This window comes from Diprion similis, chromosome 6, assembly GCF_021155765.1.
Source record: "Diprion similis isolate iyDipSimi1 chromosome 6, iyDipSimi1.1, whole genome shotgun sequence".
Taxonomy (NCBI): Eukaryota; Metazoa; Arthropoda; class Insecta; order Hymenoptera; family Diprionidae; genus Diprion; species Diprion similis.
In genome coordinates this window covers 24893167-25037345 of record NC_060110.1, presented here as the reverse complement: position 1 = coordinate 25037345, position 144179 = coordinate 24893167, and the positions used below count along the sequence as shown (strand labels likewise).

Sequence of the window (144179 nt, the reverse complement as noted above, 5' to 3'; positions counted from 1 at the left end):
TAACCATGCCTAACGATAAGTGCAATTCGTACGTGCATGGCACGCGCGTATACGCCACTCAGAGTTGTGAGAAGTACCCTAACTTTAGACTGACCCTAGTTTATTTATATTCAATGTTACACCCCGTTTTATATAATATGCATCTGACTCGAAACTGGCTGGTTGCCTACAATGATGGATTACACCTTATTTAAGTGATGGAAGTCAGTGATGTTTTCATGTTTTTCAATGTTTCGATTAAACTCGATTCGAATTATAGCCCTTTTCGTTGAAATTTTACAAGTATACAGAATGCGTAAAATTGCCGCCGAGACAGGTCATGCTCGAGATACTCAATTTACAGTCCAACCGAAAATAGATAGTGATTGGCGGATGTTGTGACATTTATCACGTTATTATGCCCGCGCGTGGATAATTAACTTCAAGTATCATAGATTCACGTTGATGATGGTTGTTTTTGTTTCGATGCCGAAGACTTCGTGCGGTGCTTACTTATAATACCATTTGGACTGCGAAGGTAATTAAGGTAGAAAGCGGAACTTGGTTTTTGTGTATTTGGGAATTTGATTGATTATAAGGTCCTTTGATGATATTATCTGCTGTGTAAAGGATATTTGTCGTATTTTTAATACATTCTTACTTCATTAATGGAACTAATATCGAAGATTCGAGATCAATAGTAAGGTAAGAAACGGTAATTAAGCGAGAAATCGTTAGTCCATGACTACATAAATAGGTATATCAACCGTGCAACGGTATGAGGCGACTCACTAAACGGTGTACGAGGCGACTTACTGGATAGAGCCTAATTTAAAAGGAAAATGATGGAGGTATACCCGAGGCCTATCTGTTGTTACAGGTGAGGAGCAGGGAGAGGTTGATGTGCGGTTGATACGAGCAATAACGGAATAACACCGGGACTTTGTTATTTTGTTATTCGTTTGAAAATTCTTTAATCATCGCCGCCTATAGTGGATCGCGCGGCTGTTAATTTTTCTGGATATATAATAATAGATGTATATATCTACTTGTTATAAATATATTACAAACTGCACTTCTGCAACCTTGCATTTCATCTATAGTTATTAATTCTGACTATGCACGTAATCTTCTTATATACCTTGCGCTATATTATTTATTGTGTTTTATCTTAAATAAGGATTTATACCTGTATTTGCAAATTTCGTTTTTTATTTTTCTAAATTTTTTACCGAATCTTTCAACATCAGGAATCATCGATTGCAACTATTTACATCCTATTATAAACAAAGCCAATCCCAAGCACATCTACCTATTGCATTGGCGTGTATCGAAAGTCACACAATGGAGGTATCCTAGGTCAATCTCACCGATATGATTTCTTTTGTAATATGTCATAACAGACTAAAAACTAAGCCACACGTATTTTTTTTACCTGCCATTAAACACTTTAAGGGGGTGAAATCACCCTCCAAAGTAAGGCATTTCAAGGAGCGATTTGGCAGTTTCACCCACAAGAACGTAATATCTCTCAACCAATTCAACTGGAAAAGTTCTCTCACAATGAAAAATAAAAAATGTTATTTTCTCAATTAAGTAAGAAAAAAAATCTGCCAAATCACCCCTTGACATGCTTTACTTTGGAGTGTGGTTTCACCCCCTTAAAGTGTCTATCGGCAAATAATAGAAAACTACTTGTAGCTTAGTTTTTAGTCTACTGTAAAATCGCAAAAGAAACTAAGTTAGAGGAGTCGACCTGGGACACCTTCCTTGTAAGAAGATCGAGGCATTGGTAGTATCTAGTACGGTAGCACCTACATCCAACCATCCGCATACTTACCGCGCAAGATAAGCAATCTCCGGGCTAAACCTGACTCTGGGACAGCCAAGAGCCCCAGGGCTCTGTGGATTCGGTGGTGCGACCGCTTCTGCCACTCTCCAATCAGTGCAGCTTTACATTAATACTTACTTCGCCTGCACGCCCGCCGTCGGGTGTAATTGCTTGCTTGCTTGCGGCGTCGGTTGTCCAGCTGCGATATACCTACATACCGGCACTTCGGGACGTGGATGCCAATTACTTACGCACCTATAACGTGGGCCGATGGATCTATCATATGTCTATTTTTCTACAAGGCACGCTCGGTACCTACCTTCCCTCTCGTTCTCGCTCCCTCAAGGCGACGCGACCCCGCTTTGCTCGTTTGCTCTTGCCATTCGCTGCGCTAACACGTTTACAGAACCACTCTTACTCTCTTAGAAGTTGTAAAAAGTCTTACACTGCACCTTTTGCCTCTCAAGTAGTTCTTACGCTCGATCTTGCGGCATTCGGTTTGTCTACGCTGCCGATGCGGTCTTGTTGCGTGCAGCGAACGAAAAAAAGTATATGAAAAAATTTCGTAAAGAAACGAAAGCATAAACATGATATTGCGACATGCATCTTTTTTCTTTTTCTTCTTCTTCTTCTTCACATTTCCTTCGTTTTAGAATTTTGCAATAGACTCTACGTTGACCGATATTTGAATAGAAAACGTGATTAATTAACTCACAATCCGAGGAACATAAGGCAACTAGATGTCACTGTTACAGTCATGCACTATACGAAAGAACTTGATCACTGGTTCATTGATATTATCGATTTTTCATCCGGTTGAAGGACTTCTCTCAATTTATCGACACGTTGTCACTAATCGGTCTTTCTATTTATTTTTCTATATCCTTCATTAGGGAAACAAAAATGAGAGTACAAAAAGTCTCAAGTAAAATGAATACATAGTACGTTTTTCAAACCGTTGGACATATTTATACACGAAACACCGAATTGAAGCGGTGTACATAGAATGCTGTCGAGGTTCGAATTGTAGGAGCAGCGCAGGACCCGCGGCCTTGCCGGAGGAATCTAGGAAGAAACCTTCGACCGTCTCATTTATCGAATTCTCGGATCAGTAATCAGTGTAGGTACGCGTATCCGTATATATACCTACATAACGGGCATTTATTGCAAGCGAAGATGGGAATTGTAGCGGCTCGGCGAAAGACTCGAGCCGTGAAGTGAATGGAAAAAACAAGGTCTCGTCTCGTGTGTCCCGGAGTTATTTCCTGTACGTTTAGCTCGTGATTAGTTTTCCTCACTTCTTCTCCTAGCCGCCTATCACGTCTATAGTGTGAACCGACTCGCCTCCGTCATCCTTTGTCATTCTATACCCAGTGTTGGCACTCACATTATAAAACTGTCGTATAAACGCGATAGGAACCATTACAACTTAATATACCTACTGTAATTAGGCGATATTCAATCCGTATCTAATTTTACTCTTCTATGACGTATCTGGACACCAAAATAACTCAGCGACGCCGTAACCTGTGTAAGCTACTGAAAAATGTTTGAATTTTGTTGTTGTTCGAAATGCATTATGAGTGTGGACTAAAAATAAACATTCTGAATTATCCTTTGTCCGGTATGAAAACGGAATCGTATTATAGGAATAGGTAAGCTCGAGTAGACCGCAATCACGGTTTATCTACCGGCGTCAAACGTGACTGACGTAAAGAGTATGGAATGAAGACGTCTTTGTTGTTCTATTCGCGCTAATTTCTTGATTTTGTGACAAACCTTTCGTGCCGACAACTCGGTTTGATTCTCACCTGGAAACGAACAAGTTCCCAGCTACGCGTACGTAAACTGCGTAATTCAATATGCTTTCAAAAGCCCATTTCCGCATGGTCACGTGGACGCGAAGAAGTCTTTTTCAGTCTGATCGAATAAAATTTTAGGCTTATGCTTTCGGTAACTGCGTCTGACGCTTTTCGCAAACAAAAAAAGTAGAACGATGCATAGAACAATAGAACAATTCTTGAGAAAGTCGTTCAAACTAATGCAGCTTGAGCTCATTATCCGTTTATTATTTCCTTGTGCTGATACAACGAGCGGATAGAGCGTCAGCGATTCTTGTGCACAAGAACAGTGCAGGAAATTTATCGAACACGTACGAGGACGTCGAGGAATCGTTTTTTTCTCAACGATGATTTGATTCTGGTTATAATTACACATTGGAGTGTAGAACTTCTTGACGATCGGTATGCAGACTTATAATGTACCCTGTGGGAATATCTTATGGTATGATATTTAAGGTAATATCGTATAAACGTAATGGTCAAAAAAACTTTGAGATTAACACGGTTTTTCCAACAGCACATGTTTATTAATGTGCATATATTTTGTACCCACACACGAATACCGCATTCCTAAATGTTAGCGAGTGCTGAATTGAGCGGAAAAAATGCAGATACGACAGATGACTCGACACATATGCATAGTTATTTATGGGGTAGGAGCCTCGGGGGGCGTTGACTTTTCAATAATGATAGTTCGTTGTGCTGCGGTAAAGTCGCTGATAGAATGAATTGGTCAAGCAGAGAACCGTGGTGCTGTGATGCAAACGCCTTCTTGCGCCTTCGCGACGGATGAGAAAAAATTGATACGCTCAAGTACACGAGATAAAGCCGCTTACCGCGCCCTCCTCAGTTCGCCTACTTTCTTTGCTGTTCTACAGGCGATTATACAGGCCGTTCTATCCCTCTGAGTCATAGTGCTAAGTATTATTACCACCGATTTTACATCCATTTTTTTTATACCGAGAGAACTTTTCAACGTATTTCTTTGCGGGTTTTCTCTATTTATGATACTACACTAATAGGTTTTCAATAATTATTGCGGTATAATGGTTAGGAACAAATTGATTGAATAAAATCGTGAAAATTAAAGGAATAATTCATTACCGAGAAAATTATCTCGTATACATGTTTCACAATAATAATGAGTTTTTGGGGTCGCTGATTACGAATTTTAAATCGGATTCTTTAAATTTACGATGTCGGATCCAACATCGCGGACAAAAATTTCAAATTCGATCAAATCCGGAGAAAAATCTCTGTGGAAGTGTTTTTGGGTCGCTGTTACGAATCTGAAATCAGATTTTGAAAATTTAGCACTGCGAATCCAATCTGTGTCATTTTTTGGTATACTTTGAACTTGTTTGCTCTCTTTGGTGTTTCAAATGTGTGACCACCCTTATATAATTCAGCGTTGAATTGCCGGAGCTTATCGTTAAATCATTGCCCGCAGTTGACGGACGCCACATTTTCCAATTATTATACAATTGATTGCTTTCTATTTAATGAATGTGACTATTAATGTGAGGTTCGTTTTTTTTCGAATAACGGTTCAGGATTGCTATAATTAGTCGGAAATCGAGGTGATGAAAACTGCAGACAGTTGAGTATTCCAAAATTGTGAATTTTGATGTGTTTACCGATAACAAAGATGGAAGTAATGTGCAAAACGGGACAAGTTTTGATTTTGTGCAACCGAACTAGTGAAAATGTACGTTTATAAGTGTACCCACAGAAAAAGTATTTCTCAGAGATGACAGTTTTGCGATTCTTATGAGTGTCAAATGTGTAAGATATATTTGCGTGATGGCTAAAGACAAGGCTTTGCTTTGTAAATTTTTATCCGTAACTGACATGATATCCAGAGGAAAACACTGGTGGTCAAAGACAAGATCACTGATGTTTACAATGTAGTTCATTGCGAGATGACGCGGTCTTCTTTTATCAAAATTACGTTTTAAATATCTAATATTCATGTAAACACATTTTTTCCTGTTCTTGAAAAAAGTGTTTCGCAATCATTTACACGCTGTACATGGGAGGAAAAATGTTCGTATTATAAATGTATACAACTTATTGCTGGGTCAGCAATCTCAGAATCAGTGTACGAAAAAGAATGGTATAAAAAGGGAGGAGGAAATGTGATTGTAATGAATAAAAGAAACAAATAAATACTAACTGCAATTTCTTATACCACCGTCTCACATTACTCATTTACTTCTACATATATCTATACGTGTATGCTTAATTTCCCAGAATTTGATGCGACGCAAAGATAACCAATGAAGCTGAAACGCCGTTGTCACGTCATGGAAATCCTCAAAAGTATTTCCAAATCCGGGAACCCAAGCTGGAGGATTAAGGAAATACGATTAAATCAGAGCGCGCTCTGTCACTTCTCCGCAATACATCGTCTGGTTTTTCCCTTGTTATCATTATTATAATTTTATATCTATTTCAATCGATTGTGTTAACTCATCTGCAGAGTTTCCTTCGACGTCATTAAGTTCGGGTGCAAGCTTCGTCTGTATAACGAAGTACCAGACGTGCAAGGAAATCAGAAAAAAATCTCCTCACACGTGAGAAAATATTTCCTTATACGGTAAGAGCTTGACTGGTTTTCAGAGTAGTCCGAAGTCACCCAAACCAGCGTAAATGTTGACGATTTTGATTTTTTCATCTTGTACGAATTTTAATACCTCGCAATTGTGTCCTAAGACTATTATGAGCAAAATTCATCCAGGTTTATAAAGGTGTCTGATTATGCGGTCATTCGACACAAGCCAACGATGACGTGACTTGTGACGTTTCGACTCATTATAGATTTTTTTTTTAAATCACTTTCCGCCGCTTAATTGTTTGTTCTTTTCCCCGGACTTCAAATTTGTTGTCACTAATTTAAATCGCATTGAATAATACTGATAATCAATCGAACGCCAATTGACTCGCAACTGATTTGAATTTTTCACGGGTTTAGATATTACTTAATGATTATCTATTACTCAATCGTTGCATAATGATAACGAATCGCCAAAATGCGGAACGGTGAAACTCACGGTGAAACTCTCCGCGGCGAGGCGAGGCCTTCCTCGGGTCACTCGGACTCCACGTCTTGACTACTTCGACTTGATTTATCATCGCTTTGGCTCTTGTCGCAACAGCCTGCGTGCAGGCCGTTCGCCCGATCTCTCTCTGATATACACTTTATACCTTAATCGCTTATTTCGATCAACTCGGGCTCATCTTCGTTTTCTATAAGTCACCAAGCTTGTCTTGCATTTATTGAACGGGCCCGAAACAAGAAAAGTTTTTGTTACGTACTAACTGCGCAGGTGATAAAAATGTCCGAGTAAAAAGAAGAAAGGATATTGAAAGGTTGAAAAAATTTCACACACACGGATGAGAGAAAAACATCTCCAAGGCCGAAACTTGGTAATAAAACTTTCATACATGGGTATATAAATTATAGTAAACCGTTTCGTACTTTTTCTCTCAAGTCGCATCTTTTCGAAAGAAAACGTTCGATCAGCTGAACTCGGAGCCTTATACGGATCATCATGCCCACAGTGCATGGGAATATCGAGAATGAAAAATTCACGAATACCCACCTAGGATGGAAATTTATTTTTGTCGAATGCGACAAGGGGGAAGGCTTTTAGTGCAGCTCTAGGGTAGCGTGGATGATCGAAAATATTTCACAAGCTTAAAATTTCCCAATTTTACAATTTCACTCTTCGATATGCGTACGCTTAATTGTACCATATCGTTGCTACGATGTGCAGGTAAGTTATAATATAAGTTTCTGTAACTGCAAGTGAAAGCGAATCCGCTGCAGGCGCAGTAAATGCGTTTAAACGCATTGTCAAAGAGAACTTTACTTCACACACGTGCTTCGATATAGCTATTATACAAAAATTTCATTCAAACAAATGAAAGTCTGGGATATAATAGTTACCGCGATTGAGATCATCCTTACGAGTACTTCGTTGTAACAAAATGCTTTGAATTTTTGCAAACTGCACTGCTATGTGTATGATATTAATTATAGGTTTCCTCCATGAACCAATTATAGGCCAATATACCCGTAAAATATTTCTAAAATTTAACTTATCTACGTAAAAACAAACCAAAGCCAAAAGTCCTCCACATGTGAGAGCTGATTTTTTGCGATTAAAAGTAGACCCTTGGGAGTAAAGAAGAATCTCATCGTCGGCTGACGAAAGCTCAAGTCAGGACGAAAAAAAGGAAGAACGGAAGGAGGGAAAGGGCGATCGGAGGTGAAAGAAGGAAGATGAAGGTGCAGATGTAAACGGCGTTCGCTATAACCTTGGACGGAATTCCTCCGGGCGGCACCCACCCAATATACCCAAGCGAATCTCTGCACGGGAGTCACGACGCTCTCGGACTGCGACGCAGTTCGTGTTATATAACCGACCTCTCGGTCCTCGCCGATCGAGCCACACGAACGATCGAGGAACGGAGACAGAGACGTAGACGGAGACGGCGTGGGGTTGCCCGTCGGTGCCGATGCTGCGGTAAGTGTGCCAAGGTGCTCTCCTCTCGAGAAAGCTGGCCCCACCGCCATGCCGACGCCGACGCCGACGCCGACGTCGGTGAAGAACGCGGGAGAAACGACGCTGCCGAACCGCGTGGCCAAGGAACTCGATTCGCTCCCAAGGGATGTCGGACTTTCGAATTTTTCAACTCTTACTCACGAATTCAGGGAATCCAATTTTACATTCTCTTCATTCGTCAATTCTCTGTAGCGGTAAAACCGCCTCAAACTTTGAGGAGTTATCACTACGAATGAGTTTAAGATTCGCGCTTAGCTGCGATTGCCGAGGAAGAGTTCGGACCATTGACGAAAAAGTATAAAACTCGTGGTACGAAATTTGGTTAAACAGTAGCGTGCCGTAAATTTAAAGTTCAAACCGAGTGAGAATGTGCTGCAAATATTATAGCCACGTTTCAGTTAATTTTTCAACTTTTCTCAATCACCGTTCAAGCACAATTTCTCATAGTTTGAAAGAATTTCGTAGAATTCGCAAAGGATGAAGGGTCAAGCTCTTGAATGGCAAGCTATTTTACATACTACGATGACTGTAATTTACGGCTAAGCAAAACACCGGTATTACCGTGACGGTATTACCACGAGGTAACGTGGCGAAAGAGAGTGCGGAGAATTTCAGAATCTAGGTGAACCGTTGTTGAATTCTGAAGAAGAGTGTTGATAAGGCGTCTTCCTTGAGCCTGCAAGACGGTGTCATCCTTATACGATTCGGGAGAACTGAAGTATATTAATAATGAGGAAAAAAGTTCCGCTCAGTGTGAATTCGTAGCGCCGGCAGCCACTGATTCCGCGTAATGCAAGCACGGTAATATATGTAAATGCATAGTAGATTTATTGTTTTTAACCGCGAGTATAGAGTGGTGAACAAATCATAACTTAAAGAAATGAAAACTTAAAATAGGTCAGAATTTGTCATAATCGTCGTTCCCGCCGCATGAGTTTCAAGTGTACTCTGGCTTCGTCTCGACTTTGTACAGTTAATTGGCCACGATTGTGTATGAGTATCAATGGGGAAAACCGAAGTGAGGAATTCATTACACACATGTGCGGAATTTGTGGCTTCCACATAAATTAATTACGGTCGTGTTGATATGTCCTGCTTGAAATCTCAACAATACGTCTACGAACAAAACATAATTGTACGGACAATTAGTAGGTAACGGAATTTCTCTATTGATACTATGCGACTAATTTGCACAGGCATAGAATGATGCCATGTATGTTTAGATATAGCGAACGAGGCGGCACGTAACAAAGACAAAAAATCCAAACACGGTAAGATTGGTACTACGATTACAGAATTAAGTAGCGTTACACCAAACTAGTTAACGCTAAATATAGTAGACTCCTTAAGGGGGTGTCCTGCTTGATTTGGACGTGCCGTAAGATCTCCAACTATCGAGATCCTCGTCTCTCAAACGCGAAAAAGGGCTTAACAGTCCCATTTAATACGCAATTCTGAACAAAAACACTCCAATATCAAATTCGTAGAATTCATGGCATTTCTTTATTTCTGTATCGAATGAAAATGCATTAGACTGTTTTTGTTCAGAATTGTATATATCGAACAAGGCTGTTAAGCTCATTTTTCGATATTCGGACATACATTCGTCAACTTTGAAATCAACCAAGACACTCCCTTAATTTTTTTTTAATCAAAATTTCGAACGATCCGAGCATACTTCGGTAAGGAAAAGCTGTGAAAACTTCATCGGTGAAGAGCCGCGTGATACACAACTTGAACCCCCGGAAGCCTATGCTGTAATGACGTTACCCAATCACTCGAAGAACGCATTCGTACGGTCAGAATAGAAAGAAGTAAGTAATTATGTATCAGCCGAAGCTGCTGTGCCCTGCAAAGATCCGCACCGCGTTTGAGAAACAGCTGTACTTATTATTTTCCTCCTCACTTTCTTAAACGTGTACTTTATCACTTCACTCCAGACAATTCCACGATGGAGTCGTTGCTCCAGGCCACTCGGACGTTCAAGGTCGCCGCTGAGTGAGCACTCTCGCCTCTCGTTACCGAGCCGGATGCGTTGGAAACGGAAGGGAGCTGCGTGATTTCGCGGCTCGGGCTCCCGTGCCGACTCACACGTATGGATTCTTCTTCTGTCCTTCGGTCTTACCGATTTTCACGTTCCTCTGTCACCCTGCGAGCCATTTCCTTTCGTCGTCAGCCGTTTGTACCCGAGCGTCGAGGATCGAGAGCTTAGGTTGCTCCTGACCACATATAAAGACCACGCTAACCACGTACATGCGAGGACAGAGATTCTGATAAGGAAGGTATCCCAGGTCGATCTCTCCGATTCGAGTAGACTAAAAACTAAGCGATACGTATTTTTTTTTACCTGCCATTAAACACGTTAAGGGGGTAAAACCAACCTCCAAAGTAAGACATGTCCATGGGCGATTTGAAAGTTTTTTTATTATAATGAGAAAATTACATTTTTCATTTCTCGTTATGAGAAAACTCTTTCAGTTGAATCTTTTAAAAATATTACGTTCTTGTGGGTGAAACTACCAAATCAGCCCTTGACATGCCTTACTTTGGAGGTTGGTTTTACCCCCTTAAAGTGTTTAATGGCAAGTAAAAAAAAATACGTATCACTTTGATCTCAGTCTACTATAAAATATTATTTGGATAGTTCACTTACGTTGGTAATTCACTCCGCGCAGTATCGCTGGGTGGAATCTGTACTGTTAACGTAACCAATTTGTCCTAAAAATTGTCCGAATCAAAATTCATGACCGACCAATAACACAGTTTGGATCGAGATCCTGACACGCATCCGACATGCGTATCCATAGGAACATTCATGTAGGTACATATACATATAGACAGGGATATAATCTGGTATTGAAGAAATAATCACCAGCTGTGGAAATGCTATTAAGGAGCCTCCGAGTCCTCCACTTCCTGCTAGTGGCGCACGACCGCAAGTTTCCGGTTAAACCTTTTCACCTTTGTTCTTTTTCCTTCTGTTTCTCTTTGCTATCACTTTTATACTTCTTATAAGCCTTGATCACTGCGGGCTTTTAAAAAGGCATATGTCTTACGGTAGGTGGTACTCGTATCTCTAGGGGTGCCGCATTTTGTTTGCCCACTTACACGCATGTAAATTACATACCCTAAGTTTCGCGAAAAAAAATTCATGAAGAAAGTACAGATTCCTCTCGTGATAACACGCACATGCCTGTATGAACCGAAAATTGCTAGGCATTTTATCCGAGTCTTGATTCCTCAGCTGAGCTGCTGAAGCAAATTTTCAATATTGATTTCAGATCGACTGCACTCTGGTCGTACCAGTCGTACGATTCACTAGGTAAATGCCGATGAATTTGTAAGCATTTGCGCTTGCTGAAGCAGTGCTGCTAAAGTCAGCTCCAGCGACTTAACTTCCGGTTTCAAAATAACTCTCGCTAGATCTTTCGGAAAATTGATTAATCGGATACGATGCTGCCGGTAGAATTTCTCTGTGAATTTTTATTTATATTTTGTTAATTCCTTCCTTTATTTTTACTCTCTATTAAGTTTCTCACGTACAGGTACCAATTCGAAGACTTTGGTTCGGTCAAATTTTCAACGTAGTTTTCCGAGATACGGAAGTTTATAGATTAATAAATTGAAAATATTGTTAGCAATCATATAAATTACTGTACGAGTACCATGAAAAGAAGATGCCCTAGATTAGCATCAACAGTTTGCTCGTCGGTTAACAAACGCGCATAGAATTTTAGTTTATTTGTTAGATTTCAGAGGCCTTGCAAGGAAATGTAAGGCACTAATTCTAATTCGGAATTTTTACAAGTTTGAAATTGATAATGCTCGAAGGCAGAGTCAAGTGTATGCTTGTCACCGCGCCGTACAATATTATTGTACATATACCTATAAAATATATAAATGGTAAATAGAGTATAAGTAACGGGCAATGACATGACAAACAAACGGTACAGAACTATCAAGGCGAAGGCTACTATGCTGTATGGGTACTCGGATCTCTGCGACTTACCGATTACCGCAGAGCGCGATCAGTTCACGTAATCAGTACAATTTTATCCTTGTACGTGGAATCTGTGTTTACACGCATACGTATTAACCTGTATGTGCGTGAGCAAATTTATATTACGCCGTGTTCACGTTGGGCAAACGTTGTCGACCAAAAGCAGAAAACGTAGAAACTTAAAGAATTTGAAATATGACACAGAATACATCTTTACTCACAGAACGAGAAGAAATTCCAATGACACTTTTGATAATCTTCATTCATACATATCACAATACAGCCGATAAGATCGTCTTTCTAAAATAAAATAGTATAACGTTGAAAAGGGAATTTGTATCCTGTAAATCTGGGTTAAGAAAAGTGAAAAAACTTCGGATCGACGAAGTCCGCTGCATCGTTTTCGATTGCTCGATCGTCCTAGCACTGGTAACGGGTGAGCGTGACGTCATCGAGCAATCGCAAGGACGTCACAGCGAGAGGCTCGTCGACCCCGTTGCTCTGCGAGTCATCGAAAGGTCACCCGACGCGACTGCGAGACCACGAGAGAATTATCAAAGAAACTCCATGGAATAGAAGTAGAATCTCTGTGTAGTGAATACGTATTTGTGCCTCTATAGGTAGAACTATGGTGGAAACTGCGGCAATGGAAAAAGGTGTGGAGAAACAGATTTTTCGAAGATACCACACGAAAGAATTGTCGCATAGGGAAAATAGTCTAATTATTATTTGTCGGTAATACGAGCGAGTTAATGGAACGTCGTTGAAACCATTATACGTAATGTACTGCACAGGTTTACATATTGGGTAGGCGTCGAATCGATGTATAATTAAAAGATATAAGCAAAGCTGTAATAGCTTGAGAACTATATGCTGCCATAATCGTATTACCTATATTAGGCAGAGGAAAAAAAAAGTGGATGCCTAAAAGTGTACATACACAAGTACAGAGGCCGGAAGTTCCTTCTCCAGCACGCGAGGTCATTATAGTTCCCGGTAAAACATTCAAGTTCTTGGATACGAGTGAAAACCGCGTCAACTTCCGACGGAACTCGGAGCGGGAAGTCGGAAACCCGAGGATCATTATAATAATTATAACATTGAAATACACGTAAGTACAAAGATATTATATACTGGAAGCTGCGGGAAGTTCCTCGGAGCTCGTATGCACCGTGGGTTCCACGCTGAAATTGGAAAGACCTTAGATACGTCCGCTTAGTCGCAGAAGCCGATCTCGCCCAGCGTCTGCAGCCTCTCGTGCCCGTCCCGCCACCCATCCTCTCGTATTGAGGGCATCACGCTAATAATAGATGGGCGAGAAAATTTTTAGCCCTTGATGCGTCCCGCGTGAAGATCCGATCCGCGCGTATCTGGGTCTTCTGCACGCGTCGCTCCTACGTTCGTTCCCTGCATCCTCCTCCGGGTGGGGGTAAAAAATTAGAATTTTCCATTGACGGAAGCACAAGAATATCGAGTTCTCATAGACGCGAGACTCTTATTCATAAAATTAAAAAATGAGGAAAGTCCAAGTATTATAGAAAATTGGAAATACAGAATGACAAAATATAGAAAGGACAAAACATAGAACGGCAAAATCGCGAATCTGTTTACGATTCTACATTTCACCATTCTATATTCTATTCTTTTACTTCCCTATAGTTCTACTTACAAAATTTTGAAATTTTATAAACTGAGTTTTGGGTTCTTTAAAAATTCTATATCGTGGCCCTTAAATTTTTTCATCTTTCTGAATTTTTACCACCACCTCCTCCTCCTCCTCCGTTCGATTCGATTCACGGCTTCGATGCATCACTCCAGTTTGTCCCAATCACGCTCTTCGAATTGTTCCGCACCATGCGATTCCGTGTAACAGAGGAGGTACGAACCTCATGCGCGGTGTTGGTTTGACAATATGATGGAAGTGTGCTGACTGCATTCGCGGTCTACTTCGGGAAATCTGATCAGTTTATTTGGCAATATATCAGCATGCCTGTACAATGTCAGCTGATTCACTGATTGTGAGACTGAAATTGGTGAACCTCGATGTTTTTCGGGTTTGTAACCGAAGCAGTTTGTGAGGCGGGAATCGAAGCTTGGGCCAAGGAGCCTCACCTATTCTTAGGTGCACCAGAACTCATCTGCACATCTGCCCTCTGCGACGGCGTGTATTCTACTCTACTATGTTTGTATAGTAGATAGATTTTACCACGGGGGTGTGCCAGAAATTGATGATCTTCCAATTTTTAATCCACATTTTATTTTACCTTCGTTACTAATTGTCATATTCTAGCTAATCGATTCAAGACTTGAGGAAAGGAATTGTATACCTACATTATTACCGTTCGTTCGAATATGAACGATTGTAGAGAATCTCAGGGATAGATACCCCTTGATTAAACCTGGACGGCATCACAAATACGTGGTTAAATAGGGAGATCTAATTATCAAGAACCCGCAAGGAAACTTTCACAGGGTATAATTATATATCTCGTTAGTAATTCCAAAGTTGAACCAACGGATTCATGGGAGAGGTATAAATACATTAATTGTTTCAAAACGAATGTTGTACTATTTTTAAATATCGATAATTCGGCACAGCAGACCTGTACACATTACATTATTTCCGTTACTGCGTAATTAATTGTCGTGTCAACCTTCACCGTCTAATAGGTGCGTAAATAACCTAAAAATAGTATTGTACAAGCATGTCTGATGTTAGAGTTTTCCTCATTCTATAATTTGGTAATTACGGAATAAATTTTTTCAAATACAGCCAAAATCCGAGACTCTTATCTAAATCCAAGTTCTGCCTCGAAGCCGTCGAATTTTGCCATTAGAATAATACAGGTCGTTTTTTTTTTAGCAATTCACAGGTTTTTTTCTTTCTTTAATGTTCAAAATTTGCGTCGAGTACCTATGGCTGTACGCAAGAAATTCATTTGGTCGCAGATTTTTTTATACAACACATCGATAAGGGACAAATGGATCGGAAAAGACAAAAATTCTATATTATTCCCATATACATGGAAAATTCAATGGGCTTCGAGTAGAACTATTACAATTCAGAAAGATGCTTGGAGTTTTGGCTGCATTCATTTGGAAATTATTTCTAAATATGTTATCCAATGTGAATAACACCATTGGATAATGACTACGTTAAGGACCATTTCAATCAGCATACCTTTAGTTATTCATATCATTGCACGTAAAATGTGTAATATAAAATTAATGAAAAAAAGTTGTTTAAAATTCACGATTAAGCATGACAGAATATACCGTATATAACTATATACAGTGTGCATGCATTTCCACGTGTAATGCAATTCACCTTAATAATTCGTACGGATATTGGTAGTACGTGTATTTACAATGAATATCCCAGTTGTTGAGGAAGTGGAAAAGATGAAAAAGCGAATGAGTACATAGGCGCAAAAAATAGTGACGGAATCAACGGTCGCTTGTCTAGCACTGAGACTCAGAATCATCTAACTAAGACAACAATCTCAACGAGGAGTGTGGCTATGGTATACCAATACCATAATACCAATGTTAACGTGGCTGCAGTAATACGTGTCCCGTGTCCGTGTTGTTTGTTCCCTTCTCTGATCGGGCGGGAGAGCCGAGAGAATTGTACACACGAGAGCCGCGCGTGTGGGTGAATCGTGTTGCTGGCTCGCCGTGCCACTTTCACTGATTGATATTTGGGTCAGCCGCTCCGCGAGGGGTTCCTCTCTAAAATGCACCTCGCACGTCCCGGTCACGTGGTGCAGCTGATGCTGACGGTATCAGACATTTTCGCTCGAAACTACGACGTTTCCGTCGAGCTGCGCGAGTGTCGGGAAATTATCTTGAAACGGCACCGTCACGTCCTCGCCCGCGTTCGCTGGACTGTACGATTATTTCATTATGTACATTTCACGTTCACTCGAGAATATATAGAAAGAAATTGAAAATGTTTCCTGACCCCGTTGAAGATGTTTGGCTGACATTAAATTTTCTGTATTTGGCTCTTTCGGAAATTTTCAAATTTGGCACTTCAACCCCGCCTCGGTGAAGCGGTTGAGACAACCGATCGATTTTCATTGGCTCTCATATCTTCTCTCTTCTCGTTATACGAATCGGGGAAATTTGGAAGAAATAGTTTGATCTAGAGCTACTCCGATGGGCTGATGGAACTAGAAAATTTGTATTGGTATCATGGTTTTTGGCGTAACGACTTTCAGAATATCCAACTCCCCATGCTCACGCTATACCATCAACGTGATTGATATCGGATTTCTTGAATCAAACGGTCAGTCAAGTCTTACCGTGTCTTTCATCCGCGAACAGCATTAACGTAGATATCGTACAAATTTACGAATTCTAGTGATTCGCGCGAGACGACGGAGCATCGAAATTCGATACGTTGCGGTATATTCTGACAGCAATTAAATTTAATTTTTGTTTATATTTATATTTCCTGCAATAGGTATCACGTAGTAGGTTGGGAGGTATATGAGAGTGGAATAAACGCGAGGTGCTGCCGTCGATGGATCGCGGCCGCTGCCAACGACGATTACCACTGCTGTGCCACTTTCACTTGGTTACATAACAGCGAGGGGAACTGGGTAAATGGGAGAACCACAATCTACGCCACCAGCGATGCTTAGCTGGCGCGACGCGGCTCGTTGCTGTTCTCCACGGTGCGGTAAGGTACGGTATACGAGTAGGTATACCTTATACCTAGGTAGGTACGCCATCCACCGCGGACCTACCGTAACGACGGCTCTTCGTACTCTATACGTGCTGAGTTGTGTCCCAGGTGTGTCCACCTACTATTTATCTAGATACCTATCTACGTACATTCGTACGTGCAGGACATCGGGGCGTTTGCAAGAGGCAGAAAGCACTTTTTCAAACCGACAATGGAATAAAGACTGATGGCATCTGATATGATAATCAATCGCTATATTCAACCAGTTCCGATACAACGGCACAGGAACAGTTGATGAAAGTGGTAGAAGTTTCTGGTTAATTTTGAATTCTCAAGATTTTCAGGATGAAATTATAAAATTCATTGTACATGAAAAATTTCCTTTTACCGATAAAAGCTGAGGTTTTAACAAAATCCACGATGGGACGACTAATTTTTTCATATTCGAAATCATTCAATATTTGATATTTCAATCTTCTTTTTGGTCGTCTTCTTCCTTTTGCTGTGTCCCGCCACGTAGAGTATGTACCGGTCTAGTTAGATATTCTTTGTTAATTTACTTTTATGTCACACGTTCTAATCATCAATGTTATGAAGTTCAAATTAATTCATTTCGCAAAACAACACGTGGGGGACGTGGGGGACGTTATACCCGTGATTACTAGGACCAGGAGACTAACATCAGCAGTTATTTCAACTTTCACTAAATTTTTCATTTAAATTCTAATTTGATGTTATAAATTAAATCGACGACTTTGGTTCATCAATTATAATGATTTACCAATACTTTGGGGCCTCGCCCTGAGCTGTAGACCAAAGATCGCACGCATCATATAACAACCTATCCGGCTCTTCGGGGCATCCATTTAACGCTCATGTTATACAAAAAATATGAGTTATCATCGGGTGTAAAGCAGGCGGCCAGCAGATGTCGCACGGTGCCTCGCTCTCTCGCAGCGAGAGTAATTTAGGAATCATGACCATGGCTTTGGTTAGGTACCTACGCTTATCTCAAATCCTATTTCTCAACTCCCTCACATTGTCATTTAGAGGATGTGTAGAATTTTTCTATATTTAAAACATCGGAACTTGAACTCGTGTACTTTATAACCGCATAGGCATACCTACAAGGGCTTCTCATGGTCTGACGTCGAGAAAACGCATGGATCGCAAACTAACGGTAAAGATGTATGAGTGCTGCGGCTAGTCCTAGTTTGCCGCAAATATATGTACATCGTTGTGCTCTTTGGTGGAAAGTGAAACCGCAGTTCTCAAAGTCCAAAGTGCGTGGACGGTGTACAGCGATGTCAGGCTACGGACGGCAAGTGCTTATAGGACAAATACATTTGCGATTGTGCGCTTCGTAATTCACTCACGATCAGTCGCGATGCCGAGTAAGTTTCGAGAGATGTTTGGGCTCGTTATTGTCAACCCAGTATCGTTTAAATTTGAGTGTTTTGCAGCTGCTGTTGCTCGAGTGAGCGCACTGGCGTAAGAGATGGAATTAATTTAGGACAAAGTACAAACTCCCGAGTACAAATTAAATACGACTGAATTGTGTTTACCGTAGATAAACAGCCTCAAGCGTGGCAGGAATTACTTATTTTTCTTTTTTCCATCTCCGGCGGGGTGACGAAAATGGGTATAAAATTTCTACAGCTACGATAACCCCACGTGCATGTGTAGGTATGGACATGCTGCACTCGTTTGCGGTGCAGGCAGATATTCTACCCGATAGACATTTCAGGCTTCGCTTCGACACTCTGCGCTGGCATGGCGCTTGCCACCATCTGGTTATATAACCGCTTAATTACTATGCCCTATATTTACCAAAGGCATTGTCTCCTCGTGGCACTAGCTTTCGCGTCTCGGTTTGACAGCGAGCCTTGCGTACTTACGACGCCGAAGTTAGCCTCACGGGTATACCGCCTAGGTGTAAGGTATGAAAACTAATATAAGTACAGGGAACGTTCGGGGATTCGTTAATTCGCAAAAGCTTGCATTTATTAAAAGCTTGCCATGGATACTCTGTTGGTAGGTATGGTCTGATTAAGTCGTATAATCTCTACTACGTTCAACCATTGATTCAGTACGGAACACTAATATTGCCAAAGAGCTTAATACTGAGCGTTATTTTTGGTCAGAGAATTAAGAGTTGAGTGAAAAATATATTCTAAAATTTAAATATTTGTTTTCCATTCCGAATTCTTCCATTATTTCAATCGGAATCCACGACAGCGTTAAGTCTTTTTGTAAATTACGAGCATGTAGTTGGAGCCTGATTCGAGGTGTCACTTTCTACGCTATGTGGTGTGAGCTGATTGTGAGGCGCCGCATAAAACGGAGAGTGAGTAAAAGAGCGTGAGAATGAGAGAGAGAGAGAAGGAAGCAGCGACGGTGATGGTGGTTGTCGTGGTGGTGCTGGTCTTCCTGCAATTGTGTCGCACGAGCTGGACTCCCATATTATACTTACCCATCTGACATCACCTCAACTAACCGCTGCGGCTTATTGTTCTCTCCGTCCACAGCATACATTTAAATGCTGGGTTGTTTATTTTTGGCAAGACAACACCGTTTCGATGATCAAGTAGCGTGTAATTTATCCTTTCCTTCTTCTTCTCACCCCTTTGTCATCTACCTCGACATCTTGAATGAGAGTAAAAGTTGTTCTCCGTCCATTGATGTCAGTCTTGTGAAAAGTTCATGTTGTTTGAAATATTTGAAAATATTTCGAAACATCCCATTTTCGTATTCTTACGACTCCGTTGAAAAATATTTATCAAAATTTTCCCTTCTTATCACGGTAGACTCTTGCTTTCCGCAGATTCTGCGGTAGCACATTGTCTCTGGGGTCGAATTTCAAATCGGAAAGCTATAGTTCCTTATAGAAATATGGCCATTAACCATCCTTGGTAACTTGAGAAACCATATGAAAAGCATTCTGCTCGTACGAACTTTAATCCATTAACTCTTATGCTAGATTCTTGCAGGACATAGTTACATTTTCATAGGATAAAAACATTTTCCTTGATTTTCCCTGCAGCGTTATTATATGGATTTCGATTGAATTGTTGTAACAATTACGAGTAACGGATATTTTGCGGTGGTGGATTGTGTTCCAAGAAAGTATACGTCGGATGTTGCAGAGCTCATCTGGAATTACCCAGTCGGTATCTTCTCGTTCCGAAATTCCATGAATGAAACAAAGTTACTCTTATTAGAAATTTCAATTCATTCTATGTATATTGTATAAGTCGATGGAGTAATCGTGCGTTTAAACATAGCCACTAAATGTATGCACCACATATTTTTTGTCCAGACTTCCCTCAACGAGCTCTCGACAATCAAGAGGAATTTATGGATTTCATTCGTTTGCCCTTTAATTTTGTTGAAACAGCTACATAATAATGACAAAACCTTTATCATCGCGTACCATTTCACCAAATGTGTGTTTTTGCAATTTTCTATTAGAGTAAACTACGAGAAGAAATATGCAGTGCGGTGAGTTAATTCATCACGAAATTATAATGACAACGTCTCACAATCAGCGGAATATGGTAATCAAATTCCAACATTCTACCGAAAGTTTGTCAAGCTTTTATTTCAGATGCGGAAGTATTTAAACGGTGCGATATCAAATGAAGCCGAAAATTTTCCAGGAAGCTCATACAGTTCATTAACTTTTCAGCAACGTATTGTCCCGCATATTGTGCCCTCAGAATGGAGCGAATGTTACGTTTGCACAATTGGTAGGTATTTAAAATGACATGTTTGACATTAACGAATCAGTCTGTACCTTGAACTCGTGGCGATTAAATTTTTCCATATTTCTTTGCCGCATCAGAATGATATCATTTGCGAAAAATTAGCGAGGTAGGAGGCACAGCTGAATAGACCATTGTATGAAATTGAAAAGGATACCCATAATGCAAGGTTTTCAAAGTAATTTGTAATATTTTTGCTGGTCCTTTCTGTATTGCACAGTTCAAGGAAAATTTTTCTTTTAATCAAGCTTTTTCCCCTACTAAACCAGGTACTGCATACTACAGTTTTCATGGCCCCCTCAGGTGTCCTTGGAATTTTTATCTGTTTCCACAGGAACCGCTAGTATCAGGCACGTGAAATATAACGGCCGAATTCACATAAGAATTAACGCATACAAGCCCAATAGAAAAAGTGAATAATAATATGTATACGCAAAAGAATTATGAAAGAGGTTCAAATTACAAGCTCTAGGTAATTACTTATGGTAGATTTGAATAGATTTGATAACAATTTTCCGACTTTGGATGCATTGAAGTTTCATTATTCACTACTTCACGATTAGACTCCTAGATCCGTTGATGTAAAATCGAAATCGAACCTCCGTGGGAGCCATTGCTCCGAAAAGGCCCTCCTCCCAATAAGCATGTGAAAAACATCGTACGTGCAACTGACATCCGTCGTTTAAATCGACGTCGAGGATAAAATAGCTATCAGTGACCGCGTCGCGATCTTGCGAAGCCGCACACCGAGGGTGGCGCCCAAGGTCCGGAAGCTTTATCAGGGGCCGTTCTACGTCATTTCCAGGATGATTCGGCCCCGCGGTTTGGTTTCCGCAATCGTCTTCCTTGAATACGGCGAGGTACGTGCTCCGGGTCGTTGAATGGCGGCCGGGGCATCGAGCTTTATCCACCGACGACTCGAGGTCTGATTCCTGAAAGCGTAAACCTCTGCTTCCTTTCGATGCAGCAGCTTGCGGAGTATCTCAGAACGACAAAGACACCGACGGGACTTCCGGGTACCGCCTTCGCCTGATATGCTATACGTGCCTCCGTCGATCGGATGATCTTTAAATAGCACGGATCGCGTGACATCATTCAGTGAAAATGCAGTTGATCTTGATCACATTATTCGTACCTATATTGTTACAGAAGAAAATGCGTTTCGTCACACTCTCTGTTAATCTCTGGTCAGTTAGCCTCTTCGACAAACAATTATGCCGGCAAGAATCAGTCACTTTGAAAAACTGGATTGGTTATTGACTACAGATAGGTATGTGAAATATCGGTAGTCAACAACTGACATATGAAATGAATATAAATTCACTCAATTCTAATTATTATTATTTGAAAACATGACAGTAGATATATGCTAACTGAAAATTTTATCGATACCGCGCATTTCAGTTTACGCGTCATCAGAATTTAATAATATCTATACACGAATTTGTCGTTTCTTTTAAAAAGAAAGAAGAGTGATTTGGCTGTCAAAAGAGTTCAAGTTGATCTCAGATTCGGTTTCGAATGCTGGAATATTCAATTTTTTGAACAAGAAGTATTTACGGTCACTCAGCCCTTCGATCCATAGATCTCTGAACTCCTGTCGTATTGTACCAAAATCACAATTATTTTACCAATGTCATTCTATATTTGTATCTGGATTTGTCGTCTGTATCTCTCGACGTGTTCAGGAGTAACGATTACAGCGAACGAACCGCATCGAAAAACCTCTGCGGTTTTAACCACATTGCGGATAATATAATATTTCTGCCTACTTTCGCATGCACGCTTACGTGTAAATCTAATTATGGACCGGAAGGCGTGCAAGGATCTACCTTCTTACCGCCTGAAATATATGATAGGATCAAAGTAGGCTCAACACAGATACAGCGAGATCAAGCGATAGATATAGCGGCAACGAGAGGAGGGGTGGAGGATGAAGAAAAGAAAACGCAATGAGCGGTCTATTATTTAATGGTTTTAGTGAAACGTTAGCGGTGTTATACAATTGGCCTAGATCCTGAGTCACGGAGCGTCACGGATCGTGAGCTCAACCAGGCAAGCCAGCAGCAGACAGTCGCCGCAATTGCTAGCAGACGACGCGCAAGGAGCGAGCAAGTCTTGCAGCTTTGCAGGGCTCCTTATTCTTCACATGGTCCGAAGAATAACTGAGCGGTGGTGCGAATTGATGCAGCAATTTTTCGTTCATCCATTACTTGAGATGAAAAAACAAGAATCTCGAGTGTCCACGTGTGACGATATGGAGCCTGAATTTAACTCTTTCAGTCGCAGTGGGATTCTCAGCGTCCCATCTCAAAAATTTTCAAGCCTAGCCTTATCACAGTTTATTTACAAGTTCAAATGATCTTTGTTTCTTCGTATAACCGCAAAAACTCCCGAGTAAAAAGTTTCGGCTAGAGTAATCGAATTTTTATAGTTTTTTTCATATTGGATCCGCCATCTTGGATTTATAAATGATTAGATTCTGATACAGGTTCCTTATCAGAGACCCCAAAAACCCGCGAGTAACTAAATACAGGCTAAAATATTGTGTTGTAAAGTGTACGACTGAAAGGGTTCAAATTGACTGCCGACGGATTCCAGGGTGAAAATTTTTCGTTTGCATCCGGTGATTCACAACACGTTTACAGATAAGATCCACAGCGGAGGAACGGAACGAGCGAAACCGGGCCGAATCACGCCTGGCAAGGCAATTCTAAAAACGAAAGTCTCAATGTTACGAAACCCAAAGGTGTGGGAAAACTAACGCCAGAAAACTGTCAGTGCCGCTTGTCATCTATTCTCTTTTTGTTTTTACGTATGTAATACTTCGTCGGCTACTGCATCGTCTGTTTCGTTTACATTTATCGTCCAAGTCAAAATCACATTGCATATTACGTGGACTTGATGCCACGAGCTAGTCAAGACATCCGAAACAAAATAAAAAATCAGCAGCATCGTCCAACCTATAACCATCACTAAAGTGATACATCGAAGTAATCTTAACAACGATTACTGAATTCTGAGTACATTTTAGCGTCCCGTGGATCTAAGGATCTAGGGATCGCTAATACCGGTGATGGTGGTTGCGTACAATTTATACGATCACGCATTTGAAACACTGCTTCAAATCAGCATTTCGCCGTTAAATTGTAGTACGGTACTATGTCAGCAGCATAAAGAAGAGTGACCGAGAAAAGTCCTTCATCCAGGTCGGCTGCAAGATTCGCTTTCAGCGCGTCGGGTTCATGCGGAGGTTTTATCACGGTCCGGTGAAGAGGTAAGAACGCCTTTACGGTGCAGAAAGTCAACGGTAGAGAAGGCGCACGAGCTATCCTTCGCTGCAGCCTGCAGCCTTCCCTGGCAAATCCTTCGCGGCGAAACAGGAGGAAGGGGGGGAGGCGTCATATCGGCGAACGGAAGTCACGAGGACGCTCGGCCGTCGCTGGCGTCACGTGGTGGGGGAAGAGACGCCAGATCCCGCCGAAGAGAACGAAAGTGAATCTTGCGCAGCTGACGTAACGCAAGCGCGTTACGTTTCGCGACTCGAGTCGAGTCCTACTGACACGCATCGAGGAAAAGAGAAAGAGAGAACAGCAGGGCGAGCATAACCGACCGCTTAGGGATACCAACTCTTTACTCTGTCCGAACCATGCGCAATTCTGTCTCGTACTCGGCGGGCGGATTCCCCGCGTGTTTAAACTCATCTTGTTATTGTTTCTCGACCTCTTGAACTCGGAAGCTTGCATTACTGCTTGTGTTGTCTTACGATCCTCTCTCTACATCACAGATTTGGCAATAACATTCCACCAAACTGCTGCAAGACCAGGAGTCGGAAGTCCAGCTTGTTTGGATCAATTAATGCACGTTGCAGCGAGCGTTGCAGGGTCAAATTGTTACACTTACATGCTTACACATTTTGCACTGACATGCTTTTATGAAAAAATATAAGAAACAAAAAATATTTAATTCAAAACTTTAGATACTATGCAGCAAAACCAGATTTATCTCGTAGGCACTATTATACAATTAGCCGAGTCATTCTCTGAGACCCGGTTTGGAGTGGCATTTTTTTTTCTATTTTCTTTGTTTCACGCGATGTAAGGTGATTCTTTTTAGAAGAAGAATGGCTTTAACGATTGCCTCAAATAATGGATTAATTTTTAACGATGATGATAGGTCACTTTCGGGATAAATAGTCACTTTTTCAATTTTCAATGACAGCGACTATTAGTAAATAATTATTATTTGACATGATCTTCATGGAGTACGAATTTTTTCCTGAGTTTGCACTTTTTATATACAGTTAGTATTCTAGTCAGGATTGGTTTGGATATTTAATACCTGCATATTTTATACAGAATGTTAGTTATCTCGCGTTGGGTTAAAAATCGTCAACATTTGTCGTCAACGTAAAGTTTTACGACTATTAACATTGATAACATTGATAAGCATATACAACTCCGGTGTCTAGATCCCAATATAGATCCCATAGTTATTCCGAAAAGAAATCTGCCACTGTGGTGAATCGTACAGACGACGTTTCGATGCCTCGGAGTTGATTTTGGTGTGGAATGCGGTTTATTAATCTTTCATCCTTGGGACGGACGGTGCGCTGCGATTTCGGGCAGGGACGATGAGTCCAAAGAAAGTTCGATGAATACTGTTTATTTATAAATCAACATATCCGTCGGCACGCCGTAGGCATAGGTGTGAGGCTTGCATAGGCACGTATGTATAACAACTCGGCATTGAGTCGGCATTGAGCTAGAGGGAGACGCGGTTGGGGACGTCGTCGTATTATACTGACCACGCTGACACACTTACCTAAACTTCCCACGTTACGCAATATCTACTCTGGCTGAAAACATTCGACGATCGCATTTTATTTGCACTTAGTAGCCCGGTGACACACTTATGTTAGCTTCGGACCCGACTCGACTCAACAACCGGCTTTAAAGACTCCGCCTGCAGCGAAAGTGTCCGCCGCGCTCTCTTACGTATTCGACATGCCTAACTTATACCTCAACCTCCTGTTTCTCTTCTCTGTATTATGAATAAGCAAAGTATCGATCAACAAGCAAGTCGATCCGTGTATTTAACCGTTCTAATATCCGAATGTCCTGTAGCGTCAGTAACGGCAAGCTCATTATACTAAAATCTCATCAGAACCAGAGCATCGCTTATAACTGATTTTCCTCGTAACGAGTTTCCAACATTCTTCTCAAGCCATTTCCCATCAATTTATCTTCACCTTCCATGAAACTTGTGCCAGACCCTTCGGTACCTACATGATCAACCCACACTCCGGTCACGCATACTGCGGTCAATTCGCGCTGGAATAGTGCCGAGAATAAAGCGTAAATAGAATATGAAATATGAAAATGACCCTTTTGGCGGTAAAAATGATTTTCCGACACGTTTGGGATGACGGTTGTGTTTCTCCAGAGGTACGGGACGCGCCGCGACGCGGTTCGGTAAGCGTACAAGTGTGTCAACGCGTCGCTAATATTATTCGTTACGTTCGTTCTTCGGTGGCAAAGTTTCACTTTCGTTTTCTCGTACCTACCTACCTACCTACCTGCCTGCCTACATGTGCATATACATGGCTAGCCATGTATACACGACGCTATTTTATTTGCGTCCCCGTTCTCTAGAAAGACTGCGGCTGGGCCGCGTGATCGTGGTGGGTAGGTAGGTGGGTAGGTAGGTAGGTAGGTACTTACTTACTTACCTATACGCGCAGGCTAGGCCAAATAGTACCGCGTGCAGCGCAGCTCACGATCAGCGCAGCTCACTCAGCAAATCTCAAAGGCAGCGACGACGTGGCCGCGGCTGGTTCGGTCAGCGCGGCAGCGCGGCAAGCGACCGCGACCGACCTTAGCGAAGGTTAAAAAACGAAAGTCCCACATCGAAACTCATCCAAAGTTTATTCTGGCCACGCGTACATGCATCTAGGTATACGACGGCGCTGCCGCAGCGAGCAAGTTTCACCCGGGCCAGCCGCCACTCTTATTCCTACGTGTCAACGTTTTGCATTCTCCCCCTGGCGCTGTCACGCCTTATATTTACCTACTTTATTGCTACCTACCTTCGCCGATCATCAATAGCATTGCCGCGCTTTCGGCTCACGATTACCTGCAATGCTATTGATCAGGCGAGAGGAAAAAAGGAATAACTGTAAACTGATTAAACTGGGACCTATACAATAATGAGGAACTATAGATATACATTTCGCTTGTATGAATTACAGGAGTCCTCCTGTTGATTAAGATTATCCGAATAGATGAGCTTTTTCCCTTGTCAACCAATTACTGTCGCATTAGAGTATCTATTAATCCACTGAGAAAATGTCGGGCAAAAAATAGCAAAAGAAATATAGCAAACGCACTTGTTAGTATAATAAATTATTATACGACTTACGAACACAATTCATCTATCTATAACGTGAATCTAAATTATAGAGAGCATTTTCGTGAAAAGTGATTAGGTTGTATGAGAATTGAATTAAAAAAATCCATGATTCGATTACTTTGAAATCGTAAATTGAACACCCTGAATTGACCATTTTCGAATTATCATGTCATGGAATCCGAATTAATCACTCTATATGCTTAAAGTTCGGCCAAATGCACGCATAAGTATAGGTATCTGTGCGTATAATTAGCCAATTCCCTTCCGATGACGCGAAGTAACGTCGTGGCTGTAAAGTGACGCGAAACGACGCGGCATATGACGTCATTGAGCACTGCAAAAAAAAGGGGGACAAAACAAACAAAAACAAGCTGACAAATATAAAAGGACGAAAGAAAGAGAAGAAAGAAAAACACTCCGCACAAAAGCAAAAGTGTGACGGATTGTGCATGGCGCAACCGCAGGCGTTGAAAACTCGACAATTCACAACGTCAGCTGTTATTATACAATGCGGCCAATAGACTGCGATATACGGTGCCAAAATCGCGTTATTTTATTATATCGCCTATGAAGGCAATTATTAGAATACATAACGAGAGATTCATTTATTTCGAAATATATTAAATTCAAAGTTTTCTGTAGTTGAGGGAAAAAGGTATAAAGCTAGAAAAGCAGGAACTTAATGAAAAGGGGCTGATCGAAACAGAATTGACAAAAACTAAAAACGTAACCTGCAAGACGTTAAGAAGTTGAAAAATTTATCCCGCGAAAAATTCAAAGTACTAAAAAATGCTGTAGTATTCTAATGTTTTACATATTTTCTGCAGACGTGAATAATTTAAGCAAAGAAAACTGTTACAATAAAGCAATAACTGTAAGTATGGGATGGAAGATGCTCATTAGTGGAAAATAAATTACACAAACGAAAAAAAAATTGTTTGCCAATAATGTTAGAGGTGGAACTAGCGAACAGTGATTCCGTTCTAAGGCCGATAGAAAGTCTCAATCCGGCTTTATAACATAAAGACTATTCGGTATTATACGAATATGCGTAGAGGTATTAATCAGCGATATTGGAACGATGAAATTCCTATATTTCTTTTACTTTTTCCTTCGATAGTTGCTTAAAAAATCTCTAGTCCAACCTTTAATAGTATCACCGAATACGAAGCTGGCACGTATATTTTACATTACAAAAAAATTTGCTGATCGTGAAATTTCAGCGATAACGCGGCGGTCTTGTGGAGAGTACAATATTGAAAATGGTGAATGAAGCTCAACTGAGAGCGTTGGTACTTTCGATTTTCTCCGAAAATGATTAAATAACGTATGTTCAAGACCGCAGAAAAAGTATTCCCAAGATTTATTTAGGTGCGTCATTCGGAATTGTCATTTTTTGGGTAACGTTGTTCACACCGATTGTCTACTCTGCTTGTGATTGCAGATATCAGATGCCCAGATATTTGCAATTTAATTATAACTTTCTGACTTGGTTCGACTGTTTTCCATGTCTTCTCACAATTTTTGTCAATTGTAAGTACAATTATAAATCATGATTATATCTTTGTAAACAATTGACGAAATTTTGTATAGGAGAAACGCGACAATACATGTTTAAGCAATCTGGTAAAAGATATCACGTATGAACTTCCACAGGTTTTCGTCTTCACTTTCTTCGTGTCAGGAAAATCAATGAAATCAATCCAGAGCGGAGTAGGCACCTGCTTTTAATTTGTTCCGAACGGGTGGAAAGTAGAAACGGACAACTCATGGATTAACCGCAGCAATTGGGTAGGTATACTGGAATTGTGTTGACCATTCAAAGCATATGATTAATTCGGGACTGTAAAACGTCAGAGAGTCATCCCGGAAAAAATGGGAGGAAAACGCAAAAAGTATGTAGTAAATTTTCGGCTTAAGCCTTCTGCAATACCGGCACATGGTTGGAACGTAAAAGTTGTTTGTTGTAATCGCACGTGGGGTCCGAACATCGTTCGAACCAGTTCCACCACTAGTGGCTACACAAATGTAGGATTTGAACCCATAAAGAGTGTAACGTGGACTAGGAAGGACCGAGTTGGGTTCCAGTTGAAGCTTGCGCTCGAGCTGAGGGCACCGTGGAGGGCCGTGGAGGGCCATGGAGGGCCGCGCGGTCGAGGCCCCGCGTCGTTAGAAGCAGAATCAGCAGCGTGTGGCGGGCGACGAGCTGAAAAAGTGAAACTCGGAGCTGCGCGTGTAACCTAGAAATGAGAGAGTGGTGCTCAACTGGGCGCAGACGATGCGCTCAGCGCAGCGCTGGCGTTGGTCTTTCTTTAGGGGACACATTTCAAACAGCGAGGGGGGGGGGGGGGGGATTTAACATTCCTAATCCTTGACTCGCCATTTTTTTTTATACCTTCTTACAATGCTGATTTCCCCCGCATCCGTTCAATTTCTGGAGCATTCAGATACCGGAAGTACGTTTTTTTTGATACCGCGGTTTTTGTCTTACCTATACTAGGACCACTAAAAAACAATGAATCTCGTTGTGCGTCGTACATCAGCCTAGCAGATCTGTTAGAGCTGTGAAGAGTTGGGGTATCCTCGTTAATTTTGTACAACTCATTTGTTATTTCCATTCCGTTAATCCAGTTTGAACGATCAGTTCAGCCGGGTTCCGTCAAGTTTTATCTTAATACTAAAATAACTAAGACATTTGTGTGTTTGGTTAATCTCAAGTTGAATGATATCGCACATTTTTGCAAAGTCTTTACACTTTTTGTTTAATGAAATCACTTAGTGTTAACGAAGTCAAACCAATGAGAAAGCTTTGTACGTAAGTTACCGAGCGATGAATAAGAAACAATGGAATTGTGGTTCAGAACAATGTGCAGAAATTTAAATTCAGTGTGGCTACCGAACAAATACCTTTGCAGAGAGCGTACGAACTATGATTATTTTTCTAAACCTTGTCCGTTGATTACCTATGCTGTATGTCTGGCTGGATATCCACAGTATAATCGCCAAGGCGGCACAAAACTTAGCGTGCATCGTCAAAAGAACGTTTAAGGAGTGTCTTATGACCCGTTTCTTTACCTGGAAAAGACGTCTTAACGTCCGTCTGGGCATTGGCGGTTAAAAGTATACCGAAGCAATCGTGTCTAAATACGTACATATTCAAGTTTGAAAATTCAAATCTAACACATAGCAAAAAAACAAAAACAATGTAGGAATACAGGGAATGCAATTTTCATCAAGTCTCTCCGATCGTTACTCATGCCACTGATCTATTGCTCGTAATATAGGTACAGTCAGGTTTTCATGCAGTTTTTAGTGGTTTGGTCGATTTAATTTGTTGCAAGAGTGTACGGGAACATGTGTATTTCGAGTAACGCGTTACATTTATGTAGTTGCGCTGTAGATACGCTGATTACGCGAAGTCGAAGGCGGAGCCAGGGGGTAGGTAGGATGTACAACCGCGTTGAACCTTTGACTGGTTCAATAGTCGACGAACATTTGCAATCAGACAAGATAGGATTTCGATTCAATGATATCGTCTAAGGTACATGACTACATCGTAGACTTTAGACCGGCAATAAGTTTGAGGTTTGCGAACATCTGAGAGCCATTCACTGCATTTTCACATGAGGCAAGAAGCCGTCATTTGAAGCAGCATTCAAAGCCGCACTACAAGTTGAATTTGTTTTGTGCGAAAAAAATTACCACAAAAGTTTTTCCTGATAGAACTTGAACGGACATCTCGGCCTAGTTGTCATTCTGGAACCTGAATCTGGAATTGTGAGCTCCATGATTTTTTCTTTATAAAAGCCCTGTCATTGAAAAAGTATATTAATCATAGTAATTGATGAAGTTGTATTGTAAATTATCGTGTAATTTCTGTAGGAATATGAAGATTGCTCCAGGAAGTGCGATAAGAGGAGTAAAAGCATATCCAATGAAATGAAACCAGAAGTGATCGAAAACATTCTGTCAATTGTAAATAAAGAAATTCAGGTAGACATATAAAAAATTCATGAACCTATATACACGGCGTAAAAAATCGTCCTGACAACAGATTCAAATGACGTAAACCTGACTACATGTATACATATATACATATAGATAGTTGTAGGGAAACTAGCGATTCGGTGTAGTCATGGAGAGATTCTGTGTATGCGCAGTTATCGCAAGATTCTCGCGAGTGACAGCGGTAATGAAATCGTGTAATATTATTCAATAAAGTGATTTTAATACTCGTATATTTATAATGCGCTTGGTCTAGCTACACGTAAGCCGTGTCCCCGCGAAGCGGACAAATTTGAAAGTTGAGAACCGATCTGCGCTCGGTTCGGCCGAGCTCGGTTTAGCTCGTCGGAGCTCGTGCGGGCTCGGATAAGCCCGGGTAAATTCGAGTTAAGACGTAAAGGCACTTATTCTTACAAGTGAAAGTAGCGAGCGTCTAGCCCGCGACATGCATACATACATAACGCCATGTAAAGCATGTATACACACGCACGTGGCATCGGAGGGTGTGTAGAGCTGGGAACGTTAGTACATGGGTATTACGACCTGCACCGGTAACAAACGCTAACCAATGCTAAGCAACGCTAACAAATAGGACCGGCGACTGCAGCGCCAAGTATCGAAGCCGGCCGTTTGTCCAACTAACGGAGGCGCATTCTCCCTGATCTATGAATGTATCTAGATGCGAACGTACTGTGAGGAACCAGCTGCGCTATCTCTTGGTGTTATACCATTATGCAGAGATGCATAGCCAGCTACGGCTCTTTATGTGTATACCACCGGCATTTGACGCTGTATTCATTACAAAATACAGTGCGGTACTGTCGCTGCGATCTAGCTACCTCTCGTGCCGTGTCCTCCGGGACGAACCGGATGAACTGCTACATACTGCTACCTATGTATCTTGCGCCTATATTCACTTTTTGATAGTTAGACATAAAATGCTGGGAGTCAGTGGTGAAGTTAGTCAAAGACCGATAACCATAGAATATCCCGCAGACCGCTTCACACAAATTTGTTAAAAATCCATTCTGCAGTTATCCTGAAGAATTAGTTGTTCATTAATCTCTCTTCACTGCAGCAGGTTTTATCCGGGTATTAAATACGTGCCAAAGTATCCCCAGTATAATACCAACACACGATCCTAAATGTACCCGAATAGTTTCACTGTATATATTCAATAGGTAGGTATGTAAGGTGGAACTTATACGTTGGTGTATATATTCACTGTGCGTATCCATGTGTGCATAGCGTGTTTAACATGGGCTCTGCCCAAGAGGAAGGCCTTGGATCTCCATCTTGCCCGAGTCTTCGAGGCTGTTTGGCCGAGGGCCCGTATAGATAGGTACTGGTCATCTAGCGGCTAGCGGTTCGAGATATTTTTACAGCAAGACGCTTCGTAGAAGAATCTCGTTGCATGGCTACTTGTTTACTTTTCCTGTCTCTCTCTAGCTTCGCCGCCGCAAAATAACCTTGCCGGACAGATATCGTAGGTAGCTTGTAATCCTCCGCCGTACTCGGGACTTGAACAACGCCCCACCACGCTGTAACCATAGTCCACACGTGATTTTCTCGATTTGGAGTATTGCTAACAAAACTTCTTTGAGTCATCAGAATATGCTTAATATATTATATTTGAGTCGCTGCCCTGCAGGTTAACTCAGATACGTCCCAAGCAACTTACAACTCTGTCCGGAAGCCGAAAGCTTCTGAGATATTGGCTGAGATTTTTAGACCTAATAGAATTCAAGAAATTCACAACTCGAGAGTTTCAGACATTACAAGAATAAATTCTACTGCAGAAAGAAATCTCTTCGCACTCTCCACTGACAAAATTTCATTCAAGCTCAATTATAGGTTTTTATTGCGGGTCGCACATGATCATGTACACACATATAAATGGCATTGTAATAGTCCTGAATTTACATATATACTCATGGTAATATAATCCTCTGAGATTTCTCTGAAATTAATGAGGAAAATAATAATTCTGCACGATTCCAGGTTCTCAGGCTCCCTGTAGGATGCGAGCGTCGTCGGATGCAAAAATAAAAAAAAATAAAACCATGCGGAATGAATCGGTGAATTTTTACCTTCTTGGGGCACATCGGTCCTACCAGATCCTGGAGGTTGAAGATGACCCGGCTCAGCCTCCCACGCATGAGCGAACTGGTGAGTCCACGCCGGGCTACACCGTAATATACCTACGCTCATAAAAAAATAACCGTACGTTAAGTCGACATGTTGCGACATACGTAGCGGTCCGCCTGGTCCACTGTGATACACCGACGAGGCGGAAGAATATGCATGTGTAGAGTAATCTGTACACTCTCTCGTCCTCGGGATTTGTATGCTGTAGCCACACGCGTGTGTACGATACGTATAGGTCAATGATTATCTGCATATCTTCTGCTCACTCACCTCAACCTCGGGATGATGCAGTTGCTGCAGCCGGCTCGGCAACAGCTTCGACTCTCGACGTCGCGGCAGGGCGGGTTCGAAAAAATTTCAGATTTCGATCCTTCTACAGATATTTCAACAGTCGTTCAACAATGTTTCAAGATCTATCGCTTTATCTTTTAAAAGATATGAGAGACAATTTCCTATAATATGAAAACTTTTCAAATTCTAACATCTATCGGGATACCAGACTGCTGGTACACCTATTGCGTTACCTCTGTCAATCAATGCAAACCGGCTAATATATCCTAAAATTTTTTGAATTGAGAAAAACTTGCTTCAGAACCCTTGCGGTAGAAGTATTGCAGCTAAATAAGACTGCATAAGTGTAGACTGCGAAATGAATAAAAATCCAACAGAGCTTTTTTTCATTGATAGGACCGCTTTTGATACGGTCGAACACAGCCCTACGGTAAAATTGAACCTTTTTCAGGTGGAAAATCTCAAGGAAGCTGGAAGGCTTCGTGTTTGATTAAGCTAGTGGGCATGCAAGTGGCTGAAACGTAGCTTTTTCTATTTCATTGTCAGTTGTGCCGTCCTACTTCATAATTTCATAAATTCAAATGTTTGAATATCCACAGACCAATATCTGGCAGCCAGTTTCAAATTGAAGCCAATTGAACATCCTGATCTTAATTATTTGATTGATTTACAATCTATTTGAAGAAACTTCTCGTGAGCTACTTCTTAGTTTCTGTGAGATACTTTTGAATTTACTTTTTCCCAATTGCGGTGTGAAACCTACAACCCACCTGACTTCTGTGACACAAGCAAATGCCGTTGAATATGTAAACGGAAAATTCTCACTTTTCAATTAACCGTAAATTTGCCATGGATATGGCCTGGTATGTCACCTTCTTATACAGTGATTTGATCGCATGATATTGACAGTCTGCCAACTTGCTTTGCCCGCCAACTTGCAGACCCGGGCCTTCTCTCCGTAAGGTAATTAAGCAGCCTTCACGATCAGTTATTACCGGTGGATATTTCCCTAATACTATTATGTCGATTCCTATCTCTTAAAACTGGCGCAGCCGTGAGAAATCAGTGTGAAGGGGTTGGCAGTGGGAAATTTCAAACAGAATTACTTGTTCGACTACTGTTCCAACTGCCAATCGAATTGCAAATTTCTCCAACGAGCTTGCCAAGGTTTTAATCGATAGTAGAATCAATCTAAGATTGGCTGCGTGAGTACCCATTGGCAAAGAGCCAAAATATTCAAGTTCGCCGCGCCTTATCGCGTCGCAGTCTTATAGACGTCTGTTTGGCGTTACGATGCATAAGGGGCGTTCGTTTACAATGGCGGCTAGTAGTTGTACTTGCGAGGAACATGTTCATTGAACTATTGAAGATGAGGATTGCAAATAATTGTTGTTCCGACGCATAGAACACAGTTCTCATCACGAAATTGCCGAAAACGAACCGTACCTTAACGTCAAGTCGTATTTGGCTCAGCATTGAAGCGATGGGGATTTAAAAAGTTTTATCGTATAGAGTGCTATGCATCACTGCGCACGCGCACTGAAAAGCGCTATATACCGTTACACATGCGCGAAAACCGAGTGAGGTTAAGTCTGATACACAGCTGATGCTACAGGTCGTTTCGGGAACGTGTTATGGGTATCAAAACTCGTTTGCGACGTGTTTATGACAAAAAAATATTGGAACTTCGCATTTGTCTCTGACTCGATTCCGACCCGTGCTTGCATGCGCGCAGACTTATCATCATTCCCTGGTTTTCTTTACTCGCTGCATAAATTACTATTAAGTTGCATTCGAGATACTTATAACAAATCAAATACAATTATTTTCCAACTAGTGATCCAGCTCGTCCGTTAGATTCAAGTTGAGAGTTATCATTTGATCTAACAACGGTCTGACGGCCTTCTTGTCGGGTAAAGTGGGAAAATTTTGTCGTCAGAGCCCCGTCGGAGGATGCGGTTCAATCACATGTTGAGGCTAATTACGTCGACCTCGGACGAGTCCCGAGATAAGCATATTCAGCATAGGCATGAGGTTTATTGCAGGGAGTTACACTTGTCGGCGTCACGGTCGCTAACTCACCCGCGAGTTGCCAAATAGTGAAACTTTTGAAAGTTACGTTTCTCCATGCCGGGGGAGTCGAAATTAGGGAAAGATAATAAAATCCTTACCTCGGACCCCGCATACCGCTGTAATGTCGCGCTTAGCTCCTGCGGTAGCGCACGCATAGCAAAAAATTCCCTTTAGCTCTATATTATTCCACAACTACATTAACGCTATATATTTACACATTACAGGTGGTACGTACGTATTTTCGTACTCGATCAATCAAACTGGCCAGTGTAGTATTGTCCGCCAATCGATTTCTTAAATTTTAACATTTACGGCCGAGTTCGGTCAATTCAGTCATCTCACTGGGCATAGATTACTCGAATCATCACGCTGTCGAGTCAAATGGAAATAATGCACCCGACTTGTTATCAAAGATCGATCATTCGACCATGCAGCAACCACCCCGCAGCCAAGAAATCGTTTCGTCATTTTTCTTCTCTCTTCCCTGCCTTCTTCCTTGTATTGAATTTTTCTTCCCAGCGAAAATACCAAAGAAGACCAAAAAATACGCGCCCATTCCAGGATACCGGGATTTCTTTCTTTCTCCACATTTGGCCTTCAATTCCCTTCTCGTCTATTATTTCAAGCCGAGCCGAAGGCTAAGGATGCCGAAAAGTTGAGGAAGCTAGTGAAGAGTGAGCAAGAGGCAAGAGTGAAATGTAATAGTACCTAACTCGGGCGGGTGACGGCTACGCAGCTGTTTCGCGAAGCCTTGACCTTGAGCGGGACGCTGGTCGCTTCGCGGCGAACGGGACGCCAGGCTTAAGCCAAACAAGCACTCTCGGGCACTCGGGCACTCGGGCAATTCGCGATACCTCCCCCCCCTCCCCCCCCCCCCCTCAGCCGCGCCATCACCACCTCCTCCTCCTTCTCCTCTTCGGCACGAGAGCCGCGAGCCGATCCCCTTGCCTCCCGTTATTCTGCAGACATTCGCGTCACTGACCTACGCACTACTCTGACGCTGCCGTGCCGCTACAAACGACGACAAAAACCCAACGCAACCCAACGCAACTATGACGGCACCAACGCGGGCAACGCCCGCAATTTACATTCGTCCTTACGCTCCTGGCTATTACCGCGACACGTGCTGATGGCGCTTGCGATTCTTACCTGGGAAACAGTTGAAGATTGATGGGGATAAGACGTAATATGCCTGCTGCAGACATGATTTACCTACTTACCTACTCTACCTACTCGGAGAGTAGGTACGGCGAGCTGCGCGTATTTGCGGTGAAACATGCAATTCGGTGTTCAACACGTGCCGTATCAGAGACAAGGTATAGTACTCGTACTTTTTGATGGTGCTGTTGCTGCGTGTAAGCTCAAATCACGGCGATGTACGTATGAATCGACAAATGAAAAAAGAAAATTTTCATTTCTTTTAATGTAACAAGCATGAACAAGATTCGGTGTGATAATTATGTAATTCATCCGACTTGTTGTCTAGGCAAAATTGTAGGTTGGATCGTTTCTGCGTGCAGTCTGTTTTATGGGGAATGAAGTTTCGCAAGTCTGACTGCGAAATTAATTGAATTAGTTACTTTAAACTGTTAGTGGCAATAAAAAAAATTAACTCCAGTTTTTCACCTGCGATTTTAATGGTCGATAATAAAATGAAGTAATCGCAGTAAAATGAATGCCGTAGATCACGTTGGTAGCCGGATTTTATAGTGAAATAAACTTGCCGTTCAAATTATTTTAACAATGGATTGAACGACGAATAATTTTTCAAACGTGGTAATGTGGTACGCAAACTTGGTAAGATTTCAAGAAATTTAGTCACTCGTGTATAGCAAGCAAAGAACTATACCTAACTATAAGAACGTTCGGCTGATTGCGCAAGACTTTTTTAGTGTCGTAGGACGTCGATATGTGGTGATAATTTCTCGCTGTCAAAGATAGACTGACAATAAGTAAATATATTAGAAAATGAACAATAAAGACACGTATAAATTGGGAACTCGTTACCACAGGATGTTACGGCCATTATAGCTTAAACAAAAGTAAAACTAACGTAAAAATAGATGTTGAAAGAGCGGAGTTGGGTGTGTGTGTGTGTAAGCTTTTCTTTGACCTAAGACTCACGGCTTTGAGATAAATTTGTGATGCTTATCATAGTCACGACATAACTTGATGATTTTAGCATCAGTGAATATAATTCCAATGTAACAATTGAATTCTAAACTCGAAATATTATCACAGCGCAGCTTTTCTGCTATTTCTAAAACAGGATATCGAGGAACAGTTCGATACGACTTGAAATCTGAAACAGTTGATCCTAATACCGCGTAGAAGAAATGGCCACGAATAAAACGTTGTAACGCGATGTCGAGCTATAACTAGAAATTTATCTAATCACGCAAGGGGATACGGTAGGTCAAAGTGAGGACGACTGCAGCGGACGAGCTTTGGACGAGGCCAGGAAATAGCAAAGAGCGGCAAGGGGAGGCGGAAAAAAGGAGAAAAAGGAAAATAGAAGCGGCGAAAAAGTTATGAGAAAGAGGGAGAGGAAAAAAAAACATTGAAGGTAAATAAAACGAGACGATCTTTCAACCTCGCTTTGCCTCCGCCTTGCCAAGTTTAGACTCCCGGCGTTGGTGTTTATTTTTGCTCTTTTTTTTCAGGCGTAGCTCTCGCGAAACCTGAAGTCCCGGCACACGATCTTGAGTTGGCGTAGGTCAGGAGACGGCGCAAAAATAACCAATGTCAAACAATCTCGAAAAAATAGATTCGACCGTCGTTCATGAGGCATGACGAGAGGCGGATTTTTACGTTCGACGCTAGCAAAATGATCGGATCTCATCGTGTTTAAAATAATGAGGTTATTCGCGTCCGCGCGAATTTTCAATTTCAAACCGTGTGTTACATATCTAAATGCAATGTAAATGCTTGAACAGTAAAGTACAAGCAGACGAATGCAGAGAACGTATGTGTCTGAAATTCCTTGCACATCCCATATCGATAACCATCGTTACACTGGAATATTTGACAAAACATTTAGCAGAAACCTGAGCAAACTTGCAACTCCCATGGTATTGGCACGCGTGTATTTTGGCTACCATCAGTATAGCTTGTACCCATAGCACATGCCTAATACATAAGTCGATTAAATAAATGCAATGGTCCGCTGAATTAGCCCTGGGGAATAATCTTCGAGAGTGACGAGTCTGGTGACTAGTTAATCAATTTAGAAGCGATTGCGGCCGAGAGCTGCTGGGATACGGGTTAAATGCGTGCGTTCACGACGTCCAGCTTTAACAGATGCAGCCGTGAGTCGAGTCGATTCGTTGCAGCGATGGTTTGTTGCTGGTAGTTGTCGATAAAATTAGTTATCAGAAAAAACCGAGATCCTGCGATCCTGCTAACCCACCGAGACGTCCAACGTTCAACGTGTTACGGCAGGAATCATACTCGTGGAGTATTATACACGAGTGTAACATGAGCATGGATAAAAGATAGAAGAGCTTTATAGCCTGTACACGTAGCAACCTCTGGCAGGCTTGCTCGCTTGCTTCTATATCTAATCTTTACTGCAAATGAGTTCCATCCTCGTGTCTTTCCCAGATAAATGAGTGTTTAAATTATATCACCACGTGCGATAAAAAGAGTTACATTTAATGAGCGAGGACTTAAGTGTTGTATTCATATAGTTCGAGAGTGAATTAGCTACAATGATGTTAAAACTCGAGTATGCGCCCATCACAAATCTGCATGTTTAACGAACCTACGCAGGTATGGGAATGGATCTAGATAAGGCATACGGGTTTTTCAACAATACTTCACACTTCAGACGGAGACACTTTTACTGGCTTCTACAAAATGTTTCTACAAGATGGGCAAAACTAGTAAAAACAAAAATGTGTCGCCTCCGATACTGGTCCAGGGATCGGCTATACTGTTAATGGATATTTTCATACTACAAACGCGACTTCCTTACCAATTACATACATTTGGATAAGTTTTTTCATTACATAGCGTTGCTGAAAGTGTTTGCACTGGAAAAGAGAAGTACTTTTAATACATTCATGGAATTGTTTTCAGTTACGTGGAGAACTGTTCGGAACCTCATAATGTAGAACATTATCATATCATAATGTGTGAACCTCACGGATCAAAAATTTGTTTTAACCGATGACGAATTGTATCTAATTATTGTCATACCGTAGCAGATAAGGAAAGTCACGCTGAACTTCAACCCATGAATCCGTCCGATAAAGAATTGTCGGAATACCGATGGAAAATCCCGCCTGACGAAGTTCGATGCCGGGAAGAAAGGGTAAGCGAAGAATTGCGCAAATTGCGAAAGAAAGGAAAAAAAAGCGCGAAAGAAAAGGAAAAGGAAAATGAATCGATTAGTGATTCCCGGTACCTGTGCGTCTCTCACCGCTCCTCTGTTTATCGTCTGAGTCAAGGTGTGTGCACATTCTTTATCAGGACCGGTATCGCCCATTATTATCGTCTATATCGTATCTTCGTCTGCACACTCGTACAAATAACTCGCTTCCTCGCCGTTTCGACGAGCTCGCGGTTATACACGAATCCAGGTATAATGCCACGCTTTGCGTAGGTATACCTGTCCGACATCGCATACATTCAGCTATAAGCTTCCAGGCGTAGGTTCTCTCCAGGTAGGTACATCTATTACCATCTCCCACGCCATCTAGCTGATGCAGCTGCAGATCATGAAAAGTCACGGTAATGAGCCCGGTAACCAATTATCAATTAGATAAACCAAAGTTCCACTATATATGCTGAATAATTCATGTTTGTTGAATGCCGGATATTCAATGGCACGTGAATCATTATCATCATCGTTATCTTAAACATCATTGGGGTTTCTATTATTACATTAACCGTCATTGGCGACGTTGTTGTTATCAATAATATGAGAAAATTGTAAAGCTACTTGTTTTCCTTCTTCCTTGCCTGCAGGATCTACGTAGAATCAGTGGTCTAGACTGATATATATATATATGACATATATACATATACATATTTGTATGATGGACTGCGTATTACAGTATAAATGGTGACATTTTCAAACCATGACGAGTGTTGAAGAATTCAAACTGAATAGAGAATGAGGACGTGCGTCACACAGCAAAGGTAGTGAAAGAGTCTAGATTGATATTATTTTCCGTGTCAACTGTATTCCGTTTTTTCAGTCGTATGCCTTCCTCTTTGAAACCTTAATAATACGAGTATATGATATACAAATATGAAAAAACAAGCGAATCACCTATGGGGGATCGTATAAATTAACAAGCCGTGTCTACGACGGTGACAATACGGATCCACCTATCTATAATTAAGGAAGATTGAAACCTTTGCCTGTACAACCAGACACAGAGATATAGAAAACTGTGAGCGCAGGTAGAGAATATGAAACACGAGGTGATAGTGGCAACCTGGTGGCTCCTACTCACCGCACTCAGTCACATCATGTCGTGCATACGTGTATTTTGAGAGTCGAGAGCTTGACAACACCCGGGTATTACTACGCACGTGTATTTTATATGTGCGTGGGCGCGTATGTGGAACTCATCCCACCTTTATGTATTTTTATTCGCGGTTCACGACTGATAGCAGGATAAAAGACTCGATAAAAGAGCGGAAAGAAAGAGAGGGGCGCAAGTGAGGAAGGGGGGGGGGGGGGGAGAGAGAGATAGTATTAAAGAAATTGAAAAAACATGCTGCCGGTAAAACCTCCATGTATGGATTTATAAATAAGTCGCACTTTTTATCAGTTTCCTTGCTCGACCGCGGATTATCGCGCATTCTTTCAGACTTTATTGTCTCCGTCGAAGACAATGAAGACACAAATTATTTTCCTCTATTCCATGAAAATTTTTTCAGGAAGCCGATATTTTGGAAGAGAAAAAATTTCCGTCTCCTGAGCTTGGTGTTTAACAGGAACAAGTCGCGGTTCCAATTAGAATCGAAAGCCGAATGAACCGATTCGTCGGTTCTTCGTAAAACGTGCGTAGGTGCACGTCTTCGGTGTTATTTACGCGTATGTTATACGTCGGGATGCATGTGTGCGGTACGAGTTTGTGGTCGTACATGAAAGAAGAGGCCACCAAGCCGCGGCGAGAGAAGATAAATGGAAGAAGGACATCGTGGTCGACTTACTTTTCCCGGTCCCGAAAGGCGAGTTATCGTAGAAAGTGCAACTGTCGTTTCATCCTGATGGGTATGCAGGGAAGCCAAGAATATCGTCGGAAGGGAGTCTTGCACATACACCTTGGTAGAGAATATGGGTACGTAGACGATGATATTATATAGCAGAGATAAGATGTGAAAATATTTACGTTTACATATGTATGTATACCTTCGTCAACAATAATTTCTGTATATTTATATTCATCGGTACAAATTAAACGGCATATGCACGGCTCGTCGTATATTTATTGGCATGCGTACATGTCAGGTATTCAAATATTTTTGCTACCTGGACAAACAGACGTCTGTGCAAGCCTCGTGTATGTATTTATAACTTCACCAATCTCGTCTCTGTATGCACTTATTATGTGCCGTCCGCATGATGTATGCCTTTCGATACTCCACAGTATAACGATCGGGAAGATCCTTTCCAATATCGGTCAATGTTTATGATGTTAGCCATTTTTCTGTTTTCCGTTTTCATTTCTGCCCCCTATATCAAAATTGACGAACGGTTAAACGTAATTGTTCGCAACGCAAAAGCTTCGATTCGACTTCCACTCAGATATTGGACCTTGGCCTGTCACATCTGTATCTACGACGGAAATGGTTGCATATACCTGAACAAGGTAGTGATCGTTTCGACATCACTCACGACGGTTAACTGTACCTTCAGATTTCACCCCATCATCGTTGTGCTTGTCAGTGTCTACTTATCGTAATGAAAGAACGACACTTTTTTCCAAGATGTACAAGTTCCCTTTAAAATTAATCAGTGGGTATTAAATATTGTATCAGGCACCAGTATGCCTCGAAATCGTAAAGACGGAGTCGGAAACAGTCATGATAATCTCTTGGGGCAAGCATAGCTGGATTCGAGTTCTCCGGTACCGCGGCCTCTGGTACCTTAATATACTAGCGATGTTACTTGTAGGTGTTTGCCTGAAAACGTGAACGGACCAAGTCGACGTACATAGCGTATAACGTACATACCTATATACCTACGTACGAAGATGAAAGAAGGTGAATGCACTCCGGAGCAAATAGACGAGGGGAACGAGGAGGCTCGAGGGGGAGGACGGAAGGGCAGGATGATACAAGAGAGAAAAGAGGTGGAAATGAAGGTTTCGGGGAAGGGGGACGGCGGGCAGAGGGAGGGATTCAGGGAGGAGGGCGGTACCGTACAGGACCAGTCAAGGCAGAAGGTAGAGCCGGGAATAAACCTACGGCATCGAATTATTAGCATTAACTTAGGCCGAGCGAAGCGAGGAGAACGAAGAACGTCGAGTCACCTGATCCGTCGCATTGACGCGTTCCGTCCGAAACTCACGGTCCGACTTTGTAAGGTCCAACCGCGCTCTCGATCTCGTCGACACCGCGGGGCCGGGTAACGCCGTCTCTTGCCGTCGGACGTCGACCCTCGAGCGGGTCTAGAAGAGTCCCTTTACTGATGCATCGCTGAAAAGTGACGATGAGAAACTCGGCGATTCCTCCACGCTGCAAACATACCGCTTGAAAGGTACGAACTAGCGCAGCTTCGAAGCACTGCGGCAATGCTTTGGGTTAATTTTTACGATTTTGGCTTACGATCCCGCGGTTTAGATCCTATAGTTAGTTAAGTCGGAATTAGAAGAGGTGAATTAGTATCGTCTATGCGGATGTTGAAAAAGGTGTCTCATATACAGGAAATGAAATAAATTCCTGGATAGATTTTTTAATGATTCGGCAGAAGAGTATTATGAATCATGTCCAAGGAAGCTTGAAAAATTTCGAGAACCGAGTGTCCTGGACGATTCGGTTTTCGAATGGTAATCTTTTGTGACATTAGAAATCCAATACTTATTGTCAGTGAAAAGTCATTCCGTACCTACCACTAGATTGGTAGATACAATCGTTTTGGCCTTGACGCAAAGAAAGAGCAACAAAATGTGACATGAAAATGGCAAGGATCGAAGGTACACGTGTGGAAGTTGGAGGCGTTCCGTAAGTTCCGTAACGGTTCCCGTCCCCCGAGAAGTCCAGAACCCCTATAATCAGAGGCTGTAAAATTGAACCGATCTATCATAGGAGCGACGCGGAGCCCTGGGAATGGAGAAACCCGCGGGGTAACGATATCGGCGAGAAGCCCTGCGAGTCGGCCAAGTTTCCGGCGGCCGCGGTCAGCGTCTCGGGGTACCCGGACGCCACGGAGGCTGGAGCTCTAGGATAAAACAGCAGGACCTACCGCGCCTCGGAGGAAGAAGGGCTCGCTGGTCGGGATTCGGGGTCCAGCGGGGAGACGCGGTTGCGGTTCCCGGGAGCCGCGGGCCGCAAGCGTCGCGCGGTCGTTGGCCCGGACGCGTCTCATCGTCAGCGCGGGTCCCAGCGGGCCACACCGGGCCTCACCTGCACCAAATTCCTAGCTGGCCAACTCGGGCCGTTGAACCCGCGCGTCCGACGACGACTGCACTGCACTCCTAGTGGAAGAAGGCATGGAAGTTTGGAGCATGGAACAGGAAGGCGAACGCCAGAACCGGAGGGCCTCCACCGGCGCATGCATGGGTATTAGTGCGCGCCGGTGAAAGAGTCAACAACAACTTGTTTAGATTACCTTTTTCGTTTACGATTCTGGATACACACCACCGGCTCGCCTCCAAAGAGATGCGCCAGGAAACGTGACAGTCAGCTTCGTTCTACTGTCGCTAAAAAACAAAACAAAAAAAAAATTTCTTTCTACTTTAATTCATTTTCATTCGGCAGATTCGTTTGAACTGTTTAATGGACGTTCGTGGATACTATTCTTACCAAATTTGATATATATTTAATCACTGATCTTCAGTCTGAAGAAGTTTCACGCGCCAGGCGAAATTTAGAGAAAATGCCTGAATCACATCGTGAAACCGACCGAATCCATCAATCTAGTCATGCTTCTTCACGATCACTTTAGATACCACGTCTCTCTTGAAAATGGTGGAAAAATATCCACGGAAAGATTCAATTTCATACTTAGCAGGTCAAGGTAGTCGGCAACTATTACCGGGTAACCGATACACTTTCGGTGCACCGAGGAATGATCAGATCGCCAGTGTCTTTGGGTGCTGGCAGAGACAAAGGGATAGTTAGTGTGCCTGCGTCTGAGACCTCGATCAACTTTCTGAGAACTTGGTGCCCAGATCAACGTAACCAGAACACGAGTGGTCACGATCTCTTTCTGTCGAAGTCTGGATAAGCCAATACCCTTTTCATTACGGCAGACTCACCTAGTACGTGGTAAATTAATAAATTGCAGAGTCTATCGCCTTCCCGAGCGGTGCAAAATGCCGAAGACCTCATACTTTTCCTTTCGCTTGGAGTCGAAGCCCCGTAAATGTGTAATTCGTGTAGCGTATTACGAAGCCGGTGAGTAAATATCTGTAACAACTTGGTACCTACTGCGTCACAAAGCGGATGCTTCGTATAGAACGGTTCGTAAAGCTGCCCAGTTTAGAGGTGAAAAGAGAAGGAGTTTTTCGAAGGTTCATCGTCCGGCAATTTTATTCCAAGAAATATCAGATAAACATCACGATTCAAGATTGAAGGGGCTTCTGCCCAAGCCGAGTTTGCATACTGCTGTTTAGAAAGAATCCCGTTTCACCACTGCCCAAAGTTCTTCGAGAATCTTCTTCCATGTGCCTACGCGTCTATTCTGTTGGGTAGATGGAAAATACTTTAGAGGATTCGGGGTGAATTCCTGCGAGTCTTGGCCTGACCAAAAAACAAATCTCGGTCCGACGAACCTGCATGTTTCTACTTTTTTTATGCGTATTAATTGCTCTATCACGATTAATCTTTCGCCTCGTTACCTTATCAATGCCACTCTCATTATCCGGCCAAATGAATACCGAAGACTGTAACTTATAGGTTTTGGTGTTACGAAAGAGGCGATAAGCCGTTTTAAAGGCCTGAAACAAGTAAGCCCCGCATCGCTGCCGGGGAAAAACCCTTCGGCCCGTCTCCGCTTCTCGCTGCATCCATATCTTGACTCGTTCCATGTTGGTGCATAGCTGACGCGGAAAGGGAAAGGAGGTTGATTTGCTCGCTGACAAACTCTTCCTACATCACCGTATCTTTTGTAGACCAAGATGGTGCTGTGAATACTCAAGCAGGCACTCAGCGTACGCCGTACGTATGATGATTACACTAAAATGAAGTATCCTTCAGGTATTGTTACTTCTGAATGGAAGCGCGAGTGGAATCTCATCAAGTTTGTTTCGGACAATTCAGTTTGCGAGGAAACGCGTCTCTTATCGGAATCCAACATGTCCAAATCTGCAGGCTCTGCATGTCGACGTGACATGCGGTTTAGACCGTGCTTCTTGGTTCACGAGTATGAATATAATAGTTTTGAATAGCGGCGATTCACTTCGGTGGCTCCTACAGCAAAGTGACGGCACGTACAAAACCGCGGCGTATACGTACGTCGAGATAACCGTCTTTGTCGGCTCTGTAAGAATTTGAAAACCACTGCAGCAAACGATGGACGCTTCCCAAACAATACCTTGTACCAGCCCGACTCACTTTCACTTCTCCCTACTTAGACTGAGCTGCTCGCGGAACTGCAGAGAAGCTTGGCAAAGGAACAAAGCGAACACGCGTCTCGTCTACGCGTCTTTTGCGTCTTTCACGTTGTGCATAATTATAATAAGACCACTGTACCAAACCGAACTGAACCGAATTCAACAAGTCTGCGAGAAGAGAAACCTATGCCAGAATTACATACCTACTCGATGACACACACGATCAATCCGTAACAATTCACGTCGTATATTCTTGCCCGTAATAGTTAATATTACGTTGTAATGCACGCGTGCACACATCTGGCTATATTTACTCGTGTGTGCATTTTTTTAATATCCATTATTCATTACACGGGTACATTATAGCTACCTCGTACGAGCAACCACGCGACCGTACACGTTTTACTTGGTAGTACATTCGTACCTACACATCCCCGAGTGTCGAGTATCACATACGTGCTTCGCCAGAGGCGGGCGCATAGACCCGAAGTAGAATTACGCACGTGTTCGTGGGTCGCTGTAGTAGGTATCTTATTCACCTACCTACGTTGCTTGTCCGTCGTGCCCTGCCGAGTTGGAGGTAAGAGTAGTAGAAGAAGCCGAGAGATAAAAGAAACGAAGAAACGAAGAAAGGAACAAAGGGACGTGGAGAAGGAAAGGAATGAAAAAAATAAGCCCACCGGATGAGCTGGTGGTCCTTCGAACGACCTCGCCCGATTCAATGCCTATGATCGTTGATTGACAATTCGGCCTGTGACCACGGGTAACGGTAACGGATTCTTACAGTGTAAGCATTCGAAGCACATAATGTAGATAACAATGCTCGAAATTCGTAGAAAGTTCGAAACGAGGTTTGAAAATCCCATAAAACTGACAGTGACTTTGTAATTGTATTCATACTAGTGACAATGAGTGTATATACTACGTATTACAATTTCAATTTCATTCATGCACATCTCATCATCATTTTTCGATGGTCAGTTGATATTCTCTTGATCCGATAATATATGTACCCTTTTCTATGGGCGGATTCTTTTCGTAATATTATATTGGAGTTTCGTTTCAAAATCTATCTAAATCATACCTGAGCGAAAGGTATTAATCATGAATGGATTCGGAAGTATCGTTAAGTATGGAGTCGGCACGTTGACGCAGAGAGGAGAAGAGTAGCGGAATCCCGTAAGGGTCAGACCGCGTCCGGCCTCCTATACTATAACCGGGTAGCTGTTAACCTATTCATGGACACTTTATACTCGCGTAAACTGAAACCTAGAAATTTCATTGCTAAACGGTTTGGTAATACGGTTCTTTTTACTAAACTACACACGACAAAGTAATAAATAAATTCATCGAATCACGTCTGGCGTAATCTATACGCAGACATCACTGATGCGTGAGACAAGGTAGAAGCATTTGTAATTGGAATCGTGACTGTATACATAGTCGTTGTAATATTGAATTATAAACATCAGTACGTTGCAAGCAGTTCACTTACTTATCATTAGTGAAGTAATTCGTGATCGTAGTAGCACTGCAACTGTATAAAATACATAATAGCATTATACCTTTGAACACGTGTAGTGGGATACATAAGTATTTCTGCATTATACTCGTTAACAAAGAATAACAAGAGTATGACAGGTATCAAATTTTTGACTTGACTCATCCTTTTTTTTATTTCAAAATCGTGATTTATTCAAAGATTTCTCCATTTCATGTAGTCTATTCCTAAAATTGTAATCATGTATTAAAGAGTCCCCAATATTGTGATATCGTTGCAATATTATGCGCACTCAGAATCAGAAATAAATACAATAATTCATTCAATAGACCCGTGCAGTTTACTTGGACAATTTTAAGCACTGAATAGAAAAGAATTGCTACGATATAGATATACATATCCAGAAAATTAACAAGTGGTATATACATATATTCTATCGGAGGTAACAAGCATTAACCTTTAGCGATGAATATTCATCGTCCATTATGATACGGGCACTGGCAGGTGGATGAACGGAGTCGTACCGGCAAGTAAAGATTTGAAAGAAAAAATGAAAAGTAGACCAGAGTGAATGTGGTAACGCGAAAAACCGGATTTGTAAAAGGTGAAGATCAAATTTCATCCGTCAATAAATGATGACCTCTGACTCGATTAACTCACTGTTCTTTATAATTATTTCTATTAAACGAAATTCATCAGATCTACGAGCAAACTATATACATGTAATAAAAAAGCTGAAGGTGTTTTCATTTGTACCGATATGAAAAATATCCAAGACTCGATGATACGGGGGCTCATTTACAAAATATAGAACGGATTCTAACGACTATCGAGTCGCGTGTAACGCACAAGATATAAATGCGTACAGAGATTAATCGCCCATCAGTTTTTGGGTACATCTATAAATTCTCATGACGTTGATGTGCATTTTCCGAATATCCCTTTGGCTGTCGTATGTCGTAAAAGATGGTCATCTTTTTTTTTAAATTTATTACGGGGCCATTCAGATCGGTGAGTTACGGTGCGACTGGTTGTCGGCCTCCTATAGGGTCGATTGAAGTACAAGCTCCCACAAATTTGGAGAATGAGTTATATCGCTTCCTCGGCGAACAGGTATAAATTTCTCTCACGCATTGTCCGTAAGCCATTCTTTGTTACCCGTGTTTCATTGCATATAACAGTTCCATTTACATCTTCACTTGCCAAGCGCCACATTAGCAAATGCCAAAAGTGATTTCGACCGAAACGCTGGCTAAACATTTGCCGAATTCACCCTATGTTTTAATTCCAAAAAACCACATCATTTTGCGAAACTGCTATAAGAATAGTTCGTCCGTTTCACTGATGAATAATATACTACTGAAATCAAGCTACTAATTACGGAATGAAAGAGTTTCTGAGTTTCTACACACTACACGTGCTGAAAAACAGAAAATGAAATCTGTTTTGTCTCAATTTGAATTCAGTACGAAAGAAATGAAGATCAGAATCCAAGTTAAGTTGTAAGGTAAGAATTGATCAGGAACAGCTTTTGAATGTAGCATTGCTATGTGATACAACTTGCCTAAACTTTTTCACAAGACTATATCATCTTCACAATTTAAGCTTTAGTTCTTCTTATTCCGTTACGTTTGCCTACATATTTTATTCAGCAACTCGGGTGTATTGAAAAACAGTCGAGTTTTTTTTCATCGTCATTAAATAGAAGTTATACGCAATGTTTTACTTGGTTTCGTAGATCGGGAATGTTTTTCGTACAAGCTTGTTAGCATAATTACAATATAGTGGGTATACCCACATAGGAACACAATGGTAGATACATATGTACGTGCATCAGTTTTTGTCCCAGTTACTCTAACGGAATGGTGTCAATTACATAAGAGGCATAGACGCGAATGAACGAACGGAAAGGCAGCAGTATGAGAGAGACGTAGACGTATTGGGTGTATATAGTATATTCCTGTGATAGGTGCGACACGTCGAGCCAGTCGTCGCCCGTCGTATGAATACGTGCCGCACTGAACGCGCGATACCTCCACCGATATGTATAATTCACACACGCACGCATGGCCTCACACACATAGGCATGTATTCACACGTATACATTTGTGTGGAAAACGCATAAATAGCGAACAGTGGTGTAGAGGCCTGTACCGTGTACGTATATCATGTACGTGAAACCGCGAGACGGAGAGAGACGGGCGAAGATGAAAAAAGTGAAAGTTTCAACGGGAGCGTTGGAGTCACTTATATTACGTCGTTACGTTGTTCCATTTTATCCAATTTTAGTGAATTTTATCTCGCCGCGTAGGCACAGTGGCCTGCGGTTTTTTCACACAAATTCTGCACGGCCTTTAATGCTTGTCATATGAAACACTCGAGATCGTATGCGGGCGGATGACAAGAATTTTAGAGAGGATAAAAATTGATTTTTTTCCTGCTCGATGTGTGGAATTATTTCAATTACGCAACGTATAATGAAGTACACATTGAATTTATAAAAAAGTCCAATTTACTCTTCTTCCTTTCCAATCGCTCCGTCATCCGCATGCAGAAATGTAGAGGTTGTGTGGTTTGGTGACCTACCCAATCGATAGTGATCTACGATTTACTTTGCGATCTTATACCTATAGCTATGAGAGTAAGCAGGTAGGAACGCAGATGGGTGCAGGATACGATTCGCATCCACGATTCTCGATCGGAACCGATCCTAGATATTTATCCCCTGCATGCCCTTTATCACTCATGTATATCTATTCATTTATTCCCCCGCATTCTCATTCATTCGCCGTTTGTTTAATCTTAATAAGGCCCATCGGCTTCGATAGACGTCCGCGCCTCCCGTGGTTCTAGCTGATCGCAACGGCGATACGCCATATATTACGACAATAAATCGAATCGCGCATTCGTGCCGCAAATATGTTACGGACGTCTATAAACTAAAATTGGTCATTATATAGACTAGTGCATTGATATACTAAACGACCGGCCTCTTGTCAGGCTCTGCACTGCAGAGTTATGCTCTATATATTCCAGAGCCGGCATGCACGTATTACGTCAACATTATTCAATAGAAACAATAGTCGGCAGGGTGAAATAATTCACTTATATCACCGGTCGATCGCCTATCGCCTATCCACTGAAAAAACGGTAATACGTTTATAATCCGATGAAATCTTTTTTGCCATTCAACCGCATGTTTGTAAAGTTTTTTGTTTCAGGTTCGAAATTACACGGTTGTCGGCGCAAATCGCAAACCTTACAAGAGCAAAAAGTCATTAACGATAGTAGCGGAAACTCAGGCTGACATTGCTTCAACAGTGACAAATATTATTTGTCATCCCTTATACTAATTTTTGACGAGTAGTATGTAGCAGTTGGAATAACCTTATCGATGCCCAATATTGACATTATTATCGATACTACTATCTGTAAATACACAGTATCGTAGTAGTAAACAACGTGTACAGGTACAGGAATCGTCCAGGCACTTTCGCTGTTGAACTCGCGAAGTCAGCGCGCGATGCATGTATCGGAGATCGGAGATCTCCGTCGTCAATGCCGAATGCATTTCTGTACGTCTATCTAACTTAAACTAAACGTACGTCTATCTATAGCCAGCGTTTCACACTCATTACGGGGCTGGGTAAAATTGCTCTGGTAAACATGGAACATCGTTTCACTCGCCAGAGCCATTTATGATCGTTCGCACAGTTTCGATTCTTCCTTTCTATTTCAACGAGAAATTTTCATTCCTATAAATTGGCAACTCTCCCGCGCCGTGCTAATACGCGAAGCGCGACTTGCCAAAAATCGTCTGCAGTAGTACGAGTCAGGCTGCGCTCATCCACGCAGAACTCAATTCGCGCGACTTGCTAAGTGCGATTGTAAATTGCGACGTGTAGAGTCGCGGCTGCTGAGACAATTTTTTATTACGCAGTTTTACCGCTCTTCATTCTGCTGTGCAGAATTTACATGTTCATAGCTATGGGAATATGCAAGCGCATCTACCAGCAGATATCAAGCTGCTCTGGCTGACATTAATATAATTGCCCATATATTTCACGAGAGACGAGATTCCGGGTAAGACGTATGTGTGTCAGGGCGATAACGTTAAGATAATGAATCAACTGAAAGATAACTCAAGGAGGCCCTTAGCCCTGCGCCCCGTGATACCGAAACTATGCCACGATAAAAATGTATGCGTAAACTCGGTTAATAACACCCAGCTCCACTCGATTGAACGCCTTCTGCAGCTTACAATCACGATACGAAAAGAAATATTCTCAATGAAAAGAAATCTCTGAATGACAAGCTTTTAGCAAGGTTATGCTAATTGCACTAGAATTGGAAATTTCTTATTTTAATAACGGGAGATCTTTTAGCTATATTTATTTTCGATAGCTAAGTTTAGTAGAATATTTGCTATCTTAGCAAACTTCTCATTATTTACAGCTACAGTAATACTACAGAATTTTTGCCATCTAGAAGAGAAATAAAAATAATAATATTATCACTGATCGTAGTAACAACTACACTACATCGAGTAAATTGCATAATCTGCAATGAAAATGAGTATCTAACATTGTTGCTGGCTGCAGTACATCAGATTTCACGTGACACCATAGGAGCACCGTAAAAAATGTGATGATCGTTGAAGAATCAATCACTGTACGGTTAGACCTAGAAAAAAACTGAGGCTTTCCGCATGAGCTGGAATTTTGTTTATAAAATTTCTACATGCAGTGACGTAAACTGTTGTAGCCATTAGATATCTGTTAAAGATAACGTGTTTCGATACCATCGCGATAAAGATGGCACTCCATCCCTTTGACCAAGATTGTGGATCACTGAGTAGGCTATCAAAACCAGATCCGAATCGCTTTTACTAGTTTTTACGCCTGATTTATGAAATCTTGAGCCCAAAGCAAAGAGAGCACAATATACTTATCATTTTATACATTTATTTACAGAGATTAGCGATGAACCCGCAGGTGGAGCGTCAGGCTTATAACCTCAAATTCTCCAGGCGAATGTTCGCGAGGCGAGAAGTTAGCCGGAGGGATAAAAGGATCGGCGAGAGGCGGATAACCTTGACCTTCAATCGCCGATGAATTATGCGTAAGACATAGCTTCAAGGCATACGGTGAACAACATGCTCCGACTGATGCTTCCTGGACGCTGCACTCTTTCTCAATCATCCTTGAAGCACATCCGTCCGCGACAGTCAGAGATAGGCACATATCGTGCAGGTCATACCATCTTCGCAGGATCCTGCGGTTTTACTGTCGAAAGGAGCTAGCGATATCACGATCATCGATTCTGTTTGATTTATTCACCGCCAGAACCTAACGCTGCTAATTACAAGTCACGTAGAACAGTTTCATCTTGTGTAAACGCAAACGGATGTTGAACACATTTAGGAGTCCAAGTATCGATGACTATGTATGATTTTACCTGACCCAAATATCGTGTTCTCGGAACAAAGACGAATGTCCAACTGAATTTTGCAGCATGAAATTCTTCCACCGTCCAAAAAGGACCCGATATCATGTAACCCGCATCATATTAGCTTGTATTATTGCAGATTGGAAAAATTCTAGGAGTTTTTGGTGCTAGTTGGACATAATGGTAGGTGCAGGTATACCACAAATTGTAATTGCTTGTCCACCGTTTGTAGTTTTTTTTGTTTTTTTTTGTTTTGCAGACACGATGCATCCGTTCGTGGAGACTGGATATCGAACCGCAAAGACGATTCATCAAGTAACAGCTGAACTGTTACCGGGAGTGTAAGCGAGAGTACCTACTCGAAGCTGCGGCTCGACGACCTAGATGCGCGATCGAGCTTGGCGTGATTAAGTCACTCCGCCGCGCTCCAATCGACACTCTTACAACCGACTGCAGTCTTGTATATCTATACCTATAAGTATACCTGATGCCCGCTACGTACCCGCATAGCGTGTACGAGTATTAACAAAGTACTTGGGTATACTTCCGCTATATATACATTAAATAACAAGATACTCCTTACAGATGGGAAACCATAATTTATTCTTTCAAAGCTCATACCTATACTCTTCCCTCCGATCGGCTATTCCCATGCTAATTACTTTGCACGTTTCTATGCGTTGATCATATCGGTATTTGGTGTATGGCATAATCTATTATGCACTTTTGCAAAATAATGGCGTTCCTTCTTCTTCTTCTTGTTTACACACAAAATACACTTTTACATTTCTTTCCTCTCTCTTTCTTTTTTTCTCTGAACGGAATCGTTTGATTCATTGTATGATGGATGATTTAATGCTGAACATGCTTCTTTGTGTGTGTATGGTTTTTTGTACTTGAACCTATTTGTCTGACGCCAATAGTGCGAATCTGGCTTAACCATGGCGTTATTAATTTGACTCGTTCTAGTTTAATCTTTATCCTATTGCTTCGGTTCACTGACCTCTTTCTTTATTGTACACATATCTATGGTCACTAGGGGGTATTACCCCGCGATCAAATAAATATCCTTCTACCTATCCATCTATCTATCTATCTATCTTTCTCTTTGGCTCATTGTCGGCCACCGTTTTTATTTCAAACAGCGCGATTTTGCAATTACGGCATAAAAATTAGATTCAATCTGTCAAATAGACGTGTTGAAAATAGTCATCTTTTTACACATGTAACATATATTACACATATATAATTGTGTATACGTATGCAAATCACGTCACAGCAGTTTCACAATCGGTATACATAATATAAGTTATATACGTTATCGTTATTCGTACGTGGGGCATTTTAATCGCTGTTTATTATACATTTAGTCCTATAGTTTTGCTGGTCAGTGGCATTTAAATGTATGCGCGTATGATAAAGTGATGCCAAAATAGAAACTCGGGTGATGTTGCACTCGTTTCTTTTTATTTTGCACAACTTGAAATACATGTAAATAAAAAGGGGAAAAGAAGATGCATACGATGAAGAATAATGCTTGATAAAATTTTGTATGTCATAACTTGCTTGGTGAATAACCCTGAATTAATACTAAAACAATAAGTACGACAACGTTATTGCACACACCGTGATAGACACCTAGTTACAATCAGCTGATCATTTATCAAACGATCCATATTTGTTGAAGGTTTATTTTTCTGCAGTAGGAGTAATAATAGACGAAAAGTGGCCCGAGTCGAAATTTAGCGATCCTACGTGGGGTTTAAAGACAGTAAAGTAGGTTCTATTTCAGTGCAAATCAGACTCTACTTTGACGCTAAAAATGTTCGAAATTTTCCGATTTGCCAAGTTCGGGCTCAGAGTAAGGTCTCTTTAGAACCTCGTTTAACCCTTCAGAGATAGGGTTGAGCTTGCTTGTGTGAAACCCTCTTTTAACGCTCAAAATCTTACCCTGCTGATAAAGGTCCATCGATTCTTATGTAATAATTGTATTTTTTCAATATACGTAATAATTAATTATTTTTAATCAAACTTCTATGTTTATTTTTAGTGACATGAATTTATATTTTACAGCTATCATTTAATCCCAGTTTAGCGTATTAATAAATATTGGAATTTTGTATTTATATGAACTCCTCTTGTTAAAAGGGTTTTTGTATTCGAAAGAACATTGACTAAGTGCAGTTGAAATGCAACACTTAATTTTCAAACGTTATTGAAACATCAAAATTATGTCGAAATAGCTCTTGGACTATTCATACAGATCCAATGAAGGAGCTGTAGATCGAATAGCGTCAAAATAAGGTTTGGAACTTTAGAATCTACTCTCTTAAATCAGCTAAAATTCACTGATTCCCAGTTAAAAGAACCCATACCACCATAAAAAACCAGTGCATATACACTCACGATTCAGTGACATTTCACTAATATTTCACTGATCTCCAGTAGTCCAGTGTAATATACACTGATCTTCTCCAATTGTGTATTGGTCTAGATTCTAAACCCTAGAGTTAGTGGGGAGGTCTTCGGAGTTGGTTCCGCAGATTACTGTGCATAAGTGCAAAACGACTCGCACGCGCGCGTCTTGCTGCACACTAATAATAGTGCTGCAGCACTTGGCTCACTCAGCTTATTATAATGTTATATGAGTCCTTGGTGCTGCCAGCTGCAGAGTCACGGAAACCAGAGTCAAGGTCGCATCTTCGATAGCTCCGAATGTCCTCTTTGGCCTTTCCTGACCTTTTCATATCCATACTTTTCCGGTATAAGCAGCGAGCGTCGAGGGGGAGGTGGGGGGCTGTGAGTCCATTCGAATCGTGACAAGATAGGTGAAGTCGTATTATCTTGACAATCTTAACAATAAGAGCGTTCCGAAGATCGGAATATACCGATCCATGACGTGAAGGAATCCTCGAGAGTAAAATTCCAGAGTTCCTATCAGAAATTGGAGGCTCCATGCTGCTGATGTGACTGGACCCAAAACATCGAAACAGTTGCAGAAACATCTGTGAAATAAAACAGTGTACTAAGCTAAGCTTCGATTTCAATAATAGAAAACAGAATAAGAATAAGAAGAAGTAGAAGTAGAAGACCAACAATCTTGCAATAGTAAATCGTTGCTTGACGGGATATTGAAGAGTTTATTCAACACAAGATCATTAACATGTGTTTGTATAACACACACACGATGATCAGAGAGTAACGCTGAACGGTATAAACTTCAAACAATATACATGAAGCAATAAACAACCGCCATGTAATGGAAATATCTTAACTGTGATATAATAACGCGATTAATCTGCGGCGTTGACCTCTCTGCTTGGGGTAGTCAACAAAATGTAAAAAAAAACAACTAAGGAATGGAATCGTTCACCGAGCATAGGTCAGCTAGATGCTGGCCAATCGAGCCAAAGTGCAGCTGGGGGTCAACCACGAGGCGTTTTGCCTCGCAGTGATACCTCTGTTGCTTGTTTATCAATTTATTTTTGACCGCCCTTCTCAACAGTCACGGACAATCAACGTAATATTCCACGGTTATATCTATTTGACAATTCATCCTCAAGTTATCATCGATATCCAAAGTTTCCCTTCTTTCCCCTCGTCGCACTGTGCAATAATAAATGATTTTGAGGCAAGGCGTTCTTTAAACCCTAATATCATAAATAATTTACCGTCAAACTCGAAGCTTTAACAAGTCGCAATCTCAAGGCACAGAGACTGTAAAATTTTTATACATTTCAAATATTATCAGCTCTACCTTATGTAGAGATCTGAAAATCCTTAACATATTTCTCGCAGGACTTACTCTCCAGATGAGCATCCACGCAGGATATAAATTAACAAACCAATATCCGATCCAATAACCAGATCGTAAAGTTGTGTATGACGTGTGATATAGGTATATCTCGTAGAACTAATTAACTCCGAGTGTCAACTTATCAATCACTTTCCTGCAATTTTTCTGTCAGAAGGAATTATTGTCGTTCTTCGCACAGACATCAATTGAACTCGTTGGGAATAATCAATTCGAATCGAACGATTGTAAATAATTCATCATCGCGATAATAATTGCGGCATGTTTTATTACATGAATTATGCAGAATTGCAAAGTCCAAGAACAAATTTACGGACTCACTTACCGAGACTTTAAACCCATAAATGTGTAAATGAGAATGTAGGCATGTGTAGACATGTAAAACTGAATTCTTTTTTTATTGGAACGAACTTTTGAACCCTCATTCTTGAATACAGAAAAATAATCGAACTTCGTTTAATGCCAGACAAACTTTTCGGTATGCAACCTATGAACTGTGACTAATTTAAATAACATATGTGATCCAATTCCAAACCAAAGTTACATCATTTGAACCATACCTACTGCAGATTCCTAAGTACAACGGATATTTTCTATTACATGGAAGGGTAAAATTAATATAATTTTCGTCTACTACCCCGTTCAGTGTAGTGAATTAAGATTCTACTTTAATCATCAATCATACGATGATAAACTATACTTTTGTTAACGTCAAAACAGGCTAATTATCAGTAAAATACTTTTGGAAAAACCTCTGATGCAATATTGATAATTTTTTGATATCAACTCATGTACATGTTAAGGAAAGTGTTGAAAAAAATCTTTGTGAAAAAAATACAACTTGATAAAGATTTGTCTCTTCGGGTCTTTCGGCGTACATAATATTGCAATTATCTGTAGACTGACGTAAAAAAATATGCTCATTAACTCTATTGTATTAGCTCTCGTGTGACGGAGCATTTTTCCTCTTTGATAATGACAAAAAACTTCAAAATTTTTTTGTACCCATTCTGCTCACAGATACGCTATGCTATTATTAATACCTATTGAACAAAGAATGAAAACGGAAAATAATTATCCGTCAAACGAAAAGTACTATTCCTTTGAATATGTTTACACCGTTTTGAGAAAAACGCGTTTAAAGTTTCAGCGCTAGTTTTTTGAGTGAAAAAATTTAGTAATATCATGTCTTACCGTCAATTTTCCATCGCTGCCTCGTATTGCATACTTATCGTAACCGTTCATTGAGCAGTAAGCATAATCAGACAATTTGCTAGCACCTGATGCACCAATCCATGCGTCTTTCGACATCTTAGACCTCAATGGCCATTTTGCAAATCAGTGCAGTGTTGTGTGGCCCCGGCATGAGTTTTAGCTTCTAGCTGGTAGCTTTAGAGTTTAGATATAACGTATGCCCCGTTTTTCACCATAAATTATTATAACCGCAGATTTGAGAATCGATTATACACGCATCACCATTCTTGCTGTCTTCATCTGCAAGACTTTTGCGTGATATAGCGGTAGCTCGAAAACATTATATTGCTATGTACTGACGCAATCTGAAGCAGTTCAACATAATACACATTGACAGACGCGTAACTCCACATTTGTTGTTCAGTTCTTCGGCCTCACGGGAAGTAGCAGTCAGCACATTTTGTTAAATACACTGAACGTGAAACACGGATCATTCATTACTCCACCATGAATATACGTGCCAATATACCTACACGAATGCTCTTGGAAATAATTCCGCATGTGCATTGGCAACCGTATCGTCCTTCTTTTATCGATGTTTGTCTTGAGACCCATGAAGCTCAGCACGCACGAAACTGACTAAATAAATGATCAATAAATCTGATCCATGATATGGGTATACAGGTACCTACTTGAGAAACCGCGGTTTTTTCAATCCAACCGAATTGCATGTATTCAGAATTTTCAAAAGAAAGAAACTAGCTGATCAATGAAATGTTATCGCCAGTGACGGTGAATTAAAAGTTTGAATACTTTATCGATGTGTAAGTCAGGCTTCCAAACGCAGACTTCATTACCAGGAATAACCGATTGAGTCCTACATGCGCAACTCTCCGTGTGTAAATAAGGTATATGTATGGCATACAATAACCGCGAATCATATGGACAGTGACAAATATAAGAGGGGCATATCGCAAGGAGGGCCGACAGATAAGAGAGCCGATGAACATATAAATTCACAATTCGCGCGACTGACCTACTGTAAGGTTATCGTAACACAGTTGTGGAGCAGTGAATTATTGCTGTTTCATTATCATTATCGATGTAGGTGTACGCAAATTTATTATACATATATACACACAACAACGTCAAAATTTATTTATCCAATGGGATTATACCTCAATTTATGAACTGAATGTCAAATCTGACGATTTATAAAGAAAAATGTACGTCACGATAATTTTTACACGCTTCAGTGGAAAAATTCTACGAATTGATTATATTTTATTACGGAGGTTGTTAGTTTTCCTGTTTCTAAAGCTGCAAAGTTAATGCCAGAATATTTGCGTTTGTGACTTGAATAATCCAGAACTAGACCCTTGTAATTTCTATACGGAAAACACACATTAAGTAGTACAAACCAGTTTTGTATTAATATCCGCGTTCTGACTTTTGAACTCTGGGTATAAGTGTCCTATTTACGTAATACGGGTAATTCCGTTTGACAAGAGAAAGATTTCCGTGGTAAACCGATGTACTTATGCAGACACTCACACTAAAGCGAAAAAGCTGCGCACGCTGAAAGGAATAAGAAATACCTAGTGTATAATACTCGACCAGTATCTGGCAGTAGACAGACGATATAAATGATACCTGTATAAATATTGAACTCTTTTTACATGTAATCACATCATTTTTCATCGTTTTTTTCACGCTCCTTCTGGTTATTGTAATCTTGGGTCTTAAAAAAAATCTTGACGGCATGCACATGGCAGGAAATTCTGTACGCGCTTCAAAAAGTATATAATCAGTACATTTTCAAATTTTCAAGTGTTTGCTACAATTAAAATCCAAACGAAAACTAAATTTTTTTTCAAATTAGTCATTATGACGAAACTTAGTTTCTATCAGCCTGAGTGACAACAGAATAATGAGTGACTTCTTGTTACTTAATATTTTTTTTAACAAGATACCATATTGAATCTGAAAGGAGCAACAGAAAAAAATAAATCTCCAATAATTAATTTGACAATTTACTGCCGGCCCACCATACAGTAGAAATATATAAATAATATATAAAACGAATATACACATATATATATATATATATATACATATATAATGAATTAGCCGCGGACGTCCAGAAAAGGTATTCAGTTAAGGAAAAAAAAATAAGGAAAAACGAATCAACCCCCCCCCCTCCATCCCCTACGGCCGGTATTTGTGATGACGCAGAATTCCAAAGAAATCCCCCCCCCCCCCCCCTCGCCGCTACATTTCCTGTATGCGTTCGGAAATGATCCTGAATCACGCATCACGGTATAATAAGTGGATCACCTATCGTGTATCCCGTAATGACGAATAAACAAGAATTTTCACAACACTTAATGAATGGAAAGGCTTATACCCTACATCCGCTCAACTTTCCTTAATCGAAGATTTTTCAATGGGCACAACGATTTTAAAAATTCTCATGTTAAGTAAGGTAAGTGTAGCAGTTATTGACACGTTTAGAACAAATTATTGACCTTTGCATTATCGAAAATTATCAATTAAAGGCACAAATATAGGCAATGAATTTCTCGATTACTAAAGATACTTGCTAGAAGATTAGACACTTCTAATTTATTTTTTTGTCATCTTAAAACTAAGGAGCAAACAGATACGACCAAAAAAGTTCAATAATTGGGACAGGGTCAGTAACTGGTCCACTTACCTTAATTATAGCCATTCCGAAATTGCTGTGCCGATGTTCCTCCGTACGCAGGTCAGTTATATTACACACCTATTAGTGTGAGTGGAACACCTGCCTGCAGACTGCTGGTAAAGTTTAACTTTACATCATGGATACATACGCGTTGTCGCAATAATGGTGGTTTCGACACGCAACTTCTTCCACGATTCGTTGTCAGTCTCTTCCGTTGTACGTGCGCTTCGTTCATTCATTTCCAGATACAGATAATCACACTACGCCTTCGCGACTTCTCCATGCGGTTTTTCCACACATTGTGGTTTATTTTTAGAGATGAAAATATAAAGCGGAATCGAAGAGGATAGAGATGGAGTCGTGCTGACCAGTAATTATTGGGAAACTTGTCCAACTATATCACACTTCTTACAATTCAACTCGCAATTTCCTTGAGGGAAAAAATAATTACACAATTTCACTCTATATTTGTAACTCAAGTATATTCCTGATGCACATCATATTTTTTCCAACTATGGTAGAACTCCATTTTGTTGCACGATTCGAGTAATTATGACGGAAGATTATTAAATTAATAAGCTGTTTTTTATCTTCTATTTCGTTATCACTATGGCTAAATTAGTGCTCCCAAATGTGAAAAGTTCGCCTACGCCGACAGTTTGTTTAGACTAATGTCAAGGCCTAGATTTGACCTCGCTGTAGCTTCAGGGTGCACGCGGTGTCAGAAAAATAAACCCTTGTTATTCGGTGTAGAAAAAGCAAAATACGTTTGTTTCAACAGGTGAATCCTACAAACCTTGATGTTCAAAAGAGGAAAGGCAACATTATGATATATGAAAGCCATATACCTACATAGATTCTCTTTCTACACGCAAGTCGTTGTTTTGTCAACTTGCATTCTACATACGCAGGTACGTATACCGAATGAAATTAGCATCAGGTATGATCAGTTTATGCAGCCCATGTGGGAAACGAAAAGTCACTAACCATCCTAATCCCCAATCTCCATAATGCAAACTCCATAAAACCTTAACACCGGTAATAATCTGCATTCTACAGCTTTTCAATAATTTTAAGAGTACGTATTATGCTAGTCAAGTTGTATCACGCATGATACACGAGGCAGCTCTTAACTTCCGGGGTCTTGTGGACATTTTTTTAGCCTCAGAATCTCTCGAGTCGACAATTTGCGGGGAATGACCCGATATCGGTGTAATATTGCGTCATCCTATTCCGTCCAGCGTCAACGTGGACCGATCTAAGATCTTGACCAGCCGTGGCTCTTCTACGCATTCTAATGTAAGTATAATAATATCAGAACTGCGCAAATGCCATGTTTTAAGTTGTAAACGAACAAGAATATTATACAGATTATTCGAGGAAATAACGACATACATTTCTTCGATATTTCTCAATTTTATACAATTTCAACCGAGCAATAATCCCCGCGAAAGCTTTTTTCTTTCAATATGACGGGACATCTATGGGCAAAAAATGAATCTTTGCGAATTCAAAACTGGGAAGTGGCTAAATTGGTGTTCGGAATTGCCTATCTCCGTTCAGCTTCTTTGTTTCTCTCTTTTTCTCAACTCACAAATTACCCGATATGTTGGATTCTGCATTGAAGCAGAATTTTGAGCGAAGATATGTATAATAATGAAATTAAGAACTCGACCTCAAATAAACGTCGCCAGCTTCTTGTATCAGAATTGATAAATGTTCGTTTCATTAAATGATACCCAGGAGACGAACTTCTGTGCAATTTGGTGCACACATGGCATATCACGACGCAATATTAGGTTTGGTATAAACACGTTGTATCGGAGCATTGCAGCTGATTATGAAGGTTCTGAATTACTGCATCATGATATGCGTCAATCGCGGAGTTGGACCAGTGCCCCGTTAAGGATATATATTAATATACATCCATATACACATATATGGAGCAGAGAGGAATAAAGGTTCGGCACGCGTGACCCTAAACTGTGATAACTCGGGCCGGGGTCATAATCGATGATCAAGCACTTATCGTCTTATAGTCCATCAAATTTTTCCTGACTAGCATCGTCAGGCTATTCGTTACGCTTAAGTATATAAAATGCCGGAAATCCATGCCACGAGTTAAACAGCCGTTGAGTTGAATATGTAATCATTACTGCATGAACGTAATATTCGACTACATTCATCGAGCTTTTCATTCGATTATACATAATTCTGTTTTACAGGATCTGGTAATTTTTTTGGTGACATAGGTATACTGTTACACAGCTCTTGAAGGTAAAATTCGGCGCCGTCGTCGAGAGAGTTTACAGTCGTTGCAACCCAGGTAATGACGACCGTGTCGATCTAGATCAGAGAAAATTAGGTGAATCTCATTATCTTCAAACCTGACGCAATCTGGTCCGGCGAATCGTCACGCGAGGCCTCTCGAGCTTCCATGTACCTATCTTCTAATATTTATCAATATTTAACAATATTTTGCGGTGATAGTAGAAAAATCGTAATCGTGGGCACGTTTGGGCCCCACTGAAAGTTGTAGTCTTATCATACTCACGTCCGTATAAGATAAATTTGTATACGTATATACCATGGAGTTGAATATACACGTCATAGAGATCTTCGGAATGAGGAGTAAAAATAAATTTTTCCCTCTACTTTTCTTTTTCCTTCTTTTTCTTCTTGGTGGCTTGTATGTGATCTGCAACACCACGTGAGCCAGCCATCGAGTTTGACGTAGGATCTTTTAAACTTCGATCCCCATTTATTTCTACGATCCTCATACGATCCAGAATTTAGAAACAAACAATTCTCTTACAGACTTTCCGCCCCGCATTTATCATCCGATCTTATTTTATCATCCGACAAATTTCCAACAGATCCCCAAGTATTATCCTACCTTTAGATATATATACCATTCCTTTCCCGCTTTTACCTGTGCCTTTCATCATCTAGCCTGATTTTCATGATACGTAGCATGATTTTACTTTTTCCTTTGCTTTTTAGCCCAGACAGAATAAACGATCGATAAATAACAGTAAGAGATCTCAGGATTAAAGTGGCTTCGATAAACTCAACAATAAGTTTACAATCGGTGGATATGACTCTCGGCTCTGCCTATGACGTCTTCCGAGTTCTGACCGATAACCGGAAAGGAGTAATTATAAATAATTAATATAGGCATGATTCGCTTCGTATGTTCGTCCCTCGAATGGACGCGCAGCTGTCGGAAAAATAAAAAGGGAGTAGATTGGAATTATTCGCGGCGCATTTTCGTTACCGTTTCCCATATTACTTATATATACATATACATACTTATATATACATATACATTATATAGATATATATATATATATATATATATATATATATATATATATATATATATATATATGCCCGTCTTGCTTGTTGCCAGTAATTGTTACAGCGATTCCTAGTATGGGTATACTATATTTGGCTATGGCTATACATATATTTGGCGATATACATACCTATATATTTGGATATTCTATAAATAACCTTGGCACAGGATATACAAATCGTAGTTCTTTCTATGCGTGCCTCTCGATCAGATGCTTATCTCGAACAGACATCGAGTGAGACGCTGAACTGATAATTGCCGGAAGTTTCTAGACACACGATTTAGCCGTGCTTCTTTTGTTTTATGGGACATTATACACCTCTTGAGTCGGAAACATTTTTTCTTATAATTTGAACCCATCGTTATTCTACACAGTTTCAATCAAAATTGAGTCGAATTTCGGTGGCCAGTCGAGTAGGCTTTTGAGAATAAACGTAGAGATAATTAAGCGTGTTATTCGTCGCTTCAGATCTGAGGATCGACAAAATATTTACAATCAAATTTACTAATGTCAAGTGTTACATAAACCATACTGATTGATCGAAAATTTTCACTCGATTACCCATTTGCGAGTAATAAAATTCATCAATATTAATGCTAAAATCTCCACGACGGATTTATTCTTCGTTAAAGATTCGTTGTAAGAATATCTGTAATAATTTCTATTGATTCCTTTTTATAAAATGGTATGTTCGAATGGTCAAAGTTCAAGTTTACGTATACATATAGTTATGTAAATTTGAGGGGAATTCAACGTCGTCAACCTTGACAATTGCAATCTAATTGATAATTTTTTAGCACTAATTTCGTGATAATTTTTTTTTGTTAGTTCTTTATTTTTACCAAATTCTGTTTTATCATTTGACATGCACACTTTTATCCGAAAGATTTTAACGTTCCAAATCACGGCTTAGGTTCATCCTTCACATGGTCCGTGCATGGATATCACTAGTCATCGTTGCTGTCACGCTCTTCTTCGAGCTCCTAGGTATAATCGTTGCAGCCCTTCGTCATAATACGTAGAGTTAGCATATATGTATAAATCAAACTGGAAATATTTCGTGCATGTGTTACGCCTATACGAATGAGTAAATGTAAAATCGATCTAAAAATGTAAATGATCATAAGCGGGCATAAATAAGGAGGGGATACAAGATTAAATCGAGCACATATTTATTACAGCGAAGATATAATACGTCAATGGAGAACGTTATGTATTGTGTTATGCGTGTACGTACGCCGGAGAATATGACGGTAGCTACCGAGTTATCAAAATATAACTTCTACCACCACAATCGCAACTAACCGTGGCACCGCTGACCTCGTGACCTGCGATAACGATACCAGTCAACATATATTTCTCTGTGTGTACATTATACTTATAAACGGACGAAGACAAAGATTATCGAATTTTCATCGAGTATTTTTAGGATGTCAGACCAGCACGAGTGAGAGAAGAAGAATAAATAAATCACAAACGGACAAACAAGGCGAGTGCAATCGATGTAATGTGTGTATGTGTGGTACATACCTACCTAACGATGTAAGTGTAGCGGGCATTCCAACCTGTCAGCATGCATCCATTAGGTACTGATCTCACCGTCAGCGAGCTGTTTTCTTAATTGGCGTGATGTAGATCACCTTAGAAAGATAACGTGTGAAAAATTCTCGGATTCATGCGAATACCGCAGCTCCTTGATTAACGCGATAGTTTTTTATACTGCACTGCAGTTTCGCAAGTCTTTTTGTTTTAATGCAAAATATCTTTTCACTAATGAGCTGTAGCGAAATATGGAGTGTTTAAGTACACAAAACCAGGGTGCAATCGAGATTTTAAATTAACAATTGGCTGCAGTTATCAGAAAAATGTGAAGACATTCTCAAGCTATTTTCTCAAACACTCCACCTCACGCGACATATTGTATTTATTCGGCGAGAAAGTCGAAGGTGGTGATGATATCACGAAGCTGGTTAAGTCGACACGGAATGTACTATGTGTATTTTCAACGTGAAACGTTTGAACTCGGTTCAAAGCCTTCATATCTTGGAGCAGAGGGTCGGACTTTTATAATATCATTTCGTCGTAGATTGTTTTAATTTCGCTTTGTTGTTTATCTCGCAAATAATAACAGACGCAAGATCTTCTGACGCGCCAAAAGTTCTTTCAACAAACAAATATCTTCTCCCCATTCTCCTCTGGCGATGTTTTATTTCAGCTTGAAAACGACAACCTCGCTGTAATCGCATTTTTAACGAATTGACGACCATGGGATTATGATATTCCTTGTTTTCAAAATCAAACGGCCATTCAAGCAGTTCGACAATTCCTACGTACGTATAACAGTTATAGTACTAATGGAGGTCAGATCTGTGCAGTAGCTATACAAAACAGATACATTTGTAAAAAAATAAACCATCTACACTGCCACTTGTCACAACTCGCGTTATATTTGCTACCGTGCAAATAGATATTGTTTGGATGAAAATTGCTTGATTCAAACGGGAGCATGCGACAAACTGCGACGTGAAAATATTTTTAAAAAAAATTTCTCCAAGCTGCTACAGTTATTTTCTTTTTCCTCTCTTCTCTTACCTCAACCCCCATAGGTACGTTTTTTTCTCGTACGTGAAGATGTACGACGTATGCAAATATCTTTATGCAAATTCAATCGCGTAAATGTTTACACTCTGATAAAGTAAAGACTATATACATATATGAATTTTCGTTCGGGACATTGAGTCGAGCGATAATTACCGGCGAATACCAGCTGAAAAATTAAAATAATATATTACGTTGAAAATAAGTGAATACTGAGAAAAGAGTTTATTTACTGTTAACAAACGTATATTTCGATACGGCGGAATAGATGTTATTGTTAAAATTGTCAAATTCTAGTTGACGCCAAACAATGATAGATAGAAATTTTCTAATAGATTCGATTAAAATTTGATTATTTCCCCACACTCAAATATACGTTTTTTAACAGTAAGTAAACTTTTTTCTCAGCTTGATTATATAATCAAGGCATTGCGTTGTGAAGTGCCAACGAGCAATTACATAGACATGTTTGATACTTTTATTTGCCATTACACAAAATAACAAATCAAATAAGTTGACTTTCCTATTTTTTTTCATCTTTTGTTTCTTTCTTCACGTCCGTCAGGCACAGTTTCGCACCTCGTGAATCCTGTGTAAGAGCTCAACTATGCCTGACTGGTTGTCGTCGACCAATGGCAGAGCGCGTCTTGGCGCCGGACCCCCGGCACGTGACCCATTCATGACGTATCATAACTGACCCCACGCTGGGAGGCGTGCTGTTGGATATTGTTGTGTAGCGAATAACTGCAGCGTGATCAATAACAACCGGCTCTAACGACATAAGTAATATCTTTTCACTCTCCCCCGACCGTTCCGATTCGAAACGTGACGTAAATTCGCGCTGGCCGTACAACATCTCGCTCTTCCCTATCTCTTGGACGTGTTACACCTATACACATGATATCATGTATAACTACAGTGTATAGAGTAGTATTATTGTTTCGTCAATCGAGAATGTATGTACATATATTATATGTTTTTCACTTTTATGGGTAATGTACGCAATGTGACTGTTCGCTGCTTCATGCGCGTCACACACCCTATATTCGCTGTGTACAGCTAATGTGTCGACAATGTTTGTACTATCGTATGTTAGAACTGAAAAAAAAAAATTATTTATTATGATTACCAGAAAATTCTAGTACCGTAATTGGTATCGTTAGAATTGCGGTTTGAATATTGTTGAAATTACGTGAACATTGTGTACCTATATTAGAACACTGAACTTGGTCATTTAAATAACTACATTATTCACTCAGCCAAAGCATCAACTTCCATTTATCATCGTGCCATCGTCAAATTGTGACAATTGTTAAGAGGAAATATACTAGATTTTCTGTTTAATAAACTGAAAAGCTTGTTCTGCGTAAAGTGTATAAGTAATATCTAGGCATTGTATATGCGGCATATCAGGATTAAATTTTAAGACATAAATGTAATTAAGACGGTGCAAATCTGATTTTTATTTGGATTAGAAACCGGGAATTCATACAGAAGTGAAACAAATTTGAATTTGATATCAGACAATTCCCAGGATAAAAGGAAACCATGCAATTTTCAAATGTAAAATTGAAAACATTAAAAATCGTGACGGGTTCCTCTCCGAAATGTGTAGTGAACCTTCATCTGCATACTAATGCTTCCACAAAAATGTTGAAAAACTTATGCATCACACATCTGGCCATTGTTCAAATTCAATTCTGAAACAATAGTAATTACAAGAACACAAAGTCATATAATCCACAGTATCAATTGATAATAACGAAATATTGGTATCGTTAAGACGATGCTATAGTCAGTCCTTACTGTCCGAGTGAAATGTCACTTTTTTTTTACTATTATCAAAACCTATACAATACTGGTGTGAAAATGCCGCATTCGGCACAGTTCTGCACGTAGTAATGAACCCTTTTCCTTCAATAAATGTACATTCAATTGCAGTAATACCTTTATTACCATCATTGTTGCGTGAAAGAAAAGTTTTTTTGGATATTTGTAGTCGGCATTGCGTGCAGAATTGCACTGACTACGGCATTTTCACAACAGTTGTGGGTGGTCAAAATAAACGACATTTGACACAGAATCTCACAAATTAGAGGGCGCCACTCACCAACCATTGGAGCATCGAATTCGAATAAAATTAAGGTCATCCTCGCACGGTAAGCGAGTATAAGGCCGTTACGTAACCAGCATTCGGGTAAGAAGGAACAACGTGAAAATCTTTCGATGTACAAGTTTTCATTTCCCTCGGTTCAATCGGTCATGACAAGCTAGAGAGTTCTCTTATCCGCATCAACCGATATGCCATCCGTCATGCAACCACTGTAATTCCCAGAAATGAAATATATTTTATTCAGTACTCTGGAATATGTACCGATATATGTGCATTGGTTTGATATTGAATGGATTTGTCATACTTGGGCTCAAAGTAGGATAAATATCGATGCAAAAAACAGGCATGTCTCCCAGTCCAAGCCAACTTTCGAGAATAACTTTTTTAATACTGTTACAATACTGTCTCCGATTACCATATTTATTGATTAAAATCTCAAAACTTACTGATAAGTTAATGCTAATATTTTTTCGAAGTCATAATACCTATGCTGAATAATATTGTACTATACGATTATAAATTCCGAAGTCATGCAAATGCCCTCCAATACCAAGAAGCTTCGATCTGCTAATTAGATCTTGAAATGACACTAAATCATCGTTAGATCAACAGCTGGGAAATTTACTGTAAAACTTTTTAAATTTTTGGCCGTAGTTTTCAATCGAGAACGGCGGTGATTTGGAATTATGGTCGATCATTTTCTGTTAAAAAGAAACAAATAATACAGCATCTGAGTAAATTGAGAATAGCGTTGTTCAAAATTGGCTCAAATATAACAAAATGAATGCAAAACTGCCGCTGTCTTTCCGTTTTTGCGATTTTCAAAACCGAAAACTCTTCGTCTCAGAATCGATTTGGAGGACCCTCAGGAATGCAAAAAAGATATTTAGAGCATCGTAAGACCAACAGCTGAGAAAATACGGGAAAATTTTACAAAAAACTTCTTCCGTGATTGCATTACATCAATTAATTATTTTACTTCCTTACGGTACAAACCATATCAGGAGAATTCAAATAATTGTCTCCATCAATCTCTACCCCACCACGAGCCCCATCTGCTTTAGACTCCAACTCCTTATTCAGAAGGACACAAGATGATGGTATTACAGAGTTTTTTACGTCGGTAAGAAAGGAATGCGACCACGTTGAAATCGTGGGCTACTCGTGACCATTCGTTTCTGAAAGGATTCTTTCTTACCGACGAGTCTGTAGCCCAACCAAAGACTTATAAACCCAACGGAGTAGCCCGATGATAGTCGGTGTTGGCCGAAGACGACCGAAATTCACCATCGTGGTAGCCACACAAAAAAAATTGGTACCATTGGTGAAAAGTTCTTGCCAATATAGATATATACATATATACCCGTACTGTGGTATATACGTGTATATATACATATGCATATATATATATATATGTATATATATATATGTTATAATTAAATAATCGTTCCGCTGCTCGTTTTTAATCGCAACAATATTTTCGTCTGTTCGAAGGTGAAACCCATATAACAAAGTGTAATTAAATCCGGATCAACTTTTCCCGACTTTTTTCACCTGATTTCGAAGACTCACTTTGACGGTACGAGAAAGAAATTCACGCATTTAAAATTCCAACGGAAAGCGAATAATGGATCGCATCCATTACGGAATACCTTAAAATAACAAACCACCGTGGCAACGGGAATTCTTATAATACTTGTCAGTTTTAGTTTTAACAACACTTGGATATGTTAGCACTCTGTTAAATCCAGTCCATAAACTTATCTCAGTTAACCTATAAATTACCCTATGTTTGGCAACTTTGCGCTCTCTTCCTTGTCTCCAAAACAAATTCATTTCGATACGTTCGCTTACAGCTTCAAGCTTCAACCGTAAAGATGTGTCGACTTAATTAAATATTGTACAAATTTTAAAGATATCCCATCTGGTAATATTTTTTAATGTTATATTTACATATTTCAGAATCATTATTCTTTAGTTTCACCGTAATTGAACATTTCCCATTCTACCTCCAGCAAAGAATTTTCAACAATCTACTGTCACAATATTCTAACGCAGATCCATGTAGTGCTGTAATCCTTGTTGCTTGTCACCAACATTCACGTCATAATACATATATTACAAGTCTCCAAGTGAAGATTTACACAGTTCATTATTTCTCGAGAACAAACTTTGGCTGTTCTTTCTAGTTGATAATTTGTTTTCTCGACGTCTGGACAACTTTTTTTCAATCATGATGTTCTTGTCGCTTGTTATATTTCGTCAAATAATCTGAGTTGGTCATCAATGTGTAAAAGTTTGAAGAACTTAAATATTAAATAGAATTTCTATGGTACAAAAGAACACCGAGGTGATGAAAATGAAATGAAACTTAAAAAATCCAAAACATAGTACACCTTTTTTATACCTGTTTACTTTTATGGATAAAATATAGATCGCCAAACTTCGTCATCAATATAACAGAACAAGTTTCCTTTTTTACAAATTGAGAAACATCGAGAAACAACATTTTATGTGAAAAAATATAATACATCTTTCAAAATTAAAAACATATTAATGTACATACGATCCGAATGAAGTACAAAAGCAGTTCTGTATATTGAGTAACATAGCATGGCAAATTAATATCTGTATAATTGATAAGACCGATAAATGTATTGAAAATAATAAATTATTTGAGCCTTTGAAACTTTTTCATTCCAGAGTTGAAGCAGCAGAGTTGACAGAGTTGCTGTTGGATCATTTTCACAGATAAGCGAGTGTTGCGTCAATATATTTGAACAAAAATAAAAAAAATGGCTGGAGAACAGCAACAGTTTTTCCTTAAATGGAACGACTTCCAATCTAACATGGTGTCGTCATTCAAACACCTCAGGGATGAAAAAAGCTTCACAGATGTCACCCTTGCCTGTGAAGGTCAAACCTGCAAAGCGCATAAAATGGTCCTCTCAGCATGCAGCCCTTACTTTAAATCATTACTGGAGGTGAGTCTAACTAATATCAATTTATATACTATGCAACAATAAATCAGTTATTCCTAGTCATTTTCAAAAATCATGCACTTGTCTTTGGTAGACACATTTAATTGCAATTTCACAGTGATCTTGTGTACTTTTCCTTTGCTGAGTTGTAACGCTTGATTCCCCACTCAATTACAATCAATAAGAGTCCAAATCTCTGGTGCAGGAAAACCCATCAAAGCATCCGATAATAATTCTGAAGGATGTTGCATACAGCCACCTTCAGGCGATCCTAGAGTTCATGTATGCAGGTGAAGTAAACGTATCGCAGGACCAACTGCCAGCGTTTCTGAAAACTGCTGACAGACTAAAAGTCAAAGGTTTAGCCGAAGCTCCTGGCGCCATAAAAAGAGAGGGTTAAATCCCTTTGAATTAGTCACAGTAAGTGCCCACTTGTTTTTTTTTTCTTTTTTGTGATCTTTTTCATGCACAACTCGTCACAGACCAACAGTCACCGTAGTTGAAAGATATTCAAATTGCACATGACTATTGAATTTTTTCCAGGTGTTTTTCGAAAGCATGCGGACTGAAAAAATTGTAATGTTACAAAGTGATTCGTAAGCACATACACAAGCATTATTGAAGTGTGTCTGGTTCATGACTAGAATCAACTTGACTTGTATATTGAAGTTTATTCATATTTTTGTTTTCCTTATTTTTAATTGCATTTACCTAGACAATTAATTATAGAGTACAAGTGAAATCGATAAAAGTTGTTCCGCCCTGAACCAGTGTGCTGCAGACTACCAAACTGATTATTTTTTTAAAATCGGAGTGCTACAGAGATACAAAGAAAACACAAATAATAATTAAATAACAGAGAAGAAATATTAAAAGAGAATAACAAATCACGATAGTTTAATATATTGTTGTCCGCGGCTATTTTGCAGATTAATTGAAAGATTGATATTTTTTTCAAGTTCATCTCACCACGCGTCGAAATAATTTATTTTCTGCTTTCTTCACCTGGATTCTTACCGCCTCTTCAGCATAAATTAAATTCTTCCGGTTCAATGAATACTTTACTCATAAATCCCACAGTGATCTACTAAATTCGATCTAGAATTATTGAATCCAATTAGGTAATCTTCTCATACTAATCTTTTAATAAGAAGTTTATTAAGACAACTGTTGACGTTTTGAAAATTGTTCCTTTCAAATATATCTTCGACCTTTTCTGCTGCTAACATCAGAACTTATCATGTCTGAACATGATAGCAATCTATGAATATGGAATGAGATTACCGTCAATAAATTTGCAAAAAAGCCGATCTGTGTATAATGCTGAGCTTACCATGGGAAACAACATTACTTCTGATAGTGGTCCACTTTTTGTAACGAATTGTTCGAAGTGTGTGTTCCATCGACATTGAGGTGGAAAACAAGGGCAGTCAAACGTGGGTCTTGTGACTGAGTGGTTCGTCTTATGGCTTGGCTACACTATCGTTTTTACTAAATTCAATTGAAAGGGTGTGCAACGCCTACGTCAAACAAACCTGGCATACCACTGTATACATTTGAGTAAACGATTGTGAAGAATCTGCTTCGTATTAACGCTGCTTTGTTGACGAACAGATTATTAATATACCTTGAGTATAAACGCTGTAGTTTTAGGTGAGACGCTAGGTGAATCTGAACCGCAACAGTTTGGCTGCCCCTGAATTGAACTAACAATAAGTGAAGAAAGTGGCAGTTTGACTACTCTTGGTAATCTTGGTAATCCACTCAACCAAATGCCGCCAGTATTCTTGTGGCGTTTTTCACACTATTACCGATAGACACCAAACTTATTTATGATAATAATATATTGTAGAATGGTTATTTCAGAGAACTGAAAAAAAGTTAACTGTAACGTACATTTTTTACGAGCATATAAAGGGGCATAAAAAGTAATGGAAGGACAAAGAAATGCTAGGAAAACTTAGAAAACGAAAATACTGCAACCCTCGTTATTGTGACCAAGTAGAATTGTTGACTAGAATTAAAAATTGTAGAATCTTCACAGTATCTTTTGCAGTAAGTAAGAAAATCTATCCTAGATTATTTACATCAGCCTGATCTGCGTATATAAAAGACAGTAAATAGAACGACACTTTTGTTCCATGAATACATTCTTAATATACTAAGAATATTCTATTAAAATTGTCCTTCGCCATCAAGGAAGGGGATTCTACAGCCCATAGAGTTGACTTATCTGGCTTGGTGGCCACTTTTACAAAATATTCCGTGCACCTGAAACAGTTCTACAAGATCCTATTGTGGAATATTTGACACAGTTTTATTACTCTCGTCAAATCCACGTAGATCTACTGAAAATTAACTACAGTATTACTTCAAATTCATACCGTTGGCTTGTTATAAATTTGCTGCTGCACACATAGTGCTAATGATTAATCCAATCCGTTAGGCCTTGAAATATCGAAAATCTCGCCAACAAGTACCTCTGTTTTAAACTTCCTTCCATCATTGTGCTTTTTTCTACTCATTTCACAAAGATGTAAGATGAATTTCGAATTGATATTGATCTTGTACGTCAATTGACGAATTTTGAATTTGCATAGATACATAGAAGTGTGATTTCGTCTGCTTTAATTTCTTTGGGGTTTTAATTAATTTTCACAGAAAATTTCACTCTTGGAATAAGTATCAAAATAAGACTTTGGTAATAATTACAAGTGAATGAAAGATATACCACGATTCGTTGAAAAGACAAAACGTAGGAAATTATAATGTTTTGATTGATAATTGTAACGTCTATAGGAATAATTTTCATTAACGCTATCGATAAATGAAACGTTAAAAAACTCTTCTCTCAGTTGCTAGAAATTACATCACGTTTTTAATCAGGGTTTGTACGCTTTGTGAAATCTGAGATTTCCTGATCTTTTACAGGTATTCCCATCTGAAAATAGAACTTTGTCAGTAACCTTTCGAAAAATATAATAAGTGCAATTTTTTCCCGTAGATTAAGAGTAGTACTTTGTATAATATAAACACGAGTTTATTTTTTCGACACTTAAAATTCCAGTTTTATTTTTGAAATTCCCTGACTTTTCCCAGCTGCAAAAAATTCCCTAAGTTTCCCCGGTTTTCTAGGTTTTCCTGTGCGTACGAACCCTGTTAATCTACTGCTTCTCTGCCACATTATGTGAAGAAACTCCAACCACTACATTTTCTAATCAATACTTATGAATTATCTATACAATTTAGTTTTAGTTAATTGTAATGAAATTTGTTTAGTTCCTACTTCCTACAGATACTGGGCATTTGGTGGTTTAACGTTAATCGAACGAGCAAGCATAAATAATAATAATAATAAATAAATAAATAAATAAATGTAGATTAATCACTAATGATGGAAAAGCATTTTGTACAATAGATCATTTTTTTACAAAGTATACCGTATTACACTGATTTGTCTTATCAATTTTGTCTCAAATTTAAGATACAAAAACTTTCTTTGTCTTTCTTTCTTCCACTCCCCCTTCTTTTTTGTAGTAGTTTTCCATTAGTTTCATTTGTTCAACAATTACCACCTTAAAATCCCAAAGTTTGAGAAACGACCAATTCAACAGTTGACTTGGGAGTGGGTTAGTTGTTAAGGTATTAGGATAAAAATTCAACAATCAATTGACTTTTTTTTATTACTCATCTGTAAGTTTACACTCTGTGTATTTTGATCTGTTTTCTTACCTTAATAATCCCTTTTCCCTTATTATTATTATTGTAGCGTTACTTTTGCCGTCTTTGTGACTCGATGAGTACGATTATAATATGATGTTGATATAAAATAAATTGTGTAAATACAACATTACCGTTTCTATTTCAGTCCCCCTATCTCCTATAATTCTGGCAATGCAAATGAAGATACATATTCATACACTGCCTATAAGCGTTTCATCAAGAGAATTTGATCATATACGTTAACAAGAAAGGAAATCTTTATTCATTATTATTAACGTCACAATATTAGTACATAATTTATTGAAAAGAAGAGATGAAAGCAGTATTACATGAACTGAATACACCCGCTTATTGTTATTATTCGAAGAAAAAAAAAATACACATAAATGTGTCAAACAATCAGGTAATTCATGATACTTAATTAAAAATACTGTTATGGTAAACCACGACACATACAGAATAGTAGTAATAATAATCTGATTACTTAATTCGATTCTGGAAAGTCACAAAACCAGTCCATTGGGTTAAGAAAAGTCGAAAATAGGGGTGAGTGTATGATTCTGTTTATCAATTAAATGCATACTATAAAGTACCTTGGTACCTAGTAGGTATTTATTACCTTTGAGCTACGATTGTTCAGCCATTGCTATCAAATATTATTTATTATGTACATACATATGTCTATAGTATGTATAACAATTTGTCGAAGAGGTGTAAGTTTTGAATTTCTGTATGGTAAACTTTGCTATAGTTGAGTAATGAAATGGTACACACTAGTCAACAAGTGACTAACTTACAATGTCGCAATATTTTATAATTCTACACTGTATTTTGTGTATGCATATATAATATTACATACATATTTCTTAAAGTCACTAATTTCTTACTATTTTGATTATTGAGCTATGAGTATGAAAATTCTAATAAGTAATATGAACTCAAATAACAACACTAGGTCTTGTGCATTTCCGGGAGACAATAAATTTACATGTATACATACTCGGTATGTGTTATTATATATCTTGCACTGTACATAGTACTTATGTAAATACGATACGTGGAATTGTTTTCTGCCTTATATAATATCTAGCTATGCAGATGTGGACACCAGCGTCGATTTGTCTCTAATAACGAGTCATACGACTGTGCTTTATTTACTGTACAGTAGCAGGCCACGCAGATTACCGAATTTGAGAAGTAAACAATTTTCAATGTTGAAAAATGGTAGTCATTGATGCCCAGCTATGAAATTACCTAATTGAGTTTCCATCACTCCGAATATCGATACGAATTTCTTCCGGTTCGCGGGTGACGATATTAAATAGCGATCACTGTAATTAATCTCAAATATTATACTAATGTATAACAATGCCAATTGTCTCCAAGACAATAAAATACGCCAGATGATTATACTAGAAAAATGAAGTCATATACGTGTTTAAAACGTCTGTTCTCAGTATGCATATGATTAATGTCCGAGTGAAATAAACAAATAAATTATTCATCAATTTTTGATACCATCGCCCTACTCGTGTATAGCTTCTATATTCTAAAACTATGTATTATCCTTTACGGAATCGATCACAGAGGCATTTTTTAATAATGGAATGTAGGTTGCTTATTAAAGCGAGTACTTTGCTTCATCTATAGTCTACCTTTAGACAAACTATGCAACAATAGTTCGTCGGCAAGGTATAACGGGAGATAAAGGGCTTAAACCTATGCTGGACAATGAGAAACTTGCCTTTCCCCTATAGTTACAATAGTAAAAACAATGCGCGTTCCCTGTGTGCATTGAGTATTTATCTAATTTCTATCATCTACGGAGACGTGTTGCGAGGTACAAAATACGTATTTCGTTATCAACCCCTACCATTCGAACTAGAAACGGACTAGAAATTTACGACTTTGCGTCCCCTATATCATACCAAACCCTTCGGTACCTTCGCTAATAGCTAAAAGCAGCGCCTTTTCAAAGTGATCGTAACACTCGTAGTCAGGTAGGCAGAGCTGATTAAAGCTGTAAAAAGTACAATGCATATATAAACCTAAAGTGGGATGAATCACAACTCAAGTTCATTGAATTTGTAGTTCACAATCAAGGAAGCTGATTTTTGAAAAGCTGGTGTCTTACCATGTATGCGCAGTAGGTAGATTGGCAAATGTCGGTGCTGCTGTGATCTGAAAGCGTGGACTAAGCTGTTGAAATCCACCAGGCGGTAACTGAGAACATCCGGTAGTAAACTGCAAAAGCCTGGCCATTTCTTCACGTGTAAAATTGCTCACTGCTGTCCAGAACCAATCGAGAACTCGTAGGAATTCTGGTGAACCACCGTTAGCTATATGATGTGCTCGTAAGTCGGCTATATTGTATTCGCCAGTTCCACAAAGAAGAAGCTGAAAGTGTTGCGATTAGTATTAGCTACGAATGCACTTTACTGTATCAGAACAGAAGAAGAATGAGCATTCATAAATTGTCAACAAAGAATTTAATCGTCTATACATTGCAAAAACTGAAGAGTTATATTGTTTCCTACATTTTGGGGCTTACCTCAAGTTCGTTCTCGTCAAATATGCCGAGGAGATTGTCGGGAATGAGCTCATTGAGACCACGAAGAAAGTGGTCAACTTCTTCGCGTATAGAACTGGCCAGACGATGCTGCGCCAACGCGTCTAAATATCGAAGTTTCGTTTCGTTTGTGACACGCGTCTTGCCTCCATTCGAGATTAGCTCAGCCACCTAGAAATTAAAATTGTTAAAATTGAATGTACTAGCCCCACTTATGAAATTCAGTGCTATGGAAATGTGATAAGTTCGTTATAGGGTACCTTCAATAATTGACCACTTTTGTCATATTCTTCTTCTACAAAATACAACTCCATCTCTTCGACATCATTCTCTAAGATGTATTTGATCTTGCTGAGATACAAGTCAGGATCATCCTGTTCAAAATACTGCAAACAATATGAAATTTGGTGAGAAACGAAACTGCTATATATTTTACACCGCATACTTTGTTAGAAAAATCATGATTACTTTATAGTGAACTCGAAGGCCGATTATTTGTGCAAGGAAGGATCGTGTGAACCTTGCCCTCACTAGTTGTCGGTAAGATCCCCCGAGTGCTGACTCGTACAGACACTTTCCGACGACTCGCCCCGCAAATTCAAAGTGTTTTAGCTTGAGGTGGGGTGGCCTTTTATTGTTCGGATGTACGAGTGCTTGTTGCGATTCGCCAAATGACGAAAATAAACCATTTCCACTATCAAACAATGCTGCGCAGATCAGCTCAAACCACTCTCGTCGAACTCCTCCCCAATCCACACCTTTGTTGGGAAGTCAACAATACAAATGATGTTGCCATAAAAATGTATAAAATTTAAGAAAATGTTTAAATATGCACCTTGTTCGCCCTGAAATGTGATTTCAAAATTTCTGCACCAGTCACTTACAGAAAATCCTTTAGTAGCTTTCATAGACTGTAAAAAACGAATACATTTTCATCAAACTTATCAATAATTTATGAGTTAAAACAAGCAGATTGTAAAAAAAAAATGAAATATTGAAGTCATTGAAGTTACACAATAATTACTCATTCAAAGAAGCAGAATAAATGATCGTATGACTTTTCTTCAAATTACAAGCTATATACTTACAGACTCGAGCAGTTTATCTCGTTGCACTTTCATTGATAATTTTTCATGATAATGTTTCTGATGATGTTTACGAACTTCGTGGTAAAAGAAATCTTGTTTGTCTTTGAACGTTTCACTCCCGCCGATATTCTTTAGTAAAAATTGCGTAAACGTTGCAGCGATTACATTACGACAACGAGATATCAATTCTACCGGTGGTTGACAACCATCGTCAATCGAGAAAGCGTCGTATCCCAAATACTGATTATTTGACGTTTCAAAATGAAACTGAAATGATTTTTTCAGTACATTAATGAAACGAAGAACATATCTCTTCGGCACATTCACACAATCTGAATATTATTTATGTAATTGCCACATTAAGTTTACCTTAGTCGAAGGGCAAAGCCTGAAGGTAACGAGGCGCTTTGGAATGAATTTCAGGAGATACTCTTTAATGGTCAACTGTTTGGGAGAAACGTAACAGAAAACTTTCCTAGGCTTTGAATAATGTTCGCCTTGCATCCCCATTAACTTTGCTTCATAGCAAATGTGAGGATTTTTTGAAGCGACATTCTTATGAACTAACGTTGCATCACTGCCTGTTGGAAAAATATGCCACATTAATTTGATTTGTCTTCGAATGTCACTCATACTTTTTTCATACTTGTATAAATTTGAAAAAATGAACTGTCTCATACTAGAAGCAACTCACGTACTGCTTAGAACTATAATGTCAAAGTCTCCATTGTGGAGTTGTAGGCCGGCTAAGCTGACAGTGGCATGATAACATCCCTCCTTTGGGAAACTAACGCGCAAACAAATCCGCTGATTTGGACAATCGTATTCGAGTTGGACGTTGCAATCGACAACGGACCCCTCCTCCACTACACTACCAATCTAGATATACGAAGAAGAAAATTATTAATTGAGGATATGTATTCTAATCGAATTGATGTTTAATTTTGACATTTGATTGGCCGGCGTTTACAAACAAACATTGTACTTGCCTGACTAATTGCGATGTGATATCCAACCGTAGGATTATCTGTATTATTAAATATGCAAAGATTATCGTATTCGTCCCGAGGTTCAATAGCCATTGAATGAGCCACACCGGATGTGCAAACAACCGTCGAACTTTGACGAACAAAAACAGTTTTATTGGCGTCAGGTGGCCCTGAAAATGTGAATGAAATCAGAAAAGTTTCATCTTTTCTCAAGATATAACAAACGAAATTTGAGTTGCAGCCAATTAGCAATGAATAGGTAAAAAGTTACGGCGATAAGTTAGTGACATTGTACCTGGGAGAAAATTTTTAACAAAAGGACTGCCGTGCACATGACAAGAGCCGATAAGCACTGCGATACGATATTGGCCAGCATGTCTCACTGTGAATTTCACCACTGCAGCATTGGCAGCCTGCGGATCAGTTCCACCCAAATCTATCAGTGTCGCCACTCTTCGTGCACCCTCCGTAACCTCCACAATCAAATTATCTTTGTCGCATATTGGATATGGCTGTCCATTACGCTGATAAAACTGTAACATATGAGTTAGACGATGGGTCATTCTCTGGTAGTTTCCAAATACCCCAACTCACACAATAACGATTTCATTACCAACAATTGAAGTTATTTAGATAATTCAGTTTCGCAGTAATAATTGTGGAATTCAACGAAGGAACGGTAAAACTCACTTTGACTGTGAATGTCATGGTTTCTCCGACAAGCTGTGGTTCCTCCCATTGAAAATGGACACGGCAATTGCTGGGGAGCAGGTATTTCCCAGTAACATATTGCAAGAGGGAATGTTTTGCTTCTGGAGCTAAAGCAGGCTGCGTCATAGCTGCTAATGTTACTAAGCCTGCGACTGAGACGGAAACCACCAGCATTCCGCCTATTTTTGTAAAATAAATAAACAGGGAAAATAGACAAAAATATGTTATAGACAGGGGAAACAAGTTTCTACATATGTAATGCATCGAACGGGTAGATCATATGTTATTACTTGAGTTTACGCAATGGTGAATGTGTAAAACCAGATTAAATGACCACTGACACATCAAATTGATGCAATAATAACTTTAACGTGACCGAATCTGCATTGTTTTCATTTTTCAAAGTTTTCTTCAACTGTTCTTCTTAAACCACATGAGATGTAAAATTTTCTACTGTACCCCAAGTCCAGGCATCTTGATGTTGACTATTCTTTACTACAGAACTCCAAAGATCTGCCTTTAAAACTGCCAAGTCTTCCTTAGACGTTGGAAGTTCTTGACGAGCTCGAGTCCATTTCGATAGTTCCTTACCAAGCACAGCTTGTGCAGCATGATCTTCAACCCAGTAAACGTCTTCCAAGGAAATAACTTCCATCTGAACTAATCTATGACAGATATTGCACATAGCGTCATTGCATTGTATGCTGAAATCTTGAGTGACAGATATTTCCAATGGTAGTGAAAGCACAAATTCTTACTTCTGATAATGATTATGAAGTCCATGCTCTGTAAGCCATTGGTGTAAGATAAGACGTTGTTGCAAAAGACGCGCTGCACGCTGAAGACGTTCCCAATCATGGTGAGGTAGCTCTGGCAGTGCCTCAACTTCTGCGCAGTTCGCGAGACTTGAGATACCTGTGAGAAATTTCAAGTCCTTATTATTATGACTCATACTTGTTAAACAATATAAATTTATTTTCATTAACTGTTCCTTCAAAAGTATTCTTTCGCATGTTAAATGATAATGCAGACAGGAAATGAGCCTCCCCTTCATAAATAAAAAAAACACCGAGATTAGGCCTAAGATAAAAAAAAGTGTTGAGAAGTGATTTGTGGGTCCTATTACATATATATGGTTTAGTTGTGTTTAAACACTGTCACATGTTGTGTTGGCATGGTCTTTCAGGAATGGTTGTTATCTCAAACAACAGAAGGATATCGTGTAGATTAAATTCTTTTCCCAATCTAGTAACTTCCTGTTGTGAAGCATATATACATACTTCCTCCTACCAAACAATTCGTCAAGTCTACTCCAGTAGCCTGACATAATTCAAGATGCACGGTCTTCTGGGATTACTTGCTTTTGCGTGCTGTGTAATAATTGCAGCAACAGAGTGTTCAATATCCAAATATAGAGAAGGTGAGATTACATCAAGTTAATGTGTGAAAGAAGTAGTTTTAAAAATACTATTTTTAAGTATTTGTAGTTCAGTGCTTGTAACTAATATATTCCACATTTGTCTGAGCGTAAAGGCAAGTATCAATTGACATGACATGAACAAATTGCGTAGTATTTCATATTGAAAATTTCTGAAACCTTTCAGAAAAAAAAACGTCATCGAAAATATATTTTGATTATTGACACAGGGCCAAGAGATTGGTTGAGATGCAGTAACACGAGTATCGAAGAAGTAAAATCTAAGCTGCAATGGAATCTGATGAAAATTGCAATTTCGGAATCTATGATATCTGAGATCCCTGATCGCTCTTTTGTTGTGAACTCAACCACTCTGGAAATGCTGAATTTTCACTCTTGTGGCATATATCGTATTGGAAATGAAGCTTTCCTGGGTTTAGGGTCATTGAAAGAACTGAGCCTCTCTTACAACAAAATTACTCAATTAAGCAGTGCTTGGGTTAACCATCTGACATCTCTGGAAAGACTTGATCTATCTTTTAACATGATAACGTACATCGATCCGCAGAGTTACCTGAGTCTATCAAAGCTTCAGAGACTGGATATCAATGATAATCAATTGAAACATATACCAATGATAAACTTGGAGAATATGCGACAGTTGAAGATAATACGTATTCAAGAAAATCCACTGACATACTTGAACCGAGCTAAGGTATGCATTTTCATAATATATAACGTGAAAATTAATGAGTTCAGGCCAAGGCAATACTCAATCCTTTCTAACTGTAATAGGTTCCTTTAGTGGAAGGATAAAAATGACGAATAAATCTGCAAATGCTCTATTTTCAGAGTCAAGCTGAAAGATTCTCTTTCCCACCCACCTATCTTTGCAATTGAAAATACTTGTTTTATAATCAACGAGATTTTTCATAGCATATAATCATGTGATGAGTTATCTGCATTTCTACAGACCTGCCGTACTTTGTTCTAGCTAACGCTTTGGCTGAAGGATCACAAAATCAATTACGCAACTGTAGATGATGATTTTATATGGTTCGACAGCGTTCTCCAGAGTTGTTTATTCGATCTACCACGAACCGGAGAGCTGGATAGAAAAATGAACACTTGCGTTACAATGAACATGTTTGAACAGCTAACTTCCATTCTAGCGACTTCCCCTTCAATTCGTAATTCTACCCAAGTATGTTACAGCCAAACGAAAAGACTGGTAGACTGCTTCAAGAACAAAAATATCCGAACCAATGGTAACATATTAATGAATTTACTCTCCAATATAAATGATGTGGCAAAAATAGGAACGGCTTAGGTAAAAGCAATGGTTTTTGAGGCATGTGTAGGACAAGGTACGAAAATTGGAAAACAAAAATGTTAAACTTACACGTTGCATGTGTGAAATATTGTATGCATTATGCTTAATTATATGCAGGTAAAATTAAGGCTATTACTTATAATCATATCGATCATTACTGATACAATAGTCGATTACACGTTATACATATTACTCATAAGAATTTCCTGAGTCTATAACGGTATTCCAGAAGCTTATAATACATCTTAAAATCATAAATAAAAAAATTTCCAAGAATATGCATATTGTATTGTTGTTAACTGATTCATTCAAGTTCAACCCATTTTTACTCACCGGATGTAGCACTACCACTTGGACGTAGCGACATACCGATGGATGATATTTCTTGGTCGAAATAATCGTTGTTTCGTTTTTCCGTATCGTTGCTTTCCACACTTTTGTCTGGCATGATCAGAACTAATTTTCAGATTTCTACTTGTTTACGAATCATCTAAATCCACATTAAAGTCCTGCATCTTTCATCGGAGGAAGAGAAATTTTGTTTGTTTTTAAAATTCGATTCAATGACAGTATAAAAATCGGATATCAGTAGAATCGAAATGGGTGAACAATTTTAAATGTAAGAAAAGTTTTTAAAGTAAGGAAAAATTACGAAAATTATTGAGCTCGTTTAGTAAAGTGCTTTGCCTTTAAGTTGAACTTTATCTTCTGAATTTTAAATTGCTTAACGCATATTTTGAACAATTAAGTGATTGCATTAAAAGGTGAATTTTAACTGTAAGCAACGAAAGCCCATCTTAATCAATAGTTCGGAGTAATTGTACTTGATTTGAATGAGATACAGTTGAGTATAACTAATTCATTTGGATCATCATTTTACTTCATTCAATTAAATATCTTATACTGAGTCAACAAAACATGAATCACAGTATTGGCGTTCGAATAATTCGAATTATCTAAATTGACAACATTTTTCACCACCCCAATTAAATAAATTATCCTTTTAATTCAAAAAACACCTGTGAAATTATGGGCGGGTGCTCAAATAATTATATTTTCTATTGGGCAGAAAACTTAGTTTGGAGAATGAAAAGCTCATTGATTTAAATAAATTCCATTAATACTTCGAATTATCCGAAAAAACAGCGAAACAGCATTGCTTTTAACTTGTAAGTTTTATTTTAATCATCTGATCAGCGTCCGTATATCATTGAATTTGAAGACTATTTTAAGGGATTCAAAGGAAAGAACAGTCTTTAGCGGTGAGTAGAAAATTCGAAGACTATTTTACGAAGTAATCGTCTAGGTCATAAATTTCCATTTCTATAAAAGTAGTTGGTATCAGTCAGCGACGTTTTTTCAAATCAATGAATCCGACTTGCGTAACATTTGCATTTGAACAAAAACATATAATTATGAAGCATCTGAGAATTGACTCAATGACACGTATAAATTTGGGGTAACGTCATGTAACTCGGTCCAATCATTAGTCTATAAATTTGGAATATCGACTGAATAATCGATGTTGACCTATAAACTTCTTAAACCCTTTCAAGCATACATTTTTCCTTACATGAGATTCACTTGAAATTTTACATGCATGTGCTTTGGGTGTCGCTGATTGCGAATCTGTATGCAGAATTCGAAAATTCAAAATGGCAGACAAACAAAAGCAGCAAGATTTAAATTTTGAAAAAATTCTATATACAATTTTTTGGTGCGTATTAAGTTTGCATAAATTAGCAGAATATACTTTATTCGTGTAAAAGTATGAATTTCGAGCATTTGTTTACATGCGCGATTTTTGCAATAAGTAAATAAATTTTACATTCCTTTTAGACTTATAGAAATATTTTAAGAACCATGTGGAACCAAAAAAGTAGTTTAACAAATAAAAGGCTTCAAAAAAAAAGATCGGACGCTGAGCGTCCCAGCGTGAATTAAACGGTTAACCGCGGCGGATTCGTTTCCTCGGCGGGAAACTGCAGCCAGAGTTAAGTGTCTTGCATGGCGCAAGTGGCACACATTATTATACGAATGGTACGTATGCACGCGTGCAGATTATGCATACGGTTGAAAATGCTAATTTGGCAAATCGCGTGTATGTATGCGCATATTCATGTGGTTTAATATGACCTTCGGCGAATTTCTACCCCACATAACCACCCCTCCTTGACTCGCCAACCCTCGACCTCTTTTGCTTACAAGTTTGAATTAACGATCTGAGTCGACGTGTATTCGTGTGGGATAAGTACGTGAACGCGTGTATAATTATCCATGCATATAGGTGTCTACCCTCTCCGTATAATACACCACACATACCTATATGAAATAAAGTTGCGTATCAAGTCGTTATATCGGTTATATCGATCTAGTTCTTTCCCCCGGCGACAAAGTATATAATGTATATAGCTATTTCCCTGCGAGTTAGTAATTTGCTCTTATCGCAAATGAAAGCCACCCTCCACATCTTGTACATATATAGTATATTGAACCTACACTCGAAAGTTGTAAATTCAGATTTCCGCTATACGCTGCAGGGAAAAAATATAAATCCCTCAATATAATCCTATTCAACTTCCTGGCAACGGTTCCTTTTTCAAATACCGTGCGCTTCGAATGAGTACGAAATTGAAACGCAAGCGCAATGTATATGTATATACAATTACAAATAAAGTAGGTCACCCGCTAATATCACATACAAAATTACAGAACGAAAGTTTCTGGGATATTGAAGAAAAAAAGTTCATCACCTCGCGCATATTACGTTTCATATCGAAATTAAAACGATAGACGTTATAGACAATAATATAATATGAAAATACCGCTAATCAAGATTAATGTAAAACTGGATGTAAAAAAGCCAAAAGCTGAGCTCCCTTAAACAATTTTGCTCTCGAAAGGGAGCGTCAGAAGTAAATAAAAACGTTAATGCCCTTTCAGAGCAAGTGGGCAGTTTTTATTTATTTATTTATTCATTTATTTTTTTTTACCCTACCTACCCATTTAATCTTTCTGCTGACGACATAGAGAGAGGTAGGGGGTTGATTGGACGAAACGGCAGGGATGAATTGAACCGGGGGTGATTAGCAGGGCAGCATTTCAATTTCCTTTCCCGCTTTTCCGCAAGGTACGGTAATGAATATAACGATAAAAAAGACTTGCCGTTTAAATAGGACAAATATAGGTATACAGTTTATCGTACAACCGGAAGCTTTGCAGTTGTAGTAGATAACAAAGAATGGCCAAATTTCATTAAAGGTAAATGATAGAGCAGGGGGAAAACGTGTCTCGTTTAAAACTAAGTGCAGGAACCGTATGTTGATAATTTAGAAATTTTTCGGTATCTGTTTCGAAAAATGGTACATAGGTAGAGAGGAGAAAAAATTTCCTCGTATAATATACTTTCAATAACTTATGTACGTACGAGTTTGCGAAGATCAGCTTTGAATAAATAAAAGCTTTTAAAAAGTATTATTTACGACGAATGGAATTAGCATGGTAAGATATAAACCTCGTTGATAGACATTGTCAAAAATGATTTGACCGTGTTGTTTTTTTGGGGATAAGTGATATTAACGGTTTAACAAAAATCTCATTAACACAGCGAAAATTATTAACATTCGCACGATATTTAATGTCTAATTTGTAAGCTTTAAGGGGCATAATGTAATCTACGACGTGGTTCGACGAACGGGATTGAGAATAATGTCAAAATTGATTCTACTATTGCAAGGTGCGGGGAGAGCAGAAAGCTATGTAATACAAAACGCGGGTAGCGCGAGCAACGAGCGGACCGACGACGACGAGCAGGAACACGACTAGCAACTACCACCGACTAACAGCGACTGGGTGCTCTGGATGACTGGATAGGCTAGGCGAATAACACGCCGCCGTGCAATAATGCTATGGTAACGGCCCTCGAGGAGTACTCGTCGAACACCGCGCAGTGACATTGCCGCAGAATAGCACCCCTATAGCACCCTTAGGCAGGCTGCCCAGCCGACCCGAGGCGACCCCGTCCGACCTCGGCCGACCTTTACACTCTGCAAAAGGCTGCCAAGGCGCAGGAACAACTTTTCGACTATAATGCGGGCTGACCTCGGCGATTACATCCGATTAAACGGGAATAATGCGCACCCACTTTTGGTCTCCTCGTCGACGCTTCAAAGTAGAAATAAAATTAATGAAATGCTTGCGGGCTTGAGAACAGAAATACCTATGGGCATTGTTTATAACATATATCCATCTTCCAAATCTGTGCAGAATTGTTGACCTACGCTTGGATGCGGCCAGGATTATAGCGATTGGGAAGAAAGAATCGACGTGGACGTATACAACTCATTGTCAGGATCCACACACAAACGCGTTCTCTCCAATATAGATTGGAAATTGGATACTAGCCAAATTGGAGGACCGACAAGTTCAATATACACATCTATACAGCTATGATTGTACGGAGTAATGAGTTGATTAGCTTTGCGATAACAGAAACCTCGAGAATCACCGAAGAGCTAATAAATCACCCGTAGATGAAGCCGTCACTGACCGAACGATATTGCATTATGAATTGTGTATCTAATCCCTATGATCGTTTAATTACTGTATCATCAAAAAACGCTTAGGACATGGGCCGTTGATAGGGGGAACCAAGCCGAGTCATGCATTACACCAACAAGTAAAACCTTCCATGCAGCTCGGACGTTTCGTGTTTTTCGAGCCGAAAATTATTCACAATGCTCTGAGTTCCGAAAAAGGATCAATAATCATATCTGTTTGTTGATTCGGACGATTGATACGTAGGTGCGGTAAATTTCAGCCATAGTTTTACGAAATAACGGGAAATAAGTTTTGTCAATTATTATGTGTAACCGCCCGCATGTGGATGGGTATCTTCATTATCGCTAATTAGATACGTCAGAGACTTTACGGTTCATATAGGTAGGGAAAACTATAAAAATAATTTCACATATCAAAAGGTGTAAGATGCGATTTTTTCAACAATCCAGGTCAAGATGACAAAACTAAAGCAGTGCGTGAGTCTTTTTTATCCTCTGAGGGCCGTTGATTTTTTCGAACGCTTTGCAGTTTCGCCTAAAAATAAGGTAAATCATACCCATTTCGTTATTTCGATAAAAGTTAATCGTGAGGTTTTACGGTGAATTAAATCCTTGGAGAATTAATTATTTAAAGAAACGTTACTACATTTCATCCTCGAATCATTTATCTAATGCTAGATTTAATTGATTAAGAAATAAACTATAGACAATAAGTATAATTCTATGGATTTTAAATTGATACTTTAGAATGTACACTGCATATAAATAGGTATACACATATGTATGTATATTCAAAGATGAAGTGAATGCATTTATTTAACGATGAGTAATGAGAATAAACTTTCTATAATTACAAGATAATTGCACAGAGAGAAAAGAATAAAAAATGTGAAATTTCCAAGAGCTTGTAGGTGATAAATCAAAATATTGACTCCCTTTTTAAGATCATTACACCTTTTCTAAAATCTCAATAGCAATCCAATTATAAAGTAATTAGTTCAAAGGAAAGATTTCATAGAATTTCATCATATTAAAGTTAGTAACCTTATTACAACGAATCATGCTGAGGAAACTTGGAATTTTCTGAAATTCGGTAAACCATAGTAAAACAAAACACACAGATATTTCGAAAACTGAGTTCCTTAAAAATCCATGTAAAATGAAGAAATTAGTGATTTTTTCCCAATGTTTCGTTATGATAACGTTACTAACTTCAACTTGTAGAATTTCAAATGAAGTGTGGCGTGTGTGTGAAATCAGATTATCAGATTATCATCAAACAAAAATAAAATTTTATCGCAAAAGTAAAATACTAATAATCGTAATCTTTTTTGCATCCTTAGTCAAATTACCTTTTTTTTTGAAGAGCGATCTGTACTGCTTAAGCCCATTGTCTGTTAGCCATTGATCCACCTCGGTAATTTCGCCATTATTGCCAGTACCCGCTGCCAGCAAGAGTAGCTTACCAAGAGAAAGAATCATCGACAATGCCAGGAATACTCCGGACAGTACCGTCGACCAGCGAGCCATCTTCACGCTCGATAGCCGCCGGTTCGTCCTAAAGTGTTTTCTGCATCTATGAGGAACAGGAATTCAGTACAATGCAATGATCATCACTACAAAAAAATGATTCAAATAATTTCACTTATATGTAATCTTTGTAAAAAATTTTAATAAATTAGCATACCGAATTAGCTTAGTCAACAAATTTTTGTGTGAAATACACAGGAAGCTAAATTCTATTTCAGAAAATTTGTAGAAAGCTAAAAAATTCCAGATCTGAAAGACAGAAAAGTTTTTACACAGCAGAAATTCAGTATCGAAAATTATTATCCTGCTGCCCTTTAGCTCTGATGTTGTTCGGAGAGTTTATTTACCAAAAATATGAGCGATTGTGCATGAAAATACCATGAAAAATTCATGAGAAATAAATTACTTGTGGAATTGCAGATAATTTTGTCTTATTGATTGATTTGAAGGTATTATTTTTGCATTCAAATTCAACTTCAGTTGCAATTTTCAAATTTTTTTATTTACACAATTATTTAGTTTGACACTTTTTTTCAAGGGGGTTCTCGGTCAAATTTCGATGATATCGAGTTTTTTGTTTTCCAAATGACCAAAAAAAATGTGATGAAAAATTTCTTCCAACAAAATGTAGATCATGGTATTATGTGTCCTGAAAAAAAATTTCCATCTCCTGCAATGAAAGTGTATGCGCAAGGAACTTTTGGGAGCGGTATGCTGGAAATTTTCTGCCAAAAGTTCCTTACACATACACTTTCATCGCAAGAGATTGAAATTTTTTTTCAAGACACATACTACCATAATCTAAATTTTGTTAGGAGGAATTTTTAATAACATCTTTTTTAGTTGTTTCAAAAATCAAAAACTCGATATTATCAAAATTTCACTGTAGTCCCCCCCTAAGTAAACTGTATACAAAATACATTCTTAAGAATGAGAAACAAACAAATCAGGGCCGTCTTACTATAAAAAAGTAAATGAGGGTAAAATCAAATAAAACTTGAAAGTTGATAATACTAACAAGCGTTTATTGTTGTGCTTAGGATGACTGTTATTCTTGTAATTATCAGCTACTTCAGGCTTAGGTTGGGTGACTTTGAGGTTATGGATGAGAGACTGGTAAGAGGCGTGCATAATAAAATATACATACATTGCAGATGGAAAAAACGTGCAGGTGAGATGACATGTGACCGTTTGTGTTGATGTCGTAGTTGCTCAATACTTATTGCGTAAACGAACGTCAGTTTGACAGTTAGTAAGTAGTGTTTGTAAACAAATCAATAAGCAATGATGAATACTCATACACAGAGGTATAAGACTGATTATATTACTTCGTACGGAGGCAGACTGACCACATTTTATTTATCTGAAATGGTATTGTATGCGGGAAAACGCGGCATGTTGATATTCGTCGTACATCGTGAACCTACATCACAAGCCTACATCACAATTATCACACGAATACACCGGGCGACCTAAGGTGATTTTTAATCACGAGTGGTTGCAGCATAGAGATGTAAGAACAGAGGAGAGAGAGCGGCTCTGGAAATGTCCCTCAACTAGAAAGAGAGGAAGAGAAAATGAGAGCCGTCTACCTTTCACTGTTCACTGGCGCATGCGCAGTCTTGCGCGTTCAAAGATGTGGCCAAAAAACTTTTGATCAAACCACCAGCCTTTTGTAGAAGCCTGTATATTTTATTATTCTAAACTATTTTCCAAACATAACCTTCGTAACTGTTGTATGTAAACAATTAGCTGTACAAATTAACATGCCTGGCCTGTCGCTCACAGACTCGAATGTTTTTGATCGTACTGCGCATGCGCCAGTAAAGAGATAAGGGTAGCCACCTTTGATCTTCTTTCTCTATCTAGTCGGTAGCGGGACACTTCCACATGCCCGAGAGTCTGCAGTTCTCCATCTCTATTCTTATACCTCTATGGATGGTAATCGAATCTGGAGAGGGCAAGGCTTTGGGATAACTCGATCTGTATCCAAAGCGGGTAAACAAGTCGTACTTTCTTTATACTCACTTCTATCATTAATAATAATCTTACTACTCGATGACACTATGATACATCATTAGAGTAAGCATATACAGAACACGGGTACGTCATTCAAATTCAGCGCGAGCATTTACGATTTAATGTAGCAGTCTGCCAGTCTACTGATGTTTACGTAAAATTAAATCAAGATTCACAAAGTACAGTAGATTTAGATAACGTAATATATGTATTCATTTCACAAGTTATAACAATGTGAGAGAGAAAAGCATGGTACATGTTACCTACAATCGGACCAAAGCATAGCTTTGATCTCAAATTACAGATAGTATTGTAATTTGCCAAATCACGTCTGGAATTTTCCTATCGTTTGATTTGTTTACTATACATACATCATACACATTAAACTTATCGAGACTCAGCTTCTCTTTTAGGAATGACTAATTAAACTTGAACATTTGCCATCTTATTGATTAAAATTCTTAAATGCTCTAACTTCAACATTGATAACATGTATCAGTCAGAATTATGTGCAATAATCAATCGTGATGAAATAATTTGTCTCTTAAGATATCGATATTAGCGTTTAAAACTAAGCTGGATAATTATTCAACGAAACTTGTATAGATATAACAAAGAAAAGCAAAAATTTCTCAGAACTTTAGCTTTTTATAACTAGAAAAGTACCATAAGAGTGGAGTAGGAAGGCGAGCCAAAGAAAAAGTAGGGATCGAGGGATCCCTAACAGTAGTAAGTGATTTCTATATTCACTCCAGTAGGATAATATGTATATCTGGGGTAGAACTTTTTGCAACTTCTTTAGGAGCGGATTCGGTCTGCCAGAGAACAAGAGAGACCAGTGTTGTCTGGTTCAACATTGAGTTCCTTGACAATGCCATCTTCAACTACCATAGAATAACGCTTGCTGCGTTTGCCTCCCAATACTGGGAGTTCTATAGAGAGCTCGAGGGCGTCGGTAAATGCGCCAGTTGGATCAGCCAGCATTCGCACCTGAAAATGATGGGTTCTTGAATAGAAAGGAATTATTGATCGCTCTTGTTTTGAATATTTAAACTTTAAAAGGCCTTAGTGATAAAGAAAAAAAATATTTTATTAATCTTGCTGTGATTGTAGATAGACGGAAATCTTAGTTTTAAGTAGGAGTTGAATTTTGTACGATTATTCAGCAATGTGGAAAATTAATCAATCCTGGACGTTCTAGAAAAACATAAGATAATCGTCCAATCAGAACATGGACAAGGTTTAATTTTGAACATCACAAGAAAAAAAAACACTCGAGATACGAGGACCCAATATTTGGTTTCAAGTGATTTTAGTTTGCTCTTCAGTTGTTAATCTAATCTCCTTGAAGGTGACCATGTAGTGTTTTCTATTATTGATCAGGTTGGTGAGATTCTATCATAGAAGTACCCTGATTATTATGCCACTGATTTGAAGTGTTTCCTTGTAAACTACTATACCTTGCCTGAAGCACCCTGTTCTTTACCCCAAGCAGCCATAACGAAAGGATCGTTAACACCGATGCAAAAGACATCATGAAAACCCTTGGTTTTCAGCTCCGGAGCCTTTTGAACGTACCCTGGCAGATGAGTCTGAAATGAAAAGAGCCAAATCATTGTAACATAAATAATAACGAGTAAAAACATCCTTTAACAATCACAACACAATACAGTATCTGAATTCTAAAGCTAGTCAATTCACAAGGTTGAATAATTTTTTAAATATATTATGGGTGTGAGCAATACAGTGATTTGCTCATTTCACAAACTATGAAGCGCTAAAAACATCTCAATAAAACTGATCTTTAAAACTTTGTAGATTTCTTAACTACAGAAAAAGTTATCTATGTACGGTCTAAGAGGCGCAGTTAAATTTTTACAGTTACAAAAATCACAAGTAAACTTAGTACAAAACCAAATTAGGAATAATATAAAGCACGAAGCATGAATGTATATAGTTTTAGTGTTAGTACTCGGTAAAAACACTGAAAACGACAAGCCAACAATACCATTGATAAAGAATGGAAACAGTTAGACTTGGTGCTAAAGAAATGGGTTATTCAGTGCCTGTGTACAATTCAAAGTACACAGTTCTGCTGATGCGGAATTGATTTGTGGTATAGTTTGTATGCACTCGATACAGTCAGGTATCATAAAAAATGTAAACATATGCGCATGCATGATACGAACCTGAGTGGAAACGGAGTGCAGCATAAGTAAATCACCAACAGAAAACTTCTAACGCGTAATAGACGAAGAAGAGAGGAGAATTGAGCAATTATTGTTTCTTTGATATTACCTTCGAGCATCCTGGAGTAAAGGCGCCGGGTACGGCGAAGATGACGATTTTTTTCCCGGCGGCATACTCGGCCAAATTGACCTTGTTAGCCGGCGTGTCCTCGAAGAGGTCAACCGACGGAAGTTTGTCACCTACCTGTAAAGAGTTTTGTAAAAATAATTGAGGGGGTGCGGAAGAAAAGGTGTCGAAGCTTAGAGGAAAATCGGAACCGTACTCACAGCGATAACCATGTTGTTCAAGGAGACGTGAAACAAACGAGCGAATCCGGTTGCAGGCGGAACGCGAATGGCGTGCGGTAGAAACTTGGTGAGACTCATGAACTGCGTCATGGAGGCGGTGTTGTTGCTGAGAGTGTAGTTGAATGATTTCGATTATCTTCGACGTGACCGTTGTCGTTTTACCGATAATACTTATCAGCAAAATCTGACTCGTTTTTACTGACGACCAGTTCGGCCCTCCTATTGCGCAATAATTAGACTTTATTACATAAACACGCGCAATGGTGAAAAATACTTTAGTAGTATTTCTGCCAACTTCATAATATCCCTGCAGCTAGAACCTAGGCGCTTGGTTTGAATTTTTAATGAGGAGAATTGTTTGGACTTTTGAAGAACAGTAGGTTGGTATTTTCAATGTTACAGAATTTGAAAGAAAGGCAGTAGTCTTTTAAATTTTTGGTAAAATCGTTGAATTTTGTCCCGTGAAAAAATAAACCGACTGAAATTCATCGCCCACAAATCGCAAACACGTTATTACTTATTTTTCAAAAATGCACCGAATCCGTACTGGCTGTAACATGATTTGTATAAATTCTTATTTCGTATCCGGTGAATCGAACCTCTAATTTCTGTTACAAGTACTCACGACAGACGGTAATGCAAAATTCGTTCATCTTTATCCGAAGCGTAAGATTCACTGCGGAGTTGCACAGTCAGCCCCGTCGGTACTGCAGAATGCATATTAACCAAATGTTCCTGTAAATGTCGGACATACTTATTTATCAGTGGTACAGTCGGTTACCACTACCTATTATCAAACACTCCGATAGATGTCAGAAAAAGTGATGCATCGTATGTTAAATACTGCTCGATACTGTAATCACATTTTAATGGATCTCATTCACGTTTCATTGATACTTCATTCGAATTCATCCATCTGGTATTCAGGGATAAAATACATATAATAAAATGATATTCGAACAGTAATTTTTTCAAATACATCACTCTCGCTGGTACCTTTTGACTTGGAGGTCATTTTTAACATGGAAAATTCTATGATATTAGTCTTTTCGTTTTCTTCTTGACGAATAAGTTCGGATTGGGTGGAACGAAGACATCGACATCGAATTCCATCATTCGTTATACGTATGTACGTACAGTTGAAATGCAAGCGAACATCTTTGGCTTGCATTACTTGTTGGCTGTACGTCACTCTAGATACTCGTTGCTGACAATGAGCTTGCAAGGATAAGAATGTACCAAATTTAAACCTCCATTCGCACACGTTAGGCTATCTGTTGTTTATCTTCGTGAGGGGGATTATATGAATTATAGCTGGAGTCTGATTGTCCAAGGTGGCAAATAAAAGTCGAAGTACAAACGTTACTCTAGGTATGCACAGGCACATCGAAATCAGCAGCAAACGCTGATAAGATATGCTTGTGTTAAGGAAAGCGTGTATAATATTGACACGCGGATATGAAAGAAGACCGGAATATGGCGCAGACGCATCGAGTTCGTATCGGTGAGGCCAAGGGTTAGGAATGACCGTAGAATTGCTAAGGGGGTAGTGTGGAATTTCATCCGACACCAGTACCAGACGAGCCACAACCCATATCCGGGCTATTAAAAGCGGTCCCTCAGAACTCAGGGCATTATAATATAGGCTGTAGGTACTGGTTCTGCAATGGGAATCATATCTCTATTTACGAATTAAAATATCAGATTTCAAAATATTCCGTGTTGTATTTTATCAATATTGGCTCCTCCCACCAGTTTCTACTTCGTAAAGGGAACGCATTTAAGTAGGAGCCTCTTGTCATCCGCCCAATTCGTTCAATCGGTTCACGCACTTTTGTTCGCTATATGAAAGCGCTGCAATGAAAGCTTTCTCAAATCGGCTTAATCCCTTTATTTTTTGTGCCACTACCGAAGGTCGCAAAAATTTATGTGCGGGTTGGTAAGCGTTGGACAGCGGCTTATACGAACACATCGCATGCGTAATACAATATAAGTAAGCTATCAAACTGAGACTATTGTCAACATTTCTTGATTAACTTGGTACGTGAGCACAGCAATAAGTGGAAAAACAATAACCGAATTAAATTTTAATTTTTTACATAAATATTGTGGTAAATAAATTTTTTCACCATAATCTATTCCGTTCATGTCTACAAGTTCCTCCTTCTTTTAATCGCAATTATAAGATACTTACGTCTTCTTTTTTTGCGAATCAGAATCAATACAAAAAAAGCTTTTCACCGGTACACAGGGTCACGGCTTACGATTAGAACTGTAGTTCGTGTAAACATTTTATATAAGGTAACTACACAGCTGGTTAGTTCACTTGTTGTATGACACGCGTGGTATATTGTTCAGCAAAAATGTATAGGTACAGCGGCTTCTTGCACGAGTAGAAAACAGTCAGAGCGAAGCAATTCCTAGCCGCAGTGTGCATCTAAAGATTTAGACATTGTATAACAAAGGCAAAGTCGCACGAGCCACAAAACTCAGTAGCTATAACGTGGAAAATGCACCACTACACAAGGTACAAAGTTGTGCATACAATATGCATGGATTTGTGAATGGCTTCAGCCGCGCCGCGCGTTCGAATTAAATCGTGTCGCCGCAGCAGTCGTTGCAGATACCCGGCTTCCCTTGCATCTGTTTATGTAACCGGTTGTCACGGTGTACCGTACCTGTAATCTGTAATCGCTCGTTATGTGTTTTAGAGAAAATACCTAACTTGATTACTCGGACTCGCCTTCTCCTCCTCCTCATAGGTGTATCTGAGACCCGCGATCACCACGCCATGTTGCGCTTATACGGTATCCGTCGTATTACGGCGTGTATAATATGCGTCACCTTCTTATGACAGAAAATTCTAACGAGCCCATTCGTCCATCTTGTTGTGCTTCTAAGCTCGATTACGTTACTCCGGCCTCCGCATTTCGTTATTTCAAAATTGCATTTAACCGTGTCATACTTTTTCTACGCCACATCGCGAGAGAGATGTATTTTTTCCCCAGTCTGTGTCTGTATTTTAACATTTCAAATATTAAATTTATTATGTTTTTTTCTCCGTTGGTGATGACACAGGCCTCGCTTACCCAGGGATTTAAGCTCCGCGTTCGGTCCCGCAGGACGTTGACGAGGAACCGTCGTCCTGGCGGAGCTGTCAATTAAGAATTCAATTCGGCGCACCGAACTGCTGAATCGGCTTTTCTCGCTTTGCTGTTCCGCATGAAGTAGCGTCGCGGCGCTCGTCGTCTAGGCGTGTCGCATCGCTCCTGCCAAAATACCTCTGAGGATTTCGTAGAAGTTGGAACTCCATGCGGTTACGGTATAGTGTATATATAAATTTGGATCGTTTCTCAAAAATCAAATTAGCTACAGTATAAGGTGAAAGCAAATAAGAAAGTTATTTACAAAGTAACAAACAGTATATGTCATATACAAAATATACATCAACAGATGTAATTAATCAACTTTCCGCTTTGAAGCAAACTCGAGGATTGTTTAGAAAAAAAAATAAAATCGTTCGAAAACGTGAGGCGCAGGTAGAGACAAAAAATGACCGTGCTGTGTCTGCCTCAGGGCTGAAGTAATAGTCGCGGCTAAGTAAGCAGTAACACGATCGCAGAGCGAGTGTCAGGCAACAGCGTTTAATCTCTTAATTACGGAAACCCGCGACGGCGCGGCGTGCAGGTTACAGTATAGGATCGCGTGCGAGAACGACCCGTAACCCTAGCTCACCTGCATCTTAACCTAAGCCTCCCATCCGGCTTGTTCGTTAAACATAATATCATCGTTGTCCCGAAGCTGGATTATTTACTTCCATAGTCCCGTGTACAGAGTGAATTCCTAACGACTGCACGTTCCGGCGTTTGCTGAAATGCAAGCGCAGGCGTTACAATTCGAGAGCAATTGTTTGCGGACTGAAGAACTGTTATAAATTTAACCGGTAATTCGGTGCGATGTATGTAAACTCAAAAATGTTATACCGCATGCGCATTAAATTTGAACAGACGTCGGAACCTGTAGTCGTTAGGAATTCACTCTGTACACGAGTATTTATACTGAAAAATGTTCTCATGACATCAGGATCTGGTTGTCGGCGTCATTTTATTTTATCACCACACCACAATAACCCAAGTTTTTAGTTTTAATGGAGGCCAATCGTGATTCTTGGGGTTTCAAATAACTTGTGTCATATAAATCGATTAAACATAATCAATAATATACCTGTTCTCTTATCCAGGCGCGAAAAATTACGGTCAACGGTCACCTGACAGCCTGGTTGCGAGAGTTTGATTTTTTCCCACCAGATTACACATGCAAAATGACAATCCCAATATCGGCCTTAAACCTGCAGTTGACTGGAACGAGTGATTAAAAAATATGAAATAAAAAACCAGAGACAATCTTTTCAAATAATTTTTCTTGAATTACATTCGAACCAGCAGAGGCAAAGTCTGAAATACGTGGAAGTTATCGTACGAAAAAAATGCCAAACTCAAGCATTCAATGGAAGTCAAACTGACAACGAATTTGCCTTTGCGCAGTGCAACGCCATCGTGCACCATGGACTCCCTGCAGATGTTTCCATATATCGCAGACTTTCCCCAGGACTGCAAAGGATCGCGAATGCTAGATTTCGCACCTCGTTACGTGGGTCGGTCGCTGGCTGCCTGCCGGCGTTCGCGGTAAAGAGGGCGCCTTGCCTCCCTCCAAGGGCGCGGAGCCCGAGCTCCGCGTGTTTTTCACCGATTGAATCAATTAAAGAGTCGACCCAGCCAACGTCGCCGCGCAGCGATGCCCCGGCAAAAATATATCTGTATGTATAGGTAGAATGTTATACTACAGCCATGTAGGTACGTACGTTTGTTATACGCGATACATTGTTACGTGAATCGTGTACACACCATGTACACATGGGTTTATATACGTACGTACGTTAGAATTCAAGCTGTTTGGAAATAAACTTCTATACAACGCGAGCGTGTTTAACGTGTTTTTTCATACGTGTTTTCCTAACACGAAGTACCCGTTTCTATGACGATAGAGTGAGTCTGCGAATGCGCATGCGCGGAGTACTGAAACGACCACTTGAGTCCTAGGGGTAAAAAGTGGTCTTTTCTGTACCGCGCGCATGCGCTGTCGCTAACGGATCTGACGTTACGCGATCCTAACCTCAATTTCGTGCTTCACGACAAAACGCGTAACATACTCTTGTTATTTAAAGAATCGTGTGCAACAAGGAAGCAACGGTCTTTTCGCCTTGCGTATTATTAGCGATATTCGTCTTCGGCTTATCTACGACTCATATTGCAAACTTATGCTCGGTCCGAAGAGACCGAGTCTGCCTCCTTGCTACACAATATACTGTTGAATATATTATACACACGCATCATTGTTAAATTTTTCCCGCCTTTCCTGCCGCTTCTATACACGTAGGTACACAACGCATCAGTAATTTATAACGCCATATTTATTTCGCTTTAAATTAAATTTCACGTACTTTCACACGAGGGTTTTTGTCTTTCTGACTGATCGTGAGATGCGAACGCATGTTGATACTGTGATACACCTATATTGGTAGTTCTACAGCGTGGAACTTCGATGGTCGAACGTTTTTCTACACTGAAATTTACTGCCGTTATATTGAGGTGTCTCGTTTTAGGAGCGTGCGGTAAAATTTGCGTTTTCAAAAAAGGGTCCTTCTATTTTGTATATATAAGTGTTTAGAAAAACGTTACGAGGTCCCTTTTTTGTCTCTCTGAATCTGACAAGCGTGACAAAAACTGTGCTGAGAAAAAACCGTTAAAGAGGAAACCGTGAAAGAAAAACGGAACTCCGAGCCGATGCAGGATCTATAATACAATATTTCGAGGAAACTGCAGCGGGTAAACGTCGAAAAGTCAAGCCACTTTGTTAAGTATGTCTTTTACCCCGTTACTCGAAAATAAATACCCAACTCACCTCTATGCAATATTGCTGCAGGCTCGTATTTTTTCGAAACCTTTAAAGTCGCAGGAAAAAATTGGAAAAAGAACTCCGTTACTTAAAAAGGTTACCTGACATTTTTTCAGTCGCTGCGTGATATTCGAACGTGACTCTCGAACCTTTACACTGCGCATGCAGCAGTGTAATTTAGAAAGACGAGAAGAAAAAGTAGAAGGTATAGCTTCTGTCAGATCTTCACGTCCTTTGACGTTGCTCATTGCAGAGTGTAGTTAATTTGCAAAATGCAGACTTATCATTCCTTTCTTTCAACTAATTATGTAGATCGTCATATTGTGTTTTATTTTTCTAAAGATTTTATTTCAAACGAAGATTCCTCATATTAAATGGCCTAAGGATGTATTTGCTATGATAAGACACGGCACTGTTACGAGGTTTGTACGAGTGAGGCGGTGCTTCTCTAATAAATGAAACGCCGGTAGCGGTGACGATTGAGTCAATACGATAAATTTTTATGACGCAATCGATCAGTATCAGTCAGAGCAATTACCACTTAAAAATATATGTCAAATCTCTCTCGTTTAATTGAACTCGGTGATATAAAGCATCTCCTCTCAAGATAACGGGAGCACGTGGAGTACATAGGTATATAGTACATATTTTATCAGTAACATCAATGATCCACTTTTGCATTAAATCATATCTGTATTACTCTGGTAACTAAAATTTCCTTTCATCGAGTCGACATTCCATTATATTACAATGTTTATGACTTGTACTGAAAATTTGAGTCATGCCGGTGGAAATAGCTCAGAAAACTCTTAGCACTCTTAAGCACTCAAAAACTTTCAACGTAACAAGTAATTTCGTGATTGACGATGATTCAATCCCTTTTGCCAAACGATTAGGAATTGCATGAATTTTGATTTCTTGGAATAGATTATACGCGTTCAAAGGCACCGTCTGTAGCTGTAGAAAGTTGCGGGAGCCGATGAACAATAATCGTATCATTTCACGTCCTTGGTCTGCTCCTATCGATATTTTGATGCCGTATACTATTGCCATGAGACACCGAAAAAAAATTCACCAACTACAGAATAATGTTAAAACACTGCTTAGACTGGCCTAGAGTGTTCACGCGATTGTAGAGTGTTTCAAAGCTGACAATTCTATTCGTGATCATAATTTCGCGACTATTATCACGCTTGAGTACCAAGTGCTTTTGTGTATTCAGCACAAAACGGAAGCGAAACGCAAAAGTAAATATTTTCCATTTATTGTTCTATGTATCGTAGGTTAGAAGCTTGTTCAAATAAAGAATTAAGTAACGGCCAGGATCAACTTCGTAACAAGATAAGACATTGTTACCAAGAAACCATCAACGCATAGCTTAAAAGCATGACATAAGAGGTTGTTATTCATTCTTATTTATACTACTACCTGTCTTTCGTATTTTTACGAATCCTCCGACGTCTACATTCAACTGCAGTAGCTCTATCTGTGTCAGTCAAGAAGGAACAGGTTAGACCAAGGCAATGAATTGTCTCAACTCTAGAGCAAGTAAACGCTAACTGGTACAGTGAGAGAAGTGCAGTTTGTGTTTCGGGGACCATAAACTATAGGTATAGAGTAAAAACTCGATCAGTGTTAAGCCCCAACCATCTCAAAATCATTTCATGATTTTTTCTAACATTTTCCTCGTAAAGAACGCAATCTGAATTTTTTTTCCAATTTTTTTATTAAACCGTTTATTTTTTATAAATACTTGAAGTCGATTGCAAATGCCCATATATTTTAAAATCTGAAAAAATTCTCAAAAATCCGGTGAATGACATGAAACACCTTCCGATAAGGAAAATGTGGGCCAAATTTTTTATTTTATTTTTTTATCACCTAATTCGGAATTAAAACATTTTTAAACCCAAAATTAACACAGGATCAAATCGTAAGCATCAAATAAGGGTCAATTTCGAGGTCAATTTACTTATAAATGTTTGGTTTCACCAATTCGATGGTGCACCACTCTAGTTAGTAAAGACAATTTTGGGTTTAAAAATTCCCATTTAGGTTATAAAAAAATAACCGTCCGGGTTAGAAAAAAATAACGCAGTAGGTTTCCCAATCGATCTAATTGCTACTGATACGTTGTTAAAATCGTGTTTGTGCTCACAAATAATTATTAACATCAATTATACACCCGTTTTAGATCTATTTTTTCATTCAATGTACGCATGTTATTGAAATCACTCGTACTTATTATGTATTCACACATTTTTATGAAAATTCAAGTACTCATGTACTCGTACATTTAATTTGCTAACCCTGACTTTGATAACAGAATTCAAGTTTATTGAAATTAGTACGAAAGTACACTGAATTTGCAAAATTAGTTTTCAAAAATACCGAAACGATGTATAGTAAATTTTACTATACCGTGTATGTAAAAAACTTCCTACAATTTTTCGTAAATTTATAATCGAAATTTTTAACAGTGATACTCAATATTACCAGAGCCCCACCGGCTCTGGACGAACGCCTGGCGCATGTCTAAACCTATCGGCCATTTCTTCATCGTTTATTACCGCAGTCTCGATTTCTCTGGGGGCGTAACGCGCCAGCGCCTAGAGCCGACTTCCAAGGGGTGCGTCGCGACGCCGACGTCGGTATCCCTGCGAGAACGTTGTGCACAAGGCGAGGAGAAACGAAGGCTCACTTTTATATTTGCACAAGGATAATCAAATGAGCTTATAACTTACTACAGGTATCCGAATTGAGTGTCGTTCAATTCAATTACCAACGCGAGTCAGTGATCGCAGATATCGACCAATGGACGTTACGTCCATCATCTGTACATATAATTACGATTTATAGAAACACAGTTGTGTCCATTCCTCAGATCGTATGACGAGAGTGGTGATTAATTTTTTTCTTTTTTTTGCGGACCTTATTTTTTCGTATGCTTTGAAGGTTACTAAGATTGAATTCATACTGTACCAAATTTCTTCTGAAAGATTTGCACAATTTCAATCACGAATCGAATTTTATAGCGGCGTTGAAGGGTTATATTTTGAAGCCTGGATGTGCAAGAAACCGTTTCTCGTGTCGAGTGTTTCAATTTCAAGCTTTCACGAATCGTGCAACAACTGTATTACATACGTCTTGTCATTTTATCTATAGTAGATAATTGATTCTCAGGCGTGCACTTGAAAAGATTATTACACATACCTGTTATTCTACTATAAGATGGATATGGTTTACCGTTAATGTCTGCATACAACCGAAGTGCAAGTTATGGAACCGAGAAAAACTTGTACCGGTTGTTCAAAGTGACTGAGAATACTACCTAATAAAATTTTATAACTACCGCTGCGGTGAACCAAAATTCGTTTCACAAAATACCGCAGTGAAACTATCTCAGGGATGTCCCTGTAGGAAATAAGGGATCAGCTTCCAAGTTTTTGCTCTAAGGCTTAAGTTTCACCACTCGACCGTAAATTGTATAGGTATACCGACGAAGAAAATTTTTATTTTTATTGCTTTATCCGATTTCGACAACATTGCCGTTGTACTTCATGCGTTATTTCTACGGAACCGAAACTGCAGGTATTTCTTCTTCCTGATGGTTTATTAGGTGTTTTTTTCCTTCTTTTAGTCAGCCACAGTGATTTCTAAATTTCATTTTCTTGGTCATAGGAAGTGCTAGTTTTCGTACTGTTGGTGATATGAAAAAAATGTATTCTTACATCGATTCTTTGCCTGTATGATGGAATTCTTGGAATGCGTGATGACGTTGCGAAATATCAGCAGCCTTGAATGGTAGGGTGTCAACATTTGTAATCCTTGAAGTATTTTAATAATCACGCGTTGACTTATATCGGTAATTAAATACGCGTATCTGTGTTGTTTGATACATTTTTAAATATCTATACATACATATCTATGCATTCACGGAAACAAAATGAAATGCAACAGAACATAAATATTTTTCACATATTAATTAATTTTTCATCAGCGTTTAATTTATCGTTTGAGAATACGAAACCGTCTATCGCGCGTTGGAGAAGTTTTTTCTTCTTATTTTCGTTATTTTCAAACATATAACAATTGCATTATTAAAAACAACCTATAGAGAAATTTGTTATTGAATGGATATCTGCCGCTTATTTTACAAATACATGTGTTGCAGATTTATCGTTATATTTAATTGAATATAAGAACAAAAACATATTCAATCAATACATAATCTTTAATTAAAATAGCCGATTACAACGAATATCTAAAAATACATGATTTTATCGTTAAAAAATAATAAGCTAGAAAATTGCGGTGATAGATGATGTTATATACAATGCGAGTTACCCTAACGTCTAACTAAATGATATTAAATTCTAATCCGAGCAAGCCGAAATTGATCTCAATGATAGGCGATTAGATACGTTTGCCAATTTAGCGCGTCATTAACTTGTACGAAACATTTATTTGGGTTTGAGTTTCCGAATTATCGAAAGTAGTATACAAGTTAGCTTCAACTATTACGAAAACATACAGATTTAATCATGCTGAATTCTTTTACCAAAAGAACTTCGCGTGCTTGAAATACATAAGAAAAATCAACGATTAAACGAGCATCGGGCTAACTAATTACTGAAAATACATCCAGTTCATTAATGAAAACCAATCGACGACGACAGTCATAGAAAATTGAACAAGTTCCAAACTTGAAAAAGCTTCGGAAAGCTTGCCATTCTAATATTATTTTTAATCTTTTTAATTAACGAAAGTAAATGAATTTCTCCAGAAAATCAAAGATAACATGATTGAATCCGTATTTCCCTTATTGTGTATTAGAAAAAAAAACATCTGAGGTCCTAGCAAGTGTGAGAAATGTAAGGACGTCAAGTAATAATCCTTTTCACATACGTTGAATCACTTGATGCGTTTCCGGTGTAGATGGTAGGTAACAACTCATAACGAACGAGCTTGTCACAGCAGGTATTATCATAAAGAGATCAGCGTCGGTAAGAATTAATTATTCTTAATTATGCACTTGAAGAATTGCCTCATTACATTCTGTACGATGTGACATAGTGATGACGGTGCATGTCCACGATAAGACCGCGCTTCTTCGGAATACGATATTAGATATCTATCAGCTATCACTCGTATCGTACCAATACTCAGTTTCCTCCTTCTTTCCCTCTATCGGTTATCATCAGCGGCAGCCTAACTGATTATTCACTCTTGAAGTCACATTGGAAAGAAAACCATTATTTGTTCAACTGATGTCCTTACCGCGCACAAGAAGACGCGTATGGCTCGCTGAATTGCACTTTCACTTATTCACCTTGGATAAGTCATAGTCTTGTACCCGTTGTGATTTCCCAAGATCATTGGAAACGGCGTCGTCTTGGGTTATTCGAGGTGTCCCCGACTGTCGAAAATCTGGAGCAGCCTCTTTAGGGATATTTTGAACTGCTCGTTGGCGAACATTTTGCGTTTTTCTTTCACTGCGTGAGGGTCACTGAGTATGTCGGTGCTGGTCGATCCCTCGGCGATGATAATTGGCAGCAGGGTGAACGCTACCAAAACACTGTAGGCCCCACGCTCCTCCATTTCATCCATCAGTTCTTCCTTCGTCGGTGGTTTGGTTTTTACTTTGAGTTTCTCGAGGTTTGAAACCAACTCGCGGTGATAATGCTGTATCAGCCTATTGACATTGTGCAAACGAACCTCGTCTGTGGGCGTTGAGAATAGAAAATGCTGCAGATCGATCACTGGCGAGGCAAACACGGAATTGGCAAAGTCCACCTGGAATTCGAAATGCTTCGATCAGTTTATAATCGTAGGGGGATCAAGACTCGCAACATCTAAATTATGGAAGTAACGACGTACCACACACACTTCGTGTGATAAAATATTAAACGTAAATAATTCCGCAATCACTGTAATGATCTGTCCTGCGATAAATTGTACGAATTTTATCAATTTCGATATTGAGAGGCAATGCTTCTCAACTATATCAAGAAAATGTCACGTTATTAGGCACCTGTAGCTTTATATTGATAACGATTGATTCAAAGACGTTGTGATATGAAGTATACAATTCCCACGTAGGCGTTCGGCATGTGAAAAGCTTAAAGAATGTGGATAGTTTCAAAGGTCGTTTTTTTGTGACGTGTTCACTACAGAAAGAAAAATCAGAGTCTGATTCAGTGGTGAACGAGTTTTTTGCAAATTTATAACGAGCTGGAATATTTGGTTGGAAATTGTTCACGAGTAATTATTTTTTATGCAACATTTTTATTACTCGTAGAACAAATGTTGACAAATCAAAGCCACGAGAAAACACGTGACGTAAGCAGGTTAAAGCTCCGGCGATCAGCTTCATTGATAAATAATTGGCTGATGGATTGAACTCGGATTAATTGTGACGCAAATACAAAATTTATTATCGAAACTGGGTTCAAGTAATGCGAGAGAATTTAGTTTGGCCAGTTTATCGAATATCTACATATAATTAATCTATTTTTAATGAGTCGTTTTATCACTCGAAGTTTCTCGGTAATAAAAATTCGTTCAACTTTTCAGTTACACCAAGTAGGAACCGATCACTCAGGATTGAGGAGATTATTGGAGTTGATTTAGTGAAAAAAAAATGTCTTTCTGTATGAACGAAAATTTTTATCGTTATTTTCCTCTTATTTACTCCCAGCTTATTTTTATATCGATCATCATATTTTGCAACCGCACGATACACACGTCATAATATACGTACACCGGGTATAAGCTGTATCATCGCAATCTCTATCAGTGATGGGAAGGTGTATCTTTGACAGATCTAAATTTAATCTGGCTTCTGTCAAAAAGGCTTGCAAATATGTTAGAAGGAATAAATATAACTCCTATTTCTACTCCGTATCAAGCTCTTATAATATAGAAATAATGTGCACAGTTTGAACGCAAACAAGAATATACACATAATCACGTCAAGAACTTACATGTAATTCACATCGGAAACTACTATGAAGATAAACTGGAAAAGTGCTCGGGAATTGGGATCGCACCGCGTCAATATCTTTCTCAATAATTTGAAATCGAGCCTATCCAACATGGTACTGACAAAATAGCTGCGTCTTATTTATTTACTTATAGTAAAAACACCTAGATATGACAATTCTGAACCTCAATTCCAGTTTGTTTCCGCGATTGCTCGATAATTCAGGCTACGGTAAACAAGTTTCGAAAGATTGCAAAGCATGGCTCAAAATTAGAGTTATGTTTTGGGTACCGATAACAGAAGTGAAGTAATAAGTCTTGTTCTGATTTCTCCCTGACGAAATCAACGTGACGTTATCGAATCAATTTAGCGTGATAAATACAGTAGAAAACCGTCCAGAGATTCAATCGTTATCAATAAGACATAGTATTGGGATTGAACACATCTTGACATAACTTCAAAGAAAAAACGATCCAGAAGACTATGGTTAAAAAAAAAAAATAAAAATAAGAAATGGAATTTCGCGGTCATCACCCGTTTGTTTTTGATAAGCTTCCTGCCCTCAAAGAAATGAAAATGAAACTTACAAACAAGGCTTCCTCGACGCGACTGGTCTTGCTATTGTACCGGAACATGAGGTTGTTGTACCAGCAGCTGCCGTGATTAAGAACATTGAATTTAGACCCCTCTCGCGAAATGGCAGCGTTGACTCGGGGCAACAGAGTATCTCTCAGGGCTCGTATTCTGTCCGAGTACTTGTCACCGAAATTCGACCAAGTCGCCACTTCGTCAGCAATGTCGGATACTGTGCTGGACACTAAATCTTTGGTCATTGAATTGCCTTCCTTGCACCATCTGTTATGATCGAATGAATCCATCGACGATTTGTCCTGCAATCCGAGAATCGAATAGATCAGACTATTATTGAAGTCAATCGGTAGACCAAAAGTCGGAAGGATTGCCGCATGAAGAAGCCCAAAGACACTGTGTACCTTTTCGTAAAGGGCTACTGAGCCCGCGTGAAGAGCGGCCATCGACTGCATAACCAGCATGCAATGATTGAAGTCCAGTCCTCGTTGACGGTCCATCTTCCCTCTGACAAAGTCGCTCTTCGCAAGGTCGTCCATCACTATCAAGGCCCGCGGTGATCTCTCGGAGTAAAAGCACTGCGCGGTCAGCGCGAAGAAGCTCAAAATCTTGGTGATGGCAGGCAGGGTGACCGAAAGTGCTGTTACCTCTTTGTCGACCTCCTTCTGCTTCGGATAAGCGTGACAAAAGTTTACTGAGCGTCACTGTGCCACTTAGTTTTTACATAATCTAAGCACACAATGCATAGAAGTGAGATTTATTGTTTAACTTCGTGCGCACCTGCCGGAGTTCTGGAAATTCAGTCGGTGCCGGCTGCATTTTTATTATCAAGGATCGGGTCTCCTGTGGCTTGAAGTCCAGGATGTTTCTGCTCCGTGGACGTCGCTTGAACTCGACGGAGACGCGGTACAGGACGGTGCTGTGTGCAGAACTGCGAAGCCTCATCACCGCCACGTCGTGTTTCATCACTCTGATTGTGGGGTCGCCCTCCCCGCTCTGCATACAGAGCTGGAGGAAATCTTCGTCCAGCCATTCCGGGATGTCGGAGTGCCTGTGGGAACCAAAAATATTAGACATCAACCAGGACTAGACTTGGAAGTTGGAAATCGGTAAAAGTAGAATCGGTCGAGTTTTACCTTGCCATGACACGATTATTATAACTTACCCCGCGTGTTTAAAATTATACTTTCCTGAACTAACTGTATATATAAACTTAATTCTATAGGAGATGTGAACGATTTTCATTTGTAAATATTTTCTCATGACATGTCTTTTGCAATCTTTGTTCCTGGTGTAGATATGTGATTTTCTTTTAAAGAACTCGTGTAAAGAAATTAACTCCAATCCAAAATTGGCTAACAATTATCCTTCCGAGCCATTTTGTATGCATATCCAAGGAATCTGTGACCAAATTTCAGGAATTTTTCACTTCTCAAACATCTATGCTAGGTACGAAAAAATGAAGTATTCCGTTGATCCGGTATTGAAATATTATTTTCACAAATTATCTTTTCCTCTTTGATGTTATTCTCACAGCAAAGTGTTCAAGCACATTACGTACGATCACTATTTACGTCTGAGTAAATATTAATAGAAGAATTGATACAGCCATAGAGTTTTTCAGTAAAGCAGAGAAATGTTCTGAATATCTTGCATACAATTATAGCTCGCATCCAAAGAGAGGGAACAAATCAACGCTCGGTATACTCACGGCTACTGTCGGTGGTGGTTTTGAAAGAACATATAATTCTTCGAAAGTTAGAAGAGCTACTTTTTCACTCTCCGAAATTCTACACCCAGCTGAACTTGCAATTAAAATCGTATAACGTTCAGCTAGGGATTGCAATATGAAAGAAAAATTTCTGCAGATACAATTTACGTGCATATTTCAAAGTGGCAATCTCCCGCTGCATCATCTCGCTCTTGGTATCGCAGAATATACATTGCGTAGGATTAATTCCGTGGCTATTCGTGGACGGGTAATTTTTCACCACCCCTTGAGGCTGCACATGAATAACATAGTGAACTGATTTACGTGTTTAAAAACGCGCGCACTCACTTAGAGCCACCGTTGGCGTGTATTCGTAGCTCAACCTGCATGCTTCCACCTTGAATGCGTTAATTCCTTTCGCGTTGCTCCCCGACGCTGACTCTCTTTGATTTTCACAGCCTCTCGCAGGGATCTTACAAACGCCGCACCACCGGCTCCTCCGTGTTCTGATCACTGAAGCGACCGAGTAGTTCAGGGATCGACGGTCTCTGCGCTATTAAGACTCGGCCATGTCCTGTCGCCCCTTGGGCCCAAATTCCATTTACGATAAGCCAAGGTATACCGGCGGTCAGTACATCGCCCGATTAGATAAGACCCGCTCTCTCGTTGCCGCGCTGGTGATCACCAATCGATTATCCTATTGTCAAAAGGGTTCCCATCATCACCGCGGCGAGTGATCATTAGTGAAGAATGTGGATGAGTTATTTGCCGATCAAGTTTCGCGGGAATTAGAAATACATGCTGAGGAAACGATGCGGACCATTCTGCTGAATGGAGAGATCGTAATCCTTTGCCCGATGATACGCCATCACGGTTTGACGTGATCGGTGATAATCGATCCAAGATAAGTTAAATTGACGACATGTTTTCCGGTGCTTCAAAGCAAGCTTGAAGAATACGTAGTTATTAGTAATGGCAGCATGACTCGTTTAATACGTAAAACGAGAAGTCTCGATCTCTTCAATGTTTATGATCACATATCGTCATATTCCAAAACCCGCACGCTTAGGAATATCTAGGATATTGGGCATGAGCCGGTTTCCTCATTATTATTAATCCACGTTCTCTATTTCGATTTGGCGGCTGCCCCATTTTGACCCAAATCGTAATATTGTTACCAAGAAATTTTGTAGAAGTCGGGTTTAACACCAGGTGCCTGATAAGACGAGAAAAATGGAAGAAAAAAAATATATATATATACATATATATATCGCCGAACAAGAAATACTACTCTGTACAATGTGTAAAGTGTACACTCAGAGTTACGAGGCTTCTTTAGGTGCACCGACAGAATGATTAGATTTCAATCACGGCCAAATTCGCAGGTACGATTATCTTGAGCTGTTGCGGAGTTTACCACCATCGAAGATGCCTTACTGGATAGTAGGTGTTCGAACCATCTAGTCTGTTCAGACTTTCAATTCCATTATTCTACAAAACCTTCTACTAGAGTTTGTTGTAAAGAAAGAATGAAATACGAATTACAGATTTCATGTTGCGATTTACATTGGAATTGACGTGAGTTCATTGAGATGAGATATCAAATCGTTCAAGGATGGTAAGAATGCGCAGGGAAAGGTCGATCAATATCGACGGTTTACTAATATTGACTAGAGACTCAGATATGCGAAATGACCGATATGGGATAAGCGTACTTTTTCCTGTTATTCTCTCGAATAATTCTCTCAAGAAACATGGCGAGGTCGTGAGAGGCTGTAGATAAGAAGAATAAGTAAGCTAGCTATAACAACAATATTTTGTTATTCTGGAAATTATCGCGGTGAAGATGTGCAGGACGTCTGTGTACAACCGTACAGCCTCAACATTGATTTCATTCTTGAGTTTGTGTCATGCACGCTCAATGCTTTTGTGTGTAGATGTGCCGGTGTGCGTTGATTCGCACAAACGACGAGAACCGAAGACAGAGCCAGTGGTCTATATAAGTAAAGTAGAACTAAGTGGAACTTCATTTATTCAATTGGTCAGTGGTCGAGTGCCATGCAGGGCAGTCACCATTGTTTTAGTTGTCAGTTGTAACCTCGAAGTGGCGAAACGTCTCGATCGAACTTTAGTGGCGTTGAAAATTATTGCTGAACCTTCCAAGTCGTTAGATATACTTATAAGAGGGGTAACAGCCTACAATGATCCAAATGGGGTTCGACGGAGCTTTCTACGAAGAAGTGCTAAGGAACCACTTCGGAGATCCGACAACGAAAGTGCGGTCAGTGAAGGAAGAGCGGGCGACAGCGAAAGGTGAAAATTTCCTCAGCGACATGTTACGCATCGAAGTTGAGCTCACGAGGAATTCATTAGCTCAGGATGACGCCGGTTGCCGAATGTGCGAGAGGCGAAGTTTCATTTTGAAGCACGAACCGGGGGGCGATTCCAGGCTACTGAAAATGATCCAGGAGCAGCAGCTCTTCACTGTCGAGCTGAGCATCCTCAAGAACGTCCTGCCGCGGATCGAAAACGCACTCGGAATTCGACTTGGTCCAAAGCTGGTTTACGGACGAGATGAACCACCCAGGGTTATTATTATGGAGGATTTGACGCCCGAGGGATTCCATGTCAAAGACAGACAAGAAGGACTATCAATGGCTCACGCTACTATGGCTATAAAAAATCTCGCCAGATTTCATGCTGGCTCTGTAGCTCTGGCGGAGGAGGTACGTACGATTGCGAACAGTCCTGTCAGTTAGTACAACAATAGTTGGAAAGAGTCATCGAACCTGGATTTATCAATGAATGTATTTTCATCCTTCCAGAATCCTGCGGCAATTAAGAGCTTCAGGCAGCAAATTTTTGCCTCAACGACACATCCAAACTTCTATACCCTGCTTATTAACAGTTTGAATCGTTTGCGCGAAGACGCGCAGACGTGGTTGGACGAGGACTGTATCTTAGCCGCGAAGAAGTTGAATAATGTCATTGCATCGCTGAGGCAGAGGATTCAAGACGTTTACAGCTACGATCCGGAGGAGTTCTGTGTTCTTAATCACGGCGATGCCTGGGTCAACAACATGCTCTTCGTCGAAGATAAATCGGGCAAACCGATTGAGCAAGTTTTTGTGCGCATACTTTTAAAAAATCTCGGTAATACGGTAACGGTTAACTAGCAAGAGTCTAACGATGGCACAGTATCTTCGATTTTCACTTGAAACAGTTGAGCTGAAAAAAGTCACCCAAGTAGGTACCGTGAAAGAACTTAATTTTGAAATTACGTTTCCAGGTCGATTACCAAATGGTTGGCTATTCCTCGCCAGCGATCGATCTCTTATACTTTCTCGGGATAAATCCAGCGCTCGAGATTCGCGGTCAGGGTGAAACGGATCTTTTGGAAATTTACCTCGAGACTCTTACACTAAACATGAAGAGGCTAAGATGCAGGACGGAATCGCCGACAATGGAACATTTGAAGAAGGCCATGTATCGTCGGCGAGTATACGCTGTGGCGGCGGGCCTCTTTCTCCTACCACGGATGATGCTCGATAAGGAAGACGTCGAGAGTATCGACCAGCTTTTGAAGCATGGCATGTATAGAATAAACCCTTATGCAAAACCGAACACGATTCGAATGATGAAACGAATGCTTCCGCTCATGAGCGAAAGAGGATACCTCGATGCGTGAATTCCACTTTTACTTCTAATCTTCGATGCTATTCATACGTTGCGGTTTGTTGATTCAAAATTCATTTGCGGGTAGATTATAAATATAGAAAGAAAAAAGGCGGTGATTTATCAGATGATGTAAATTGCAAATGAATCCATTATTGTATATGATTTGATGAAATGATTATCATTCTCGAATAAAGATATCTGGATCAAATGAATGGAATTAAGAAGCAACGCATAATGAGTTGTGCATGAAAAAAAAAACACACACACACTAATTCAGTACATGAATATTAGCGAAGCCATCTTATCGTTTTGATCTTTCTATATCTTGATGGGCATGTAGCGATACAACTTCTTTTTAATGGATGATAAGAACCACAAGTGGTTCGATAAGAGTGGCCGACAGTTCTAGGCGTCATGGGTGTTTGTATAATCCAAATTCCTCAATAGAGAGAATCTTACTTGATAATTGTTGATTGAAAACTTAGGTCAGTGCAGGCAGAGGAACCCCTACCTACTCCAAGTGAAAATCCGAGGGACCAAGTAGATAGCTTCAGTAGCTATTATATGAAGTTGAACTATTGCATTGCAAGTCACTACTATTCGGGCGTGCGCCCGTCATTTCTAGTTTCTGATGGAAGATTTGAGAATGAATGACATATCGTGCATCCCAGTGTCGCGGTCGCAGGGCCTGCACCGTGTTTTTGACTAGTTTTCTCCTGTAGGAAGGCCTGATCTTAAAGTGACCGTAGAGAAACTGCAGAGCTAACGATAGAAACGATGATTTAGAGCAGGGCAGTAAAGCAGTAAACCAGTGAAGCAGTAAACCAGTAGGTAATCTTAAGGTGAGCCCGAGGGTTGCCTCAGTAACCTACATCGTGAACGGAGAAATTGTTGTGGCAAGCCTGGCAAGCAAGATTGGTGGGGCAGATTTCTTCACCGAGAACGGATTACATTGTTCCGTCTTTCTTACCTCACCCCTCCTCTTCACCTTATTTCTTCGCACTTTCCATGCTCCTCCTTTGCCAATTCCTCTTCCTTTCCTTCTTCTTCTTCTTCTTCTTCGTGAACACGACTACGGGAGATTTCTCCCGCTTTCATTTTCTAAGGATATGATTTACAACTGAGAGAGTGAACTCTGGCTCGCTTCTGCACCAAACCTGCGGCTGCTACCGATTCCACGAGCAGTCACCACCCTCAGGATGCGTACACGTCTGCATAGGGTGGCATGGTAAATTCTTGAGAACAGTAGCCAACGTGTCTTGGTGAAGCGTTTAGAGTGGGAGTGGGATTGAAGGCGAGAAGTACGCCTCTCAAAACAGTTGTAAATCACCCCCCCCGATCGTGGGAAGTCATCGTCAATGGCCTTGATCAAGTTCGGTAGGAAAATTGGAATGGGCCTTCGTATACCGGTGAAAGTATCCTGCAGTGGGTTACTCGGTCGCGCAGTGGTGAGTCGAAGATTTCGGTAGCCGTTTTCCTCTTCTTCATTAGTCACGACGTTTACCAGACGACAAAGCGGCTACGCCCAAGGAGATAATGCCTCGGCGTCCCCTGCGCATTTTCTCTCCCTTATCCCAGCCCTTTGCAGAGTATACGAGAAACTTTGAGACTCGGCGCCACCTCTGCAGTCGATCGTAAAACGAAATCTTAGGAAAGAATCCGTGCAATCCCTAGATCTCGGAATTCGTCTCGTTTATCCATTGCTCACAGTCACCGAGGATCGCAGGATCTTTGGATGAAGATAATTTTTCCAACTTAGATACGTCTGTCGTTTGTCTCCGGTCTGAAAAGCCTCGAGAGCGAAGATTTACCCTGAGAAGTTATTATTATTAATCAGCAGAGATCAGGCTTCGGTCGTTTCAGCCATAATATAACCCGGTGACAATGTGTGGAGAAATGTTATTCAACCAGGTGTCCTTAGAGGGGTGGCTAAGGACGAACGAGAAGCCGGGGGTGGGGCGCCGCTGCGGAAAGGAGAGACGTTGACGGATTCGCCGAGGAAAATTGAATCGGACTGAAGAGTCGAGTGACAAATCGAGGATTAGTCCCTCTCTTGGTAAAAATCCAACGCGGGGAGACGCGGAGTTTCAAGTCCACCCCTGCGCACCTGTAGATCCTTTGGTCCTCGCTAAGGCGGGTTTATAAAAGGTGGAAATATGTCTTCTTTAATTGTCTCCTATGAACCCCGAATGAGCCACATTCAATCTTTTCATCCACGCAGTGCAGGCTTAAGCCGAGACATCCCACTCTTCCATCAGGCGAGTCGCAGGAGAAGTGTTCTCTCTTAAGGTCTTAAGAATATTCCTTCACCTGAGTACACTGAATTGTCAGGAGTTCAATTGTTTTCTGTTCTAAAGGGGAAAACAATCACCAAGTATTTGGAATCTGTAGCAAACGAATTTCACAGACTAATTAAAGAGTTTGAAAAATGTTGTGCTGTCAAAATTGATTTCATGTTTGGTCTGAACAGGTAAACGCATTGTCAAAACTTGTATTTCAGTGTTGAAGTAGGTGAGCCTGTGATTCAGAATGTTTGATAGTTCGAGATGTGAGAAAGCGTACAGCCTTACTTGTATGTTATGTGTCCACGCCTGCATTACCGATATATAGGGGTGTATTTACAGGGCAATAACTGGCAATATTTGCCGCCGCTTTGTGAGAAAGGTCGAGAGTGATCTGGCACACTCGGTATTAATTGGATAACAATACACCCGTGGGACTAAGTGACAAAGACAAAATAGAACAATGTTGGTGCCTACAGCTTACAATCAGCTGATTTCGAAGCGAATATACTCGATGCAGAGGGAGACACATTTCACAATTTCAGTTATATTAGATATGAGACAACATTGTTGAATCTACGCTCCTCTTACACGTTCGTGCGAACTACCAAGTTGTCTCTGAACTCTTGCCAAACGTTGATCACGCGCGTTTAGAGCCAGCCTGAATCGTAAGCCCGTTTTTATAACGTTATGCGGGCTAAACTGTAACTTACACAGCAATAAGGGCGCAATATTTGTTCAAGAATGGTTTCGGATCTTTCCTCGCAGGTTAATGATTTTACTTCATTACGTGGGCGTCTGTCAGGAGTGATTAACGATTAATATCATGGGGTTTTCTGTGGGTTTTTCGATTGGTCGATTAGAATTACATGGATTTAGAGGGTATCAGACTGCAGTTGCAAAATTGTTATTTCGATGGTCATCGCCTGATTACCTACCGCATTGTATTATACGATTTGTTTACCATTCGAGCAAATAAAGTTTATAACATAATTGAGACGAAGTTGTTACCACGAGTTATTATCACACACTACCTGACTGCGAAAATACGTCAACCTTGAATCCGTCCCTGAAATAAACATTGCGTGGAATGTTGTATAAGAGAAGAATTTATGGTTCGGTACGAGAAATTTCGAACCTCTGATAAACTTTCTCCGCACTTTCGCCCCACGCGTCACAACGCAGGCTAAACCGGAGAACAAACGGAATTGGTAATAAAAATGTAGGATGTTTTGGACCTCTGCGGCGGCCATCGATTCAACGGAGGAGGAGTTTTCGGTCGCTATTCTCCAGGCTCGAAGTCGGTCCGCACTAAATCATAATACTATGAATTTACGGGTCAATTCTAGAGGCCCCGGTTTCTCCGTCTCGGTTCCGCTGGCCCCACGTAGCAGGTCAATCGTAGAAGTTCGGTAAACCAAAACTTGCGGCCCCGAGAATGAAACCGCGGGCTTTTACCTCTCGGCCAAGGGTTGTTAAGCTGTAAAATTTTTCAGATACCGTCCGTCAAGTTTGTGAAGATTTTCAAATAGGTAGGTACTACAAATATCCAACACCTCGGATGTACGCATGGCATTAGTTTGTTACCGCGTCATACTTTTCATCTCTATTGCTCCGTTTCTCGTGCATGTTCAATGAGGCTCTTCCATGACCTCTACACTATCCTACAAAAATGAATACTCGGCTCTTCTTTTTAATAAAATAAATCTCATATGTTTATTAGACAATGACCAAGTTCAGAAAATCTTGACTACGTCGTGTGAGTTTTGAGTCTCGGAAGCCGAGATATAACGGATAACAGAATCACTTCACAAATTGTCGAAACCGCAATAAAATTGCATAATATGACTGGACACCAGATTGCTTCCGGGCTGACCCAACCACACGAAACATACACACTGCTACCTTTGCCCAATATAAAACGCTTGCGGTCATAAATAATGTAAGATTTATGACATTGGCCACGACAGACGCAAGTGAGCGTCGTTTCGAACCCCGATGTTGGTTGTAGCCAAGGTTTCTACCCCTGTCCGCAGTTTATTTCTTTCATCGTTCGTATTATTTTAATTTTTGCTTTTCAACTTTTCAACCATTCATTTGGAAAAATTGTACAAAATCATACGAATGTTTGGCTGCTGCTAGGGTGGTTTAACCAGCTATATTTTTAACTGCACCATGCTCGCTTCTTTACAGAGAAGTTGTGCAACTAGAGACTGCAGGCTATGTTTAGTAAACCAGGCTACAACTATGACGTGTGTTCGATGTTGCATTCATCGTCGGTCGGCACGACTCCGCGGGCGCCACGCGGTCTCCGGGGTCCGAGATGGATCTCCGGTCTCTACGGTCTCTATGGGGGGTCACTGCGGGGTCACCGAAAGACGAGCCAAGGGTGAGCGGCTTGTCGCTCTCACAAGCGCGTGAAAAACCTCATGGGAACTGGACGACCACTGTCCCGCTATACGAATCGCATGGAGAGGCTCGTCTTCTGCAGGTCGATTCTCAGAATGATCTAATATGACAGAAGAAAAAATGATTTTTGCGAAGGTAATCTGAGTAGGTAGTTTGCTTGTATTTCAGGTCTATCCATCACCGCTGAACGAGAATTATATAATCGGTAGGTGTTGAAAAAAGTAAAAAATCGAAAATCTAATCGTTGTTTGTACATGGTATGCAAGTACAACGCTACGCTATACGTGCATTACGCATACGTGATGTATACATGATACAGAAGCACGCGCGAAAACGTGGCGCGAGGTCGACTCAGCGGGAATTCAATTTGTCCACCTTCGGTTCGCCGGCCCTTGTTTGTTTCGGAGGGAAGGTTATTTGCAGAATACAAGGGTCCTGTAACGACGCGTCGGTGACGCCCCGACGTCGGCGTCTCGTTTCAACTCCGCGGACGACGACGTGGCTAACAACTCAACCTCGTTTCACTCCCACCCCTACACAATTATAGCCATCGCGGACTACGGCCAACAGACTTCCAAGTATTTCTATAATATTTTTCCCTGACTTCTTATCGCATTATTATGAACTCACCCTACGTACCTCGCCAATGAAAACGGTGATCTTCACCAACAAAAATAGGGCAAGGATGCGCGTGTGTGTGTGGCGTCATACGTGCCTACCTACAAAGGATACTCCGTGACGTGTAATAAAGAGATATAGTCTCGGGCTTGGATAGGTTGCCGGGTGTGCAACGACTGCGGCCCACATGCATCGAGGATCTACTGCAGCGCTAGTATTTACGCTGGTGATATCAAATTATCAGCCACGTTTGTCGAGGGTGATCCCCCTTCGCTATTATAATAGGCCAAACACGGCTTCACGTCGAGAGGCCACGTGGCGACGCTCGGTATCACTTCTCACGAGGCACGTGGCTCTGCCCACCCCTAGATTTCCTCCGTTATTCCTCCGGCACTCTTGCGGGATCCGGCGCAGTAGATCATGAATTTGTTACAGTTCATCCCGGGAATCGGGGGTCGGGGGTCGGGGGCGCGCTGATCTGTGTTATGTGGGGTTTATACGAGGCTCGGTCGACACCCTCGGCCCCCGTCCCCGAAGACCGAATCATTTTGACATCACACTCGAATCTCTGACTTTTCACTCGTCGTCTGTTATCCAGCCGGGACCATGTCGGATATCGAATATCGGTGCGAAGTAACGTGAAACCTTCGTCGGATGGACGAGTAAGTTTACAAGTGGTTCGTCTTGAAATGAAAAACTTTTTTTCAAGAATATTTTCGACGATTTTTTTACCGATTAACACCCTCGTTCTGCTTTGCCAGCGAATATCTTATTATTCTCGTGTCCTTTGGAGCAAGGTGCGCCTGATCCGTGGGCAGGTATAGGCACAATGCGTTGAGGTTTACGGTACAGATCGTTAATTGATCAAGGACAATGGACCGATACGGAGGTTTTCAGGAAATCTCAATCGAAGCTGTACAACGCGTCCAGCATCCGCTTTATTTAGGAGCCCGCGTAATGTAATAGGAGTGGGAAATGGGAAGGAACAACAATGAATGCCTTCGGTTCCAAATTCTGACTATGCCTACACGTATGTTCGAATACCTCGAGTATCCGACAAACGGCCAAATCGATCGATTCCCTGAATATCTAACAAGACTATGCTCGACTGTTCGTCTCGTGAGTCGTGGTAGTTCTAAAGTCTTATAAGGTAAGTGTACCAGTTATCGACCCTGTCTCAACTATTCACCTTTATTTGGTTATGTCTGTTCGATCCTAAGTTCGGAAATTACCAAAAAAATAAACTTCTAGTGTCTAACCTTCTAGCAATTTGTTTTAGTCATCGATAAATTCGCAGATAATATAGTTTTGGAAAATAAAAGGGTCAATAACTAGTACACTTAACTTGCAGTGCCTTATACCCAGAAAATTCATTATCAAGTGACTCTTGCACTCGTCACTGTCTTTCCTTCGAAAAAATCTTCCTTTTCTCGAAGAGTCTCCTTCTTGCTTCTCCAATTTGCACCGTTTTCGAGGTGTGACGTGTCGAACCGGCTGGCTGCACTGACCTCGATACATCCCGCCACGTAGGATCGTTCCGTGTCCTGAACCCAGCCGTTTGTCGGGACGCACGGATTTGTAATGTAACCAATCAGGGTGTGCAGCTGGTGGTCCTGCCATGGCTTCGTCGGGTTTATCCCGATAACGAGGAGTTTAATGACAGCGCGCGGTGTGCGCGTCTACGTCGTGGCCGACACGTGGACACCCGGATGACTGCACCCTTGTGCCTCCGCCTTGTTACGCGGAATGACGTTTTTTGTCTTTTGCCCCACAATTATTCATTCCCTCCCCTCCCGGGTTACCTACCTTCTTCGATCTTCCGCGGACTCGGCTGTGCAATTTGTTACGTTATGGAGCCCATGATCGCGCCTCACCTCGTCCCCTGCATTCCTCGGTATATTCTTCAGGACACAGAGCAGATAATTTTATGCATGAACACAGGATCGAATCTCAGAGTTTTGTACCCTTTCCGCTGTACACGTGCGTCAGGACAATCAAATGCGGCACGCGGCTTCGTAGCTTGTGTGGGCACTTATTAAAGAGCGATTTTTTCTGTTGTATTGTTTTCTTTTCATGGTGAACAAAAGTGGATTCTAGTTTTACGCCTTTTCGTGACGAGAGACTGTGGAAACGCGTTAGGACGTGGGTAATTGAATTTTAAAGGATCTCTGGCAACATTATTGCAATAAAGATCCAGTAAAGCTGCAGTAAAATAATAGTAAAGGAGCGTGAAACGAGCTTTTTAACTCGCTCGGCCACACCAGAATTTACGAGAACAAACGAAGCACTGTGGACTTCTGGCTCTCCTCACAATGATCGCAGCTCGCCAAGACCGTAAAAAAGAAAATCAAGCCCCTTACCGAATACCAGAAATACGAAGACCAACAGAACTGAATGAATTGATCTGCTGGTAAAAATCGTTCATTTGTTTGTACCATTTTCGAGATTATTGTTCCTGGGAGAAACGATACGTGTAATTGTGTCGTATATTTAATTTACTTTGAGGGGTGAAAATAATAGGGTTCCAATTCCATGACTTGGGGCCCTTTCGGTTGTTACGCTCCTGCGACCGGCTCCTTTACCTTTCTTAACTATTTCTCGTCTCTCATCAGCTCCAGCATCAGGCCCATTTTGGAATACGTTGTACACAACTTCCCGCCGACGTTTACGACTCTTTTCGAATGACTTGTTTCTACGTTTTTACCTCCGTCCAAAAGCCATAATACAGGTCAACTTCCTTTTTTCTGATTCAATAAATTGTAAATCACCGCTGTCGATAACTCGTACGGTTTTTCGTCATTTGACTTTTACTGGCTGTTCGTGCTAGACTCTGTGTTCACTATTTTCTACATTTCTGTATTTCTTTGTACGAAAAAACCCCGCGTTAGGATATTCGGTCGTAAAAATTTATCCGATACGCGGAAAGAAACAACATGCACCTCGCCGTAGAGAGCATTCAATGTATGGAGCAGCCAGAAACCCTACTTTAGGGAAAAACGTCAGATTTTTAAATAAAATAGCCTAGAGAAACGGTCCGAAGAAATCGTTTCAGTGCACGACCTAAGATCTCGAGTTTTTATATCTCCTCCAATCAATTAGTTTAACTAGTTTTTTTTTCACAATAAATCAAGTCTCTGACAAAATTAACGTGGATCATATCCAATCAAGGCCACAGAATTGTAAAAATAATTTATTCCACGGAGCATATAAAAAAGTGAAGTCTATTTGTTGCAGATAATGTCGGCATCTGCATCAAATAACACTCGAAACATGTTTTCAAACGACGAAAATTATACCTCGCAAAAATCTATAGGTAACTACGGATTAAGCACCTCGTGACCGTCATCCCGAAATGATCCGAGCCACTCTCCTGGATCCTCGCGCGTGACTCGGGAAAAATCGAAGGACCCCTTCTGCCCACCCCCACGGGATGGCTGCAGGTACTTCGGAAGCGCGCGTCGCTTTGACGCGGCTTTGGGCCTCAGAGCTCGGGGCTATTGTGTAGCGACTTTTGAGAGCCTGCAGGACTTGGAACGAGGCTCGCCTCACCTTGCCTTCCGTGGCTCAAAGCCGCGCGAAGCTCTGTCTGCACGTGTATGCCGGCACTCAAACTTCACAGGTAAGGAATTCGGACGAAAACCTGCGGGGCGTTGCGTATTGCGTTGCGTTTACCTCACCCCCGGTGCTAATTTTGGTGCGTGCCACCTTCCCTACGGCTCCAGGATACCCAGCTACCTTTTTATTGAAAGAGCCTCTCTTCCGGTTACTTCAGTCGCCAAGTAGCGCGACAAAGATCTGCAGCTGGGCTTTTTGGCTCATCGTTATTTCCAGCATAATACCTAACTATTTTATTAACGACCGTACGATTCGTGTGACTGAAGGGTTTTGCTGATCTAATTAACGATATCAGAGACGGAAATTTGGATGTTTTTGTCCAATATTTTGTAATTATTTTCTTTCGGTTGCCGCAAGTCTGGCAGTCATTTAGTAAAATTTTGATCTTCATTTCTTTAGTGTTCAATTTTTTAAATACGCAGGACTGCAAGTAAGGAAAAATTGTCAGTGGTTAATTAGGAAGTACAAAGTTTGAGGTTGATTTTTTCCGGAGCGTTGAAATCGAAGTCACTTCTTTTTCATACCAAGAGTACTTACGATGTAATTTACACACTTGATGAAGTGTATCGATCGAAACTTTGACAAATCTATTACACGAGCCTTACTTCCACAAACCCTCAAGGCGATTAGGTTTTATTTCCTTCAAAATACCTAATTTTCTTCCCAATGTGTTGTAATAAAGGTCTACCAAAGTATGTAAAACGTACAATGACGAGGAATTGCTAATCGCCCCTTACATAAGCCTTCACGACCGCGTGACCCATATGGGATCATTAAATTTTTTTCTCCGAATCTCAGCCGCCACCCCTGTCCGATGATCGCAATTAGTGAGAGAAATAAAACCAGACGGAAAAACTCAATCGGATAATAGAGATAAAACGCATCGAAAGAAGAATGGGAAAATAAAAAATGAGAGTAAAATCGATTCCATTGTTAAAATAATTGCTGGATTTACGAGGTGCAGTAGCAGCGCCGATGTACAGTGTAGGTACATATAACACACCCACATACATCGGAACATATCTTTCACAATGATATAAAATACTGTAGGTACAGTATAAACCCTTCAGCTATACGCGGGGTGCATACCCTCCTAGCTCTATCAGCACACCGTTATTTTCTTTCTATCGACATACATATAACGAAGTGTAAAAACACGTGCCTAGCACGCATACGTATACCCACGAGTCCAAGGTATAGAAATCGAAATCCACACCGGAGGATCAGGGACACCTTTGCACAAAGCGTAAAACATCCGTCGGCATTATTATATATGTATTATACATACACAAGGTACAGGGCGAGTTGGATTGTGCAGAGAGCAAAAACACGAGTGTGAGGCGGCAGCGCGCGCCTCTGCGCACCAGGGGTGGTTTTCGTTTTGGTATTTGGTTATTTGGACGGGGGTTTCACGTGGTGAGACATCTGTCGGACAACTTAACAACGACCCCCGTTCTCCCGTCCTCCACACCGCCCTGGCCGACTCGCCTTGTCGGCTCCTATGTAACTGCTTGCTCGCCGTTCGCAGGTTCGCGCGGAGAGAAGAGTGGAAAAGGAGAGCGAACTGTTCGCAGCATCCCTGCGGACTCGGACTCTCCCCCGAGGCACCCGGAGAGACACCCCGCAGACCGACAACAAGCTACAACTTCTCTATTTAGCGCTTGTTAGCACCGACAATGTGCCGCAGCTGATCCCCTTAACGAGACGCGTTAGCGGACCTTATACGTATGCCTGGCTCTTTCTATGGACACCCCCGCCTACGGTTGATGGTGAGGTGAGGAGAGGAGAGGTGAGGAGAGACCCCATTCGATGGGTAAATAATAATCGGGTGTGTAAGGAACGTGAGGATGCTTTCAACAACCCATTGGAATTTTGAGTCGATCGGTAGCTAAGGACTGGATCTATGCACTTAGAGAAGAGTAGATATTATACCCTTTCGAAGATGAGGTCTGCTGGGAATTATGAGTTTCCTGTACGGGTTTACGTGTAATATGTAGTCTTTGATGATTTATATACAGACTATTGAGTTTTGACTGACAAATGATTGACGGAATGCTACAAGACGGAGGAAAAATAAATCATTGTATTTCCGGTCACGATGTTTGTTCCTGCATCCAGCTGATGTTTAACGATCGATATGATGCAACGTCGATACCCCGAGTAAGTAGGTACTGTGAATTTCGTGTGTCTCGACAAACGTTGGCCGGCCGGTGTTTTCTGGGTAATTCATGGATGGAGGTTTGAAATCAGGAGTTCAAGAAACTTCAAAGCTAACCTCAAAAGGCGAGAGTGACGGGACAGCGCTGATAATATAATCACGTAATTTCGATCGTAGCATCCCGGGTGAGGTTAATGTACACAGTATACGTCCGCATAGGATCAATGCTTAACTAAGGCGAAGGTATGCTTATACATATACTCAGGCATAATCTCTACTCGTTCAACGTTCATGGGTTGGACTACGTTCCGCGAAGTGCTAGCTGGGGCCGGAACCGATATATCTGCAGTCACCGTGTGTGTTTTACATTTTGTCGACGGTAAAGCAAATCCCCGAATCCCTAAATCCCCGGACGACGACACGAACCACCTTGTAGACCGTATTTACAAATAGGCGTTACGAGTGCGCAGGGGCTAGTCGCTAAGGCAGTAGACGAATAAGAAGAAGAAAAAGGAGAAGAAGAAGAAGAAGGAAGGAAGGAAGGACACGGGGTGAGACGCGATGCTGGATTGCCCGCGTGTACCGAACTGGCGAGAAAAAGAGGGAGAACACGAAGAACAAGAAGAAGGCCATAAGTTACGAAGGATATATATCGCGGGTCTCTAAGCTGGCACACATGCTGGTGCTTCGGCAGAACTTCTTCTTCCGCGGGGCATCGCTCGGCTTCTTATCCCACGCATTTCGAAGCGTTTTCCACCCCAGTTAGTTTCTTACAAGATCGCCTCGCTCTCGACACGCGGGGTGTTGAGCTGCCTGTAACCGCTTGTAAATTGTCTGAAAACAACTTGCCTAATATACTGGAAAATACACACGGGGAGATATGTTCCGGAAACCGAGCTGAAAGAGCGCGCAAGCTTGAATCCAAGATTAATTCGCCGGTTTATTAACGCCGCTGGTTGTCTGCGCAGCCATGCTGAATTTTGACGCTGAAATATGAGGATTTTTTTAATCTGTAAAACAACCTCGTAGCCCCGATATTCACTTGAATCGCACCGACCTACACGCGAAAGCTTTCCTGGCTTCTAAAGAATCTGGCTCAGCTTCGTTTAGATTGAATCTATAAGCAGACGTTATGAAAAATTTTGCCTAAATGTGAGCTGTCATTCAGGCTGTGGTTACTAAGTTTTTGACGGATCTGTTGTTCGAGTCAAAGAAACTTGTAATTGCAGGCCTTTGGCCTTTGTAAATGTGAAAATGTAAAAGAAGCTTCGGCAGTTCGTTTGTGAAACGTGCGAGGAATTAAAGCCGCACGACACGATTTGAGGAAACGGAAAGAGCGATACCGTGTGTACATTCACAGTATCTCCACACACCCACACCGGGGATGATGACCGATCTCCTTTCACCCACAACAGCATGGACTGTCTCTAAATAGTCTGACGCTATTTTCGTTGAAATACAAAATCATCCGTTGTGCCCGCACCTCTAATTAGTTTGTACAACACGAGGAAACGCGTCCGCCTCGTCGTCCAACTGTCAGATTCTTTCCGTAAACATTCCCATTTCCCATTCATAATTGACGCACCAGCTGTGATGTATATACATGTTGTATGTACATCTTCGAGAGGTGCACTATTTCACCTTCATTATGACAGTTTCAATAATCACTCTGTATAAACTGCTGTAGTATGTTTTTGAGCGAAAATTTCACCATCGCCACAAGTCATGATCACACGAATGGTTACGCTTGTAAGCATAGGATAGTACATCGGAAAAACATTTTCATGGTCCACTTGTGGAAGAGTCAATAGCAAAACAAACAGCTTTTCCTCCAATAGTGTTATACATAAACCTCTCTGAATAAACTGTTCAGCTCTTTGCCACGTTTTCTTGGTTTGATTACCTGTTTCCGGTCAACGTTCTGAAACGAAAAAATTCTTCCGAAGAATACTCATGCTGTTTTTGCTCGTGTTTTGTCGATGTGCATGACGTGAGCCAAAAAGAATGTATGCACACGTGCTCAGAATGAAATTGACACGTGTATACGTAATGTCAGTGAGCAAAGGTGAGAAACCCAGTTGAACGTCTCGTTCATCAGCTGTTTAATAATTGAACAGAAAAATCGTCCGTTTCTTTTCGGAGTACACTTACAGCCTGACCGTTAATTTATTCGCTTCTTCCGGTCGAATCAAATGCAATTCTTTTGGTTCGACGATCCTTCTTTCTCATTGTCAGTTATACATCGGGTAGTGGTTTCAGCTACGGAAAGTTCTTTCTGCAATGCGACCTCGTCGATCATCAAATGGACTCCTTGACACGCTCTACCGACTTCGGGAACCTGAACACATCTTATAATCCATTCTAAGTCGATTTTCTCCGGCAGCACGTCATGGTGTATCCTGTAATCCCTGTTTTGCATACCCCACGGGATCAAGATCAGACTTATTGTTATTTTACGAACAAGAGCAGCGACTGATGACTACACCCTTGTGATATCAAGGCCATCGTGATTACGGTTGTTTCACCAACAGATCGAAGCAGTCCAGTCCGACTTATGGAGGGAACTCGCGTGGCGCGCGCCGAGTAAGGAATTGCGGATGAAAAGTGGCGAGCAAGCGAGCGAGCGGCGGCCACCCGGGGAATTTATTGGCGCTGTAAAGACATCAGCATCTGCGGGAGTGCGGGCGAGGTCCTTCCGTCACGGTGACCGTTCCTCTTAACTCGCAATTCCGTAGAGCGTCGTCGGGTCAGCCGAGTCCAGGACTTCTGTCTCCGGGCACAAGGGGATGACGGCGGGAGTCGGAGCCCCGCGGTGTCGTCGACCCGACCCGCTCAAGATCCTCGCAAAGTGCCAAGTGCCAGAAGCGAGAAGCGAGAAGCAAGTCGAAGTCTTCGGACTCGTCCATGAGAACAACGGGGGTGAGGCGATTATGGGCTGCGAATGAGCCTGCAGCTAGAAGCGCGTATAGAGAAAGAGAAATACCAGAACAGGAGAGGAGGAAGAGAGGACGCGTGTCCCGGAACGGCGAGACGACGACGTTGTGTTCCGGACTCCAGGGAGAGAATCAGAGAATGTCCCAGCGTGAGGCGAGCCCAGCTGCCAGCTGAGCTGCGTCGTTTACCGGCGAATCTTCCTCGGTTCTTGATTAACGTCGCTTTAGTTACGGTTCTTATCCCGCGTCCTCTTCTCTCGATTCACCTTTTTTCCCTACGCGAGCATCGTAGTCCTCAATTTCCAGGACCTACGACGTACAGCACGCAACACGGAGAGAGAAACGCATTGCACACGCATTGCACAGATGGCCGTTCCGCATCATGGTGTATATTACTCTTTCTTTGTACTTCGTTGCAGTGTTTCGTTAAGTGTATAGTGAAATGATCCGTCTGTCTTACCGTTCTGTGATACTATCTGGCTTTCTTCTTTTCATACCAGTCTACAGATGCGCGCCTCTTTAATACAGGACAATGAAATTGGTAATTAGTGTGGCACGCCGTTACAAAGATCCTATAATCCAAGAAGGCAAAAGTTCGAAAAAGCGTTAAAAGCAGAGAGATATAGAGAAAGAGAGGGAGAAAGAGCAGTTGAAGACATATAACCGTGCAAGGACGTCACCTGGTGAACTCAGAATGATCGGGGACTTTCGATCCAGTTGCGAAGCGGACGACACCGGAGCCGGGCAAAGAAGAAACGAGGGCGTGAATGGCGAGATGATTGGATAAAGAAGTAGCACGCCCTTGTCCATCTTCCCGCTTGTGTCCGTTTGTTCGCTTCCGTTGCCTCCTGTGGGCCAGGACACGAATGCCCGATCAATGAGGGCTGACAATGGGATCGCGAGTCTTTCAACTTTTCAACTTAAAAGGCAATGATTCGCCGCTAACTCGAAGCTTTCGCCACCGAGTGTCAAAAGGTGGAGAACTGAAAAATGACCGCGAGAAGAGAAACACCCCGCGGAGCGATCCGTAATTCTCCGGAGGGATGAATTCCGATGCAGGACGTCTTTGTGTGAAATCTGCAAAAAGTATTATAAGAAAATCACACTCTTCGTCCGCACGTAAATTTTCACGCACATTGGCCAAATCTATTTCTATTTTCTCGTGTATCGATTCATTCATGAACCATGAGTCTTCAATGAGCTGCCAGGTATTGTACCACTGAATGGAACATGATTGTGCAGCCAGTTGTTGAAGCTCTGCCAACTCTATTTAGATATACGTTATAGCTATATCCGGATCATCCGATTGAATTCTTCGGCACTTGAAAATCGTCGCAGCTCTCGAAATGGGCTGAAATCAGACTGATTGATGATTAGCCAAAAAGTATCCAAAATTAGCCCAAAAAGCAAATTTATCGCGTAAATTTATGACGCTGAAAACGATCTGCAGAGTACGACAAACGAATGCGATATATCTATAGAGTAGATGCGTATCGTTTCCTCCGAATCGGAGGTAACGGATTTGGCAAATGAGCGATGATCGGCTCGCGGCGTTGATTCGGTAGCGTTTAATTGCCGGTCATATACGTGTCGACGAATCACTCGACGTGACAGGTAATACGTTGACGTCTCGTCGTCAGCATGGGTTCGCATCGCGGAAAAGCCGACCTGCGTCTTGCGTATCCATGCCGAGCGAGGCGTCGGCATCAGCGTCAGCGTTGGCGTCGGTATCCGGATCAAAGCAGCCGCCAGGGTTTGGCGAACGCTTTTAAAACAAAGTGTAAACTAACTAGCTGTCCAAGTGGTTAGGGCGCCCCACGCGGCCCAGGCTCTACGCCCCGTGTATACATATACATACATGTATACATATGTGTGTATATATATATTATGTTTAGTTTATTTAATGCTCCTGTTACACTTGCCTGCCAAGCGTCCACGGCTAGGGAATAGGAGGAAATACAAGGGGGCGGGGGCGCCTCTCTCTTCTCACTTTGCTCTTTCATATAACCTTATCCGTAGAGAAAGGGAGAGGCAGAGGGAGAGGACAGGGCTGTCTCACGTCACGCGGACATACTGATTAGTCCGGTCGAAGGGTTTTCCGAGAAAATCTCGGTACGCCAAGTTCTGCGACAGATCAACACTTACTCTTCCATTCGTCTCACAATTTGTCTTTCATCGACCTCTTTCCTGGTTTTTCCTCTTATTTTACATCAGATCACGATCGCAGAAGACAACCCGGAGCTTGGGTTCTTCGGATTAACTGTTATTTTCTGCTATCTTATCATTTTTGCGAACTTGTAATCGCTTAATTGTTACGGCACGTCATCGATGCAGCGAGTAATGTATACGGTTCATTTTCTCAATTCATTCTTAGCTGTAGGAAATGATTCGTGGAATCGATCGTGATATCGATCGTGAATCGATCAGACAATCCTACAAGACACGAGAAAATGGATGTTTCTGATATGTATGCTGAAATTTTACTGGTTTATATTTCGTAAGGTATGGTTTAAGCATGCAGCCGCTTTTCTGGATGACGGATCGTTTATTAAGTCACGACGTGTCATATCCGTGTAATGAATTAGAAAAATAAGTTGAAAATAAGACAGGAATAAAATATCACAGGTTATATATAATGCTGAAAATCATCAAACCCAGGTTTTAGTTGAGGAGAACCTCTTTAGTTAAGGAACCTGCGAGACCTTCCCCAAATATAAAAACAACCAACGCGTAGAAGTGGAAGGAAAAAACGAGAAGTAAAATATACAAAATAAAAATTGTTGTGAGATCTTAGAATTTGCGGTCCATCGATCATCGGCTCGAAGAATACAATTCTGAAAAATTCGGCAAACTAAGTAGAAATACATCCATAAGTTTATATATACAACGACCCGAAGTGCAGAGTGATGTGTATTAGCCGCAACGTTATATTGCAGCGCGAGGTTGCGGATCGAAAAAGAAGAGAAAGAAGGCAGGGGGAGGGTTACGTCTCGCCAAGGAGAAACGATAAACAAACATTCGGTGGGTTCGGCTCTTTGATGGTTGGGCGTTGATTAATCCCGGCGCTAGAAACGGGCTGAAAGATCCGTGCATGTCGCTCTTTTCCATGGAGAGCAAGTCAGTCAGTCACTCGGCGGTTCGGCGATGCGGAGTTTTCCCTGATGGTAACGACTTGTTTGGTGTGCGACTGCGGTGCGTAGATATTGCGCCGATAACGAAACGCGAGAGAGGAAGAGAGGCGGCGTCTAATCCAGCCGAGAATCGACCTCCGAACCTGAATCGAGAAGCTCGCAAGAGCTCTTCCAGGGTGGGACGCGGTTTCGTGTAACGCGGCTTAGCCGATGCCCGATTTCCGTCCTCCGTGGAATCCAGATTTTTTTGCTCAAGACGCTCTCCTCTCCTCTCGCTTTCCCTCCCTCGACTCACTCCAACGAACGGGACTCTCTGAGCGCCTTGAGAGCCGTGAAAAAATATACTTACTCCCGCGCATTTACCCGGAAAATTTATTTATTTAATCTTATCGCGTTAGGTTCTGTGGAGCCCGCACCGTTGAATAAACATCATAACACGGCCATCTTGTGCCAGCGTTCCTCTTCAATCCAAGATTAAATTACTTTACAATCATTTCGTGTGCGTCTCCGTTCATGTCTGATCATTCGTCCGACTGTGGGAAAGATGATGGAATATAAAGAGGAGTGCCTAAATATTTCCACAACCTCTGCAGGATCAGGTTTTCATCCACCGCGTTTCTCTATGGTAGGGTCTTATAATTTCATTCATTTATACTCACTTTGTTAATTCATTTCTTTTTTTTTTTATTCCGCCGTTGACTAAGGATGTCAGGATAGTTCGGAATAGTGCAATTTTGAGACAGGTCACCAGCCTAGCATTCGAAAATTTCTTCTTCCTTCGGTTTCAAACGAATGACATCTATTAAGAACCTTTCATAATTAACATCTCGTTATGAGGATGCCCAAGGCTTTCAAGCTCACTGCATATATCTGATTCGTGATAAGATAATCCTCACTATCTACTATATCAATTATATCCGGTCGAGTCGTTTTGTTATCCATCGCCATGGAATCGTTTTTTTTATCCATAATACTCTACATGTTATAGTTTGAAGCAAAGTATGACAATTGCTTGGATCAGATCAGATCTAGTGTTTCCCAGTTAATTTAGAGTGTAATCCTCGGCAGTATCTAATATACCTTATAATATGCCAGAAATTTTAATGTGTGTACACTCTGCAGAGGGCACCCTTGCAACGAGAGTCGCTTGCAAGATTTATTACCCAATCAAGTTCTCGACTCCTTATATTATGTTTATACTCATTTATTCATGTATTTATTATCACTGGCTCAACTGCACCAATCTTATAAGTCCGTGCCTCGCTCGGGGAGCCCAATGCACGGGGATCTTACGGGGCGTCACGTCATAAACGAGAATTAGATTGTTCCAAGCTGTTTTTCTTCCATCCGAAGTCTAGACGTCGTCCGTGTAAGACGATACAAGTGCAGCGGAAGACCTCCTCCAACCACCAAGGATAATTATACAGTCTTCTGCTTAACGTCACGTCGATCTACGCGCCCCAAGTCCACCTACAATGTACACATAAGGCCTCTTTGTTTCACGCGCCTACTACAGGGAGGAACGCTGTTTATGCCTGTATTCCTGTATATAACCACGGATTTCCCAGTTTAGCCCAACTCTTCAGGGAGTTCGTCGAAAACATACATCGCCATCGCACCAGCAAGACTTTTGAAAGTCGAGTCCAAAGATGCCGAGACTTCGAATCTGTACTTTCGTCTGAAAATCGGTACCAAGTAAGGCACCTCGCTCTGATATTCAGGGGGCTCGAAATGCTTTCTGGTAGCTTGTAAATACTACCCCAAGTGCAAAGAACGCAACTGCAACATCAACGACGGCCGAGGTTCTGCAGCCAGAATCGTACCGTCAGGCGTTTGATTGTTTGAGTTTTTCAAGTTATACGAGGTGGTCAGAAATTTTAGTCTATCTATATTGCCACCGTACCCTGCGGCCACACTGCGACCGCAGAGCTTTTAGCCATGGTGCGCATGCACTACCGCGTTACCGAATTTATGTGCAGCTTGTTCGGTTTTACCACGCTACCTGAAATTCCGTTTCGTTTTTATGGCCAAAACTCATAACTTTCAAACGTTTCTTCTATTCGATCCTCGGTAGCTGCGAACTGCTTCCAGACCTCGGCAACGAGCGGATGCAACAGATATTAAACAAAACATAATAAAGCGAACATCACACTGACGAGGGTGAAGAACCGCGAGGGCGGCGATCGTGGATACGTAATCAGGCTCAGGTGGTTGACACAACGATCCCGATAAACCCGGATCACGTATATAGAGATTCGACAGAAGACAGGGTAACAACGAATAACGACGCCGTGCAGATGCGTTCCTGTAACAGCAACCTCGTTATAAAACGATGTCACCGCGTTGTAGCTAGGTGACTGAAATTATTTCTTCGTCTCCCAGGCAGCTCCCTCTCACTCATGACAGACGTCCACTGCAGGCCCTTCGACGCTATTTCATCGTCGATACCTTAGCTCACCGAATGTTACCAAATTCGTGAAACGCAAGAAGCCTCGCTTCTCGCATGTATCGAATGCGTACAGGAACGTACATAAACCGGGGAGGAAACTGCCCCCGCGACTCTCGCGTTTCAGGATTCCGTCAGCAGGCTGCGGGGTAAAATCTGTGCGAGGTAGCTGCCAAGGGTCTCTTATAGGCTGGAATAATTGGCATTGGGTTACACCGATAAAAGGATACGAGCAGCAACACGATATCAGAAGCATACGCCGTGGCCTCACGAGGGACTTCTTCGCGTCCTTTTTCCCGCCACGCAGGCCCCGATTCCTCGTCTCGCGTCAGACCAGGTGGATGGAGACGTATCAATATTTATAGCAGCTCGTTAGGGACACACACAGCCGGTACTGACGTCCGAGACACGTGGTTCCATCTGCCCCCCGCAACCGCCGCCCCAACGAGCGATATAACCGCGATTTCCTAATCCAGCTTTCGACTTTTACGAGACTCGTTAGTCGTCACCCCTGAATTTGTAGGCGCTGTTCCATACAAAACTCACACTCTTCGATCTTTGCCGGATATAGGAGGGTAGCTACTTACACCCACATGCGTTGTCGCAAGTGTCGATCTCTCGCGATACTGTTACACGTAAATTAAATCTTCGGGGGCGGTATCGCGCTCAACTTTTATTACCGACCCCCGATCGGTGACCCTTTCAATTCACCTGGGAATGTCTGGGAGTTGGATGTAAATCTGTTACAGTACCTTCGACGGGCGATTTTTCCTTTAGCTTTCATCGTGTTTTGAGTTCTAACGGGAACTCGAATTTTGGTCAATATATCGGAAACTGAACCATGATTGTCCAATGAAGTGGAGCTGCAGTAGGTACCCCCGCATAGTTTAGGACGATTATTATTAAAATGGAGCCAATTTGCAGGATCTCACCGAAGCCACTTCACGCAGCATCCTTTCAGCGGAATTGTCGGCGAACGGTTTCTCCGTGTATTTACGTCATTACGGCGAGCTAATCAGAGCCGTCATCAGCTGCGACGGTGAAGGAGGTTGGCTAATCAAAGCAATGCCCTCGGTATCTACTCGGGACTATCAACCTTGATAGATTCTATTGAGGTATAAAGCGGTGGTTAAGTGCGTCTCGTTGACTGTTGACAAAGCGAATAACTACTGCATCATCAGGGATATAGTCAGCAGCAGCAGCAGCGCACGATCAGAAAAAAAGCCTCACCGCTGGCTTGACGACATTTTGCGCGCACAAAAGACGCCCGCAGTCATGTATAACCGCATCGCTATGAGGCTATACACGAAATCAACTAGTCTGACGACTGGTTAATTCAATTCATCCGTCGGACCGGCAACTCTTACTTTATACAAGTTTATACACCCCGCTTTGACACGGTTTAATATAGAGCCCTTCACACGTTACGGTCATGTGAATGCGTTGCGCGTCGCGATTGCATCTAGCTCTGTTGGCGTTGCTCTACACGTTATAGCCGGATAGATCGAATCGTCTTCAGTGCATGCCTGCGTTTTACTTTACTTTTACTACACCCTGAGTAGCGAATTCGTTTGTACGATACCTACGCGGATATTTTGAAAATTTTCCAACTCTGTGTACAGAATAATATTTTCGTTACGGATTTGACAGAGGCCTTTATATACACACACACACACACACACACACATACATACCGGACTCTGCAGTGGAAGTGGTGTTTCCCGGTTTTCCGCGAAATCTTGACATTCAAATGGACCGCAGGGAAACCTCTGCTTCCCACGCTACTTCGCTTGTTCCGCATATTCAATCCACAAACGTGGACTCAACGTGCTGCACGTCTATTCCTCGAATTCTTTCCTCTTCCACGTGGTAAATTTCTCGCTACGCGAGACTTCATTTTTCTATCATACGAGTTATGAGGGTCTGGATTATTCTTCTTGACATTGTTTACTAATCATGTTGCAGAAATTTATGAGCAAAAATATTTAACAAGTCGGCTAGGCTATAAGGTCTAAGAAAAGCGAAGAGTTGAAGCAACATAACCGAAGTGAGATAAAAGCGTGAAGTTTAATCTGTTGGCTTTCTGTGTAGTCCAAAAGAGGAGATCATCTCCGGCAGCTCTTGGGTCTGAGCGGGTTAGTGAAATCCCAGCACGGGATGCTTTGACGAAAAGTTGAAAAAACGCTCTATGAGTGAAAAAGTCAAGGTGCTGCTGGCTGCAAGAAGAAGAAGCGGGATGGAGGGTGAGGAGAGGGCAGGCTGCAAGGTGAGGAAGGGCGAATTTCTACCAGGAAGAAAGTGTCAAAAATTTCCCTACGTGAACCGTCGAACCATAACTTCGGTTCTTGGTAACCTTTCTACAGTTAGTCCTAAACACTATGGAAGCCTAGACTCTGGTTCTTCATTCTTCTTCAAAGTCTAATGCGATTTGGTCAACTTAAAAAGTTAAGCACGTTAACCTGTCGACTAAAGCAGATAATCTGCGTAGATCTCGCGATCGCTAGGAAGCTGATTTATGCGCCTTCTAGCCTGCAGGAGTAACAAGAATTATAATAATAATAACAACACTATCTTTATATACAACATTGTAGAATGCAAATAATCATCATTCCGATATTCAATTCCAATTTCTTAAGGGAAAAAAAAAAAAAAAAAATTGATCCTAAATTATCGATTCGGAGTCCGTCAAAAACAGAAGAGAAAAATTTAGTCAATTTCCAGCGGCTCTGGGTGTTCGGGATAAAACGCAGGAGTAGGAAATGGATTTAAATTTTTGCGAATTCTTCCTCTCAAGGCGCACGACGACGTTCGGATAACACAACAATGCTTCGGAAAACGCTCGTGTTCGCCGATTAGCCCGGGATAATCCGTTTCTCAGTTCCCGAGTTTCGCATAGCAAGCGGTTTGGCTTGGACAGCCAGCGACGGTTTCACCCTTTCTTCGCGTTTAATCTGGATTTGGGATCCTCGTCATGCTCTCCTCCCGCACTCTCAAAATATCATAGTACTGCACACTTACTGGAACCCTTCGTGTAGCCCAACCTGCGAGCGATACTCCCGCAGTTTAAGGAGGGAATAGGAATTACCTGCTATGCACGGGAAACAGGGAGGGTCAAAAGTGCAGGGCGGTCAGTTGTTACTCGGCCAAAGAGTCGAGCGCTAAACAAGGCGTTCCAGCCTTTGTGAGAATTAGAAAATCTTTACTCACTTTACCACGTCCCATTCCTCGTACACGTACAGAGTAGGCACGGCGAAAGTGGGCAACTCTGCAAATTTTTCGTAATTTTTCTAAATTTCATTATTTGCTCGCTCTAGTACACTTCAAACACTTCAAATCAAAATCAATTGTATATCTTCAAAACTTAGAGAGAGGATGGCAAAATGAGCACCTCTAAAAATTTGCGCAAAACTTTGAATCATCGTTTGAAGAAGGGTCCGTTTAGTCTGCCTTATCTCTACAAGCCTTTCGTACATAGCTAATCTCTTGTTCAAAGTATTCTGAAGTTAATCCGAAAATGAATTCAAAACGTTGTTCAATTTTCAAAAATTTATAAAACTTTTTAGGGTACCCATTTTGGCCGCGATTTCCGGACTTTTCATGCAACGGCGTTCAACACTCGGCATCGATCATCAGGTTATTGTTTTTTGGTAAAAATTTGGAGATGCATTGATTTAAACCTCTATTTGAAGCATTAATTTCTTAGAGTTCCCACTTTTCTATCGTAGTCACCATGCCAACAATTATTTATTATTTTTGAATTTCTTAACTACGACAAAGTTCAATTAACCTTAATTGCAAAAATTTGGCGATTGGCCAGTTCATGGGATCCAGAGAATCTCATTGCCTGATCGTTGCCCCCCGATGGCGGTTCGTCAATCAATCCCAAACCGATTGTGTGAACCGTAACAAGTCAGGGTGAACGCGGCACCACTACCAACACTTGGAGAGCAGGGTTCCTATCCAATGCATGACAGTGTGTATCAAAGTGAATCCCAGGGGTTCAACACGGGGCCCCCGCAACGGAATACCTACCCTGGCAGGGTGCAGCGTGTTGTTGAGCAAATAGCCTCGTTTGTTGGTCCACCCTGGTCGACCAGCCTCCCCATTTCCGTACCAGTACCACGAGGGCGTCAAGACGTAGCTACGCAGGGGCGGCTGCACAGCGTCGAGGAAAAGAAGCTGCGGGAAGATTAAAAAATTTTGAGAACCAGAAAGTTTGAAGAGGAAAGAAACTCACCCGAAGAAATTTACCAAACCAAAGACTTGTTGTTACACACATACCGGAGTCCGAAGAAGCAATTGGAGACGGAGAAGGGCTGAATGCAGATCCGGACGACGACGACGACTCTTCCGTCAAAGAATATAGTGTTCATTCCTGGGAGCACGTGCGTTTGTATTGTTTAAAACGAACACGGGTGTGTGTGTGTGTGTGTGCGTGCGTGTGTACGCGGCAGCGTTGCTTCTACTGCGGGCTGAACAATGGGGTGCTCAGACGCTGAGCGGTGTGGCGAATCTGGCCCGCTCCGCCGATAATGACGTAATGAGCGCCCTGGGTCCGCGATTCGACACACCGAACCCCTGCCAGATATCCACCGGTCAGAATTCTAGTGATGGATACGAACCAACCATCGTTTGTTCAACTGGAGCGGCGGGGGAAAGTTTGGAAAATTAATAAAAGGAATCATGATTTGGGGCTCATATTGATTTTGAGAAGCCTCAAATTTGAAGAATTTTATACAACGTTCTGTACCATGGAATTAATTTTGATAGTCACATGATCGATAAAAATCTACATTTTTTTACAAAGATTAGAAAAGTGTAGAAAATTTTGTTTTTCAAAGAAAAAGATCACACGACTCTGGTAATGACTCTGTAACATCGAGAAATGGTCGTATATTCTGAAAAATTAATACGAATAACGTTAAGTTTGTAATTTTTTAGAATTTCGTAACACAAGCCACTCCGATTCTCAAGTCTTCTAGGCGCTGATAAATATCCGTATATCAATACACCGATCTACGAATAAAGATTTTTACGTTGCGTGAATTATTCATCAATCTTTCCCAAAAATCTGGTCCCATTGAATTTTCTTTACCTATTTACCTATTGAATTTTTGTTCAACCTTGCGCGGGACTCGTAACCCTCGCTGCAGAGCCGACCGCTAGCGTTACACGCGATGAGTATTTTCGGGGATGCGAGGAAAATCTATGGGTCTCCGCAGGGTGACGACGCTGCCGCGGTGGGGGGCCCGGGAGCAACCCGCATATAAAGATGTCAATCCGCGTTCGAAAGGGGATCCCTCTCCTTCTCTCTGCCTTTTGGCTTTGCTCGTCTTTGCCGCACGGCCGACGGAAGGCATGCCAAACTGGACCCGAACCTCGTGCCGATGTGCAACCCCCTAATAGGTGCTTTTGAAATTAGGATGCACCATTCTCCTCTGCACCCGGATTCTTGGTCTTAAGACAACTTCATCTTCCAGCCGTCTACATCCCCCCGAAGTGTAGGTGTCTTTTTCTAAACATTAGCGAAAGCCCCTTGCAATCTGCCTGTTATAATTATTGTTAAAGAAAAAAAAAAAAAAAAAAATGTAAGCCAATAAATAATTATTATCGAAACAAAAAATTAAACGCAGAGACCGTTATGCCAGTCCATCTTTGTAACTCTGCACGAACTTACACACGAAAACATTTATATTATACAGTGGTTGATATCCAAGGGTAATTATCGTAGAATAAAGGTTTACCGTTGTTTTAATCTTATTTGTGGGAAAAAGCTGGTCAAATATGGTAAAGGTATTCCAGTATTTCCGGATAAACGTCGTGACTTAAGATTGAATTACCACCGACTAATTACAACCGATTAACTTCAAAAGACCCGGTCAATCGGCTTACAAGTTACAAGCCTTAGGTAGATATAATATATAGAGAACATTGTTCTGTACAGCGTACAGCACAACTTTTGTAGCGAAAAATTTCCACAAGATAGTTTCAACGAAAGTTTATTATAATATTTCAATTATACAACTTTTTCCGTACTGAATATTTTTCTGTAAGTTTTTTACAAAATTGGAGCAATCGTGACTGTCACGTTTTTTTCGGGCCTGAAAATTTACGAATTAATCAAAACCGTCTTTAAACTAACCATTAATAAGAAATGCGAGAAAAAATGCTTATATATATATATTATGGTAGGTATATTCCCATTAAATGGTTTTCGATCCGGATGCGATGCGAAGTATACCTATAACGGATTCACTTGCAGGGTAGAGTGTAAATAAATGGATCAGAATCGTTAGTTTCACGTCGTAACCTCGTAATTGTATGCATCCTATATACCTAATAATTCCTGAGTATTACAATACATACGCGACGCAGGTGTTTCCTGTGGGTTGGCGCCGCGCTAATTGTTTAACCGTTAATCCAATTTGCAGTGAGCAATAATTCGCACATAGACCAAGACCTCACTGCTGGATTGTAAACCCCAAAGAGGATCATTGGTAAGCCCCACACATCATGAGCCGCATACATAGCTATATATACATATAAGCAGGTAGCCACGTCGAGGAATAAACGTAGGGCTGCTCGAATGAATGGGACAAGAATATCCACCCTAATAGTACGATGCATTTGCCGATAGAGGGATATTCATTTCATACATTAAGATTTCACGTACTACGTGACGAATTCGAGCTCAATATTTATATATTTTATAATACTTAATACTGTAATTATACATGCGTGTAATACGTATACGATATCTAGACAGATTTTATACGAATTACAAATCTTGTCTATATAGTCTAATTAGGTGTTCGGCACGATTGTATTTTGATAGAAGCGTCGAACGTCAGAATTGAGTTCGCGTGAAGGTCTAAATATCAGGCGATGAACGAACTTACTCGATAATACGAAATTCCGGGAATCTCGGAGTGGCTATAAATTTTATGACACTATCATACCTTTCTACATAAATCGGTACATAGAGGCACTCTATTGTTCGAAGCGATAATCCAATTTAGTCAACAATATGAGATTAAGTAATATACAATACTGATGTATACATTGTCTTGTATATTGAAACATTGTATATATATGTATATATACATATTATATCTGGATGCGCTGGATGTACGCATTTATGTATACTTATTCCTCAGATTCAGAGTAAAAATTTAGACACTATACACATATTACGGTGTGTAATTGTAGTGCCCAGGTGCAGAAATTTCTGTACCTATGTCCATCGGTGATTACCTCGACGCGACTAAACCTACTGCGTGTATGCTTAATATTGTTTATTTGCATTTTGATGCGAGCTTAGGTTGATTGGAGGCAACAGAAAAATATACGCTGTGACAAGTACGACAACGATTGACTAAAAATAGATCCAACATTTGGCGCAGGAATGTCGTAGAAGAAACCTATAAACGTTTTTCGTCACCAACTTTTGCAAATTAAACTGTCTTGAAAAAACTTCTTTAAGTCAATTAGTTAACGGATCGGCAGGGTTAATATCGAGGGGAAAGATAATTCAAGAGAATGGGAGCCGAAAACTATGACGCGTATTGCATTTCGCGAGCACGAGATGTAAACTATGATTACAATATACCCCAAAACTCCCGAATGAACCTAATAACGACGACTTTTTGAATAAACTGAAATCTTATATAGTCAAATATTAAAAAGCACCCGGAGTCTGTCAACCATTAGGTTTCGCTTACGATCTCGTTAGTGATTTTCTTTGACAATGGTATTGTATGTATTACCAAAAGTAATGCTTGCGAACCTTTCGTAAGCCTGACAATAAACCATATATACCTATATATATGTATATATATATATATGTATACGTCGTAGAACAAATATACGTACACGCAAGTTGTGTACACGATAAAAGGAGATGAACGAAGGGTGTAAGCCGAGGGTGGGAAAACGCGGTTGCGATTCAACAACGTCGAAAGGCTGATGATCTGTTTGTCTTCCTTGGACGCGTCTGCGCGCCTCGAGGTTGACGCTCAAAGGCCTGGTTCCTTCTTCCCCCCCCCCCCCCCCCTTCCCCCCCTCCAGGACCGAACGCTGGGCGCAGGACAGGAACGGATGAAGGGTCTATAGGGTCCCCACCGCTGGCTGGCTGCTTTCCTCTCTTCTGTTTGCATTGTTTGATGTCAAACATTGGGCGCAAACACGTGAGGGCGAAGAGGGCGTCGACGCGGAGTCCGGCGGCCTGGACGATCCCTCAGTTGGTGCGTCGCGACGCCTGGGCGGGCTCGAAACCCTCGGGGGCGGTGCGACCCAACGGTATATAACTCCCCCCCAGACGCGGGGCGACGGCAGAGTCGTGTTGACGCTTCTACTGTTCGCTTCGCCATCGTTCGCCTTCGACTTACGCGTATACCTACCGAGAAGCGGATCGATTCTTCGAGAAAACGAGTTTGAAAGAAAAGTGAGAGGAAACAGGAAACGGAGACTGGTTGCATAGTACGTTGAAAACCTTTCTCCGTGGAAGTGGTTTTTTTGTTTTTTTATTTGGCACATCGCTCAGTGACAAGTCGCCTAAAGGTTGGCTCGTGTGATTCGGTGAATGGGACGGTACGACTCGGCAGAAGTGTTTCTTTACCGGAAAATAACGCGTATATATTCACCGACGCAGTCACCTGCGCAGGAAAGTGTGCGAGTGTCGATGCGGACTGTTTGATCCGGGCCCTGAGACCCTTGCCTACGACTGTAGGTGTGAAAGTGCGCCGGAAATACGACGCAGGAGGTGCAGGAGATGGTGAACATGGAGGGATCCGGCGAGCACACGGTGACCGTGTCGCTGCCGCCCCCTAGGGCCACCCTCAAGTCGAACTTCAGCATCCGCAGCATCCTCCCGGAGGCTTGTGCCGTGACGCCGGCGCCGCAAAGCCTCACGCCGACGAGCCAGTCCTCGAGTCCGGTGCCGGATGCGACCGCCGACGACACGGACGAGGGTAGTGACCTGGACGTGACTGGATACGACGGTGCCGATACGCCGCCGTTGGACTGTTCGAGGGGTAGCTCGGGAGGAAGTTCGGGTGGCGGTCCCGGGGGCAGCCCGGGATCGAGGAAGGATCAGGACGCGCGGGACGCGGAAGACAAGAAGAAGTCGGAGAAGCCGCCGTACAGCTACAACGCCCTGATCATGATGGCGATACGACAGAGTCCGGAGAAGCGGCTCACCCTTAACGGCATATACGAGTACATAATGCGCCACTTTCCCTACTACCGCGACAACAAGCAGGGCTGGCAGAACTCGATAAGGCACAACCTCTCCTTGAACAAGTGTTTCGTCAAGGTGCCGCGACACTACGACGACCCCGGCAAGGGCAACTACTGGATGCTCGACCCGAGCAGCGAAGACGTCTTCATCGGCGGGACGACCGGCAAGCTCAGACGGCGAACGACCGCCGCCTCCCGTTCCAGGCTCGCCGCCTTCAAGCGCAGCGTCGTCCTCGGCGGCCTCAACGGCCTCACCGGACTCAACGGCCTTTATCCTGCCCTCAACCACTCGCCCTACGTCGCCCCCGCCTGGCCGCCGTCCCTTTACGCCTTGCCCTACCTCCACCGCGCCGGGCCCTATTCCGTGCCATCTGGCTACCCTGCGAGTCTTTTGCCGGGGGCAGCCGCCTCCGCGAATCTACCCTGCAAGCCGCAGCCTCTTCCAGCGGCCGCCGCGTCTCCGGCTCACGGAGCCTTCTCGATGGAACGGCTCCTCCAGGCCCCGACCTCGGCTTACCACCCCGCGAGTCTGCCGCCGGCGAGCGTCGCGACCTCCGCAGCCGCCGCCGCCGGGGCTTACAACGACTTTTACTCGACGTTGAGGAGCCTCGCCGCTCATCAACAGCACCAGCAGCAACAGGCCGTTCTACAGCAGCAGCAGCAGCAACAGCAGCAGCAGCAACGCCGGTTCCAGCAGCAGCGGCATCACCTTCCTCAGCCACCCTCGGCCCCCCTTAGCCAAACGCCGTCCACCACCGCGTCCCCCGGCAGCAGCCCCGAACCTCATTCCCCGCACTCGCCACCCTTGTTGCACCAACGCTAGCAAGCACTGCGCGCTGGCCACCCTTACGATCCTTCGAAGCTACCCGCTTAAACCGACAACAAATCTGATGGCGAGGCACTGCTGAATCTGGCAATTTGGCGGTGCTTGGGTTTTTTCCGTTGCTGTTATGCACTGTGAAGGGCGGGAATTGCGCCGCTTTGCGGTTTTTAATGACCAGTGATAATGGTTGAAAGGGTCGAAATGGGACTTTTAAACCTTTGCGGTATAAACGGAACTCGCGGCAATAGATGCTGGTTCGAATCAAGTATAATTGACGCGTAATATGTGTAAATATAATATTATGTAGAACGTTGCACGTATAGAAGTTTAATATTATTTCGTCGTATACGAAGGATATTATATTTAAAACTAAAATACTCGGTGATCTCCCGTTTTATTAAATGTTATACATGTACATATAGACAGAGAGAGATTTGTAGATAGTCGAATATTAACTTAATCTATTATTATAATTATATGAACAACATTACGTATCGTATAAACACAAGACGGACGCGATGGGTATACACACATGTCCACAGATTCTAGTATAAACGTGAATACTTGTACCTCATATGCAGCTTAGATTTGAATGCAGTATGTACTGAAAGATTGAGTTGAAAAATTGGAAGAATACAATTTAATACGTAGAACAGAGAAATGTTATTATACACGTATATTATATACATGGCACACATTATAATATGTATACCGATGTACAATGTCGCTTGAATCGCTGAGCCGTAGGCGCCTTAATCTTCGTTATGCACGGTGCAGCTCTTACTAGCGTACTTATTATACACACCATAATAATTCTAAAGCTGTGCATACACGCGATGATTGTTGGTATATGATAGGGTTGTAGTAACACGGAGTAGAATCTCTAATTACTATACATTCGTAGTATACCTGTACATATGAATCTCTAATATACCTATACAATATATTATATATATACCTTGTTTGTACAAAACAGATTAATAATTTCGTTATAAATATGTACATATATGCAGTGATATTATATATTGAAGAATATAAGGATATGACGAGAATGCAGGAGTGAAAAACAGAGAAAAT

The 144179-nt window shown here is 40.8% G+C and overlaps 7 protein-coding genes across 12 annotated transcripts; 4 read left to right on the top strand and 3 right to left on the bottom strand.

Annotated features, from left to right (window-relative positions):
• Positions 1 to 70489: 70489 nt before the first annotated feature.
• LOC124407548 (longitudinals lacking protein-like) lies at positions 70490 to 75651 on the top strand. Of its 3 annotated transcripts, none has more exons than XM_046883791.1 (4): positions 70490 to 70656; positions 71781 to 72061; positions 72264 to 72478; positions 75616 to 75651. In XM_046883791.1, the coding sequence occupies exons 2-3, from the start codon at positions 71873 to 71875 to the stop codon at positions 72456 to 72458; spliced, it is 384 nt and encodes a 127-aa protein (XP_046739747.1). In that variant the 5' UTR covers positions 70490 to 70656; positions 71781 to 71872; the 3' UTR covers positions 72459 to 72478; positions 75616 to 75651. The 3 variants fall into 3 exon arrangements, with proteins under 3 accessions (XP_046739747.1, XP_046739746.1, XP_046739745.1); XM_046883790.1 differs by lacking the exon at positions 75616 to 75651 and adding an exon at positions 73436 to 74800; XM_046883789.1 differs by lacking the exon at positions 75616 to 75651 and adding an exon at positions 72602 to 74800 and having other exon boundaries at positions 70491 to 70656.
• A 71-nt stretch (positions 75652 to 75722) lies between these two features.
• Positions 75723 to 91498, bottom strand: LOC124407545 (apoptosis-resistant E3 ubiquitin protein ligase 1). 4 transcript variants are annotated; one of them, XM_046883782.1, is made up of 16 exons: positions 91327 to 91498; positions 89800 to 90017; positions 81897 to 82053; positions 81598 to 81803; positions 81118 to 81317; positions 80723 to 80960; positions 80428 to 80597; positions 80137 to 80317; positions 79808 to 80019; positions 79439 to 79705; positions 79186 to 79261; positions 78819 to 79108; positions 78611 to 78736; positions 78333 to 78521; positions 77916 to 78178; positions 75723 to 77801 (listed from the first exon to the last, which is right to left on the bottom strand). In XM_046883782.1, exons 2-16 carry the CDS (start codon positions 89975 to 89977, stop codon positions 77699 to 77701), a joined length of 2856 nt encoding a protein of 951 aa, XP_046739738.1. In that variant the 5' UTR covers positions 89978 to 90017; positions 91327 to 91498; the 3' UTR covers positions 75723 to 77698. The 4 variants fall into 4 exon arrangements, with proteins under 4 accessions (XP_046739738.1, XP_046739739.1, XP_046739741.1 ...); XM_046883783.1 differs by lacking the exons at positions 89800 to 90017; positions 91327 to 91498 and adding an exon at positions 84222 to 84484; XM_046883785.1 differs by lacking the exons at positions 89800 to 90017; positions 91327 to 91498 and adding an exon at positions 82419 to 82551.
• Positions 82428 to 84173, top strand: LOC124407546 (leucine-rich repeat-containing protein 15-like). Its single transcript, XM_046883786.1, has 3 exons — positions 82428 to 82558; positions 82786 to 83270; positions 83550 to 84173. Exons 1-3 carry the CDS (start codon positions 82474 to 82476, stop codon positions 83883 to 83885), a joined length of 906 nt encoding a protein of 301 aa, XP_046739742.1. The 5' UTR covers positions 82428 to 82473; the 3' UTR covers positions 83886 to 84173.
• An 814-nt stretch (positions 91499 to 92312) lies between the features above and the next one.
• Positions 92313 to 94781, bottom strand: LOC124407547 (peroxiredoxin-5, mitochondrial). The gene is made up of 4 exons (XM_046883787.1): positions 94513 to 94781; positions 94295 to 94429; positions 93457 to 93588; positions 92313 to 92986 (listed from the first exon to the last, which is right to left on the bottom strand). The coding sequence occupies exons 1-4, from the start codon at positions 94621 to 94623 to the stop codon at positions 92795 to 92797; spliced, it is 570 nt and encodes a 189-aa protein (XP_046739743.1). The 5' UTR covers positions 94624 to 94781; the 3' UTR covers positions 92313 to 92794.
• A 10989-nt stretch (positions 94782 to 105770) lies between these two features.
• LOC124407156 lies at positions 105771 to 110314 on the bottom strand. Its single transcript, XM_046883011.1, has 5 exons — positions 110121 to 110314; positions 108842 to 109112; positions 108466 to 108723; positions 108061 to 108363; positions 105771 to 106284 (listed from the first exon to the last, which is right to left on the bottom strand). The coding sequence occupies exons 1-5, from the start codon at positions 110159 to 110161 to the stop codon at positions 105889 to 105891; spliced, it is 1269 nt and encodes a 422-aa protein (XP_046738967.1). The 5' UTR covers positions 110162 to 110314; the 3' UTR covers positions 105771 to 105888.
• Positions 110315 to 111803: 1489 nt separating this feature from the next.
• LOC124407157 lies at positions 111804 to 113530 on the top strand. The gene is made up of 3 exons (XM_046883012.1): positions 111804 to 112498; positions 112598 to 112900; positions 113062 to 113530. Exons 1-3 carry the CDS (start codon positions 111974 to 111976, stop codon positions 113458 to 113460), a joined length of 1227 nt encoding a protein of 408 aa, XP_046738968.1. The 5' UTR covers positions 111804 to 111973; the 3' UTR covers positions 113461 to 113530.
• Positions 113531 to 141674: 28144 nt separating this feature from the next.
• LOC124407216 (fork head domain transcription factor slp2-like) lies at positions 141675 to 143196 on the top strand. The gene has a single exon (XM_046883115.1). The coding sequence runs from the start codon at positions 141813 to 141815 to the stop codon at positions 143100 to 143102; it is 1290 nt and encodes a 429-aa protein (XP_046739071.1). The 5' UTR covers positions 141675 to 141812; the 3' UTR covers positions 143103 to 143196.
• Positions 143197 to 144179: the final 983 nt, after the last annotated feature.

Bases quoted from the DNA above. Each gene is read 5' to 3' on its own strand.
- LOC124407548 (XM_046883791.1), top strand. From the start codon at position 71,873: ATGGCTGGAGAACAGCAACAGTTTTTCCTTAAATGGAACGACTTCCAA. The intron at 72,062-72,263 runs GTGAGTCTAACT...TCTCTGGTGCAG, and splicing joins ACTTTAAATCATTACTGGAG to GAAAACCCATCAAAGCATCC.
- LOC124407546 (XM_046883786.1), top strand. From the start codon at position 82,474: ATGCACGGTCTTCTGGGATTACTTGCTTTTGCGTGCTGTGTAATAATT. The intron at 82,559-82,785 runs GTGAGATTACAT...TTATTGACACAG, and splicing joins AATATCCAAATATAGAGAAG to GGCCAAGAGATTGGTTGAGA. The intron at 83,271-83,549 runs GTATGCATTTTC...ACTTTGTTCTAG, and splicing joins CATACTTGAACCGAGCTAAG to CTAACGCTTTGGCTGAAGGA.
- LOC124407545 (XM_046883782.1), bottom strand. From the start codon at position 89,977: ATGGCTCGCTGGTCGACGGTACTGTCCGGAGTATTCCTGGCATTGTCG. The intron at 80,598-80,722 runs GTACAATGTCAC...TCACATTTTCAG, and splicing joins TGTTAAAAATTTTCTCCCAG to GGCCACCTGACGCCAATAAA. The intron at 77,802-77,915 runs GTAAGACACCAG...TACTTTTTACAG, and splicing joins CTACCTACTGCGCATACATG to CTTTAATCAGCTCTGCCTAC.
- LOC124407547 (XM_046883787.1), bottom strand. From the start codon at position 94,623: ATGACGCAGTTCATGAGTCTCACCAAGTTTCTACCGCACGCCATTCGC. The intron at 93,589-94,294 runs GTAATATCAAAG...TTTTCATTTCAG, and splicing joins TTACTCCAGGATGCTCGAAG to ACTCATCTGCCAGGGTACGT. The intron at 92,987-93,456 runs GTATAGTAGTTT...CATCATTTTCAG, and splicing joins AACAGGGTGCTTCAGGCAAG to GTGCGAATGCTGGCTGATCC.
- LOC124407156 (XM_046883011.1), bottom strand. From the start codon at position 110,161: ATGCAGGTTGAGCTACGAATACACGCCAACGGTGGCTCTAA. The intron at 109,113-110,120 runs GTGAGTGCGCGC...TGGTTCCCACAG, and splicing joins CACGCCAACGGTGGCTCTAA to GCACTCCGACATCCCGGAAT. The intron at 108,364-108,465 runs GTACACAGTGTC...CTCGGATTGCAG, and splicing joins CAGTAGCCCTTTACGAAAAG to GACAAATCGTCGATGGATTC.
- LOC124407157 (XM_046883012.1), top strand. From the start codon at position 111,974: ATGATCCAAATGGGGTTCGACGGAGCTTTCTACGAAGAAGTGCTAAGG. The intron at 112,499-112,597 runs GTACGTACGATT...TCATCCTTCCAG, and splicing joins CTGTAGCTCTGGCGGAGGAG to AATCCTGCGGCAATTAAGAG. The intron at 112,901-113,061 runs GTGCGCATACTT...TTACGTTTCCAG, and splicing joins AACCGATTGAGCAAGTTTTT to GTCGATTACCAAATGGTTGG.
- LOC124407216 (XM_046883115.1), top strand. From the start codon at position 141,813: ATGGTGAACATGGAGGGATCCGGCGAGCACACGGTGACCGTGTCGCTG.